This window comes from Colius striatus, chromosome 3 (assembly GCF_028858725.1).
Source record: "Colius striatus isolate bColStr4 chromosome 3, bColStr4.1.hap1, whole genome shotgun sequence".
NCBI classification, from domain to species: Eukaryota; Metazoa; Chordata; class Aves; order Coliiformes; family Coliidae; genus Colius; species Colius striatus.
In genome coordinates, this window is record NC_084761.1 from 64,929,928 (window position 1) to 65,072,646 (window position 142,719).

At 40.2% G+C, this 142,719-nt stretch overlaps 5 protein-coding genes across 11 annotated transcripts; 3 read left to right on the plus strand and 2 right to left on the minus strand.

Annotated features, from left to right (window-relative positions):
• Positions 1-3,780: 3,780 nt before the first annotated feature.
• On the plus strand, positions 3,781-94,984 carry SNX25 (sorting nexin 25). The gene is made up of 19 exons (XM_061994339.1): positions 3,781-4,522; positions 17,327-17,411; positions 25,670-25,886; positions 41,041-41,213; positions 42,091-42,277; positions 48,264-48,334; positions 58,777-58,967; positions 66,012-66,143; positions 68,023-68,298; positions 72,876-73,031; positions 76,665-76,796; positions 82,543-82,683; positions 83,258-83,371; positions 83,886-84,050; positions 89,202-89,319; positions 90,514-90,580; positions 91,907-92,088; positions 93,610-93,710; positions 94,145-94,984. The coding sequence occupies exons 1-19, from the start codon at positions 4,073-4,075 to the stop codon at positions 94,217-94,219; spliced, it is 3,033 nt and encodes a 1,010-aa protein (XP_061850323.1). The 5' UTR covers positions 3,781-4,072; the 3' UTR covers positions 94,220-94,984.
• Positions 94,985-96,157: 1,173 nt separating this feature from the next.
• On the minus strand, positions 96,158-105,177 carry LRP2BP (LRP2 binding protein). Of its 2 annotated transcripts, none has more exons than XM_061994344.1 (7): positions 105,145-105,177; positions 103,236-103,349; positions 102,073-102,215; positions 101,883-101,988; positions 101,178-101,401; positions 98,175-98,340; positions 96,158-96,318 (listed from the first exon to the last, which is right to left on the minus strand). In XM_061994344.1, the coding sequence occupies exons 2-7, from the start codon at positions 103,287-103,289 to the stop codon at positions 96,253-96,255; spliced, it is 759 nt and encodes a 252-aa protein (XP_061850328.1). In that variant the 5' UTR covers positions 103,290-103,349; positions 105,145-105,177; the 3' UTR covers positions 96,158-96,252. The 2 variants fall into 2 exon arrangements, with proteins under 2 accessions (XP_061850328.1, XP_061850329.1); XM_061994345.1 differs by lacking the exon at positions 105,145-105,177 and adding an exon at positions 104,688-104,768.
• Positions 105,178-109,899: 4,722 nt separating this feature from the next.
• ANKRD37 (ankyrin repeat domain 37) lies at positions 109,900-112,834 on the plus strand. The gene is made up of 5 exons (XM_061994346.1): positions 109,900-109,952; positions 110,294-110,446; positions 111,065-111,156; positions 112,094-112,314; positions 112,600-112,834. The coding sequence occupies exons 1-5, from the start codon at positions 109,926-109,928 to the stop codon at positions 112,620-112,622; spliced, it is 516 nt and encodes a 171-aa protein (XP_061850330.1). The 5' UTR covers positions 109,900-109,925; the 3' UTR covers positions 112,623-112,834.
• A 172-nt stretch (positions 112,835-113,006) lies between these two features.
• On the minus strand, positions 113,007-128,104 carry UFSP2 (UFM1 specific peptidase 2). Of its 5 annotated transcripts, XM_061994340.1 has the most exons (13): positions 128,061-128,090; positions 126,876-126,987; positions 126,071-126,149; positions 124,164-124,344; positions 124,017-124,083; positions 123,545-123,702; positions 122,563-122,755; positions 121,046-121,192; positions 119,500-119,664; positions 118,068-118,192; positions 116,374-116,450; positions 114,796-114,920; positions 113,007-113,429 (listed from the first exon to the last, which is right to left on the minus strand). In XM_061994340.1, exons 2-13 carry the CDS (start codon positions 126,879-126,881, stop codon positions 113,343-113,345), a joined length of 1,410 nt encoding a protein of 469 aa, XP_061850324.1. In that variant the 5' UTR covers positions 126,882-126,987; positions 128,061-128,090; the 3' UTR covers positions 113,007-113,342. The 5 variants fall into 5 exon arrangements, 4 of the variants coding, with proteins under 4 accessions (XP_061850324.1, XP_061850325.1, XP_061850326.1 ...); XM_061994341.1 differs by lacking the exon at positions 126,876-126,987 and having other exon boundaries at positions 128,061-128,104; XR_009818557.1 differs by lacking the exon at positions 113,007-113,429 and having other exon boundaries at positions 114,835-114,920; positions 116,374-116,446.
• A 136-nt stretch (positions 128,105-128,240) lies between these two features.
• Positions 128,241-141,437, plus strand: CFAP96 (cilia and flagella associated protein 96). 2 transcript variants are annotated; one of them, XM_061993400.1, is made up of 9 exons: positions 128,241-128,306; positions 128,808-128,901; positions 130,217-130,405; positions 131,478-131,697; positions 135,572-135,709; positions 135,798-135,873; positions 137,021-137,200; positions 139,201-139,373; positions 141,214-141,437. In XM_061993400.1, the coding sequence occupies exons 3-9, from the start codon at positions 130,309-130,311 to the stop codon at positions 141,260-141,262; spliced, it is 933 nt and encodes a 310-aa protein (XP_061849384.1). In that variant the 5' UTR covers positions 128,241-128,306; positions 128,808-128,901; positions 130,217-130,308; the 3' UTR covers positions 141,263-141,437. The 2 variants fall into 2 exon arrangements, with proteins under 2 accessions (XP_061849384.1, XP_061849385.1); XM_061993401.1 differs by lacking the exon at positions 128,808-128,901 and having other exon boundaries at positions 128,250-128,310.
• Positions 141,438-142,719: the final 1,282 nt, after the last annotated feature.

Sequence of the window (142,719 nt, forward strand, 5' to 3'; positions counted from 1 at the left end):
TATTTTTCTGGAACTGTACTTTATTCACTGTTGAATGTTGAAAAATCACAACTGCTACTAAAATAAATGGAAGCTGTATTTGGAAAACATTGAGTGCTAGAAAATACCGAACCTTTACTAACCTCACAGTGTGAGGTCTTGAGTACCTCTTGTTGGATGTTAAACGGGTGCTTTTGTCCTTCTTTCCTGTCAGTCACATTCCTGTGTGTTAGGTTTGCAGATGGGGAAAATACAATACCATTGTCTCAAAAAGGTGTCATGAAAAATAAAATTGGTTAATGTTATTGTAACTTACATATTTTGTAGAAATGTGGGTAACAAAAATTAATATTTTTCTGCTGAGAGCAGTTCAGTTCTCAGTAAAGGAGGAATGGAGGCTATGAGATAGTATAAGATCATGTAATTAAAGTCTATATAGTAATGTCTTTATGAACGACATCCTTGTAAGGAGAAAAAAAATGTCCAAGGAGTATTTTTGCAGTTTTAATACATAAACATTGAGGTGACATTTTATCAGACAAATTATGTCTGCTTTTATAGAGACAAATTCTAGGCTTTCCACTGAAATGTGTCTGCATTTTACGTTTTCAGTCAAGTCCAAAGCATCTAGCATTGCCAGGCAAGTTTTAAAAGGTAAAAAAGGTTGTCAGTTTTAAGCCCCTTCATTCTACAGCCTTTGAGAAATAATCACAATCATTTTCTTGAGCTTCTTGAAAGGTGTCAAGTAAGATTTTAGATACTGAGAAGTATAACAGACAATTTCGTTCTCTCTTGCTTTATCAGCTAGGGTTCATGAAATCAGCAGCATCCACTACCCAGTAAATTTGTTTTCTCTCTTTCCTATGGTTGTTTCTAACAGTGTTAGGTATCACTTTTTCCATACCACCAGGTTTACAAGGTCATGCGCCCTTCTGGTTTTGTACCCAAGAGACTTTTAGGAGCTTCTATACACTCTTGATGACAGTAATTATAATGCAGCATCACAGTGGTTACAAAAAAGCGTGCAATTCATTCAAAGCTGTAAGAAGGCTAAAAATATAACCTAAGTACATTCCTTACACACCTTTTTTTAATATAATGTAAATGGAATGTAATTTACAGCAATGTCATCTCAGCCGGAATGGCTCACAAAGAACCTTTAGGAAAGCATTCATTTTAAGCTTGTCTAAATATTTTACAGGTGCAAATGTATTGAAGTATAAAGTTAGCAGTACTGTGAAGATGAAAGTTGCAAGATTGTCACTAAAGACAGATGTAAAAGTGTGTTCAAATTGGTGGGGCTTTGTCTAGGGCATGTTATTAAATTGCACTCCTAGCCCAAAGGAATAAAGTGAAGATGCTGACTTTTCCCCCGAATCAGTCATAATTTCTGTTTAAAATGAGATTAAAATAGTCTCATATTTATAGGAAAAAAAAATATTTGCTGTAATGTTTGAATAAGGTAGAGTTTAAATCTCTTATCTAATAAGCTAGTTCCATGACTGAACTGTTACAGAAAGAGAATAAAATAACCTCATGTTCAGAAAATAACCTCTGAAGTCCTTTTGCCTTCTACAGAAAAGTAATTTTTAAATTGCAAAAGGGGAGGTTCAAATAACAGTGAGGTAAACTTGAAAATTGCTGTTGGCTTCAGGGGAACTCGGATGTCATCTAGAATACTAAGAATTGTTCCCCAGGTTGAAAAGTCATAGAATCTTATTAAAATGTGAAAGAAAAACAATCAAATCTCCCTCTAGCTCTATGGATACACACCTGAATTGATTTAGACATATCTAATTCAGGGTACAATGTGTAAATCCTAGCTAAAATTGCTGGGATTACTCATTCAGACAAGAGCTGTTCCTGTGCGTAAGCACTGCAGGATGGAACTGTGATTGCAGGTAGCTTTATTTTTTTATCTTCCTTTCCACTTCTGAGAATTAATACTCTAATAAGAAAATAATCTCTGTATACACAGGACTAACAAAATTATATGCTCTGCTTCAGGTTAATTTAAAAATTTGATTTCCCTAAGTAGTTTTGACATTGGCCCAGGCAGTTTCCTGAATGCATTTGCAGTAGAAGGCCTCTACGCTCTCTGTCTGGTTTCTTGTGTGGATATTTAGTAAAGATCCCAGAATAGATCTTGAACTCAGTCCAAAGCTGTGTATTTTCTAAAATACAGCATGCGCTGGGAGATGGATGGATCTTGTTTTTATTTCTCCTACCAGATGAGAATAAAATAACTTTATGGGAAACCTTCTGGCACATCAGGCCTTACCCAAAGGCTTTCAGACTCTGCAAAAACCTCTCTGTCAGTCTTAAATATTAGATGTATCGAAAGAGCCTTGGTCCCCAGGCCCTATGGTGAAGCATTTGGGATGTTTTGTCACATAGGAATGGACTACCATTGCTATAGTATCTTCACTGTTACGATATAAGGATTCTCACCTTTGATCACTTTAGTGACAGTACTTGATAATCAATTTTAGACTCTCAGGGAATGGTCTGAGCTGGCATTTAAAAGGTCTTTGTGCCGTTTAGTATCCACTAGAATAAGTGTGTAATAAAATCATGTTTAAGTTACTGTAAAGACTTTAGGTTAAGAGGCAGTGTCTCTTTTGGTCAGGGACTCAAATGGGAGCCAAAATTGCTTCAAAACTCTCTGGGATTTTAAGAGGAAATACAGTGCTATGCAAATTTCTAACAGGTCAAGGTATGTCTATGTGGAGACAAATATTAGAGAAATTTAGCTTCATTTTACAGAAGTAACTTTTTAAATAAGTTTTACAGGCTGAATAATTCAGAAGGACTCCAATAGCTGTTGTTTGAACGATAATATTCAGGTCTGTTTTGCATATGAAGACTGTCACTATGCCGGCAATCTGAGAAGTGCTGCCCAGAAGTCTCCATACCTGTAAACACTTATCCAGTTCTTAACTTTCCTTAAGGGGATATCTCCGCTTGAGTAAATGCTTGTAAATGCACTTCTGCAGCCTGGCTTCCTTAAGCAAAGCATTGACCTTTACTCCTGCTCTGAGGGGATGAAGGCTTCCTGCTTTGCTGGTGGCCAGTAGGTGCTATGACCCTGCATATTCAGAGGAGCTGTAATTGCACCACACTTGTGGCCAAGTGACTGCATCCCGAGCAGAGCTGAAACATGGCAGAGTTTTTGCTATACGAGGAGTTTACTCTCAAAATCTTCCATAGGCAGTTATAAAACATCAGGGAAGCAGAAGGAGTGTAGTCATGGAGGTAGCCGGCCTGAGGTTTGCAGAATCGCTGTTTCATTGTTTCAATCTCTATCACCTCTTTCCTTCCAAAACTCAGTTCTTTGTGGCCTCCGTCGGCTGATCCTGAGGTGTGCATACAAGCACTCACTCAGGAGGGAGTGCAGACTTCTGAGATGCCCCAGGTGAAGGCTCTGTCTTGGGCTCTGGCCAGGGCCTCGGTGCTGCAGTCCATCCCGGGCCCCACTGGCCCAAGCCGCGGGCTGCAGCCCCCCAGCTCTGCCAGGCTACCCATGGCAGAGGGTCGCCCAGGAGCAGCCGGCCCGCAGGCTACCCGTGGTAAAGAGTCGCTCCAGGACCCCAGCCGGCGGGGAGCCCCGCAGCAAGGGCCCTCTCCCTCCTCACGTCGTCCGACGGTGTGTTTCCTGCCCCGCCACGGCGCAGCCCCGCGAGGCAGCCCGGGGCACGGAGCGGCCAGGCCCGGCCGTGGGGCGGCGCTCCGTGCGCACATGTCCCCGGCCCGCCCGCCCGGCAGGCACCGCCCTCGCCTCCTCCCTCTCCCGCTGTCGGACACCGAGCGGCGCGGTGGGGCCTCCCTATCTGCTGCCACGGCGCTTGGCTCCCGCTGCCCAGCGGCGGGCAGCGCTGCCGCCTGAGCGGCCGCCAGGAAGCGGCCGGGCCGCCGTGCACCCGCCTGCCGCCGGGCATGAGCTCCGGCTCCCCCGGCGGCCGCAGCGGTGCCAGTGGCGGCGGCGGGTGGCGGCGGAGAAGGCGGAGGAGAGAGGGGGCCCCGAGAGCGGCGACCTTCGCAGGGGGCTGCCGCGGCGGGAGATGCTCTTGCTCCCAGCGGCACCAGGAGCAGCATGTTCCCCGGTGCCGACAGCGCTAGCAGCACGGCCGGGCAGTCCGAAGCGACGGGGGCCGTCGCCCCGGGCCCACCGGCCTCTCACGGCCCCGGCGGCGAGGCCGGTCGCCGCAGCACCCCGGCAGCCGCCGCTGTGGCCGGCAGTGGCGGCGAGGAGGAGGCGGCGGAAGACGAGGAGGACGAGGACCCTGGCGCGTCCCGCTTCGTGTTGGCGGCGGGGCTGGGGCTGCTGGCCGTGTCCGTCGTCCACCTGGGGCAGGAGCGGGCCGAGGCGGGGGGCGGCGGGCCGCCCTGCCTGGCCCTACTGCTGCTTCGCCTCGCCCTCTACGCGGGCTGCGCCGCCGCCGCCGCCGCGCTGGGCACCGTCGTCGTCCTGATGTGCCGCGGCCGCCGCCGCCTGTCGCCGCCAGACTTCGTCGCCGCAGCTCCGCTCCTGCGGGTGGCTGGGGTAAGTAGCAGGAGGCGAGCGGAGCGGAGCGGGGCGGGTGGCGGCCGCAGGGCGCCCTCCCCTTCCCGCCGGCGGGGGAGCGGGGAGGAGGGGGGGACATAGGTGGTGTGGCCCTCGATCCGCCGCGGAGCTCCAGGCCGAGCAGACCCCGGGTCTTCCGGCGGCTGCAAGACCCTGCCTACTTTCTGCCAGTCGTTGGGCTTTGAACGGGAAAAGTTGTGCAGGAGGGTAGCAGCCGGGCAGGAAAACCAAGTCTTTGAGAGAACCCTGCGGATTGTGGGAACGCTCGTATGACAATTTTTGTTGGCTGTGTGTCAAATCCTCTTCTGTTTCTTCAGTTGAAATGTCATTAGTAAAAGAGGGAGACACGCTCAAAGAGCCATTGTAGCATTGCTGAAATGCATGCTCTGAAGTTTGGGCAGCTTTAGATAGCGTTATCATAATGCCTGGAGGAAGTGCCAGCGTGTTCCCAAACCGCTGCGGAGCTCTATGCAAAAGACAAATTTGCATTCTGTATGTCTTCTAAAACGTACTAATTGATGTTCCTGAGCTCTCTGTAGCTTGCTGCTTAGGAATAGTTTTTTGATTTCTTCTGAACAGGACTGGTAACTCAAGATTTTTGGAGACTTGACTACAGGTGCTAATTAAAATAACTCTCCTCCCATCCATGCCTCTGCTCCCCATCAAGTCATCCAGTGCTCCAGAGCTGGTCCTAGACAGGCCTGAAAAACTACTGCTGGAAATGAGGATCAGCCTGCACTCTCTCTGTCTATGGGTCACGGGGTTGTGGTGTTGGACATCACAGCCAGTGACGCTGACTGGGTGCTCTTGGCCCTTCATTCAGCCAGGCAGTGGGGTGTGTTAGTACAATGAAGTGCTGCAGCACTATACCAGCTAAGTGCCATTTGACTTTGATAGTGTAGCACAGGATACCTGAGAGCACTCTAGAAAGAAAAAGCATAATTTGTGCCACGTTGGTGTACAGCTTAGCTGTTCTGGTGACCCAGTTCGTTACGTACATGTACCCTTCTTGTTAGCACCAAGTAAATAATGCTGTCACTTCTGCTTTTTTGGGGCTACAGTCCGTGCAGCTGAATTTGCAGAAAGCAGAGGGTGCTGGCAGGGCAAAGAATGTGTTAGAAATCACTTGCCAATATCGTTGACGATCTTTCTGTCTTGCCAATCAAACCAGCAGATAGCCTGCAGTAGTGGTTTATTCCTTCATTCTTTGACTTAAACAGGGAACGAGCCTGTGTTTGTGAGCAATAAGTTTTTACTGTCCTGCGTTTAATGGAAATAGGCAGGACACTGTTGTTGGTAGAAGGAATTGTTTGACAAGGGGTTGCTGACTTTGACAAGTAATACAACTCACATAAGTGCGTTCAGGATCTATTTGTACTGGTGCATATGTGATAGTTGTTTTATCTTCTGAGTGGACTTTTAAGAATCCTTTGTGCTTTGAAAGCTCAAGATCATACTCAAGTTTTTTGAAGGACGTGAGGAATGAGCAGTGCATATGAGTGTTAGAAGTGGGAAATGGGGAAGCCAAGGAACAAGTGATAAGGAGAAGGTACCTGTCCTGTATGTGCTATATTACATGAGTACAACTAGGGATTGTTCAGTGGGATTTTGTTGTAGGAATGCTGTAGAACAAATGGATATGAAGTGTGTAAGCACTTGACTAGTAAAGGACTGAGTACTTCTGTATTTCACCATTTTACACCAAATGCAAAAAAAGGAAAAGAAAAATACATGAGTAATAAATTCCTCTTGCCTTCAGATTTGCAAGATCAAATATTTCTTTGATAATGCCATAGCTCCAGTGACATTTATGTGTTGGTACACTTACCTGAACATCTGGGTGTGTGGTAATTTACTTTTAGGAGAACATATTGTATACATAGTACAAAAAATTTCATATAAACGTAACTGAAATCTCCCTGCTGCTACAATGAGGGGCAACTTGCAGATTTGTGAAGCAGCCAAACAAGGAAAACTTATTTAATTTGGGAAGCTGAGAGTTGAAGAGAAAAAAAAATGTGCTCTCTCTCCTGTTACGAAAGATGTAATAAATAAGCCCACTGGACAGGAGTGAAGCTAGAACTGTCCAGAGACAAATACAGTCACTTCAGTTACTATACCATATGCACTTTCTTTTTGTGATATATTACTGCCTGTTTCTTTTCAAGATGTTCTCCTTTTGTGTCAAATTGTGTACACTTGCTCTTGCTTTGCATGGTGCAGTATGTGTATTTGAGTTTATTGTAGCTCTATGGTATGTATTTGTTATTTCAGAAGGAAACTGAAACCTGCTATTTAAAAGTCACCGATAAAGTGGTAGTACCTGCTGCAACCTTTTTTTTCATGGGATTGTTATTTACCCTCTCCCCGATTCAGTTAAAGTTGTTCTTTCCTCACTTTCTGTACTATTTTGAAAATTTAACCTGGTTGTATGAGAGGGAGTATCAGGAAAGGAGCAAGGCATTTTACCCTTTCTATTTAGAAGCTGTAACTCCAGGCATCTTTATTTGGGTTTCTCGTGCCTGCCATTTAGGATTTTGTTGATTTTTTTTTTTTCTTTTTTTCTTGACACAAAATGGCTTCAGGGTTGCAGAGCTCCTTGACATACTCTTTCTGAACATAATTTTGCATATGTTCCTAATTGGTACTTCAGCAACATGTAGGTGAAGAAAATCATGGTGTCTATATATGCAGCACATTGCTATTGACTATAATGTTTCTTGTAAAGTTTTCTTTGTACATTTATCTTTGAAAAATTTGTACGTTACTCTTTTTATTGTACAACCTTTTGTATTTACACAACATCATTCAGTTGTTACTCTCTCATTTTTCATGGAGCCTTAGGATCCCATTGTCTTGTCTTTTCTGGGAGCCGGTAGTACGATGACTGTAAAGCTGGAACTTCTTTAGCCTTTTCTCATCTTTCCCTCAAGAACAGGGAAGAACCTTCTGTTGGCCTAAGGATGTTTGATTTATTTTATAACACTTTTAGGAAAGTCTTATGGCTGGCATCTTGCTCTGCATTTGTCATGTGTACATGAACTCAAGGCGGATAGGTTAATTTTTTGTTCTTTGACTTTTAACATTGGGGTTAACAGATGAGGAAACACTAGGTATTCAGTAATAAATATTTACTCTAGTGGGAGTCAGGCTCAGCCCTTGCAAAGTGGGTGAGAGTGCTGCTGATCAAAGGGACTTGGATTGAGTTCTTTATGCTTTACTGAAAAAAGGGAGTTTTTTCTAAGTTCTCAATTCTGCAAGCACTTACAATGTGAGTTTAGCACTGTTGATTTTCATGGACCTGTTCATGTAAGTGAGTAATGTCGATGGGGAATGCTGTATTGCAGGTTTGGAGTTCAGAATATCAAAACATACACCTTTTTTAATTTTCCTTGAACTTATTACTAGAGAAGCTATCTTTCCAAATGTGAAGCTGTGCTTTGTCCTAAATATTGTTTGTGTAAGCCTTTTGGGACCGGAAAGGTGAAAACTCTGCTAGAGTTGGGTATCTTAGCAAGAGCATTTCATACCTGCTGAGAATGGGAGAACAAAATATGCAATCGATTGTGGAGCACAGATGAGGTGCCTGAGGACTGGAGAAAGGCCAGTGTCACTCCAGTCTTCAAAAAGGGCAAGAAGGAGGACCTGGGAAACTACAGGCCAGTGAGCCTCACCTCCATCACTGGTGATGGAAAAGTTCATCCTGGATGTCATCTCAAAACACATGAAGGAAAAGTTGGTTATCAGAGGGAGTCAACATGGATTGACCAAGCGGAAATCCTGTTTGACCAACCTGATAGCCTTCTATGATGGCATGAGTGGCTGGCTAGATGAGAGGAGAGCAGTGGATGTGATCTACCTCGACTTTAGCAAGGCTTTTGAAACTGTCTCCCATAACATCCTCATAGAAAAAGCTCAGACAATGTGGTGTGGATGAGTGGACAGTGAGGTGGATTGAGAGCTGGCTAAATGACAGAGCCTAGAGAGTGGTGATCAACAAAGCGGAGTTGAGTTGAAGGCCTGTGGCTGGTTTCTCCAGGGATCAGTTCTGGAGCTAGTCTTATTCAACATCTTCATCAATGACCTGGATGAGGGGACAGAGTGTACCCTCAGCAAGTTCCTTGATGACACTGAACTGGGAGTACTGGCTGATTCCCCAGAAGGCTGTGCTTCCATTCAGCAGGATCTTTACCGGCTTGAGAGTTGGGCAGAGAGGAACCTCATGAGGTTCAACAAGGACAAGTGTAGAGTCCTGCATCTGGGGAGGAACAAGCCCATGCACCAGTACAGGCTGGGGGTTGACCAACTGGTCAGCAGGTCTGCGGATAGAAACCTGGGAATGCTGGTGGACAATAAATTAACCATGAGCCATCAATATGCCCTCGAGGCCAAGAAGGCCAATGACATTCTACAGTGAATCAAGAAGAATATGGGCAGTTGAGGAAGGTTCTCCCCTCCCCTACTCTGTCCTGGTGAGGCCTCATCTGGAGTCCTGTGTCCAGTTCTGGGCTCCTCAGCTCAAGAGGAACAGGGGTCTTCTAGAGAGAGTCCAGCACAGGGCCACCAAGATGATGAGGGGACTGCAGCATCTTTCTTACGAGGAGAGATTTGCAGGAACTGGGACTGTTCAACCTGGAGGAGACTGAGGGGGGACTTCATTAACACGTGAAAGTATTTGAAAGGTGGATATTAAGAGGTTGGGACAACACTTTCTTCTGTAGTATCCTGTGACAGAAGTAGGGGTAATAGACAAAAGCTGGAACACAAAAAGTTCCATTTGAACTTCAGGAAAAACCTCTTTATTGTAAGGGTGACAAAGCCCTTGTACAGGCTGCCCGAGGGAGGTTGTGAAGTCTGCTTCTCTGGAGGTTTTCAAAACCTACCTGGACGTGTTCTTGAATGATTGGATATAGGTGGACCTGCTTGAGCAATGGAGTTGGACTAGATGATCTCTAAAGGTCCCTTCCAACCCCTACCATTCTGTGATGAAGTGTGCAGTTCGTATCCCCATGATGTGTACTTTCAACAGTCCTTCTGTTTGAGAGCTCTGATTGCAAGGTATATCTGTCTGGGCAGTCTTCTGACTTTCATATAAAGCTTTGTGTTTCTTCCAGAGTTCTTTTTATATTTTTATTGGAAAGAGAAGGCAGGAGAGGAGTACGAGAAATTCATAATATTGGTTTACTTATTAATTTAAGTACTTGCAGGCATTAATAATATTGGTAAATAGTTTCTATTGATGTTGAAATAGTGGAAATCGAACAACACTTCAAGTTGTACATTATGTGACTGTCACGTATTTTTCAGCACTTCTCAGGACCTGCTTTAGGACAAGATTATTTGTGGTGGAGAAGGACAGAAAAATGCAAGACAGCAGAAGGGCATGGTGACACAATTACACTTTTATAAAATGTCTGTCTCAAAGGGAGTTTTCACTTCTAACATATCAATGAACTTGTTTGTGCCAAAGATAAGCCTGTTAGAACATGTGTCAACTTTTAAAATTCAAGCTTACTCCCTACACTGCTGTGAACTTGTGCGTTTGTAGGGCATATGGCTTTGACTCATATGAAGAACCATGTTAACCAAGTTAGTGGGACGGGGAAGGAAAACACTTTTTCCCACGTTTCCAGTGTGAGTTGTTTCTCTGCCAAAAAGCCTGTCAGGACAGAGTTTTCTTTGAAGCATAGTGTTTTGACTCTGATTGAAAGCAAAAACTCGGAATTACAGAGAGTTGCATTATCAACTTCATTTAAATAATGCAGAAAACAAGGATTAGTTTATGAGATTTAAGTACTGCATTTTAAATTCATATTAAATGAATTAACTGTGTCTAGACAATGATCTACCTAGTCTGTCTTGCAGCACCAACAGAAAGGTAATAATTGTGGGATTTTTTTTCAGCAAAAAGGGTATACTGATTCTCTTGTCCTATTAATCATAGTTGCCAATGATTTTGTGTAGTTGTTTGAAACTCAACTCAAAACTCAACTTGTGACATATTTAGTCACTCTGTTTGCTTCTGCTTAGTAGCTCTCTGTTTTCAGAAATATTCTTACTTTCTGGCCGTGACGGAGGCGTGTGTGACCATATTGTATGTTCCTAAAGCCTTATTCCATCCTTGATTGTGGACTTTTTGTAAGTCACAGAGGTCATGAGTAAATATTTTGTTGTTGAATCAAGAAATTGAAAAATCTGGATAATCTGGATCCTGGAAGAGAGCAGTGTTTTTTATCTGAGCCATAGGAGGACAACTAGCGAGTTACTGGAAACGATCTGAGTGGCAACTTAACCTAGGTTGAATATTTGCTATGGTACCCAAGCTGGGTGCTCTGCCTTTTTCAACCAACGTAAAGGAAGTGGAGAGAAAGGACACATGGTTTTACTTTCCTTCAGTGTTGGGCTTTTGCCATGAGGTGAATCTTGCAAAAGTAAGCTTATAGGAGCCCCAGCAGCTTTAAGAAGTGGAAGGTCTGCCAGCTGTGGGCATCAGTTTCAAGCATGGTGCAAAGCAGTTCTTGAGGTAATGAACAGTTTGGAATAGTTATGAGGGAGAGGAGAAACTTCCTTTCAGTCTTCATCTTTACACTTTAGTAAGTGTTAGAAAGCATTTACAGGGTTTTTATTAACCCAAAGGCAAGCATGTTCTATGGTCTGTCTCATTCTCTGGTCCATTAGGGAATACTAAACTCTGATTTTGCAGTGTTTTTATGTTCTGCTGGTCATTGCATTCTTTGCTGGCTCTCTTCTGTCATGCTTGATTTAGATCCTCATGGGCTTGCATTTGAATATTCTGATATATTGCCATTCTTTTAGCTTGTCAGTTATTTTTGGATTGAAAGGAGAGGTTATGTTCACGTTTTGTTTAACTGGACTGAGTCTCTGATACTTCTGTTCTTAGTGCTCTCTCTTATATGGGTAGGTCAGCAATCAGCTTTTGATAATGCAGGTAAGTTTACTACTAGGGAAGTCTTAAGATGAAAATAACAAAAAGGTATTGTAGCATTGCTTGCTGATTTCAGGAGTATTTTAAGAGAATGATGCATAAATTGCAAACGTTCAGTTACAGTTCAGTGGAAGCCTGTTATGCTTTGAGGCCTGCAGTTTGGACATTTCTGCTGCAGTTTGTTGTGGAGTATCTGTTACCCTTAGGGATTTATAAGCTTTTTCAGAATTGAAGTTTTGTTAGGATTATAGGCTTTTTTTACCTGCAGGCGTAACTTTGAAGTGATAACTTTATTCTCACAAGAGACTGATCTCAGGAAATGAGATGTTTTTCAGGCTGTCTCACTTATTTGTCCGTGACTCTTTAGTGGTAAGCAGACATAGTTTTTCCACACAACCTTTTATCCGTTGTGTATATTTAGAGTTATCTTGTTGTGAAATCCTGTTTCCTTCTATTATATCTTGTGTTGTCTTCAGCAGTGTATTGTATTGTGCTTGACATCTCATTTTCTCAACATAGTGTTAGACTGACATTTCATACTTTGCTATGAAAACTGCTATTTTTACCTTTGTAGGGACTGCTTCACACTTGAAAAATTTAATGACTGACAAAATAGCTAGTTCATCTCTCCTTGTAACTGAGCTGAGTCAATAAGAAAGTTGGGGAGTTAGCTCATTGAGATCTTGCTGTCCAAGTCTCTTTAAGACGGAGGTGTCTTAAAGTTTTAATTGAAATCTCTGTAATAAGGTCAAGAGTGAAAGGATCTTGCATTCAAGATATGGTTTGAAATTGAAAATACTGTACATGTGTATCAGAAACAATCTGAAAATAAAATATGATCAAGTTCTTTCTTACTGCAAGGTATTGTTCCTTATGTTCTGTAAAGGGGAGCAGCAACATGTACCCAAGGAAGAGGATGTTATGTAGAATACTACATCCTTTCTCAAGCTGCCACTTTAAGTGATGAGAAAAAAAATAAAATACTGTATGTTCTTGAGGGGAACAAATCCACATTATGCCCATGGAAGGCTTATATGAGTAATCTTTTTTTTTTTTTTTTTTCTCCTGTTTCACAGTGGGAGAGAACAAGAGAACGTTAATAAAATTAATGATGACTTGTTCTACCTGTTTTGTGATGCTCTGTTAAAGACAGAACACCCTACTTTTGTATGGTGAGAAGTCATGTGGTATAGAGGGTATACCTACTGACAACACAGGAAGTTCTCTCTGTCAAGCTGAGATTCTGCAGCTGAAGCTTTGAGTCTGTGCAGGTTTTTCTGGCTTGCCAGCAATTCGGTTTTCATAGCACTTGCCTATTTTGGCCTTGAAGTATAGGCCATAAGTTCTTCTTGTCTGTTTTTAACAGAAGAGGAGGGTGTCTGTTCGATAGACTGGAGTTGTGCATATACCCTGACATGCATGTACGTAAGCCTTTATTTTGATGGTAGTATTAAAGATCCCAACAGAGAATAATGCTGTATTTCTTGCTGAGCAGAAATTTGAACGCTAACTTTCATAGCTGTACTGATGGAAATGAATGTATTGCCTGAAAAAAAGTTTCATTTACATATTCTTATCTGTCTAGTATTACATGAAGTCTCAAGCGAAGAAAATTCTACCCTGATTGTAAAGTTCTTATACTGACGAAGCAGTGGCACAGGCTGCCCAGAGGGGTTGTGGAGTCTCCTTCCTTGAAGGTCTTCAAGACCCGCCTGGTCATGTTCCTATGCGACCTGATCTAGGTGAACCTGCTTCTGCAGGGGGGTTGGACTAGATGATCTCTAAAGGTCCCTTCCAATCCCTACCATTCTATGATTCTATGCTACAGGGGTTTTTTTTCAGTTTTGAAGATGGTACATTTAAGACAGGAGATCCCCATACTTGCACTAACATAGTAGCTTCTGTGTTTATTATAAGATATGCTGATATTATAAAATTGTTATTGAGATAATGATGCTTAGCATAATAGGATTAACATGCCTTAAATATGTTATGATATCCTTTAATATATGTAGATTAATGCTTAATATGGCACATACGCACTTGCTTTGTAATCTTAAATAAAACTGTAGGTATTAATTAAAAATATTAATTCTTGTGAATAGAAAATTTATGTTTGTATCATAAATAATATTTACTACCACAAGAAAACAACTATCCAGACGACTTAAAGCTGAATTTATGGAGAGTTCAGTGAAGTATTATGTGAAGCTGTGACTCACTGTCATCCAGGTCTAGTCCACTGTAAATGTATGTTTTACAAAGAAAAGAAGAAAGTTAATAGGTTAGCAGTGGGTGGAATGAGTAGCTATAGGTAACTGGATGGTTCTGGTATATATTAATTATATGCAGTTTTTGCATTTTAGATGAATGATTAAGCCAAGTGTCTCATGCCCAGTGCCTATTTGTATTGTGAGATCTGTCCTGAGCTCTGTTCCAGTTTTGCTGTAATTGAGTTAATATAATAGAAATAATTGTTAATTTTCCTCCGCTTCTACCTTTAATTCCAAGGCAGAGTAAGTCTGTGGGTGGTGTACGGGTAGCATGTGCCTGGCTTCTGGTGTGATGTTTTAAGGATTGCATTTGGTGACTGAGTGTTGCTTATGGATTTTTTGAAAGTGGAACATAGTCCTGTGTTCTCTGCGCTTTGTTGTTTATTCAGTGTAGTTGTCAAAACACCTTCTTAATTCTTTATTATTTAATATGCATTATTTCTTTCAAAATGAATTTTAAATTACTTAAGTTCTTTAAACCAGTAGATGACATTAATTCAGTTTTTGCAGCTGTGGGAGTTTAAACCTAAGGAAAAATTTCAGGCTTAATGCCAGCCTTTGGGGTTTTTTTTTCCCTGAGCTTTTTAGACTGTTGTTTGTGTCTTAAATCATTTTTCAAAAGTATCAAACAAAAAGTATTACTCAGAAGTCGCCAGGAAATAGGCATCCTTTTGAATTTTTTTTTTTTTTCAGCATGTAAACAATGTCAAAATTGGGGAAAACTTGAACTGTTCCAGGAAACAGGCCTCCCTGGTTGTTAGCAACCTCATTCTTTGCATGTGCTTTCTAAACTTGCTCCACCCCTACTCTTTCAAGTTATTTTGACAAGTTTCAGTTTGGTTTCCCCATTCTTCAATAATAAACACTAAGTGGTGAAGCATTTTTTGGGGTTGTGGTAGTATATCTCATGATTAATGGAAACTTACCAGATTTTAATCAATATAGAAGAGTATCTAAGCTAGAGCTTTGAGCTGTGTTAAATATCTTTGTGAACATCTGTGGCTCAGTCAGGGTTATGCCAACTGTTTCAAGAAATGTAGCACCGTTTTCCTTTAGATGAGCGACATGGAGAAAAATGTGAAAACATTCAAGTCTAGGTTTTCTGGCTGAACCTGTTCTCTACATACATCCTCCATCTGACTTGAGGCAGGAGTGGAAAGAAAATCTTCTAGTGAAATCTGCAGGAATTTTCATTCAGCTGTTAGAGATGAGTTTGGACTGAATTTTGTGACATCCTTCTGCTGTCACAGGTGCTGGTAAACCTGTGTTACTGGGTTGCTGCTGGTGGATTTAAGGTGTTTGTTGCTATATGTCAGGCAGCTTGGAGTGCCTGTTAGGTTTTTAGGTTTTTTTTTAGTTAAATTGTCATCATTGTTGTCACAGGAACCAGACTTTTAAAAAGCAAATCTAAGCTAACAAGATCTAATACTCAGTTCTGATAAATACAAGTTTATATGGCTAAAAAGAAAAAGGATTTTGAGCTGCAGTTTTACAGAAGGCAACTTAAGATCTGATCAATTTTTAGTCACTACATTAAACTCATAGTTCTCTGAAGGATCATAAAAAAATCACAGAACAGTTCAGGTTGGAAGGAGTGTCTGGAGGACATCTAGCCCACCTTCCTGCTCAGAATGCATTCAGCTAGGTAGGTTGCTCAGGGCTTTCTCCTGTTGAGTTTCAAACATCTTCAGACATGGAGACTCCACAGCCTCTCAGCCACCCCATTCTGGTATTTGGCTGATATTTGACCAGCCTCATAAATAAAATAATTTCAACTTGTAAGTTATAGCCATTTCAGAGCATAGAACTTCAGTCAGGATTGTGACCTCGTGTTTAGCAGCTCTTTATTCACAGAAAGACCTGAGTGACTTTGCTTAAAAGGGCTTTATGAATCCCTTCCCCTCCTGAAATGTATTTGGGATACTTAATGCCTCTGTGAGTCTGCCTCTTCTCTTTTTAAATTGGAGCGGTTGTGAATCATCCTATTTCCTGCTGCAAAAAAGACAAAAAAAAATCCTTAAGTAATTGTGTGACTGCCATTAACACAGCTTTCCATGAGAAGCACAACAACATTAGTAGTCAGAGGTGATGTATTGGAGCCTGGCAAATATTGTTGTTATGTGTTCTTTCAAACAGCAAAAACACTTTCTGCAGCTGTATAGGTGGATATGGCTTAAGCTTTTACCAGCATCATGTTCAGGTAAAAGGGGCCATGAAAGTCTGTAGTGGTTCACTAATCAGATAATACTTTGTTCTTGTCCCTCCATAACTATAATTTTGACAACGAGAGGAGCTGCAAATGGAGGCCAACATGCTGAAATCTTGCTACTCCTGACAATGATAGTGTTGTCAGGAAAGGAGAAAGTGGCTGGAAGACCACAGTCGTGGTCTCACAGTAGCAACTGGGAGAAGTTTAGGGAGTGTTGCTGCAGTCCCTCAGAAGCTGGGACAAATTAACTGTAGGTGCAAGAAGGGTACTCAAGACCTGGAAAGTATCTGTAGCAGTGCTATGTGTTAGTTGTGGGAGCGACTGAACAGCTTTCTTTTGCTATTGGGGTAGTACTTTGACTCTCATCTGTGTCCCATGAGACTTGCTTTATACTAGACTATGTGCATGCATCTTAAGTAGAAGAAAAGCATGTTACACCACAATAGTAGCAATAGTAGCCTGCAAATTGACTGAAATAATGTCATGCTACCTTTAAAAACATTAAAAGGTGTTACTTAACCCCCTGCTTAAAGTTTGTGCTGCTTGCTTGTTCTCTTTTTGGTGACTGTTGGAGGGACTGATACCTTTCTTAAGTGTTATCTCCTCACCAAGGAGAGTCTGAGGTCCCATCAAGAGAAGCAAAGTAAACAGAGTAGCATTGAGAACAATTGATATTTCTGATTTGAGTTAAGCTCATTTCTGTATTAGGATAGCATGAAACACTGCTTTTTGCTATACTTTGAAAAATGTTTCTCTGTCAGCCCTCCTGTTTGGATGCTATGAAGAGCTAATACTTTGAAATAGACAAATGTTTGTATAGTCGAGCACCTTAAAATGCAGTGGCCAGAAGAGTGTTTGGGAGAAGAAGCCCACATGGATGTGAACTGAAATTACTGTAGGAGATCTAAGGGCATTGCTTTGATTTTAAAAGAGCTTTATAAGGCTAAATGACGTTGTGACAGTAGGCTGTAAAGATGTTATATTTGCTATTGACCTATCTCTTGGACTTTTTAAAAGGTGTGAAAATACTGATTAGAAGTTTCAATTATTTTATTAAATAATGTCCTACTCCAGAGGGATACAGCTCCCTTTTACCAAGATAGCTCAACCTTAAGATAGTTTGGCAAGTTGTACAGCATACAATTTGTAACAACGGGTATTAATGCGAGGTTAACACATGATGTATAATAACCTCGTGGACAATTGACACTTATCTGTTTTAATCATATGGAGTGACAATATTCATATTAAAACCCAAGTTATATAGTGCTATCACCTTGAATTCCAGTTTTGTGTATTCTTTCATTTTTGGTTTATTCCTTCCTCTTACGGTAAATGTTCTTTTTGAATTTCAGAGTAACTGGTCTGGAAGCTCTCATGATTCAATCCAATCAAGGAGAGTGGTCATTTCTCACAACATGGATAAAGCACTGAAAGAAGGTGAGTCTTAAGTTGGACAAAGGAGTATTAGATTCTGAGCATCTATTGTCCTCTTGGCAAACCATTGACTTCACAATATTCCAGGATTTTAGAATATAACCCTGGTTTATTCCTTGGCACAAAGGAAAAGAGCAAGGTCTAGATCTTCTCAAGAGATCTACTGTAGTAAGTATTGTGGTGGTGTTTTTGTAGTTTAACTGATATCTTGTCATTTCAGTGGCTTTTTTAAACAGAAATATTTTGAAATAGAGTCTTTAGTACTTGTGCATGAAACGGGTAACATTTCAAAGATTCTTGATTGCATTTTACTGAACTGATAAATCCTATTGGCTCCTGTAAACAGTCTTCTCATTAAGTGGAATTCTTTCCACAAGGACCAAATCTAAAATCAACATTTGTGTTTCTGGCTGATGTAGCTTATGAAATCTACAAATCACCAATAAAGTCACTGGGCTTTAGACTGTAAAATGTGAACAATTATTATATGGATCTAAAATATTTTGTTTACGGTTCTGTAAAGAAAAATTCCTACTTCTACACACATTTTTTTCACCTGACTCTTGGTGATACAAAATATCGTAGAACTTGGGATAGTGTCAGTGTTTGAAGCAAATATATTATGATTTATTACCGAGAAGTTTACGTTAGTTTGGAACTTAAAGATGCTTTTTACTTAAAGATACTTAAAGATGCTTGCACATTAAAAGGATAAAACACATAAAGAGTTGTATACTTTAGCTTTTAAATTATGTGTTTGAAATTTGATGTCATTTAATCTTCTGTAAATATCTTACCTAATTGTGAATATTTTTTTCCATAAGATTTCTTTGCAGCACTGTGGTTTTTCCATTTTTTTTCACATCTGGAGAATGTGTTTTAAAATTAATATTACTTTAAACAGATTCATTGTCATATAAAAAATTCTTGGGAATTGTAATGTTTTCAAAGTTATTTTTATTAATAGCTGTTAACAGGATATGTAGCTAAAATATAAAATTTGAACACTTGACTCTATTATGTTGTGTTTCTGTATAGGTGAAATATTATAATTTGGTTTTAGTCATTATTTTCATCTGGAATCTGTGAAGCAGAGGATTCCTGATGATGTGAAAATGATAGCGGAGTGTAAACATTACATGTGTGAAACAAGCACTAACTAGTTATTTACTGTGTTCTCACGTGTACTTTAAATTTTGGATAACCTACTTTGGAGTTTGAAGTTAAGCCTTGATGTAATTGGCAGAGTCAAAGGCAGTAGGGTTATCTGGAGACAGGCAACAGGTATTGTAGAATACTGGGGGAAAGGCAGTTGTATTACACTTTCCTCCTGTTACTTGCACATAGGAGTAACTCATGTCTGTAAAAAAATGTGGGAACTATCTTCATCTAAGGTTATTAATCCTGTACATCATTCAGGTGGAGGCATGAATCCATCCTTAGTCAGTAAGGCTGAAAGAAAGTTAACAGTATTTAAGTGATTCATTTTTTAAGATTGAGCATTTCCTGTTTTGACAGCTTACTTGCTTTTCTGCTATTTCTTTTCAGGGTAGCTTTTACCCTCCATTCTGACTCTGAATTTTGACGAGTAATTTTGTCAGATTTGGTATATGTCTCCCAGTTCTAAGTGACTAATGAGGCCAACTTCTTCTCCATTACACGGTTTGACAAGGATGAGACACTTACCACACCTAGGCTTTAACAACCTTGTTGGATTTAGAAGATGTCCAAGTCAACTTCAGTTTGAGATCCTGACTGAATTCCAAAAAGAAACATTTTAGTTTTTTCTTTAGAATAAAATGATCAGTCTATCTGAAAATAGACAGGATACATTCCTTTCCCTGTGCAAGTTCCAGAATTTCTCATTGTCTTGCTATTATGAATGTTTTTTTTCAAGTTCATGATTAAATCTTTATGAATAACGATATAAAAATGCTGTCTATGTTTTTGCTAGTCAGTGTTAAACCAGTGAGGATTTGTAAATCCCAGGCATTTTTACCTTCTTACTAGTTAGGTCTAATATACTGTTTAAAAAATGCTTTAAAAAGTCTCAGTTAGTTAGGAGACTGTCGGTTCTCCTGAGGTTTTAGTCTTGGGAACCAGTTCAGGCCCTTTGCACCACTTGAGGTTTTAGTAGGGGTTGTCAGATTATCAGTCAATGGGGTTTTGTAGTGTTGTTTTAATCAGATTTTACTTTTTTTTTTTTTTTTTTTTATGCTTGATGTTACCTTAGAGATGCAAGGATAACATTTTTCTGAGGAGCAAGCATCACTGAATTTCAGAAGTGACATTGCTGGTTATGAAGAGACAGCTCCCTGATTTAATTCTGACTTCTTCAGCTGTTGTTCATCATCTACGTAACTAAGTTTGTCTAGAGTTTACTGTTGCACCCCTCTAGATAGACAAAATGGCCACTGTAGAAATTGCTTTCTACAATGATGATCATGAAGTGCCACCAAGAAAGAACTTCTGTTTATGTTGGTTTACAGCTCAGTTCTAAACCTTTTTCCTATCTCCCGTTGACACCACCATAGTATAAAAAGATGGTTCTTCAGAGTACTGCTTTATTCTTAATTATAGCTTGCCTGAGCTGTAGATATGAGGTGAGGGAAAGCTGTGAATTAACCCTGCCACTGTGTAGTGTGTTTTATGAAAGCTAAGCATTGGAAATCAGAACATGTGTTATGTTAGAAAAAGCTTTTCCTTTCTGAATACAGTAGAAAGAGAAGACTTTTTAGTTGTAACACCCCGAGTCTCCTTTTTTAACTGGTAATACTTGAACGACTAAGACTGAAATGTGTTTTTACAGTATTTTCCATGTTTTTTCTTGATAGATTGATTTGATTTTTGTTTATCCTTTGTTTATCTTAGGCATAGAAAAGACGACACACTTTTACAAAATACTTTTAGCCTTTTAATGCTTCCCGTGTCTTATCTTGTAATCTCATTTTCAGCTCATATCATATGGTGTTTCTGAAGAGAAACTGCTTAGTCAGCCTCGTGCTGCTGTGGTGTAGTATACCGTTTGGGCTGAGGGCTGGAGCTGTCAGTAAATTTATCTGCCATGTGTGTAGCTGCTCTCCCAGAAACTGAATTTCATCTTCCATTTTTATTGCCCCTATATCCTGTGGTCTTTTATGTTGTTCTTCACAATCAGTCTTTGTCTCCACTGCTTTGGTAGTGTCAGGAAAACTGGTCTCCAAATTACTTAGTCATAAATGACTTAATAAAGTAGGTAAGTAAAACAGCACAGGCTGTAGCACAAATTTGAGCAGAACTCTACTGCTAAAATTCTTCTGCTGTGAAAATTGACTGTTTATTCATATCCTGTATTTCTTAGCTCAAAATATTTCATACCAAAGCACCATCTCTTCACAGTGGTTTGTGTTCCCTCAGCTCTGTGTTGAGGTCACCTTGATGGAAATCATTCTGGAATTTAATTAGATTGCACCTGTCTTGACTGTCCATGTACTTGTTGACCCCTTGGAAGTCCTCCCTTACATCCCTAACAGAGTTGTATATACAGAAGGATTTTTTTCCCCAATCTGTGTAATTTCCCAACTTAAGATCTACACATTGACATTTAAAAAAAAAATTACAGTAGCTTCTGCCACAGTATTTGAAAAACTATTTTTTTTTCCACAGCTCTTAAAAACCGAGCTGTTTTGGTCCAAAATATGAGCAAGACTTAATTTGAATTCATGTTCTCTCTGCTACTAGGATTCAAAGACTTGGAGCTAAGAATTTTTGGCAAAGGATACATGGACAAAACGATTTGAACAGAAATTAGATATTTTTTTTAATGCATTTTCTAGATCTTTTTAACACATTTTTTTTTCTCTACTGCTTATATATTTGGAAATTTCCATTTTTTCGTGCATGTTCATAACAATTATTAAAAGTAAATGTCAAGAAATTTTACTAAAAGTGGTCCAAGCAAGACGAAATGAGAGACTGTCAGGGTGTGACCACTTTTGCACAAGGGCTGTTGATCTATGCACAATGATAACATGTAGTCTGTTAAATGTGTCAGTTTCACAGAGTTTGAATAATGTTGTAAAATGCAAGCAAACCAAGATATGCAGTATTTTTCCAAGCACAGACTTAACACAAGAACCTAAATGTATAAATCAATATTTTTAGTAACTGGGGCAGGTTCCTGGTCACTGGAGTCTGGGCATTTGCAGAGTGTTGTGCCAGCCTTTATCACTGTGGTCTAAATAAAGATTTAGGGGGCATGAGAAACTTCAATAAATGAAGTTCATACTTAACATGATACCTCTTAATCTTAATTTGTATTGTATAGCTAGAACATAATAAAATCTAAAATACAATAAATGGCCTTTATCTCTTTAAATTTTAGAATTAATGTCTTGGAAATTATAGAGTTGCTTATTCAGAATATTTATTATTAATTTTTAGAGATTTATAGGGGCTCTCATACTTTTGTTTGATTTTTGAGGATGAAGATAAGGCATTATTTTTTTTTCTAATTGGCTTTTGGTCAAGGAGAAAAGATAGTGACTGTAATTAACAACTGAGCATTTAATGTTTACTGCTGTGTAGCAGTTCTTTGCCAGGTACTTAATAGTGGTATAGTCTGTCATCTTTTTCCATTAATTTTTTATTGAAAGTGTTTTTCTTCAGGCATAGCTTATGATTACCATTCCAAACATGTTAAATACAGTGTTGTATTAGCACATGGTAATGTTTCTTGGCTGTTTGATGGTGGCTTTCTGATGCAGGATCTTAAGACAATTCATATTGATGTTGCATTTCTATTTTAGAGATTGCAGTGCTTACTGTTGCAGAATAAGTCAAGCCAGTGTTGTAGCTATACCTTCTCTCCTGTTGTTCATATAGTTACAGAAGAGTTTTGAGTTTGGCCATAACTTAAAATAATGATTCAAATCTCTCCAGTGTTTTCAGGAAAGGATACTAACTTGCCTGAAACTTGAAAGTCTGTGTCTGCATTCACATAGGGAGAAAATATATGGTTTGTCTTTTATTGCAGCTTTGAGAAAATGGGTAGGCACTTAATCCTTGTTATTCAAATTTCTGTGTTATTTTTCATAAAGTTGGGTAGTGAATCCTCAGCAGAGGAAAAACTGTCTAATGGGAAGCTCTGCAAATTGCAGATTTGAAGCCAGTGTCTGACCCACTGGCTCTTGTGGTGACACTGAAGCTCTGAATGAATCAATGTGGAAGAAAGGATAGCAATTAATTTTAGACCTGTGTGGGGTTAGGTATGAAGGAAAGATCTAGAGGGGTGTCCTCACCTCCCCACAAGCTTCTGTCTCTCTGCTCTTGACACTCCTTGTTTGTATTAAAAAGAGTAATTGTTGAGGCTGAACTTTACATTCACGTGGAAATGACTTTTAATCAAATTATAACAACTGGGGACTTGGATCTGATGAACTAATTTAGAAAACCCAGTAGAAGTTTTTGCAGTTTTGCACCAGAGTCATTGCTGTCAGTTCATCTGATCTGATGTTTCATATTTGCATTATCTGAGTTACAGTATTGTCCTAAAAGCGTGTTCTGCTTCTTTTTATTCCTTTCTTCTCTTCTGATCAGTTTTTTTCAATGTGTTAGAGAACATGCAGTGTAAAATGATGAGTAAATGTATGAGAAGATTTCTCCTCTGAAAGAAGCAAGCTGTGCTCTATAAAATTCTTACATTTGTTTACTGTATTCCTTCAGAATGCTGAAAGAGGCACCAGCTGTATTGGTAGGCATGAAACTAAAGCAGCAACAGCACATCATGCCCAGAATGATGCATACAGATGACATGGTGTCTTACCTCAGCACAGACTGTTTTTAGTGTCTGTAGCTGTTGTTTTAACATTTCTTTAGTTATTATTTTTGTATTAAGCAAAGTCCTAAAAGTGATCTTGTTGCACATTTGGGCACACATTCTGGACTCTAAAGTACCTCGAATTCTATAGAGAACAGCATGGTTAAACTGTTGTGATACAGGAAGGGCAACAAGGCTCAAAAAGGATTGGGAGGCTATAGAAACCATGTCAACGAAGAGAGTTTATAAAAGGTAGTTGCAGGAAGACCGGGCTTAAAGTGAGGTAATCCATTGAATGTAGTGAAAGTATGTAACTAGCAGAGAGAAACACAAGTGAACTATTTATTACTTGCATGGTGATCATGGATTGAGCTCATTTTGGATAAGAGTTGCCTAAAAATGGAGTTATAGATTCAGGGTTGATGGGAATGGATACGTCTTCTGAAGGGGAATATAGTCCTAAGGGATCAAGATACAAGTTTTATTCTTGTGCTCCTGTTTAGTAGGGCTCTGTCTAGAGGATATTTGTAGGAGCCATCATTCTGTAGTGTGACTTGGCATCTAAGGCAAGAAGTACTAAGGAAATATGTTACTTTGCACCCTTGCAAAAGGTAGAAAATGTGTCTGTAAGAATATCTGAAAAAGTTGTTATCTGCCAATGATGATGATAAATACCCTAATGCAGTGTGTTTTAAATATGCTTGAGAAGTTCTAGATCTCTCACAGAGTAGATGAAAAGGAAGAATTTGTGCTACCATTTACTTTCCACAGCATTTCATATATTGCAACAGAAGAGAGTAACCAAGCTGTAAAAATAGGTGATTGCAGAAAGATATGGGGACAGCTGTGGAAAAATACTTAAAATGTGCATTGTTATAGGAGACTTGAGATAAGTAATAAAAGTTTTTACAATACTGTTCCCAGTTGCTCTTCAGTGTATAGAGGGATTATTCCTCAGTTTGCTTATTGGAAGATAGCTACCTTTTGTAACCATTTTTATTACTTTGTAGTATTTGTGTGTGAGAGTTTTCAATAAAATAAGATTTCTTCTGTTTTTAAAAAAAGTAATGACATTGGTTATGCTTCAGCATTGGAAGTTCTCATCCTGTAATATGTCTCTACATTTTTTTTTCTTTTAGATTAGAAAAACTGCCGAAAGCTTCTATTTATTTGTTTGTTTATTTGAGCAATTAATATAAAAGGCTTGAAATGACTTGGCAAAAAGCTTTTAACTATATATTTCAGCTTACTCTGACTCAGTTTCTTTCATTATAAACCTGAGGAAGTTGATTTATGAAGCCTTTGACTGAATTTTAGCCCTTTATTTTGAAATGTTTTTATGAAAGTGATATTAGATGAGGTCTGCTAGTATTTCAAGCAGGCGAAAGTATTCAACTTAAGTTGTTCTGCTTTTAGTATGTTATTAGTTCAGTGTCGCAGTGTCAGTGCCAGGGAGCTTTTTTATAGTTTACTAATCTGCCAAACAAACAACTTGCATGAAAGTGGAAAGTAAGAGTCACATGATTACTTTCCAACATGGGCCTACACTGACAAATGAGATGTGCTTTTGATTTAAAAAGTCTAAAATCCCCTGTTTGGTAAAAAGCTGCTCAGATTATCAGGCACTTAACCTATTTTTCCCCCTTCTTGTTCAGTTATCAGTCTGGTAGATGTAAACTGACTCCTCTTTCCATGCCAAGTTTTGCCCTGTCTCATTGTAACTGCTAAACATGGCTCATGCATGCTTGTTGAGAACCTCCTGCTCTCTCCTGGCCTCCAGGGACAACTGACATAGTGAAACAGCAGTAAAGCTGACACTAATGTTGTCAAAAAGCAAAGCGAGGAGGGTAGAAGATAGTATTGCTATGGTATTTGCAATTACAGTAGTCTTGGTTATTGCTTGTAGATATGGTTTGGAATACCTTGCTGTTTTTGAAGATCATGTTGTCTCACTAATCTACTTGTTCTCTTATCTCTAGTTCTTCTGATCCTATAATGTACTTTCTGCAGTGTTGTTCAGTACTATATATGTCTTTTGAAACCTCAATGTCTCCCCTTTTAATTTTGACTTCAGAGTGGAGACTACTGAATTAATGCATAAAGGCTGATTTCAGTTTGCAACATTCAGACACAGTCAAATTGTGTGATAGTTCGTATAACCAAATCCACTGTTGAGAAACAGGTATTAGTTTGAGGTTTCTGTGTACCTAGTAACCTGACTGTTGGAGCAAATCCACTTACAGGCTTTGCTTTGCAAAGTGACCTCCAGTAACCTGTTAGGTGCAGATTTCTGTAACTTTGCCAACTTTATTTTCCTTGGCAAGAATTCTAAACCCAAGGAAAATATGAAACTTCTTACCTATCTAATTTTTTAAGAGAAGGGTGGAGGACTCCGTTTTTAATGTCTTGGTGTTCCTTCCCCTTTTGCAGTTTCTGCTATTTATTGTTTTGTTTCTTCTTTCAGTGTTTGACTACAGCTATAGAGATTACATCCTGTCCTGGTATGGGCAACTCAGCAGAGATGAAGGGCAGCTGTACCAGCTGCTATCTGAAGACTTCTGGGAGATTGCCAAACAGCTGCGACAGAGGCTGAGTCACATTGATGTAGTTAAAGTTGTCTGCAATGATGTAGTGAAAGCTTTGCTCTTGCACTTCTGTGATCTTAAAGGAGCCAATGCAAGGTAAAAACAAAACTTTGTGTTTCACTGGAATTTTCTGCCTCTCTTTACTTTCAGGTGTGATGTATCAAAGTAATGAAGAGCATAAGGGTTTCATAGGCAAATACTGAAGAAAACAGTCCAAGCTAATAACGGTTTTAGAGACAGGCAGGCCTCAGGGCATCTAGAAGACCTGTGGAAGGGAACACTTTTCCTTATTTTTCTCAGAGTACAGATTTACTGCTGTTTCTGTTGTTTTGTCCTTGAAACCTTTGCTTATGATAGGAGGTGGGCTGCCTGAGCAGTTCCTGCAAGTATTGTTAGCTTGCAAGGGAAAGGAGAAGTGCTGTCACATCAGTCAGTGGTTTGCACCTCTCCTAACCTTGCACCAGGGTTAATTCTGTTCAGTTTTCCATTTCTTCTAGTCCTGGAAGGTGAAGCCTTGTGGCTTCTATAAGTGGCCCGTCCTGCAGTAACAAGATTTTTCTGCTGGAAAAAGTGTTGGCTATATTTTCTTTCTCTTGTTATCTTGCTAATTCCATAGCTTATTTTTTCGCAAGGCTCTCCACCAACTTGAAAAGGTCAGCTGTCCACTAAATACTAGAGTTGCACCCAAATTGTAATGAAAATGGTAACTCTTAGCCTATGCAGTTCCTGCATCTGAGTGCATAATTTGTGTAATTGCGCATGGAATTTGAGCTTGTGTTTGCACTTACGTGAGCTCCAGTTACCCTCATTTTAATGTACTTTGGTAATTCAGATTTAGACTATACATTTTATACGATGAAGTTGTTTTACCCACAGTTGTATTTGGATATTTTAATGCCCTTTCAGTGTGAAAAGATCTGCTGTTTCCTGTCAGTGACCAGTCTGTATGTTAACATTGACACTTCTTTCTGTTTTGGAGCAGAAGGCAGGGTAAATGTATTTGTGGTAGAGAGCAGCTTTATGTAAGCTAATGAGGAAGAAATAAAGACAAGAAACTAAAGGGTTTACATTCAAGAAAAAACGAAATTAAGGTGTATGCACATTGCAGTAGATGTTGCATTGGATTCCAGATACTACCAGATACTGCTTTCTTTCAGCTTTGGAATGTGGTAGAAATCTCTTGGTCAGATAAACAATTATAAAGCATTATGTAAAGCAATACAAAGCATTATATTTGCATTTTCCCTTTATCACAGTAAAACAACTATTTTTGAGAAGAGTTTAATTTGAACAGTTAAAGGATGAGGATGTTTTTTTTTTTTTTTTAAAGTGTAAATATTTTCTCATTTGAAGCTAGGGACATAAGCTCTACAGTTGCAGAAGCGTTAATCGTTACCAATGCTGATTCTTAATGAGGTTCCTAATAAGGAACTGAGAATTATGACCACTTCCTCTAGGTCTTGGATTTTTATTTCTACTATATAAAGGTAAAAGAAGTTCTGTTGGATATTTTCCAATTAACTTTTTCACTTTGACTAAAGTGCACTTACTATTTCAATGCTGAATAAGGCAGATCACATTAAAATGGTAATTAAAAAAAACCTATCAAATAGTAATGTGATAGTGGGTTAAAAAAAACCCACCAAACACCACAGCTCTAACAGCAGATTTTGTGTAAGTTGAATCTGGACTCATTGACTGTTCTTTTTTTTTTTTTCCAATATTGCAAAGCTGTGAATTCACAAGATCTGGTTTTAAGATGCCTAAGGGCAGATTAGTGACATGATACTGCATGATGTGAAATGTGAAGCACTAATATGTTGCTCATACAATCTTGCTCAAAAGTCCAGGAAGCTTTATGAAAGTTGCACAGGGCTCACATTTTCTTGGCAGACAGAGAGAAGGCTTAAATGCTATCTGTAAACTATGGCAAAGTCAGCAGAAATGTAGCATTGTGCTCATACCTTACTGATTGAATTTGTACTGCTGGGTGATCTGAGCATGCATGCAATAAACTTGGAGGCACAGCTGAAGACTCTGATGCTTTTTCCTTTTTCTAAGAGAATTTGTGGTTCTAAGAAATACTTGAGTTTAATGCTAAATTGCCTACTGCTGTGGAATTTACTCTGCTAGAACCTGCTGACATTTTAAACTATAGACTGAGAAGTGTGAAGTATGTCACTTCTAGCGTGGAAGATAGTTGAAGGCTTTTCAAGAAACTCTAATTTCTATATTGCCACAGTTCAAACACAGAAAATTCTTCCTGAGGAAGGGAATATAGAGATCTTCTTGATCTACTTTTTGTTTCCTGTCAATGTTTTAAAGATGGTAGCAAATTTAAATTGGCATTCACCTATTTCCCTCTGAGTCTCTAATAATGAATCCAGTTAGTTTTGGATGATAAATATAGTGGAACACACTGTAATTAGAGCAAGGTATCTTTCCTGTTGTGATGCCTGTTGGAGTGCTGTATCTTGTTTCCGCTGCTTAGTTTGTACTGCAGTGTGACAGCAAATGGCATTTTGTCTGTTATCTGGTGGCTTATGAGGTTTTAAATAATCTTTTCTACCATCTCTAGGGTGGGTTGTCACCTGAGACAATTTGTCATAGTTTTCCTATATGACAACAGATAAATCCCAGGAGGACAGAGATGTCTGTTTCTTCATTGTGAAGTTTGTGTGTTTTGTCACTGGATGTACTTGAGCAACAAAATGTACATACACTTTTCTGGCTTCCCTTACTGACTTCGGCTTGTGATATCTGGTAGATCAAAATGTCTGAGGGGATAAAAACAGCCTGCAAGCTTTCAAAATGAGGAAGGGTGCTACAGTCCTTCCCTTTGCTCCTGCTTTCCTTCTGGCTTATCCTAACCATCTCAAGGCTCTGCTTAGTAATTTACACATGAGGGTAAATGGCCAGCAGAGGCCAACAGATGAGGAAAAATGCTTTCTTGAATGAGGGAGAGCATGAAAAGAGGAGAGGCTACTTCCATGCTGGCCAGTGGAGGTATTAGGTCTGTTTCTCCTTTCTTTATTCTATCCTGTGGCCTTCTTTAACAGCAACTATATTTCTGGCACCTACCAGATACTTCTACCGAGTGAAATCTGGATGGAGGCACTGCTCTAGCCATGGGCAGTACTGTCTGGGATGACAAAGAGCCGTGCAAGCTGTGGGCATGACAACTCCCAATTTTTTGACCTTCTATATGTTGCTGGGGTGAGGTCTAGTTGGGGCTCCAAAGGGTCCCGTTACTTCTCAGTTAAAAAAATTGTGGCCATTTAGAATATTTTAGATAGGGAACCATTCCATTCATAATATTAGCTCAGGATAATGATATTCCTGATATTAGCTCAGCATGACACTTTTTTCTGCAGTGTTCAGTGACAGGACAAGGGGTAATGGACAAAAGCTGGAACACAAGATGTTTCACTTAAGGGAAAACTATTTTACTGTGAAGAGTGATGGAGCCCTGGCACAGGCTGCCCAGGGAGGTTGTGGGGTCTTCTTCTCTGAAGGTTTTCCTAGCACACCTGGATGTATTCCTGTGTGACCTGATCTTAGGTGATCTTGCTTTAGCAGGAGGATTGGACTGTATGATCTCTGGAAGTCCCTTCCAACCCCTACCATTCTGTGATAGAAATAGGATATACTGCCCTGTGTCCAATGTTAGCTGGTTTAAGTGTTTGAGATACAGAAGAAGAATCAACCTTGGATTTAATGGTAGAAGCCACTGCTCTTTTTCCCGTGTTGTACAAGAATCAGAAACGGATTTATAACAAGATTAGCCAAGTGCATCCAGCAGAGTAAAGATAGTTATCTCACCATTCTTGGCTTATAGCAACGTTTATCATTTTATTCTTTTATATCTCGTTCAAGTGTCTTTCCTTGGCAGCTTTAAACATGAGCCAAATACTGGCAATCCATTTTATGTGATTAAGGAAGGACCGTGGCTGAGTAAAGCGATGTGTAATGCTGTAAATGTTCATCTTGGTATGTGGGTGCAGCGTTGTCTGGTGGCAATACTTTCAGGGGACTAGAATTAACTGATCCCAGGAATATAGTCCTACTCTGGTAACGTGATGTTTGTTGAAAACAAGAAGCAGCTATTCCTCTGGATGAAATGCACAGTGAGTACCAGAAGGACTTAATATAAGTGCAAACAAATCATAAGAGTCTTTCTGTGAAACCGACCCTGTGAAAGGAAGTTCCCTTATGCTTGTAGTAGACTAAGAATAACCAGATCAGAAATTACTCCAGAACTATTAACATCTAATAGATAACATAACATCCCATGCTGGTGTTCTTTAAAGTGTAGTGTAAGCAAAATGAGATTTGCCTACATGAGGTAAGTAGATAAATGGGATTTGAAGATAGTTAATCCTTGCCTTTTCTTGAACCTCCCGACAAGCAGTACTTCAGACAAATCTTGATGAGATGAGGTCACAGTGACAGTGATTTTTGTATTTTAATTTTTTTTTTCTCCTACACTTTTCAATTGGGAGCCTTCTCTATCTTTAACCTCAGCAGCTGGGGCAGGAGAAGAATTGGTTTCTGCAAATACAGATATGTGGTGTTGCAGGCTGCTTCTGGCAAGATGATTGCTACATGACATCTGATGGAATGCTCAGAAGTGTGTTTGTGCATGTGTGTGTCCAGGTTTGCAGCATAAATCATGGCTTAGCAAAATGGATGATTGGGGGCTGTAGGCTACTCCCAGTGCTGATTCAGAGCCTATATTTAACATCTCAAAGCTCTTGGAAAGTGTGAGGAGGGGGTGAGTGCTGTGAGGAAATTTGCTGTTTGAGTGATCAAGATAAACAATTTGGGAATTTGAATTCATGTTGTATGTTTTGATATCTCTTTTGTTTTCTCTTTATTACTGACCAGGTCAGTCAACTCAGTTCTTAATTGTCTTGGCCCATATGAATAACTTGGTATGTATAGGATATATAGTTTTTGTATTTTTTGTGATTACAATATGTAGTGTGATAAGATACTCATAAGAAGAAAGATACTGGCACCACAAAGTGATCAAGAGCACATTGATGCAAAGGGAATTTAAGCACTTCAGATTTAACTTGGCTAATCTTACAGATGCATCCAAGTTGTCAGGATAGCTACTGAACACATCCCACAGTTCTTGTTTTTCTTTTATAATTCCATTTGCCACCCACAAACCAGGAATACCAAGAGCTGCTTATCACATTCAGCCTCTGGAAAGGAGCAGCAAGAAAGTTCGTTGGAATGAGAGCTGTTGTATGAAAGCATGGAAAACAAAATAGTCAAGAAAAGACAAGGTCTGAGCAGGTTATTAAAGTTATTTCATGGGTAGCACCAGGTCAGTATGGGTAGTTTGGATGATTATCACCCAGACACCATGATAGACAGCACCAGGAGGTGCTAATGCTATGGTTGCACCACTGCTTGTAAGCCATTCATACATTCTTTGGATCCATTACCAACATGACAGGACACATGCTTTTTCCTGAAAGAGGTAACTGTGATACGTATAAATGATATGATTATCTTAAATCACTTTACCTAATACTTACTATTATAAAACATGCTGATGTATCTTGATAAAAATGACAGCTGTGGAAATTTTGGTGTTGGCGGCTTTGTCTTTGTTTTTTGTTGTGCTTTTTGGGTTTGATGTGGTTTGTTTTCAGAGTTTGAGGTTTTTTTAGTAGATACTTTATTTCAAATATGTTTTTGATGGTGACTTGTAAAGGTCTAAGTTTGTTTCCTTTATTTCTTAGAAACTTCAAATAAAGCAAGCAGTTTTCATTCTGCTGTACTATCAATGAGGCTTAGAGATCTGAGGGCAGTACAGGTGAAGAGATGTGGTCTGCATGTGGTTCTGGTAGTTCTCAGAAACAGTTTAATGAAAATGCATTGTGAGTGTTGAATGTACTGATGAAAATCATTTAGAGTAAGTTGCATCTGTGCTTCAGCTGGCAATTGCACTGACTGAGACTTAAATGTAATGGCAAAACTTTGTCAGAAGACTAATTAAAGAATAGTAAAGCTGAAGGGAGCGTTTTGTGATTTATTTAAAGATAAAGGACCCTTACATAATTTGCTGTAGAATTGTTAATGTTCTGTGGACTATCTGACTGCAGTTTTTTGAGTGTGGGGTTTTTTTCTTTTTCTATCATTTATTTATTTGCTTGCTTTCTACTTTCAAAGTAGACAGATTTATCTTGTTTGTCATCAATAAGTTCATGGTCATGCCCCTCTCTTAATCAGTGTATTTATTTTGTTTGTTTGTTTGTTTTTACTCTTGAACCAGTGCCAATGTCAAACTTGCAAAGTCCCAAGTTGCATGAGCATTCAAAATTATGACTTTGAGGTTAGCTTTTAATTTTTTTCCACTCCTTTTATGATACATTTTTATGCTCTTCCATGCCATCATGAAGGTTGAGACTATATAAAAGACTCCTGACTATAATGAGACTTTACAATACAGGGAGTTAGCACATGATCCGACATAAAGATATTTCCATGAGGTCGCTGTATTGGGAAACTTGAAAGCCCAGTCATAGATGGTAGTCCAGTATTACAGAACTGCGGTAGGACCTACATTCTTGAGAAATGAGGAATTACAGAATCACAGAACATGGTAGGGATTGGAAGGGATCTTTAGAGATTGTCTAGTCCAACCCCCCTGCTAAAGCAGGTCCACCTAGATCAGGTCACACAGGAATGTGTCCAGGTGGGTTTTGAAAACCTCGAGACTCCACACCCTCTCTGAGCAGCCTGTGCCAGGGCTCCCTTACCCTCACAGTAAAATAGATTTTTAAATGGAACTTTTTGTGTTCCAGCTTCTTTCCATTACCCCTTGTCTTGTCACTAGATACAAGAGAAAAAAAGGCAGGCCCCAACCTCTTGATAACCACCATTTAGATATTTGTAAATATTAATGAGATTCCCCCCTCAGTCTCCTCCAGAATAGTCCCAGTTCCCGCAGCCTTTCCTCATATGAAAGATGTTCCAGTCCCCTGATCATCTTGGTGGCCCTGCACTGGATTGTGTCCAGAAGTTCTCTGTCCCTCTTGAGCTGAGGAGCCCAAAACTGGACACAGGACTCCAGATGAGGCCTCACCAGGGCAGAGTAGAGGGGGAGCAGAACCTCCCTTGACCTGCTGGCCACATTCTTTCTGATGCATCCCAGGATTCCATTGGCCTCCTTTGGCCACAAGGGCACATTGCTGGCTGATATTGAGTTTATTATCAATCAGGACTCAGGTCTCTCTCTGCAGAGCTGCTCTTCAGCAGGCCAATCGCCAGCCTGTACTGGTGCATGGGGTCGTTCTTTCCCAGATCCAGGACTCTGCACTTGTCCTTTTTGAAGCTCATGAGTTTCCTCTCTGTCCGACTCTGAAGCCAGTCAAGATCCTGCTGAATGGCAGCACAGCCTTCTGGGGAATCAGCCAGCCCTCCCAGTTTGGTGTCATCAGTGAACTTGCTGAGGGTACACTCTTTCCCCTCATCCAGGTTGTTGATGAAGATGTTGAATAAGACTGGTCCCAGAACCTATTCCTGTGGAACTCCACTGGCCACAGGCCTCCAACTCGATTCTGTGCCATTGATCACCACCCTCTGGGCTCTGCCATTCAGCCAGCTCTTGATCCACCTCACTGTCCACTCATCCAAGCCACACTGCCTGAGCTTTCTGATGAGGATGTTATGGGAGACAGTGTCAAAAGCCTTGCTAAAGTCAAGGTAGATGACATCTGCTGCTCTCCCCTCATCTAGCCAGTCAGTTATGCCCTCATAGAAGGCTATCAGGTTGGTCAAACAGGATTTCCCCTTGGTCAATCCATGTTGACTCCCCTGATAACCATTTTTTCCTTCATGTGTTTATTAACAACATTGAGGATGAGTTGTTCCTTTCCAGGGATGGAGGTGAGGCTGACTGGCTTGCAGTTTTCCTGGGTCATCCTTCCTGCCCTTTTTGAAGACTGGCGTGACATTGGCCTTTCTCCAGTCCTCAGGCACCTTGTCTGTCCTCCATGAATGTTCGAAAATGATGGAGAGTGGCTTAGCAACCACATCAGACAGCTCCCTCAGCACTCTAGGATGCATCCCATCAGGTCTTGACATATGAGTGTTAAGCTTGGCCAAAAAATCTTTAACTTCTTCCTTATCCACCAAGGGCAAGTCCTCTGTTGTGCAGACCATCCTACTATGCTTGCTGGACTGGGATTCCTGAGGGCTGGCCCTGGCTGTAGAGACTGAAGCAAAGAAGACATTCTCTGCATTCTCTGTCACCAGGGCACTCTCTGTGTTTAGCAGTGGGCTTACATTTCCCCTAATCTTCCTTCTAACGCACCTGAAAAACTCCTCCTTATTTTCCTTTACTTTCTTGGCAAGGTTTAATTCTGAAAGGGCTTTAGCCTTCCTAGTTGTACCCCTGCATGTTCTGGCAATGTTCATAGAATCATAGAATGGTAGAGTTGGAAGGGACCTCCAGAGATGATCCAGTCCAACCCCCCTGCACAAGCAAGTTCACCTAGACCAGGTCGCATAGGAACTTGTCCTGGCAGGTCTTGAAGACCTCCAAGGAAAGAGACTCCACAACCCCTCTGGGCAGCCTGTGCCACTGTTCCATCACCCTCACAGTGAAATAGTTTTTTCTTATATTTAAGTGGAACTTTTTGTGTTCAGCTTTATCCCATTACCCCTTGTCCTGTTGCTAGCTACAATAGAAAAAAAGGATGTCTAAACTCTTCCTAAGAAACCAGACCCTTTTTCCACCTCTCACAGATGTCTGCTTTCTCCCTGAGTTGTCCTCGCAGCTTTTTGTTCACCCATGGAGGCCTCCTACCTCCTGCTTTTCTTCTTGTGGGGATATACTGATCTTGGGCTTTGATGAAGTGGCATTTGAAGATCAACCAGCTCTCTTGGGCACTTCTACAATCTTGAATCTTATCCGTCAAGATTCCTCCAAGCAGGTCTTTGAAGAGGCCAAAGTCTCGCAACACCAAGGGTGCTCTGCTTCTTCCACACAGGATCTTGAACTCCACCATCTCATGGTCACTGCAGCTGAGATTGCCTCCAACCTTCATGTCCCCAACCAGACCTTCCTTATTTGTTAGCATAAGGTCCAGCAGCACACCCCTTCTCCTTGGTTCCTCAATCACTTGTGACAGGAAGTTATCATCTGCATTCTGTAGGAACCTCCTGGACTGTGTGTGCTTGGCTGACTGACTGCCAGCAAGTATCAGGGTGGTTGAAGTCCTCCATGAGGACCAGGGGTCGTGTCTGTGAGGGAGCTCTCAACTGTTCGTAGAAGGCCTCATCTACTTTCTCCTGATCAGATGTCCTGAAACAAACAACCACAACAGTATCACCCACGTTACCCTGCCCCTTAATTTTTATCCACAAATATTCAACCTGCTCCTCATCTCCACCTAGACAGAGCTCAATGCACTGTAATTGCTCCCTCAAATAGAGAGCAACTCCACCTCCTTGCCTTGTTAGCCTGTGTTTCCTGAACAATACATAGCCCTCCATGACTGTGCTCCAGCCATCTGAGCTGTCCCACCACGTCTCAGTAACCATGATGAGATTATAGCCCTGCATCCACACCCCCATCTTCAGTTCATCCTGCTTATTCCCCAGGCTGTGTGTTGATGTAGAGGCAATGCATAGACTTACTTGAACACATAAGTTTCCCTGTCTGGAAGCAAAAGGATCCTCCCTGATTTGATACTCCCTGAGGGTGATCAGCTTTCTGCATCTCATCTTTGTGTGGGGCTGAGGAGCTTTCATCATTGTGTTTCCTGCTCTGCCTGCTTCCCTCCTAGACAGGATGGCTTGTTCTTTGCCATTTATCCTCCCACCTCCCAAATAATTCAGTTTAGAGCCCTCTTGATCAAGTTGGCCAGCCCATTCCCACATATTCCAGTACTCTTGTGAGAGAGGTGAATGCCATCCTGCCCTATCAAATTACAGTCACTAAAGAAGGTTCCATTGTTGTAAAAAACAAAACCTTCTTGCTGGCACCAGCCTCTTAGCCAGGAGTTAACTTGTGACTGCCCCTTTTCTTCTGGTGGACAGGATGGAAGAGAAAATAGCTTTTGCCCCCCTACCTTTCACTTGCTCCCCCAGTTTTAAAATTCTTTTTGATTCTGGAGATACCATGTCTCATTACATCATTCATACCCACCGGGAGGAGGAACAGGGGATAGTAGCCCACATCCCTGACTAGATGTGGCACTTTCTCAGCCACATCATAGACCTTGACTCCCAGCAGGAAGCACATGTCTCATGACTTCTTATCCAATGGACGGATGAGTCTCTTGGTGCCTCTTAACAATGAGTCATCCACAATGCACACCCGTCGCTTCTTTATACAGAACCCATTACCTGTTGCTGGTGGAGCAGCTGGTGGTGAATTCTTTTCTGAGCTTTCCCCTTTTGGACCTTGCTCACCTCTGTCCTCTGTCACTAATGTCTCATACTTACTTGTAATTGGCACATTGAAAGAAGGGTTATGAAGGGGAGCCCTCCTTTTTTGTTACCAGAGTCTAAGGCATTTCAGTTTCAGTGGAAATACTGTTAAAGAGGTGTTGATATTGGCCCAGAGTTTCTTAATTATAATATTGGAATGGAATTACGATGTTTCTATAATGTTGGTAGTGTTTTAACTGCTTCAGGAATACCAAAGTAAATCTTCTGTTCAGCTTTTCTTTATGAAGTGCTGGATGAGCTTGTAGGGTTGCGGCAGTAAGGGTTAAAGTAATTGCATAAAACGGTTTCAAGAGCAGAGGATAGTTACAGTAGGTGTCAGTTTGGTCTAAAAGTAAAGTACTGCTTGGAACATGCCCAGTACAAAGGAGTTCACTTTGACAGGCCTTACCTATGGATCTATATTCACAGACCACTGCCAGATCTTTCACTGGTTTGGTGTGCAGCTGAAGGAAATCCTTTTGCTATGAAATAGCATTAGATGGTGTTAAAAATTCAGAGCAGGCATAAAGAATTAACAAAGTTACAGAAAAGAAATTTAAGCAAGGTTAAGCTGTCTCTGTAGCTCAGGGCAGAGTGAAGAGAGATACGACCTCTAAGCTTGTTCTGGAAATCATGAGTTCTGTCTACTGTTTTAAATCACTGAAGTCACCTGCATCTCAATTCACCAATATATGTCACTGTTACTTCAGTCTTAATTGTTCAAGAAGACACAAATGAATTAAGTTGCCACTTGCCATTATGTTTTTTATCGCCTAAAGCAGATTAAATTAGTCTATTTTACAAAGCTTGTATTATGGCTGTTTTGGAACTGTTTAGTAGACTGCCACATTTATATTAGTTCCCTGCACACAGTTGTACTCAGAATTTGTAGATAATTGACTGGGCATTCAAAGCTCTCTAAAAATATCTGCACACAGTTCTAGTGAAGAGTTTTCTGTGATTAATAAGTGACTTTTTGTTTGGAGAATCCAAGCACAGAGTTCTAATAAGTATTTAAAATTGGATAGGAAGATAAATAATGCCTGTGTTACTGCGTGGATTATTTAATAGTGCTTAGTATTTTTATTGTTATGGAGAGATACAGCAGCACTCTATGTACATGCGTGCGGATTGCAGTCATAGAATCATAGAATGGTAGGGTTGGAAGGGACCTTTAAAGATCATCTAGTTCAACCCCCCTGTAGAAGCAGGTCAAGTTTCTGCTTTTCCTGTTGATGTCTGCAAAATGAACAATGTCTTTCTTTACTCTTGATGGCATTTCCACAGAATTGAAGATCTAGATTTTATATCAGGCCTTAAGATTGCGCTTGATCAGAACATCTTAGCTCCTGGTCCAGGATAGTAAACAGACATGGTTCAGTAGCTGAGCACTGTTGTTCATGCTTCTGTGATTGGTCACTGCTCTTTTTTTTTTTTATGGCGATCAATAAAGGAGAAGCCTGAATTACAAGGAATGCTGTTTACTAGGCAGATCTTTTGTTGACATTCCCTGCAAACTGATCAGTGGTTATGCTGAGGCAAATAGAAGAGGATTGCTTCATGTATAAAATGATGTCTCGTCTCTCTTACCACTGGCATATGAATTTATTTTGTAACTGTTAAGTCTCTCCCAAGCTTCCTCTCCTGCTTTCAGTCTCCCTTTTATTTCTCCTGCTCAAACAGCAATGAAAACTGCAAGATTTGTTTACACAACTGTTTGGCACCGATATGCAGGGGCTTATTCAGAGTTTAAGTTCCTAAAGACTTTGTTTCTCTGTTCTTTCATAAAAATCTGGTGGGATTCTGTGCCTTCCCTTTTGCTTTTTAGACCACATTTTAGGTACGTTTTAGCTAGGAAAGCAATTGAAAGAACCTATCTTTTAGAGAATCGTGTCTTCTTGGGTAATGGATGTAACTGCAGAAAAAAGTGAAATTCTCCTTAAATGGCCCATCAGCTGGAGGAGAATATGCAACTCCATTTCCCTCTTTTGTTCCTGTGGGGAAGAAAACATTAGATAAATTATAACAATAAGAATCTAATAATTACCTTCATAGTTGTTCATTCTGTTTTATTTTCACTTTGTATTCTGTTGAGTGGGTGTCAGAAAGTCCTGGCAGAGGTCCATCTCAGCTAAGCTGTATGTAGACAAAGGTTGTGAGAAATGAGATCTCTTGCGTGAATGACAGTATAGGTGCAGTTAATGCTCCAGGATGTTTGCAATCCCTAACAGTCCGGTGTTCCTCTGGCGACTTGTAGAGAGACAGTGAAGGCAAAGAAGACTAATCTCAGTTTAGTGAAATTTTATGTGCAAATTCTGTGAATTCTGTTATAACTTTCACAACATGTGTAAAGCACAAAATAAAAGTGTAGCTTGATCTAACCACTATGCAGAATGTCCCAGCAATAAGGTAAGAACATCCTAAAAGGGATGGAGTTTGTGTGTTCATGGGCAAAAACAATCACCTCTAGCTTTTAGTTCTGACTGTATCGTTTGTTAATACCCAGGACTCAGTTGTTAGGAGAGGTTAGTTTGCTGCTGGATAACTGATGTTTGGTGTAAGTCCTGTTTGGCAGCATTTTGCATATGCTTCTGTCAGTGCTTGTAAGTGTCTCACTTTGAGTGGACCAACCTGTCCATAAAATTAAGACTTTACTTCCACAGTAAGAGGTGGCTGTACATAAACAACCCAGACTTTTTGTCTGCCAGTAGTCTACCTGGAACATGTTTGGTTTTGGATAAATAATGAATGCTTTTAAGGAGAGCAAGTGATGGGGAATGTAGAGGAGACTGTAGAGTAGGTCTGGAGTATGCCAAAGGAATGGAAATGCAGTGAGGAAAGTGACCAGGTATTCAGCTGCCAGGGAGAAAAGAGCCTAATAGAGCAAGATAGCTTTCTGAGCTCAGTCAGACACACCACCTGCACTGGTTGATAATGAAGACTACACATCATCTTCATAAACCACTGCTTCTCAGAAGAAAACTTACTTATATCCAAGCTGTTCCAAGGGACTTGTTTTGAAGTTTGTCTGAGTTGTAACAATTGACACCTTCTCCATGATCCATGTTTTAGAACATCTGATTTGGACTATAAAAACCAAATGTCATTTTCACATTACTGTTGAATCTGAAAAAAACTAGTTTCGGTCACCTTGAGACAAATTACTTTTATTATTAGAACAGAACTATTATTGGAGTATTGTTACTATTCTTAACACATTTGCTCCCTCCTGGACTGACTAGCAAAAATTGGCTGTTACACGATGCTACCTGTCACTAGTGGCCATATAACAATAACTGAAAACTTGGTTTGACTATATATAGTTCTTGGTCGCTTTTTCACATACAGAGGCTGTGGGCTTGGAGCAGCTCTGTAAGTAACAGTCAGTTGACTCTAACCATAACAGGAGTCTCCAGCTTTCGGAAGGAAGCAGATGTTAGAGATGATGGAAGGAGGCACTGCTGTGAGTCGTGACAGATCCGAGCCTTTGTAACACCATAGACCAGTCTTGGCTGCCTTTGGAAATGGCCATGATACCTCTCAAGTAACACTGTATGTATCTTGCTGTAACCATTGGCCTGGTCACCTTGCTGTTAAACTGTAATTCTGGGAGTTAGTGCATATAGGCATGTGGCTGTGAAAGAGGCAGAGAGGACTTGCAGCCTTTGGGATGAACGCACGTTGGAGCAGCCCATGCAGGGCTGCTGTGTGTGTGAGGTACCTTGTGCTGGAGCAGGGGGATTGGTGAGGAGCCCTCCTGTCCTGAGGAGAGACAAGTGGCAGGAGCCATTTGTCTGACTGGCTGAAACCCCCATTCTGTGCTCTCCAGAGCCGTTCAGTGGGGGAGGAAATCAAGACACTGCGATCAGGGCTCTGAGCCTGGTACGAGGGGAGGGATGGGGAGAAGATGATATTAAAGGGCTGGTTGTGCTCTTCATCATTGTACCACTCTGTGTTGTTTTCTATTTGTTATGTTTTGGGGTTTTATGGTTTTGGTTGTTGTTGGATTAAATTAATTTCTGTTTCCTTCCCCAAGTTGAGAAGTCTTGTCTGCTTTGCCTGGGACCATATTTCACAATTGAGACCCTTGGTACTTAGAGCTGATGGTGGTCCTTTGTTCCCAGATGAACCTGAACTGGGACAGTGGGTTTTAAAAATCTTTTTAAAAATTGGTTTTAAACTTACAGATGGCTGATAATGCTAAATGTATTCCTATGTAGATATCTTGCACAGACCTATTTGGTGTAGGCTGCAGGTGGCAAGTTGAAAACTGCTATGCTAGGCAAAGTCACGTCAAACAGGTCAGATGTTACTAGGAGATTTATTTGTCAGCAACAAAGGAAAGATAGTAACTTCAGTATTGAACAGGTAGACCTGTTTCTCAAACTAGATATAATCCCAAATCCTCTGTTTAAAGGTTCAAGTCTATAATTAGATTGCTCTGCAAGAATATATTTGCTTCTTGAGTTCATCTTGTTGATTCTTCTGAAAAACTAGACAAGTTTTCCCTGTAAGTTCAGTGATAGAACAATTCTTTATTCAAAGAAACTTTTTTCCTCCTGCTTGCTAGGCTCTCTATTTGATATGATTTTATCAGATGATTTCTATTTTGAAAGGTGAAAACATTGACAAGACAAAGGAATTTGAAAATTTATCTTATCGTCATTAAGAAAAAATAGTAAGACTTTAAAAATACAAATGGCTTAGTGTTTCTGTAATGAAGTTATTTACTTGGTAATGGATTTACTATGTAAATTCTCTTTTTTCTTTCTTATTTTTTTTATCTCCTTAGGCAGGAAGATCCACCAAGACCTTTTTTGCTGCACCCATGCTTGAGGAACTCTGGTGAAGAAGTAAGATTCCTGCAAAAATGTTCTCAAGTTCTGGTGTGTTGTCTCCTACCCTCAAAGGATGTCCAGTCTGTCAGCTTGCGCATAGTCCTTGCAGAAATACTTGCAACAAAAGGTAGATCAAAGATCAGACATGATTTACCATATGCACCTGTACAATGTTAGTAATTACAGACTTCATTATGTGTAAGTCTTGATACTCTGGTTTTAAATTCTGAAATTTAATTTCTGTGATAACCAGTAAGATATGCTATATTCTCAAAATCAAGCATATTATTTACTTGACTCTTCTGACTTGATGCCAGGCTGTTTAGCACCTTTCAGGATAGAACATGATTTGTCCATTCCATTCTTCTATTTTCTTTTTTCATAGAGGAACACTCTTGTTGTCTTCCATGGCATTATTTTTAGTAATTATGTGAGCAAATTTTGTCCTTTAATATTTTATTCAGATATGTAGACTCCGTAGACTTAAGAATGTGGTTATAACTGAATCATGTTACCAGACAACTTTTTTTTTTTAGACTTTGATTTCTCTACTGTGTTTTGTTTTAATTGAGGGGTTTCTATTTTGTTTTTTATTTTATCAGATATGCATTAGTCTGGTTATAGAAACACTAGTAATTTTTTTATATGTCACTGAAGAAAAATTTAGCAATTGTGAAGTCTCAAGTATATTATGCAATTTGATTTATTTTAAATTTTCGTTTATAGTGCCTCTAATGTCATAGCCCTCAAGGCACACAGCAGAAAGAACAAAAACATTTGAAATTTTCCAAATAGAGTTCAGTTTTTTCAATGTATCAATTTGTGTAATAGCATAACCAGTTTTATCAAGTAGATACACAAATGTACTATGTAGTTCAGAAGACTGGTTTTGGTTTTTTATTAGCTTGCATATTTATTTTTGCCTTTGCCTACAGTTTTCTTTTGAAGGACAGCAGTTACTCTTTAGCATAAGGATTTTGTTTTAAAATATTTTTCCTCTCCAGTACTGAAACCAGTGGTGGAACTGCTGAGTGATCCAGATTATATTAACCGAATGCTACTCAGCCAGCTGGAGTACAGAGAACAGATGAATGAGCATCAGAAGAAAGACTACACATATGCTCCTTCTTATGAGGAGTTCATCAAGCTCATTAACAGCAGCTCTGATGTTGAGTTCCTGAAACAACTGAGGTATTTAGTTTTCACTGTAGCTCATTCAAATCTAAATATGTTTCTTTTGCCAGTCTATTACTGAGACTTGAATGAAGTGTGATTTTTCTTTGAAAATGAAATCTTAGATTATTTTTTCTTCCTATGAAAGACAGTGAAGGATGATAAGGCACAACGTTTGTTAAGTCTCTAATATAGTCAGCTTTTTAGTTTTGTAGCAAAAAATGTGAAAAAAATCTGCTTAGTTAGTATACTGGAGATGACTCTGCTGTTGAAAGGCACACCAGACTCTTCTTCACAGATTGCCTCTGTGGAGTTAAATGAAGTAATATATTGTATTTCCAGTAGCATGTGGCTGTCTCTTCATTATCTTTGTCAAGTGTGACTGGCCATGGTGGTCTGGTGATTGTGAACTGTAGTGCCCCCGTAGACCCTGAGGATTCAGAGCAGCTTGCTCTTATCTGTCAGGGATCACTGGATCGAGAGTGTTTTCCTGGACTGTTGCAGGGATGTTTCCCAATTCTTTCTTAAACATGTCAATGAGCTCTGAAGAATTCCTTAAAGACCGAAACAACTCCACAGAGCTCCTACAAATCTGGAGTTTGTTTGATGTTTCTGTTTACTAATGCAAATAGCACCTGCTCATTTAATACTAGTCCCTCCACCCCAGTCTCATCTTTTTCCTTCCGTCTTTCATCATAATATGAGATACTGCTTGTATCTTGGGCCTGCTTGCTGAGTTAAAAGATGTTTATGCTTGCCTTATCTTTGTAGCTGAGCTGTTTGTCCTCTGATTTCTGATGTCAGTGGAAGGATAAGGAATAGTGACTGGGAAGCAGAGAGGGAAGACACTACTGTTTTAGGGTCTCCCTAGGTGTACTTGAGTTGCTTTTGTTGATCACACCAAAGCTTTGGAGACTGCTGAAGTAATTTCTGAAGTGTTTGTCCTAATCTGTTACCACCAACCAGAACTGTTATTTTTTTCTTCTTCCCGAGTCTCTTCAATTACTGCTGCAGGTCAACTTTCTTACTTCCTAAATGGCTACAGCAACACCTGAAAGACCCAAGCACATTGATCCCATTTGGTACACTGTTATCTGTTGTGACCCAGCCCTTTTGTTAGACTTGTCATGATCAGGCCTAGTGATGGTTGATCAAGATGGAGTGTGTGGGCTGCATAAGTTCCACCTTACTTTCTCTTGTCCTCTTTGATTCTGAAACCATTTGCGTTTCTGAGATAGGAAAATACACTTAGGTGCTGGCAAAATGATTTTGTTGCTTGGCTACTTATTGTTCATCTGCTGTGAAATTTGGTCTTCACTCTGGGCCATTGTGCCTTTCCTGAGAGCAGAAATTAGTCTCTGTTAGACTCTGTCTTAAAATCTAATTGACATCATATTTATTAGCGTAATCACACTAATGGATCTGCTTGTTTCAAAAGAAACCCGGCTCTTCTGTTGTTATTGTTGAGGCACATTAATGCTCAATGTGCTCTCATTTTAGCTGAAAGGTCACTTTAAATTGTGTTCTCTAATATCAGGTAGCAAATTTGCGTTATGAAATAATGTGGGTTTGGCTGCACTTAGGTTTTCCCTTTCTAATCTGTGCAGTCCAACTACCATCATCTTGAGATGGTAGTTGTGTTCCTCTATACCCTATATAATGTTGATCAATCTCAGCTGATAAGTATTTGAATGGAAAATGTCTGATAAAGTGTTTTCTCTTTTCAACGAGAAATCGTCTCTGTGATTTTGGAGACAGTGCTTGTCGTTCCTCTAGATGTATAGAGCCAGTCTCTGGGAAGGTGATTCTAGAGCATTCCCCTGTAGTAGGAGGGATTCCTGTTCTGGTTTTTTTTCTAGCATTGTGGGAGCACCTAGAGGGGGATGGGTCAAGCTGCAGGAGTCTCTAAAATTATGTAGTACATTTTGCAAAGCTTTGGTCACTTACCAGTGAAAGTTTACAGATTTATGTCAAGGAAACCAAACAGTGGTCCCTCTATGGATAGGGTAAAAAAAAAAAAAAAAGTGGTATTTTGGATGAGCAAACTAAATGATACTTAAGATTGTAAATCCCCAGTGAAATACAGAGAAATCTCTAAAGAAGGAATTTAGGAGGAAACAGATAAGCCATTATATAGTTGCTACTGAGGAACACATTAAAGTCGGTCAGAGTGACTGGAATGGGGAGAATGCTTCCAGTTTTCTCCCTACAACAAATAAATTCCTAGCATGTTGTACTTAAACACATTTCCTCATTAGATGCTATTCTGGGTAATGATGTTCTGTTTATCAAAGATAGCGTTTCTTGGTTGTATTTAGAAATAATTTTCCAGTGCCTATTCTAAGACAGTGCATGGTATTTATAAACTATAAACTAAGCCTACTCTTATTACTTGTAATGTTGCCACGTAACATCTTTGTAAAGAACAGATATAGCTAGCAACAATTTTCTGTGTAGGCTTAGCTTTGAGCAAAATTTATCTCAAGGCACTGCAGTTGCTGGGAAACTCAGTTTGGTGATATTTGGGGTGTTTTTTAACATCCCTGCCATGCTTTTTCTTTGTCGATTAATTAGTATCTATTTAGTAAATTAAACTCAGTGAAAGAGGCCATGAAGCAGCAATAAACAGTTCGTCAGACTCTTGATGGACTGTAGTCAAGAAAGCTTGGACTCCTAGGTGCTTTTTGATGTATGCACATGACATTACAAGATAGAAGTCCCATAACGTATCCTTCCAGGCCGATTTCATTAACAGAGTTTTACCAGGCTTTCTTGTGATTAGAACAAGGCATTTGCTATGGGGGAAGCAGAGAAGACTCCCCGGCTCAATCAGTGGAAACCTGTGGGTGAAGTGTGTTTTTGCTCTTGGCCAGAAAATCAGAAAAGAGAGGGAGTGGCTGTGTGTGTTGGATCTCCCTGTAAGCAAGTGTACCAGCTCTCTGCCTTGCAAATCGCTCTTCTTGGAATGCCATTGCTTTTATGGATTTTATTTTTAGAACTTACTTAAATGATGCAGGAACTACTGAGTAATTTTGGAGATACTTCTGAGTTCCCAGTTCGTTAATATCTATAGCGGATCACTTTATCTCTTGGCAGAACTTCTCTCTAAACATTGTTGAAACGTCCCTTGGATTTTTATAAGGCACATTTAGGGAGCTGATGTTTGTGTTCATAAAAAGTTATTTGCTGGTTTTCAATGAGGTATTTTGGTTTTGGTGGTTGGGATTTTTTTTTGTTTGTTTATTATATTACACAAATTTGTTTTCTGAAAATTTGGGTTTGTTTTAAGGGAAAAACCAACAAAGCTTCCAGAGAAGAGGATCATTGTATGGTTATTTATGAACATCCTTCCAAGTCACTCTTTAAAATGTTTACCTTTATTGTTGCTTGTCATGAAGGGAGACAGAGCTTTATTACTCTTTTATCAAGTTTCCACAATATGTGTTGTCCCTATTTCTAGCAAGAAGAAAAATATAAACAGTGAAATTTCACCTTCATTTCCCCATAGATTCAAGTTAGCATGGGTAAACTGGAAGTCTGCTACAAATAAGAAAGAAAAGATGAATTCTTCCATGGCAGATGTAAAACAAATTTACTTGCTCTGTCAGAAGATGACTAGAGATAAAAGATGAGTTTAAAACATAGCAGAGAATAAATACTGCTAAGTAAATAAACTGGTAGATAATTCTCATTCTGGTTTCAAGATCAGCATTATATTTATTCTATTTTTTATTAGTGTAGCAGCAAAAGGTTACACACAAATCATGGCAGGAAAGACCATTATCACTGGCTATGTATCATCTGAAGGAATGAGGGCAAGGGATGAATATAACAAAGAATGGGGAAGAGAAAAGAGTGAGAAGGTAGAAGTAACATGGATGTGAGCCCATGATTGGTCAAGCTTGTCAAGTACAGTTCACTTTTTGAAAATAAAATTCATAGATTGCATTTGAAATTTCCTTAGATGTTTACTTAGCAGCACCACAGAATATGTTGCAGCTAGAGCGCTTGGAACAAACTTGTACAGAGAAAGGATCTGGCAGTGTAGCCACAGTGGTGTTTCTATGGTGTAATGTTGTACAGCATTCTCATTCAAGTAGTTACAGCCAGAGCCCAGTACTTAGGAGGAACAGACTAAGTAGTATCTTTGAGAATGTAACTTTGGGTCTTGCCACTTACATATGGTAATATAATGAGGAACAGCAGAAAAAAAGTACTGCAATATTAGTAATTAAAGCATGTAAAACCATGAATGTGAACAAATAGGAGTAAATTTAGAAGGAGAAGAGTTGCAAAGTAAAAGTGGAAACTATCTTTCCCATGCAGTATTTACTTGATTGTCTTGTTTGATAAATGATAACATACACAGTTACTTTACAACACCTGAGTAAGGTGAATGAGTGTTTATAACACAATTACAGGTGATATAACCAAGACAACAGAAGCCCAAGTGAGTGCCCAGAATTATTTGTGAAATCTGTGTCTGAGCAGGGGAATTAACTGGGACTTCTATGCGGCAAAATACCATGCTCAATGTGGGGCTGTTCTTCCTCTGAGGGACTAGGCCAGACTGTGGTAGTGAATGAAAACAACCAAGATACAGTAATGGCAAAAGGAAATAGGGTTATAAAAAGTAAAGCTTTGCAAACAAGTTTACAAATTTCAACTTGGTAATTTAATAGAATTACTACAGAGAAAAAAGGAAGAAAATAAACACTACACAAATAAACTGTAGGGGGGAAAAAAAAGAAATAAACTGTGGAAGTGTAGTTTTAAGTGTGCCTATGCTTTGTTTGTAAAACTGTGTGTCTATACAAAGAGGCAGAGGCAATCAAAATCCTAAAAGAGTTCCAGGAGGCAAGAGGAATGGAGGTGATTGAATAATACTGGTGAAAGAAATGTATGTGGAAGAAGGGAAATACATGTTAAGGATCATAGACTCCTTGAGTAGAGACTGAGTAGTCCTGGGAACAGCAGTCTTGCGAGGAGGCTTCAGCCTTCATTTAGGAGCCAACTTGATGAGATTAGGGATCTCCTCCAGGAATGAGTTAAATTCACTAGAATTCACTTGCTTTATCACCAGTATTAATAACTGCCTAAGAGAGTGCACTGGGAGAAATCTGACTGTTATGACCAGAACTTCGAAGTTTATGAAAGATTACATGGCAGTCATTTTCTTTGCTGAGTGCATGGTGTCTTTTAGTTATGAGATTGGTTTTACTTAAAATTCAGTTTGCTAATTGCATTATTTGTCTTCCATTATGTGTAGTGTAGCTTTAGGTGATAAATAGGTTTTAATTATTCCTGCAGTGTGATACTTTAGTGTTTTGTTTTATTTTAGAATAAAACTTTTTTTTCCTTCTCCTAAGTTATATATTCTCCATATATGCATTGAGTGCTTTATGTAGAAGAACCTTACAGAAAGCTCTTTGCTTTTGAACTGAGCTCTCATCCCAGATTCCTACAGAAAACTTATATTTACTATTAAGAGCATGATTTTTACTTTGAGAGTGACGGGACACTGGAACAGGCTGCTCAGATGGGTTGTGGAGTCTCCTTCTCTGGAGACATTCAAAACCCATCTGGACCAGTTCCTGTGTCACCTACTCTACGTGGTCCTGCTCTGGCAGAGAGGTTGGACTAGATGACCTTTCAAGGTCCCTTCCAACCATTGAGATTCTGTGGTTTTACATTGTGCTCACTGAGTATTATTAGCTGGTGTGCAGTGCCAGCAGTTGAGAGAAGGGGGCAGTATCATTGTTAGTCGTAATTTTTCCTTTTTATTCAAGATAACCTTTTGTCCTTTTCTAACCATATGCACACTGCTCCTTATGTTGAAGATACACTGAGAAATTACTCTGTTTCCAGGTGATGGAGGCGGAGGTGTTTTGGTTTTCATTATTTCTTTAAGTGTGCTGTAAGAAGAACACATTGTAAAAAAATTAATACCATGTTTTTTTCCTTTTCCCTCTTCACCCTTATTCCCTACTGTTTTTAAAACTAGGTATCAGATTGTAGTGGAAATAGTTCAGGCAACCACAATCAGCAATATTCCCCAAGTGAAGAGGCAGAAAGGTAAGATTCCATTTTCTTGTGTCACATCTGTTGTTTTCATTTGGAAAAGCTGTTTGAGCTCCTGACATACATATGCAATCAGTTTGTGTGGGATTTTTAAACAGATTTTAGGAATGTTATGCATTTAGTATTTCAGCTCTGTTTCATTTGTCTGATTCTTCCAAAAGCTCCTACGGTGTGATTATTCCCCCATTCCATCTTCATCTAAGCTTGTGGATCATATGAAAGGTCATATCTATGATGCATTTGTTTTCAGAACTTATTGAAGCTAGGATTTTTGGTGTTATTCGCGTAGTAGGAATCTTGCTTCCTCTTTCATTTTAATACAATCCATTTTTCAAAGTCTTAATCTGTTTTCCTTTCAAATCGCAGAAGGAATGATACAGCATAATTGTTAGTGTGACTTTATTTTACTCTATGTTGTATTATGGTTTTCTGCTCCAATATAGAGTACTCTTAAGTCCTTCTGCACTATTTTGGCAACGTCTGCATTTTAAAAATGCATGTGCATCTTACATTTGTGCCTACATATATACTGCTTTTTATAGTTTGCAAAATGTACCTAAACTGTGGTGTGTCTTCAGGAGATTATATTGATTACAAAATTACAGATCAAATTTTTTATCTGAAGTATATTGAAGCATAATAAAAAGGTAATGGCCAATATAAATTAGCTTATTTGTAAACAAACTAATCTAAAAGATCGTACATTTAGGTTCTCATGTAATTTGTATCTATCAGGTTAAAAAAGACATCCTTTTCTAGTCCTTGTGTCACAGAGGAAGTCTTTTGAAAGTAATTCAAATGTAATGAAAATGCAGAAACAGAAAATAAATATGTCATCGTGGAAGTTTTGGACAGTCTGAAATGTTTGGGGTCCATGCTAAAGTTTCTGAAAGTAAAAGATTGTCAACACTGATGTGTCTGTTGTTTACATTCTAAAATGGAGCTAGATGTTCATTCCTGTAGGACAAATTGTTTGTGTCAAACCATGGCAAAAGGAAAAGTATTCAGTGTTTGGGGTTTTTTTCCTCAAGTGTGTGTTACAGAGAGATATTAATGCCCCAGATGAAAGAATTTTATGGAAAATCTGTTTCATAAAGTAATAAAATGAGTACAGGGAAATTTTCTTTGAGTACATTATGAAAACTCGGTCTTACTAAGTCTTTACTTCCATTTGTGCTGCTGATGGTCTTTGTTATGACAAGAATTGATTCGGGAAATATTTTAAGACCATTTAGGTTCCTACTGTCCTACTTTATTTTGTCTTGCTTTGACCTGCTTGAGTTTATTCACAGTTCTAAACCCTGAACAGAACATGTTTTTCCAAAGCTCCAAGTGTTTGGTACTGCAGAATAGATTAAAAAAAAAAAATTGCTATTTGTTCTGCCAAAGTAGATCTGGTTCTGCTTATATTGTAGTGAAGCTGGTTCTGCGTTTTTATGGGCTCTCGACTTTTACCTGTATTAAAAAACTTCCAACAGAAATTCCAGTAGCTGACACACTGAAGAGGTTTTGTTTAGCTATATTGACTTCTATTATTAGTTTAGTCCTATGGCAACCTTGTATGTCATTTGAGAGTTGATTAGCACTACTGGCTGTATTAGCCAATGGGACTATTGTGGCTAAACCCTTTTTTTTATTAAATAGCCAGTGGTTATGCATATTTTGCTTGAAGAAAAAAGGTGATCTTTTTCCTGTTTGGCATATATGGGACAGTATGTCCCACAGTGGCATACAATACAGTCTTCTTGTTCATACAAATTTAAGGCAGATTTTTAATCTCTTTCAGTTGTTCCACTTAGATTCTCATCTATCAAAAATAGTCAGGCTCAGTCTATGTACAGTGAACTTTCTATCAAAGCTATAGAGGGTTAAAGTCTAGTTCTGAAAGCTTTTCTGCATCTCATTTTTTTCAAAAGTAGGTGGAGATGCTTCTCCTTATGTGGTAACGAATCTAACATGTTCCTGAATTTCAGGAAGAGAAATGTAAGGAAAAATGCTGTGCTACCTTCCTTAAAACAAAACAAAAACAGCATAAAAAACCCAACGTACTGCTGGTAGAAAGATTGCTAACCTTTGTAGAGCAGACCGTCATGTTACTTACATCACCTTTTGCTGTTTCCCTTTCTGGATGCCACAGCGTACTGCTGCTTTCACAACAGCTGGATTTCATGGTGAATAACTAAATGTGAGCTTTAATAAAAATGGAAGTGTGTTTGCATAATCTCATTCTTTCTCTTTTTTTGATCTGCCCCCCCCCCCCCACCCCCAAGTACCTGCTGCATACCAGCAATCATGTGTGCGAGCATGGGTATTTCATGGATAGAGCAGTCTCATCTTTCCTGCCAGTAAACAAACTCTTGCCTTTTGAGTCATGGGCGTCTCAGCTTTGCTTCCAGCTTGGTGAGAGAGTGTCCTACTGGTGGCCATTTCTTTTTTCCTATAGCCAAGTGCCACACGGCCCAAAAATGTAAATGCTTCTTTACTGCCTGGATGTTTGGCTGGAGCAGCTGAGCTTTGACTGGCCAGCAGTCTGTTGAGCCTGATATCCACTCTCAGACTAGAGAGAAGAACGACTAGAGTGCAGCAAGTGTAGAATAATATGTATATATGGATATAGTCTTAGCCTCAATCAGTTTGAGGCATGGGAGATTCCTGAGGCAGCATTTTCAATAGAAAAAGGTACAGGAACAAATGTGAGGAGTAGTTAATGCAGCAGGAGCGGTCAGTACTCTGCAGCAGAGAGTGCTTAGCTACTATCTAAGCATTTCAAGTGTTGTGTTGTGCAAGTACATGACTACGAATAAATATGCCTCAGCAGGATTGTGTACCTTTGCTGTTTGTTGAGGAGATGTCATTCAGTCTCTAAAACTGATCCAAATACTAGGTTTCTAAAAAGATTAGATGTCTGTTATCAAAAGATGAGTACCGTGAGGACTGCATTTCAGACTGATGACCTCTCCTGTAAGCTACAGTTGCCTGACTTCTTTCAATATTTTATTTGGCTATACTAAAGTATATATTCCATGCTGGTGCTCAGTGGGGGTTGGAGGGGAAATCTTGTCCCTGGTCAAGGAGAGGGTTATTTACACTTGATTTAATTAGTGTTGGTGCCACCTATTGGCAAAATATTTAGCTGTTAGGGCCCTCTAATAAAAGCAAGAAGTACTTTAAAGTACTTCTAAACATCATTGTATTAAACTCTCTGTAGTTATAGGGTCTCTTTTCTTTTCAGATATCTGTCAGTTGAATCTGCTAACATGTGAGCATAGGAGAGCAAATGAAAACATACAAAAACATCTGATTCATGTTAAGCAGTAAGTTTTACATTTGACTCGCTGAGAGAGTCAAATGTCTTAAAAGGTTGAGACAAAATAATTTGAAAGGTTCAGAATGTGATGCCTGTTGTGGGTGGATTCTCTGTGACCAGGAGAATTGCTTTGGTTATTGCTAAAGTTGAATAGGAAACCTAATGTAGTATTACTATGTTCACAGGTGTTGATGGTTTCTTTTGGAGTGGTGCAGGCCACTGTAAATAGAAACTGTTACTTTGCATGCAGACACTACACTGTTTCCCTCGTTTGCACTTGCACAAAAGCACTGCATCTGACATGCACATGGATCTAGGTTACTCCTCCATACTGTGTCCTCGTATGTATCCTCTTCCAAAACAGGCGAGGTCACTCCAGCAGTGACTGTAGGAGGAGGCTTGATTTTGTCTGGGTTTACTTTTTTTTTTTTTTTTTGGGCTTGTTTTCACTCATCTTTGGGTTTTCTTCCTATTGATATTTTTGAGCTTTGCTCTTCTCTAGCCACATACATTCTACTTGGAAGAATCATCTCTTTCTGCATCTTTAACTGTAAAACTCTTTTCTCGTCTTGTGTTTTGAGAAGAATTCATTGGAAATACTGAACCAAATCCCAGCTAGAATGTAGGTATTTTAGTTTGTTTGTTTGTTTTGTTTTTATTACAAAATCCATGTGTTAAAGATTTTGAAGGACTAGAAATGCTGATTTGAAAATGTATGCTACGGTTTGATTTAGTAAAGCAGTTTGTAAAACGACAAATCCACAGATATTGTAGCATGAGTGAGAGACAATCTGAGGTTCTAGAAGCAAGAGTAGATCTTAATTTTACTGAAGACAAACAGAATCAGAAAACAATCATGAAATAGCAACAAAAGTTGTTACAGTAACTTGATATTTGCTGTAATATGAATAAGAAACTATTTAAATACACCAGTTCTAATGTTAACAGACATATTTTTGTTTCTTCTCACACTGATACTGTATTACAGGATCCTACAAGAATTTTAGCAGGGATCCCTTCTTACTATCTGCAGGTTAAAACAAAAACCCATGAAGGCATGTCTCTTGTCTTAGGGCAAAACAGAGCAAATATGTCAACAAATCTTTTTTTTCTTAACACTGTAAAGGTTTGCTTTCTCATTTTCTGTGCCATCCATCCTACACATGACTTCACATCATGACCAGAAACCACTCTTGGATGACGGGATGGGACAGTTTTTCAGATACCACGTTGTAATTGACTTCAAGGCATCCCTGTGGAGAAAACTGCTCCTTTTCAAGCAGGGATGGCGAGACAGATTGACTAAGCAGCCATTTCTGTATGGAGAGATCTGCTGTGTTACATTAGAAGACTTCTCCTGCTGAGCATTCCCACTGTGCATCTAGATATTTGCTTTTATAAGCAGAGCTGACAGCTGGTACAGAAACAGTTTGTGGGCAGGCTTCTTGGGTACTGTGGTTCCGAAAGAGGCTTGAGTGTTCAGCAATTTTCTTTTAGAAATAGGGGCTCTGAGCTAGCGTGGGTGTGTGGGTTGTGATATGTGGGTTTTGTCAAGATAATAATTTAAACTGAAGTAAAGTGGATACTTCTGCATTCCAGCGCATTACAGATGCCATCTAACTTAATTATGACAAAACTGTATTATGATTTCCCCTCACCACCATGGATAAACACACAAATGCAATTATTTTTGCACAGCTTTTTGGCAAGGCTTAAAGAGCTGACATTGTGCTTGCGCGTAGTGTTCAAGCAGTAAGTGTGGAGGGAATCCTTGTGGACGAAGGTTAGTGGCTCTCTGATGGTGGTAGTCTCGTCTATTTTGATTTGTGATTTTCAAACCAATTTTATAGAGGAAGTTGTTCTTCTCCTGAGATCCTTTGTGTGTGCTAGTGATTGTAGTGCGTCTTGTCCACGCTTGCTGTGGAGAGATGCCCATCATGGAAAAGAAGGAAACAAGAGGCTGACTGGTCAGATAGAAGTGAAGTAACCAAAGGGAATGCAGGGACCTACTAATAGAGGCTATGTGTGGTAGACTATGATATAGTACATGCTTACTCCCATGCTCAAATTTACCTTACCGCCACTTTGGGTTGATTTTTTTCTTTTTTCCCTTTTTGTGGCTCAGGTGTGGCTGTGACACATGAGGCTGTGTTCTACTATATATTGCTGATGATTAGTGGCCAAATTCTTTATGGTCTCTCTTTAAGTCCCTTCCTTCCTGATCTGTTGCTTGAATTGTTTGGGATTTAGCATTTCTTATGGTTACGGTTTATATAAAAATGTTAAATTGGTGTTTGCTGCTTAAATATCTCAACATGACATTGAGTAGGTACTGCATGTGCTTGACTTGACTCTTACAAAAAGTCTTGCAGATATGGATATGATGTTGTGTGTGTGTGTAGCTGCTTTGGAGATGAGGTGGTGCTCTTGTATGTGCTCCCAGGTGGTAGGTATCTATAGTTCTTAAAGCTGTAAAGGGGCAAGAACTTGTACTTTCAGTTTTACTCAAGTTTTTGCCATCTATAACTTTCCAATTAAAATCACAAATCTTCGAAATCTTCGGGTTTTGCTGCTACTATCAAGAGAGGAGACAATTCATGCAGTACTACAATACAATTCAGTTTGCATTTCAAGCAGGCTTTACATATGTCTTTCTTTTCATTACTACCATAAACCACAATGAAGGACACAACACAAATAAAGTTTGTTAGGCATTTGTTGGTGTGACTGTCCTCTGGAAGGCTCAGCGTTCTGGCTGAAAAATGGATGGTGAGAATATGTACTGCATTTTAATGTATATAAGTGTCATGGTTTGGCCCTGCTAGCACAGAAGCATCATGACAGTATCTCGCTCAGTGCCTCCATTCACCCCCACCCTCATTAGGATGGCAGAAGCCCCAGTGAAATGGGAGTAAAAAGATAAGCAAGGTTGTTGTGGATTAAGACAAGGGTAGGGAGGGCTCACTGCCAATCACAGTTCCAGGCAAAACAGACTCCAGTACTCAACTTAGAGAGGAAAGTAGGAAAGTTTATTCTACAAGAAACAGAACAGAGTAAAAGCAAAAAGGGAGTAGGATGATGAGAAAATTACAACCAGCACTTTAAGACCTCCCTTCCCCATCCCTCCTTTCTTCCTGGGCCCAGCTCACTGCTCCCAATATCTCTACCTCCTTCCGCCTCAACAGCTCAGGGGGGCAGGGAATGGGGGATGTGGTCAGTGTCTCACAGATGAGCTCTGCCACTTCTGTCTTCTCAGATGAGGACAACTCCTGGCATTCTTCCCCTGCTCCAACACGGGGTTCCTCCCACGGGACACAGTCCTTGGTGAATATCTGTGGTGTGTATTCTTCACCACGGTTGCAGTTTCTGCAGATAGAGGGTTCCTCTCTTGGGATAAGGCCTCTTCTGGGCCTAAGTTTAATGAGCTGCTTTGTCGTGGGTTCCTCCCCAGCTTCGGTGAATATTGGGTCCGTTATACGGGACACGGCCTGCTCTGGCCATAGTCTCTGCACCTGGCTCGGGGTGTTTAATGAAGTGAGTCACTGCCCCTGGCTCAGGGTTCTTAGCAAAATGAGTTGCTGCCCCTGGTCCGAGGTCAGCTTTAGAAAAATGAGTCTCTGATGTGGCATGTTTAACGAAACACAAACAAATCTCAGCTTCACCAGTCCTCTCCGTAGGATGAAGGAGAATCTCTGCTCCAGCACACCTCCTCCTCTCTTTCCTTACTGACCTTGGAGTCCACGTGGTTGTTTCTCTCATTCTTCCTACTACTTGCACCACCACCAGCCAGAGAAGAAGAAGGGACAGAAGCAGGAAGAGGAAGGAGGAGGAAGCCTCCTCTTCTGGCTTCTTAAAAAGTGATTGTGGAGACATCTAATTGGCTCAGCCCCAGAAATGGGTCTGGCTCAGAGCTGGGGAGAGTTGTGAGCAACTTCTTACAGGAGCCATCTTTACAGCCCCTTCCCCCTTACCAGAAAAGGCTGTCATGTGAAACCATGACAGTGAGGCATATAAAAGTGACCAAGTAGCATAACTACCACAAAAATGAAAGTAAATTAGATCTGAGGAATTCATTGTCAGAAATGTTTTTGATGGGTACAAGGGTCTGCTCCTGGCCTAGTTCAAGTCAAGGAGGTTAGGAGTGATTTAGAGGAAAGTGTGGAAGCATTGTCAGAAATCACTGTAGATGTGCAAAAAATGCATGGAGTAAAAAAGATTTGCACAGATAGCGTAGCTTTGCTTGGTAAGTTTCAGCTCATTTGGACAATTTGCATTTTAATATTGTTCAGTGCAAATTGGTTTATCCGCAGCTGTGGATCGATAAGCTGAGTTTGAGATTCTGCTTTTGGTACTACTTGGGAGCAGTGTACAATAGTCCTCAGGGGTTTTGAAGTTTCTCCATGTCAGTGCATATCTTCTCAAAATTTCTCCTGATAAGGAGAAGTGTTTTGGAGTAAGTTACTAAAAGTGCCTTTGCTCCTATGAGGATGAACAACACCCTCAGCTCAGCTGTTGTTGGTAAACATGTATGCAACTCGTGGAGAGGAGGTGCCAAAGAAACTTATTTCTTATCTTGTTGATGAGGTGTGATTTAGTTTGGTTTTAATAATAATTAAAAAGAAATCCCTGATCTATATGTCATTTCATAGTGATTAAACAGTGTCTTAGTAGCACATATCTATTTCTTTTCAATTTATCAGAGGTTGCTGAAGAGTCTGTGAGTAACTGCAAACATTTTCTTCTGTAACTTTTTGGTTTTATTTGGTTTATGCAGTGATATCTCAATGTAATGAACATCTTTACTGATATTCAGAAAGAGAAAAAAAAGGCTCTGAATTATAGAATGGTAGCGGGACCAGAGAAGATTAGATTTAAAAGAGAAGTTGTCTTTATAACTTAGAACACCTTCTTTATAGATATTAGAATTAAAAAAACATCAACAGAGCAGTTGAAAATTCTTGAAAATCCAAGAATTCTCAAAAATCTCAAAAGGAAATTAGGGTCAACAGAAAGCCAATGACACGCATAACCTTCTCCAGTTGACGTGAAGACTCCTCCTGATTTCTGCTAGCTTGTCTTTTATATTTGGGAAGTCATGTTCAATGTATGACCATCTCTCCTGAACTGCAACACGTTAGCCACGCTCTGTATGAGGCTGCTCTTCAGCTGCCTTTTGTTTATTTGTGAAGGGATGTCACTGCCAGGCTTCCACAGTAACTAGTCCTGTTTATCCATGGAGCAAGAACACACTGGCAGTGTGATCTTCATCATTCTGCCCTGAGTGTTTCATACATGGAGTGGCTGCTTATGGATGTGAAGAGCTGAGTGACACAAATGTGTTTGAAAGATCTTTGTTAACAAAGTAATTAATCACTGTAAGCAAGTTGGATGTAGGGCTCATTAGTATCTCCTGGAGGCCTGCTGCAATCACAGCATGATAAGACCTTAGGTAAAGTAGATACACTTACTTGGAAAAACCTCCAAGAATGCCTTGTTTTCACTAAGGGTACTTTGTTTTAAGAAGGCAGAATGATCATTGTGTAGCAATGTTCATGGGTTTTCAAAGTATGGGATTTCAAATATGTATTTTGAGCACAAAGTGTTTCAACTATTGAGAGAACTGTACTTGAAAAATTTCTTAGAGTCAAGTGCAAGAGGGGAAATGATGGGTTTTAGTCTGAACTTTAAACTAGTGCCTGTATATTTATATTGTAAATATTGTAAGGGGGGGGGGAGGTTATTTTGTCCATAAGGTCTTTCCCTGCATTTTGTTGTTCTCCTTTCTTTTTTTGCCACTAATATTGTTACCTCTGGTCAGGGAGCTGAAACACTAAATTAAATGTTCTGTTCACTTCTCTGTAGAGACAAAATGCCAGGAAAACAGATGGCTTTTTTTTTCCATGGTAAACTTGTTTTATCATTTGCTTCAGCAAGTGATATCTCTGTGGTTCACTATTGTATGGCAGCTCAGATGACACTTGTTAAAACACTTTGAATCGGGAAGGTTCTCTATCAACATCCATAAGTACATGAAGTGAATAAAGTGAGATTCAAAGAACAGGGAAAGATACTGGAGAGTATCTGTGCTCACATGTTAGAACTTCGGGGAACTCCATGTACCTTGAGTTGTCCTTCAGTATACAAGTGACAAAATTTATGGTCACATGTAGCAGTTACAAGTTGCTTTGAGGGGGAAATAAAAGATGAAAGCAGTCCTAAAAGAAGAAGAAGATATCTTAATGTATTAGAAATGTGTTTAAAACACCTATTTTAAATCATTCCTAAGAGATTTCCTCGTTCCATGTGTACATTCCCAACCCTAGCTATCTTGTTTCTTTCCAGCAACTGTTTTGAAAATGGAACACTATTTTCATCTATGTCACTTTACTAGTATTTGATATTTTGAAAATAGAGCAGAACAGATCTCCTATTATTTATCCCTGAGAAAAAAAAAATGAGCCACATGCAAGTGAGATACTTTGCTACTGAGCTCTAGTTGCGGCCTGCAAAAGCGGGGAATATCATCATTGGACAAGAGGAGAAAACCGATGTATAAAGGTGAATCAGTTGCGTCCTGCAGATATAAACCAGTAATGATTTCAGTGCAATAGTATTTTTTAATCTACTTTATCTGTGTTAGGCCCTGGTAATTAGCTGAAGAGGCTAGAGTATAGAATACACAAACAGTACACCTTTTGTTACCAAGTCTTACCTAACTGTCAACTTCATGTTACTTTGCCGCTTAACAGTCCTGTGCAGTCTTAAGATTTTTTTTTTTTTAGTCACTGAACTGTTTTGAGAGAGCTTCATTCAGTACTGTTGTCTGGAGGAAATAATGTATGATGTACTATTCACATCAGGCTCAAGAAATTTGGATTTATGAAGGAGATCTGTGGGAACATGTCATGCTGGGCTGGTGGAGATTGAGTGCAATCCCTCATGGCTCTAGGCAGTCAGTATTATGTTCAGTAAGGTAACATAAGCCATCTTTCTGTTTCAAATAAAGACTTCCCATTGTGTGTGCTGGTGTGCGTGGTTGATTTCCTGAGTGACAAATGCTTTGATCAGGCAGGTCACAGAGGCAGCGATGCAATTTTTTCATGTTATCTCTGATTTTCTTTTTTCTTAGATTCAAAAGGAAAAGAAACTGCGGCAATGAAGGCTGACCTACTGAGGGCTCGCAACGTGAAGAGGTATATTAATCAGCTGACAGTAGCAAAGAAGCAATGTGAGAAGAGAATAAGGCTTCTGGGAGGGCCTGCTTATGATCAGCAGGAAGATGGCGTTCCTGATGAAGGTGATGGCCCTCAGAGTCAGAAGGTATAAACCAAATAGCGCATACATTGTCTGAAGGTTATTGTAAATGTATTAGCGCTGGATCGTATTAACCTCACTGTCGTTAATCCCTCCCTTCCCCCAGGAGTAAAATATAGATTAGTTGATGCATAGTTAATTTATCTTGGGGGGAAAAGAATCACTGAAGTACCCAAAAAGACACACTAATCGCTCTACTTGGAATATTACAAAATGCAAAACTTCATAAAAGATCGAATGGCTCGGAAGCATGTGTGATTGTTTTTTTTAAGACTTGCTGCATTAAGGGAGTTCATAAGGTTATGGTAGCAACTTACTTTCAAATGAAAGATTTCCAACTTAGATGCATTGTTTCTTTGGCCTTTGTTCTGTTTGCTGTAGGAAGTAGCTGTGGGCTTTGCAAATACCAAGTTATTAAAAAATGAACACTTACTTCTGGAAGGCAATTAACAAAGTTAAGGGCAGTTGTAGCAGGAAAAACTCTGATGAAGCTGTTGACTGAATGCTGGTTTTTGACATCACCATAGTCTGGAATTGAAAAATCTAGCGTTGTATTAGCCAATGTCTAAAAAAATTAAGTCACGGCTACTTGTCCTGGGTGAACTTACAGCATCTTCTTTGCCTGTTGAGCAAAGTACAGTAATTGATGTATTGAGATTAGAAAGAAGATATTCTTTTTCATGTAGGTGGAAGAGAAATTATCTCTTCATGCTGGGACCTTTAATTTTCATTATGTCCTATAGTAATTGTAACTTAGTGGAATGTAAGAAAAAGTTTCAAAACAGAAATCATTGTTACTGTTTATGTTTTGTCTGAAAGAGCAATTCTCCCTACCTGGTCCTTGCAACGTGATTTCAGATGGTGTATCATGAACTGTGCCAAGGTAGTCCTGATCCATTTCCTGAAGTTGAGTGTAGGTTGAAGTGCCAAGGAAAAAAGGAGAGGGAAGCATGTGGCAGCACCACATGAACCACTGATTCCACTTTGGGTGCCTGTTGAGATGCTGTGGACTTTCCAGGATAGATACATAGTGACATAAGATTGCTCAAGAATAGGGTCAAATAGTGAAGCTCTGCTAGATAGTGGCAGGGATTGGTCAGAAGTATATTAAAATATAATTATTGTAATTAAAATTAAAGGAATTCCTGTTGTTAATGTTGCATGGTTTATAATCTGATGGATTTTTGATGGGAGCAAATATACCCATGAGGAACTCAATATTGAGTTAATGGTACTGTTAGTAGGAATAAAGGCTCCTTGCACAGGCATTTGTTGTAGCCGTGGCAGAAAAAATGGAATCCAGGGTTACTCCTATGAAGTTTCTATGAAGAAGCCCTTGATCTCTCTTTTGGACATTGGCCCCTCCTATGTGGGCAGTATTGGGGAAGGATATTGCTTGGGATTTAGGAGATAAGCTCATGTTGGTATGTTGCTACTGGTGGCCCATAATTTCTCTTTAGAGTCTGGCTGTGCCAGCTTTTGTTTTAAGCTAGCGCTCTGCTTGCGGAATACTAGCTTGTGTAGAAGAAATTGGAAGTTTGCCTTCCTTTCTTCAACTTACATTAAATAGGTCAGAAATTGGCATTTACCGATGGTGTTTTGAACTATTATTTTATGTAAGTGTAGTAGAATACGTTATTAAGTTTAAGGAATTTTTTGTATTAGTTGGGACAAACCGACTAGTGACCTAAACTTGTATTTTGTTTCATTTCAGCATCCTACCAAAAGTTTTCTCTTTCCTTTGGAACTGTTCTCCTCCTAAAGACTTAAGAAACAAAAAGCCTTTTTTTTTCCTTTCATAGCAGAAGTCGATTATAAAATTGACAGTTTTCTGTTTGATAAATAGATAAAACTCACCAGACTGACTTATGCATATGTTTTACTCACCTCGTTATTCTGACTCCAGATTCTCTAGGGAAATCTTGAATGTGTGAATTACAATCAAATGTTTATAAGCAAACAAGCAAACCCCAACTACTCTCCAAATCTGAATTCTGTCGTTAGCTCTGATACTGATTTATACTCTGCCCTGAGTGTTAGATTTGCTTGTGGTGAAAATGCAGTTTAAATTAGTGTAATACGTAAAGCATCTCTTGTAATCTGCTTATGGCCAGTGTACTTTTAGTCCTTTTTCTTAGAAACTGTATCCCCACAACACTGCAGTAATTAATTGAGTTCTTGTTGTCTGATTTTATTCAGCAAGCCATTTGTTTGACCTGTTATGTTCAAGCACAACAGCCACCCCTGTGAGACTTGGTGTAAGGAGTCACAGCATCTCCTTAGCAAAGCTGCTTTGTGAACCACAAGTGGTAGGGGGAGCTCTGGCGATCTGATCCTTGACCAGCTGTCAAATGTCAAGGAAACCACCCAAATGTATCTTCATGAACCTGCTGATGAGGACTAAGTTGAAAATTCCACAGAAGACCTTGCTTCCCCTACATCTGTGGATAGATGATGATTTAATTGGAGACTAATCAAATTTTCATTACAATTTCCAAACTTCAGGTTGTGAGGTCATGCTATATCAAGATATGTTGTGGTACAGAATTTGGGGATATAATGAAAGCAGACTTCATTTGTTTGTTGTTCTCCTGTACCCTGAAGATGGGGTGTCTTATGACAGGAGTATGGTCAAGAACATGTGACTCTCCAGGCAGAGAGATTTCCATTAGTGTATGTGCAGTAAAGTAGGCCGATACTTATGTAGTATATGCTTCCTGATAGGTAACTAATCATTGCATTTGGATCAGCTGCTGCTGTATATGACAGACTGCCTTCTGATGTACTGTCTCTTTAAAAAAACCCAATAAGAATATATAATAGAATCATAGAATGGTAGGGGTTGGAAAGGACCTTTAGAGATCATCTAGTCCAACCCCCCTGCAGAAGCAGGTCCACCTAGATCAGGTCGCATAGGAACATGTCCAGACGGGTCTTGAAGACCTCCAGAGAAGGACACTCCACAGCTTCCCTGGGCAGCCTGTTCCACTGCTCCGTCACCCTCACAGTAAATTAGTTTTTCCTTATGTTTAAATGGAACTTTTTGTGTTCAGCTTCATCCCATTACCCCTTGTCCTTTTGCTAGCTACTATAGAAAAAAGGGACGTCCCAACCTCCAACACCCACCTTTTAGACATTTGTAAATGTTAATAAGATCCTCTTCTTTAGACTAAACAGCCCTAGTTCCCACAGCCCTTCCTTGTATGAAAGATGTTCTAGTACCCTGATCATCTTGGTGGCCCTGCATTGGACTCTCTCCAGAAGTTCTCTGTTCCTCTTGAGCTAAGGAGCCCAGAACTGGACACAGTACTCCAGATGAGGCCTCACCAGGGCAGAATAGAGGGGGAGAAGAACCTCCCTTGACCTACTGGCCACACTTGATGCATTCCCAGGTTGTCATTGCCCTTCTTGACAATATATGTTTTCATTTTAGTCAGTGTACAGATAAAGCATTAGCTAATGGTTTTTAAAATGCAGCTTAGAGACACATATTTTTCCAGTATTATTTTTTTACTTTCCTCTTGTTCCTGATTTCTACCAAAAAAAAAAAAAAAAGAAGACAAATGAAAGCAGAAGTGCTGCACTTTGACTTGTGTGCCATCATCACAGCAGAAAACCTTCACTACTGACCCAATTCTGTTTGCCCCACATATGATTTGCAGTGGTCTTAGCAGCTTTATTGTGGTTATTCATTATATGCCAATGTGTTGTAGCTGTTATATGACATTGGTTGTAGCAAATCGGAACCTGGTGTGTTGCAAAGAAACAGGGCATCTGTGCTGTGTCTGGTGGCTATACAGGCCCTTCCAAATTAAGAACCTGTTGTATGTTTGTTCCAGAGAGAGGTCATGACTATATTTAGGGACTCATCAAGATCAAGTCTCTACTTCGTAGGACTGGGAACAAGACTGTTCTGTGCTCATATACTAGGGATGATTTTTACAGCACCTTGCTTGGGAAAAAGAATAAGAAAAAAAAAATCTAACCCCTTCCTAGTCTTTAGCAGAGGCCGTGACCAGCTGTGTATATTAGTTGCTTTCCTGGTGGATCAGAAAAATGATGTAACACTGTCGTGGTTTGGCCCAGCTAGCACAGCAGCACCATGACAGTATCTCGCTTGGTGCCCCCATTCACTCCCACCCTCATTAGGATGGTGAAGGCTCCAGCAAAATGGGAGTAAAAAGATAAGCAAGATTGCTGTGGATTAAGACAAGGGTAGGGAGGGCTTGCTGCCAATCACAGTTCCAGGCAAAACAGACTCCAGTACTCGACTTAGAGAGGAAAGTAGGAAAGTTTATTCTACAAGAAACAGAACGGAATAAAAGCAAAAAGGGAGTAGGATGATGAGAAAATTACAACCAGCACTTTAAGATCTCCCTTCCCCATCCCTTCTTTCTTCCCGGGCCCACCGCACTGCTCCCCATATCTCTACCTCCTTCCGCCTCAACGGCTCAGGGGGGCAGGGAATGGGGGATGTGGTCAGTCTCTCACAGATGAGCTCTGCCACTTTTGTCTTCTCAGATGAGGACAACTCCTGGCATTCTTCCCCTGCTCCAACACGGGGTTCCTCCCTCGGGACACAGTCCTTAATGAACTTCTCTGGTGTGGGTTGTTCCCAGCAGCTGCGGCTTCTGCTGATAGAGGGTCCCTCACACGGGACGCAGTCCTTGATGAATATCTCTGGCGTGGATTCTTTGGTACAGTTGCAGTTTCTGCAGTTACAGTTTACATCACCTGAGTTGTATCATTATCAGGTGTCAAAAAACCCATATCAGAGAAATTATTAATACCTCAGTCTTGGTCAGAAGTCACGTCTTGCTCGATATCACATTGTCTTTGCTATAAAATGGAAAGTTGTAAGAAGCTGAGATTCATTAGCCCTGGTGCTTAGTGACCAGCTTTTAGAAAAAAAAAAAGTGTGGGTTGGTTGGTGTCTGTGAGGGACGAAGCAAGAGAGCAAGACCACTCTGGTGTAACTTTGGTGAGGTTTTGTATTCCTGGTAATATAAGTAATGACACTAAATAAGCTACATATAAACTGAATCAGCTAATAGACTGAGAAGTTGGAGAGGAAGGGGTGTTTGGTTTTAATAGTTCATTGTTGTGGTTTTGCCCAGCCAGCAATGAAGCACCACAGCAGTCTCGCTCGGTGTCCGCCATCCACTCCCACCGTCGTTAGGATGGCGGAGGCCCCAGAGAAATAGGAGGAAAAAGATAAGCAAGGTTGTTGTGGATTAGCACAAGGGCAGGGAGGGCTCGCTGCCAATTACAGTTCCAGGCAAAACAGACTCCAGTACTCGACTTAGAGAGGAAAGTAGGAAAGTTTATTCTACTACCTACAAGAAACTGAACGGAACAAAAAGAAGAAAGAGAGCAGGATGACTGAGAAAAATACAACTAGTATCTCTACCTCCTCCCTTCTCAACGGCTTGGGGTGGCAGGGAATGGGGGATGTGGCCAGTCTCTCACAGATGGGCTCTGCTGCTCCTCTCTTCTCAGATGAGGATGACTCCTGGCACTCTTCCCGTGCTCCAATACAGGGTCTCTCCCTCGGGACACAGTCCTTAATGAACTTCTCAGGTGTGGATTGTTCCCAGCAGCTGCGGCTTCTGCCAGTACAGGGTCTCTCACATGAGACATGGCCTCCTCTGGGCATAGTCTTAATGAACTTCTTTGGTGTGGGTTCTTCCCAACAGCTACAGCTTCTGTGAATATGGGGTCCCTCACACGGGACATGGCTTCTTCTGGTCATAGTCACTGCCGCTGGCACAGAGTCTTTAACGAAGTGAGTCACTGCTCCTGATGTGGTGTCTTTAATGAAGTGGAAAAAAATCTCAGCTTCACCGGTCCTCTCTGCAGTATGCAGGGGAGTCTCTGCTCCAGCACATCTCTTCCTCTCTTTCCTCACTAACCTTGGAGTTAGCTTCTCTCTCTCTTCCCACACCTTGCACCACCACCAGCTGGAAAAGAAAGAAGGACAGAAGAAAAAAAATAACAGGAAGAAGCCTCCTCTTCCGCTTCTTAAAAATGATCGTGGAGGCGTCTAATTGGCTCAGCCCCAGAAGTGGGTCTGGCTCAGAGCTGGGGAGAGTTTTGAGCAGTTTCTTACAGGAGCCATCTTTACAGTCCCTTCCCCCTTACCAGAAATGACTTCATGTCAAACCATGACAAGTGCCTTGAAAATTCTCCCTAGCTTTCAAAGAAAGACAATGTTGTTCATTTTGTTCGACACAAGAAGATCTGTTCATTTTTTTAGGGATGTGTTCTGTTTTCAGGTGTTTGTGTCAAAGAAAAGACCTGGATTCACAATAATAGTAGAGGATAAGGAAGTGATAATGGCTTTTTAAAATCCAGCATTTTAATGGTTGCAGCGTCTATTTGGCTGCAAGAAGTCTGTGTTTCACGTCCTTTCATCATCTGAGACTCCTAAGCACTATATCCTAGCCTGTGCTCTCTCCTGGCTTCGTTTCTGATAGATATTTTTCAGTAACACACAGTTAATGGGAATTGGCCACCAAATGCCCTAGCTTCCAGAGTAAAGAATTACCCTCCATCTTTTTCAGTGCCCCTGGGAATAATTGAGATACATCTCAAGCCTCTGTGGCCCCTGGTGTGGAAACTGCTAGTGTTGCTGTGTTTGAATCAAGCAAAGAATATCTTAGTTAGCTTTCAGCTTGGCTTCTCTGCCTTGAGGGACTATTGGAAGTTAAATTTTTATCAACAGCATTTCATGAATGACTTCAAATGCTATCTAAGTCCTTTGAAATGTACTCTTACCTCCTGGACAGAAAACTCACAGGAACATTTTCAGTCAAGGAGGAGCACAGATGTGTTTATCTTCTAAATACTCAGGGTTTTTTGGTTTGATTTGGTTTTTAATGAAACAAAACTATTACTGTAGAAATCTGTGCAGTTGAATCTAGTATACAGGTATTTTTTATGCTTAGTGCTCTGTGGGCACATCAAGTGAAAGGATTTTCCCCACAAGGGATGGAGAGAAGCTAGCATTAGGTACTTTCTGAGATTTAATCTGAGTTTTGTTTTCTTTAGATTCTTCAGTTTGAAGAAATTTTGGCCAACCCTTCATATAGACAGCACTTCCGAAACTACATGGAAAGGATGGACAAGATGGCTTTGATTGGTCTTTGGGAGTCTGTGGAGTATCTGAAGAATGCTAACAAGGTGGTGAAATTACAAATCCACACAGCTTGTAGATTAAAAGGAATCTCTGCTTGTTGTGATCTCAGTGTTAGGAAATGTCTTTGTGTTGATGTTTTAAAATAGAAATGGCATGGGATGGGTACTAAGCAACTTAGATTTTTTTTTTTAACTTTGTTTCCATGTTTGAGTTTAATATGGCAGTTAAAAATTTTGGACTGTTGTAATGATGATTTAGTCTTGTTTTGTGTAGTAACGTGACCTGTAAAACAAATACTTGACATGCAAAAGTAAGAGTTATTTCCCTCTCTATCGGAGAAAAAACTTGCAGTAATGTATTTGCTTAGTTATCAGCACATGTGAAACTTAATTAGTACATAAACTTCTCATCTTGCCATTACAGATTGCCCATTCAGTCCAAAATGGTGAAAACTTGTGCATATATGTTTTTTTAAATCCTTTGAAAGTGAGATTTTTGCTTTAAAAGACCCATTTCTCTCCCTGGTCTGTTGCTGTTTAAGGAGCTAAGTTTCTTCAGGAATTCCACATTATTACTAGAGGGAAGAAACAATGCCATATCATAATTTCTGCTCAAATAAAGTAAGAATGAGAACCCTGAAACAGAGATTGGAAATACCACTTAAAGTTGCAATAAGTATCCTAGAGCAAGAATCCAGAACAAGGATGTGGAGGGCAATTTTGCTGTTTGTGAGCAGTGGGGTGGATTTTGAGGGGAAACTGTTCTAAACTTCCCAGATGCACGCTAGTATGAAATACAGATTTCAGTAAGTATAAGTGAGCTTTTAAAATTCACCATGATTTTATTGCTCTCCTGTGTAAAAAGGATGTTAACATCCTATAACTGAAGTGGCAAATTGCAGCCTGATTAGTGAGACGTTAATACAATCTGAAAAAAATGCTACCAACCGAAAGTGTTTATAAAAAGGGTTTCTCAGGCACTGTGAAAAGAGTTACATAAATGAGTTCTGATTAGCACACAGCTCTTGATTTGGAAAGGTGCTATAAATGATTTTACAACCTTTCATCTGTGATTTCTCTCCTTGCTTTCAAAACAATGTGTATTGTGCCTTTATTCAAGACTTACCTTATTTTAAAAGAGATTCTAACATACTGCGCTCCTGCTACTCCATGAAATGTAAAGGACAGCCTTGATTACAAAAAAGTAGCATCATGCAGCCATGTGCCTGTGATATTGTCACATGTGGCAGGCAAGCATATTGTGTCATACTAAGGGAGTCAATGAAGCCTTTTTAACTTGTTTTAGCTGAGAGAGATGGTAATTTAGAGCGCTGAGTGTGCACGGTACTTCATTGCTTCCTCTCTTTCCTGTTCATTACTGCAAAGTTCAATCCTGTGTGCTGCTTTATGTTAAGTTGAAATATCTGGCCTTGTGTACTGGTAAATGTCTCTTCAGGTGTACTTTTTTCCTTTTTATTTTTTTTTCTTTTCTCTCGTCAAAGTTAATTATTGTAATGTATAATGTGTTTGATCCTTTCCAGCAGAAAGCAGGAGAATCTATACAGCTGAACTCTACAATCTGAAATTAAAAGGGTGACCACAGTGTTGCTCTAGTGCTTTTCTTTTCCTTATTTAATACCACCTTTTGGAGCATACTTTTAGAAACAGTGAGTGTGGAAGTTATGGTAACTTTAGAGCACAGCACTTAACAAACATCAGTATTTATTTTGTGAAATTGACTGCTTACCATAGGTGGGCATCCAGAGTACTTGATCTCAGTAAGAGATTCACAGATGCGTTCTCATACATCTGGGTGTGAAAGTAGCTTGATCATCTGTCAAATTATGCACCTGAATTCTGAGTCATCCTTCTATTTTTAACATTTTTTTTCTCTTCTCTCTCCTCCTCCTTCTTTGCTTCCCAGGCTGAAATACCTCAACTAGTGAGTGAAATTTATCAAAATTTTTTTGTGGAAAGCAGAGAAATACCCGTGGAAAAATCCCTTTATAAAGAAATACAGCAAAGTCTCGTGGGAAATAAAGGCATTGAAGTATTCTACAGGATTCAGGCAGATGTTTATGAAACTCTAAAGGACAGATACTATCCCTCGTTCATTGTCAGTGATTTATATGAGAGGTTAGTCAAGAAAGAGGAAGAAAGAAGTTCTGCTCAGCGAACTCCTGAGGACAAAGATGAAGTGGTGAGTCACATGGATAGTTTCTTTCACTGTTACTTAAGGTGTGACCTGGAGACAATCCTGAGTAAAATAGATAATAGCATATTTTTTCCTTGAGCTTTGAACTACTTTTCCTTTTTTTTCTGATAAATTTACAAATACCATCACTCCCATAGTTTCATCAGCTAAAACTGGTATGTATACAAGCTCTTGGAAACAAAATGGTTCAAAATTACTTACAACTAGAATTAGTTTAAGTAGACATTTCACATTTCCAGGCCTTTTGTGTTCTGTATATTATGTTATGCTCCTTAATATCAGAGAGTGCAAAACCTACCTCTTACAGCTGCTCTGCTTTTCAGTGAAGCAAATCTCACTATAAAAGATCAATCAGTAGGTTTCTCTCTAGACATTGTCTTTGTCCCCCATGCATTTCCTAAGTATTAAAAGTTTCACAAAAGAGGAGAAAAAGTAATGAAAAATACAATCAGTGATTTATTGAATAAATTAATAGCCTGTGTTGGAAGATAAAACTTACTAAAATAACATTAGAACTGGAAATACTAAAACAGAGCATTCGAAATGTCATAAGCGGTAACCCAACAACAGATCTCTTGGGGCAGATGTTTTTGGGGTGTTCTCTAAATTGGTCATATGAGGGCAACTTTGTTACTTTGTAATGAACACCTTTCAGTCAGGCTGCTGCTTCAGGTCAGCGTGGGTATCTTCATTTTACACATGAACTTGCTCAGAGCACAGTGAAGTATAACTGTCTAAAACTAGATCTAAATGGAGAAATAAGAAACAGAATCTAGACGTGCTGATCTACATCCTGCCATTTGGAAACGTTTTTCCAGAACCTAAGGCTTTTGTATTTAATGCTTAAATATTGCTTTCATTTCTGTAGGTGAGCTATTACACTCTCCATAGTCCATGTATCAGCAAATTTGTAGATGTGAGCTGTTAAAAGTAAATTGCTCCCAATATGAACTTTCAGAGCTTGCTGAATTTTTCATTATTTGTTTCTCTCTGTATTGTTTCCCTTGATAGAAAATTCAAAGCACGTTTTCTACTTTTCTCACTGCTAATTCCTCTATATGTTGGGGTTGGTAGGTACTTCAAAGAGTTTTTGTCCTTGCATTTGCAGTCATTGTAACTTTGAGAAGAAACTTACTGGTTTTGTCCAGAGTTTTGTAGGTATTGAATGTTGTGGCGTTTAATATCTTTATATGTTTTATTCAGAATCTAACAGAGGTAACTGTTTCTCTTAAGAAAACTGACTCAACACTTTAGGACTATCTGCCCTCTGTCAGATAACATTTACTGAGAAATTAGATTTTTGACATCAGCATCATGTGTCTGTCCTCTGAGTCCTTGGGTATATGTGTGCCAGATTTGAAGGCTTCATCTGCTGTCAAACCTTAAAGGCTGATGCATTGCCAAGTTTGCTTATATGATTCAAGCATTTTTTGCAGCTTTATCAACAAATTAAGTATTAAGATGCATATACTCCTAGGGCATCTTTCAAATAGAGCAATCCTAATGACTCTGGGCCGTGCTTCAGGGTCTTAGTGGTGAAAATAAATTATAAGAAATTCTTACTGAAGCTTTCAGCTGTCTTTCAGGTGTTGGTGGAAATATACTGCTGGCTAATAGGTTTGAGTTCTGCTTTGTTTTTTTGCTTCTCATGTATAGGAAACCACAGCTGAGAAATCTGATGTTTCTAGAGGGATCCATATTGCAGGCAAATACTAATAGTTCTTCATTTAGTTTGGGTTTTGGAAGTCTAAATCCTGAGGCACTGTGGGAGTTACCTATGTTAATTTTCTATAAATTCCACTGTAATAGTTGGACAGGTTAAAAAACTGTCAGTGTCCTCATAGGGGGGAGGACAAACTGTTAAGCTCTGATTCAATGTGAGAAAACAGAAGAATTGGGGCAAGGCCAGACTCTGCTAGTTCTACTGGACGTGGAACAAGCTCTTTCTTCCTTGCAATCCATCATCACTTTTTGCTCCTTGGGCAGCCTCCTTTAACAGGTTGTGAGTAGATGTAAAAACACAGACAGACACAGCACATTGAGCACTTTGAGGAAAGGAGGTCTGGTGATTGCATCAATTCTGTGTGTAGCCCACTGCTAAAATAAGCCCAAAGTCACTCTTAGAAATGGAAGTCATTATCAGTTTAGCAGTCAGGAGAAAATAGCACAGTCCCTTTATGATCTCATCTCTGAGTGTGTTGTTTGTTTATTTAATAAATTTGATAATTTGAATGCAGGTAATTTGTTATCTTGTATTTCTAGCATTTTTGTGATAAACCTACTGATTCAGCAGTGTTTTTTGCTGTAAACGTCTAAAATGTTAATGACGTCTCTGGGAGCAGAGCCCTACTGACTTGTAATTAATTACAATCCTTTGGTTACCAGAACCAAACTTCATAGGAAAAGTCTTTTAATTATTCAGTGTAGAAAATAGTAATTTTTATTATTCTTGATCTCCGTGCTTCCCAACAGGAAGAGATGCTTTTTTTTTTTAACTTTGTGGTTCTGTTTTGAATAACATCCAGTGTTGTTGTTTGTTATTATTTGTATTAATTGTAATACAAAAAGATGACAAGCTTCTGTGAGCTGAGCTCTGTATGCATGCTTGCAGACAGTCTCTGACCTAAGGAGCTTACAGTCCATGCAAAATAGACAGAAGAAAGGACAGGGCATAGAGATAATCATAGAATCATAGAATGGTAGGGGTTGGAAGGGACCTTTAGAGATCATCTAGTCCAACCCCCCTGCAGAAGCAGGTCCACCTAGATCAGGTCGCATAGGAACATGTCCAGACGGGTCTTGAAGGTCTCCAAGGAAGGAGACTCCACAACCCCTCTGGGCAGCCTGTGCCACTGCTTCGTCACCTGAACAGTGAAATGGTTTTTTCTTATATTTAAGTGGAACTTTTTGTGTTCCAGCTTCATCCCATTACCCCTTGTCCTGTTGCTAGCTACTATAGAAAAAAGGGATGTCCCAACCTCCTGACACTCACCCTTTAGATATTTATAAATGTTAATAAGAGCTCCCCTCAGTCTCCTCTACTCCAGACTAAACAGCTCCAGTTCCCGCAGCCTTTCCTCGTATGAAAGATGTTCCATACCCCTGATCATCTCGATGGCCCTGCACTGGACTCTCTCCAGAAGTTCTTTGTCCCTCTTGAGCTGAGGAGCCCAGAACCGGACACAGTACTCCAGATGAGGCCTCACCAGGGCAGAGTAAAGGGGGAGAAGAACCTCCCTTGACCTGCTGACCACACTTTTCTTGATGCATCCCAGGATTCCATTGGCCTTCTTGGCCACGAGGACACATTGCTGGCTCATATTTAGCTTCTTATCAATCAGGACTCCCAGGTCTCTCTGCAGAGCTGATCTTCAGCAGTTCGATCCCCAGCCTGTGCTGGTGCATGGGGTTGTTCCTTCCGAGGAAGGAACAATGTTATTTACTCAGCCACACAGCAAGCAAATGCAGAGCTGGAAAAGTCATGGATTTCTTAGCATAGAACTCCTGACTGTTGTGTTTTATTACCTTCACTTATGAAGATCACACTAAGGAAATTAATTGTTGTTGCTACTGTATCTCTTCTCAGACTTTATTTACTAAGACATACTGCAGACTTTACACTAGGATTGTCTCCTATAAAACTCAGAAAATTTAGTAGAATATGAGACTTCCTTCTATTAGCTTTTTGTTAATTCTATAAGGATACAGCTTACTTAGTGGGGATATCTTTAAATACTACAGAGCTCTCGTTCATGAGATGAGATTAGTAACTTCCCACAGAAAAATTTAGATATTTAGTCACAAGCAGACCTCAGAGATCTTTGAACATGGCAATGGTAACATCACAGTGCTGTATTTGGTGGATCTCAAGGTCTTTGTGCCTATTTTGGGAAGTGCAGTAAGAAAGGGGAGGCTAAGGCAATTGATAAGAGATGTGAAAGAGAATGTCACTGATAGGTCTGAAGTTTTCTAATTTTTTGCATGCCTGTAATACACAAGATGGAAAAATCTGTTTGTTTGTCTGAATGAAATAAGAAAAGGATTTATGAGTTTAGGGTAATGCATATGTACTTTTAGCACATTTTTATTAACACTTCTAAAAATGGCAGTAATATCTGTTTATGAAGAGAAAAAAATTGTTTTAAATTGTTCTGCAGGCTGATATATCTGTTTTGTGAAGGTTTGTGGGAGGCAGGACTATTTGTTTTTCTGTCTGTCTCTGATCATTACTACTAAGCTGTTGTGGCTTTTAATATGAACTTTGATTTTTCCTCTCATTTGTATTAGAGCCTTATCTTGAAGGTTGTTTTATTCATGTGGCAAGAGTTGCCAAAAAGTTGTAATATGAATGGTGATGGGTCTTTGTCTCTTGTTTTGGGGGTTTTTAAGAGACTCATGTTTCCTTTTGGATCCAGATGGTTGGAATATTTGTTAGAAACTGTTATACCTACATTTTTGTCTATATCAAGAAGTTTTCTTGTACTTAAAATGCTGATGAAGCAAACAATAACTATCTCCTTTTTCATATTAATGAAGTGGTTACTGCCATCCTCTATTCCTAGAGCCAAGGTTGTGGAGAAGCTACTGAAGAATGCGGCACAGGAATTAATGAACAGGCCAGTTATGCTGTAAATAAGCTTCGCCAGCTAAATGACAAGCTTGAGTATAAGAAACAGGCTCTAAACTCCATATGTAATTCACCAAAACCCGACAAAAAGGTAAGTACCTTTAGTGTTTTCAGTCTTTAGGGTTTTTGTGTTATGTGTGTGTTTGTGTAATACACAGTTTTCTTAGTCTTTTTTAGGACAGTCAGATTGCTATTTCAATTAGATGTTTACAGAAAGTGAAATCAGAGATTACTTCTGATTGTTCATTTTTTCCATTTTTTAAAGCTATTGTAACAAAAATTACAAATATTATTTATATTGCTTGCTTTGTCATAGAAAAACAACCTCTCTCCTACTGGTTTTTCTGCTTTGTCAGTGGCAAGAAGTATTTCTTACTTACATCTCTGTCTCTGTGTAGTTCTTCATGGCAGCTCCATAAGTGTCCCTGCCGCATCTGCAGCACTGCAGCCGAGGGATGTGCTAGTTACCTTCTGCTCCATCTGCTGGTTTCCGAACAGCACAGCACAATTTCATAAGCTACAGTTGTGACTGATTTCCTTTATAAGGTGCTAGGAGAAATCTGCAGGCACTAGATGATCTCCAAATGTCCCTTCCAACCCTTACCATATTATGATTCTGTGATATTAAACTTCATCTGTCTGCACTTGGATATATATTAAAAAAATATTAAAATATCTTTTTCTGTTTGCAAAGTGCAATAATTAAGCAATCTAATAACATATTCAGGCAGAAGCAAGTTATTTGCATTTGACTTAGCCTAGCTCATTTGCATTGCCACTAAGGATGATATTACAGGACTGTTGTTCACATGCATTTGGACCAAGCTTCTCAGATGTAATGAGATTGTTTCAATGATCACCTGCCATTTGCAACTAAACAAGTAGCCAAGGCATCTCATTAAAATGGCCTCCTGCTAGGAATGGCAAAAATGAACCTGGGAATTAGTCACTGATCAGTACCTGGTTTCTTTGTACACCTCTGTCATATAGAGTGAGTGCCAAGATGCTGGTCTGAATAAAATTTCACAGCTCGCTCATTCTCTGGTGCCCCAGTTCAGGGAATAAGTACCTCAAACAGGAAGATGTGGACAGTAGCATTTGAGGCCCCTCTGACTAGCTTCATGCCTCTTCCACATCTCCCTTCTGCCAGAGGTTACTGCAGGCAACTGAAAGTATGTCTGCAGCTGTTCTGAGGTGGCCTGCTCACAACTGCTCTGCTGTATGGCCTCAACTGGGAGAAGATCTTTCTTATTTGTTCTCCAACCACTACTGTTTGGAGGCATAAGAGCACAAATGTGGTGTTTTTGGGGGGGCTTTGGGTTTTTTTTAGTGTTTTTTGGTTTTTTTTTCCTTTTATGTGCCTGTATTACTGCAGTAGCATTTACCTGTGGAGCTTTTAAATGGATAGGTAAGATTGACAGTGTGGGAGCACCTTGTCACGGTTTTTTCTCCTCCTCATTGTGGCAGGTAAAAATTTGATTCTTGGTCATATGAAGTAAAAAAAATGTTTTTGAAAGTGCCACAATATAAAGAGAAATATGTACATTTTGTGTTAGGTTTTTTTTAACCCCAACTGTTCCTGGATTCTTTCTTTTCTTTTTGAAGTGCCTTTAACATGAGACCCATACAAAACATGTAGGTATGTCTTTAAGTGGCTTCTAGCATAGTGCAACTTGGATATCAGTTACTCAAGGATGAAAATTGCTCATTTGAGTGCATGGTTGCATGTGGAATGCTGCTGGAAAGTGCTCTGTAGGGAGGAGTCTTACTTTGGTTCTTTGTGTAGAATATAAAGGGTAGCAAGGATGACATGAAAAGATGACAAGCAGTCTTGGGCCATGTCTCTGACATCCAAGGCCTACTGCTGTAGAAGATAGCTCGATCTTTGGAGGTTAGTGACTGTGGTTCAACCAGAGGTGCATCTCATGCCCAAAGCTCAGCAACTCTCTCCCTTGGATCCATGAGTGCATTCTCATGCGAACCTGTGCCACCACAGTCAATGTGCAGGGCCATGTTCTTTCTAGAGTTCAATCTTGTCATTCCTGGTAGCAGAGCAAAGCCCTATCATTCTCCACCCCACCCACAGCACTTTCTAGTGATTGCCAAGCCTTGTTTTCAAACAAAATTTGTGCAATGCAGTTATTGAAGATAAATGGGACTTTACTGAATGGCAAAGTGCCTCTGTCTCTATCAGGAATTATGTGGAATTATGGAATTTTGTTAGCTTGTTCAGATCTTTTTTGTTTCCAGTGAACCTGTAATAGGAATGAACATAAAACTGACTTTGAGAAACTGAAAGAGGTGCTCGTATAACCAATTAGATTTTAAGTTAAAATTTGGTCAATGGGCAAAAAGTTAAAAGCACTAAAGTATGAAACAAAAGTGAATGTGCGTGGGTTAGGCTGCACCATTTATTTCTGTAGCATTAAAGTTTCAAATTCTTTAATACAAAAAGTACTGTATAACTAAACCTTTATATACTGTTGCATTCACATGGTTTTATCACTTTTATGTTCTCTTAAAGTTTTTGAGAAATAACCTTATTCTTTCTGTACCTAAGCTATTGGGGAGGTGGGATTTGTAACCCTTCTAAACTATTGGGATTTTTTCCTGTCTCCTTTTCTTTCTAAAATATTTTTTCGCCTCTGAAAATCTATATGTCTTTGAAACAGAATAATAAAATGGATCCAGTCTCATTATAATGTCTCACTATTTATTTTATAAGCAGAGCAGCTGTTTACTTGGTATGAAATATTCCAGTTCTTCTGTATTTATTAGTGTGACTGCAGAGCAATCTGTATGTTGATAGTAAATAAAACACAAAATTATTCCGAAAGCTAGGTATATGCTAGAAGGTTGTTACATAGCTGTCATGTAGATAATATTTCAAATCTTACACAAGACCAGAATTCTGAAAGTCACAGGATTACTGTTCCTTTGGAGAATGTACCACTCGTGGTGCAAGTTGTACACCTAGGACTCATAAATTTGACTATGTGGTAGATGATATTTTTTTAAAAAAAATAAGTGTTAGCTGCTTCTGCTGTGTTTCTAATGTCACATCTTATGTATACTTCCACCTTTTCTGTCATACTGTCTCTGGGTAGTATGTATGGTTAGTTATTGTTTTGCAGATGTGAGGAGAGACACTATTTATCCTCTATGAGATTATGATGGTAAGCTATATCTTAATGAGACTATCTTTTTAAGTGTGTCCTTTCCACAATAATAAATTCTCCCCTTTCCAAAATTAAGTGGTAACTTCCTGAGTGATTGTTAACATAGCTAAGTTCCTAGACATTAAATATATTCCCAGGTTCTTTAGTCACATCATGTGTATCTGAAAATGACGAGGAGAATGTCTTCAGTGATGCATATTTCAGTAATTACAATTTCAAGTTTGTATGAAACATATAATCTGTAATATATTTGTGTAATATAGAAACCCGTGTTTTATGCTGATTGTGTGATATTAGTGTGATCTTCTAACTTTATTTTAGTATTGGGGTTTACCTGTAAGTTTACTGTGTGTTCCACAAGTTTACAAGCAGCATCATAGAGTCTCTCACTTAAGATTTCTTTTTTCCCTCCCATATGTATTGTTCTTTCTTTACCTGCTGCTGTGCCTTTTTTCTCCTTTCTGAACAGTGTCCCTAAAGATTCAACTAGGCATGTTGCACAAGCATTTTCTTATTAATTGTAATAAATAAACTTTGCTCTGCAGATTGTTTCTAAGCTGAAGGATGAAATTACTCTGATGGAGAGAGAGCACAATGACCTTCAGCTGCACATTGCAAGAACAGACTGGTGGTGTGAGAATCTTGGCATGTGGAAAGCCTTCATTATCTCAGGCGAGGTATGGAGGGGTTTTTATGGATTTTTATCTTCTGTTTCAGTTCAAACTTGAATAAGAGAAGAAGAATGAACGGTATATACTTTGCTTATACCTTTGTATACACTGTCTATATGCCAACGACCATGGCTAGGAGAGGATGGACTCAGACATCAAACCAATATGATTTGGAACTGAGCTCATTTATTCTTTTGTTCTGATCACTTATATACTGTTTCAAGCTAAAGCCCGCAGGTAATAGGGATAGATGATTGGATAAACATTGTTGTTCACAAGCCTTACATATATTGTGGCATACACTGATTGGATAACAAAAATAGCTAAGATATAATCTAACAGTTAGTACATTGATCTTCCAGATGTCTGGGCTCCTTTATTCTTGTGCATCCTTCAGAGATATGTTATGGCCTTGTTTACTTCCTTAGAAGTTCAGAGCTAGGGCGACCTTGGGTTCTTTGCTCGTACTCCTTAGTACGCATTCTTTATTCTTATCTTAAGGTAACTTATGATACGTTGGTTTCAGCTCAAATGCTCCCACTAAGGCCCCAACATCTATACTTGATATTAAATTGGGAGAGGGAGGAGACCTTACCCTTTGCTAAACTCCTCTGTTTCCCCAGTGACTACTATGATGCATACACAAAATTTCTATTCCTCAAACACTGTTGTAATGGAGTTATAAAAATACATTCATGTACGTGAGCTGGTTTTGACATTGGGGAATCTGTTATCTTAAGGGACATTGTTTTTCATGAGACTTGTCTCTTGTTATATTACCATGCTATCACACTTGGGCACAGTTGTGTTTCTCAGAGATGCAGTACTTGTACTTTTTGGTTTGTATTGTTATATTTAATGGCAGTGCAGTTTCAAGGGACTAGAGTACCCAGAAAGAAAGTGCTTTAAATCTGTAAATTGAAATTGAAATCTTTTGTATTGTTCTGCTCTTCTGTTGGGGCATAGGCAACTAATTGTACAATGAATGTAAGAAAATTGGAAACAAAAAGTATTACCATCTCTTGGCTTTCTATTAACATTCGCCGTGAAAGGAACCCAGTAAGTGCGTGTTGTGTATGAACTGCAGGCTCACACCAAACATAAGCAATCTTCTTGACAGTATCACTTCAGTGAATTAAATATTAATTTAATCTCTACTGGCTTGCCTTCCTGTGGTACTAAGAAAATATTCTTCAAATAAGCGGTTTCCTTGAGGTAGTTTTTCTTGAAGGAAAAAATTACGGGCTGTTGAGTTTATTTGATTGTGTCTTGAACTCTTGCAAACTATTCAAAGGTTTGTCAACAGTTAAACTCATTGCCTGTCGAAGAAATAAATCCAACAGGTTAAAAACTTATCTGCTATTTTAGAAAAATTAATTCTTGGTGTGTAAAGGTCTGGGTTTGTTTTGCTTTAATGCTGTCTGCAGGTGATAAAGTTTAGAACAGTGAAGCTCTTAGGTTGCCTTGAAGAGTTTTCTATAGCTTTTGAAGTCTGGCCTTAAAAAAACAGCAACAGCGTGCAGTAAAATTGCAGAACAGCAGCTTTCTGGTACAGAACACTGTACTGAACTGCCTGGTATCTCCACGGTACTGGATGAGGTCATTTGACTAAATAAGTTGGAAGAGGCTTCTAATTACTTACTGCCTTAACTGTAACTTATGAGTAGTGCTGGGTTAGATAATTAAGTGTAGGCTTGCATTAACTATGCTGTTTGCAACTTTGTGCTTCAAAGAGTAGGCTGGAGAAAACAGTAATGTTGTAGTTATCCATGTTAATTGCTCAGGAATGTTCTGGATGCAGTTGATGATACCGGAGTGCATGAGTAAGTGACATTGTCTTCTTATCAGCAAAGTCCACTGTTGCTAATCGTAGCATGTACCTCTATGACTTTAGAGAGATAAACAATGTCAGTATGTTTTTTGCAGAAAACCATAATTAAAGTAAATTTTGCTATCAAATTTGAGCTGAAAGTGTAATATCCTGTCATCAGACTTTTTAAAGTGATTTACTAAAGCAGTTTAATGCATTAAAATTAGAATTACTTACGATACCTGGACCAATCCTCAGTGCTTCTAACAGGTGATTCAACAACTTTCCTTAGCAGCTTCTTTCTTCACTGAACTATTATTACAGTTTTTGCTAATGTTAAGTTTACTTTTTATCTACTTCAGCTAATAGCTATAGATTTTCCTGGAAATTATTTAATAGTATTTGTTCTTCATTTGGCTTTGTGCTATTTCATGGAATATGACAAAAGGGGCTGAGAAAGGGCTGAAGAGGAGACTCATGGAAATACCATCCTAGGGGCAAATTCTAAGAGCTTCTGCCAGTGCTGTGAAACAGTCAGGCCTGAGACTCTCACAGGACTTCTAGACTTGGAAAACCAAACAAAGCACAAATGTTTGAGTTTGTGGTTATAAAGAATCAGAGCTGAAGGAGGGTTAGGATGGTTCTGAGACAGAACTGGATGACTTTTAGGATGATAGTAGTGGGAAGTGCAGTGAAATGAAATCTCATAGCATGACATGCACGGTTTGGCATTCAGCGGGAGCTCTGGGCTTTGGCTTCAACACTCTGGAGCACCTTCTGGATGGAAGCAGTAGGTACAGTGATGACCTGTCAGATGTATAGTTTGTCTTGAGTGGGCTGCAGGTGTGAAAAAGGCAGATACAGCCCTTGAATCAGGAGAATTTCCATTCCAGTTAGTGTTACAGGTGCTCTGCAAGAGCTGGGGCGTTGCATTTGAGAAGAGTGGAATTGAATGTGGAACTTGTCCCACAAGAAGTGACTGTGAAAGCACTTAATTTTGCTGAGTGTAATGGGAATGGGGAAACAAAATTATTTAACAAGTTTTGAATTCATTCATGATAGCATTTTTTATGAGGTGGTGCCTGTTGTAGCAAAGGACTAGATCCGTTGATTTGGAAGACACTGTAACATCTTGTTTTTCAGTGTGTTTCCCAGTTGACTCATGAATTTGGAAAAACAAATGCACAAATACTTAAGCTGGTAAAAAATTTTGCTTTTTCAAGCAGATCCTGAAAAGTTTAAGATATTTAGATGAGGATATCGGAAGGAAGTTGTAATGTGTATCCATCTAGTAGTTAGAATTTAAATGATTTTGGACAAGGATCCTAACCTGAAAGCAGGAGGAGTATGCAGTTCTCCCATTTCGAGAATGTTAATCCAGAGGGATGAGTCCTCCCTGACAGTTACAGTTCATATGTCCCTACACATAGACATACTTCTGCCTTGGGGATGAATATGTAGTAGAGAATGACTCAAATCAGCATTTTCAGCACCAATCTCTTAGTTTGCAAAAGGGGCTGCCAGAGGGTGTTTGTGAGGCACTTACAAACAAATCTAAGATAGCTCAAGGATAGACAAGACAGGGACTATCCCAGGAGATTCCAGTCCCTTTGTGCCAGGTCCCTTTGACCTACATTTTGGAGGCCGTTCAGACATCTCTTTCTGCAGTAGTCAGGCAGGAGAAAGGCAGTTCCTCAAGTAGCTGTGCTGGGAACCAGGCACATTGTCGGACATTGAAGCTGGTGCTTTGTATTCTGGCTGGGTGCTGCTGCAGTTTTGGGTTTTTTTACAGAGAGATGTGAAACCAAGGCCTCAGATGGTGTTTCACAGTGGTCTATGTGCAGGCTTAGGAGGAGTGCATCACAGGGAATACTCTGAACGGCTGTAAATGTTTTAGTTGTGTGTCTCTTTTTTTACAATGGTGCTGTAGCTGCTTGTCAAATTATCTGTCAGTAGCATTAAGTGTAGTCAGACCTTTACTGGCTTCTCAGAAAATGTATCATAATTATATGAATGTTAAAGCTTATTCTTACCCTAATTGGACTAGTTTAATATTCTTCAAAAAAATCAAAAGCCCACAAAGCTGTAGAATTATTACTTTCCTCAAAAAGATTGTATGAGTGTCATTTTATAATTACCATTCTGTTATTTGCATGCATATTAAGACAAGCATTTGAGAATATGGTGTGGCCAAAAACCCCTAAGTGTTTCATGCATTTCCCTTACTTACCTTTCATAATCTATTTATCTCTCTCCTTAAGTAAACACAAATCTATTACCATTAAGACATGTGGGTGAAATTCCTCATGGCTTATCAAATTAAGAAATAATATGATCACACTGCTGCTGTTGTCGCAAGAAAAATTAACGTCTTCGCTGTAGCTTTCCCATTGCACAGTGTGGCTTGATTTGTTAGCTAGCACTTTTGTAAAGTTGTGAGCCCTTTGGAAATAAACACTGCACGGGGTACTACATGTTCTGTGTGTACAGAACAGCTCACAATAGAGAGAAGTCGCTCTGAGACAGCACCAGCTGCCAGAGGGCCCAGCTGCAGTGCCTGGCCTGTGGCTGGGCCTCAGAACAAGCGCTGTGAAAGCAGAGTAGGAATAAGGGGAGAAGAGTCAGGAAAATGCAGACGGGAGAGATGGAGTATTGGTAAACAGTTGGAAAGCTACATGGTAGGTACCTTAACTGAAATACTACAGACAGTTCGTGGTGGTTTAGCCCTGGCTGGGTGCTAGGTGCTCACCAACTCTCCCTCCTAAACTGGACTGGGGAGAGAGAAATGTAACAAAGGGGTCAAGAGTCAAGAAAAGGACAGGAAGCTCACTCAGCAATTACTGTCATGGGTAAAACAGACTCAATTTGAGGGGAATTGGTTTGATTTATTAACAAACAATCAAAACAAAATAGGGAAATGAGAAATAAAAGAAGAATCTTAAAATACTCCCCCTGCCTCCTTCTTCCTGGTACTCTCCCTCCTCCCTCACAGCAGCACAGCGGAATGAATGAGTCTTTGCTGCTGCTTCACCTCAAGGGGAGGACTCCTCAACATGTCCCCCTGCTACAGTGTGGGATCCTTCCCACAGCAGACAGTCCTACACAAAGTGAGTCCTTCCGATGGGCCACAGTTCTTCACAAACTGCTCTAGTGGGGATGTCATTCATGGGGGAAACAGTCCTTCAGGAATGAACTGCTCCAATGCGGTTCCCCCACAAGTCCTGACAGTAAACCTGGTCTAGCATGCGCTCCTCTCTCCATGGGTTCCCGGGTCCTGCCAGCAATTTGCACAGGCTTCTCACAGGGTCACAAGCTCCTTCAGGCATCCATCTGCTCTGGTGTGGGATCCTCCCCAGGCTGCTGGTGAATCTCTGCTTTCCTGTGGCCTCCCATGGCTGCAGGGGCAGAGCCTGCCTCACCATGGGCTGCACCACACACTGCACCGGAATCTCTCTTCTATTGCCTGGGCACCTCCTCCCCTTCCTTCTCTGCTGACTTTGGTGTCTGCAGAGATGTTGATGTCATATTCTCACTCTCTTCTGCTTCAGTTTTGCACCTGTGCAGCAACTTCTTCCTTTCTCAAATACACTGTTCACAGAGGTGTTACCTCCATAACTAATTGACCGGGCTTTGGTCAGCGGTGGGTCGATCTTAGAATTGACTGTCAATGGCCCTACCAGCTACAGGGGAAGCTTCTGGCAGCTCTTTGGTTTTGGTTTTTTTTTAAAGAAGCTACCGCTGTAGTCCCCCTGCTACCAAAACCTGGCCACACAAACCCACTACATAACTGTTTGAAGAGGACATGTCAGAGAGATTTGATTGCTGATGGACAGCATGACAAAGCTGTATGTAATGTGTGGGAGTGGTTAGCTGCATGACTGGTTCAGGACTGGCCCTTAAATTTAAGTAGTATATGTTATCTGTTGATTTCTTCCCCACAAGGTTTTAGAAGAGAATGGAGAACAAGTGCCCTGTTACTCTGTCATGGTCAGTTTACAAGAAGTTGGTGGAGCTGAAACTAAGAACTGGACAGTTCCCAGGAAGCTCAGTGAGTTTCAAAACCTCCACCGGAAACTCAGTGAGGTACGAATCTCGGTTAGAAGAGGGAGAGGATGCAAATCACCATTTGCCAGTGGTGATTGGAGAGGGGAAAACCAGATAAAAATTTAATATTGCCAATTTTCCTTCAAGCCTTTTGGCATTTAGCACTAGATATCCGTCAGGATATTTCCATCCTGTGCCAGATGCTTATGAAACTTGTTCAGAGTATTTTAAAGAATTGCTTTATAATGGATGTTTTCACTGGACTAACCCAACGTCCAAGTGGTGTGTGCTCTGCACTGTCGTGCAAGAGCCTGCTTTAAACATTAAATTTTGTCTGTGGCTTCTGTAGAGGTATTAGACAAGACAGCTTTTGGGGACAGGGATGTTTTCCTTTTACATTGCCTTAACCTTTCTGTCTGGTAAGGAATAGATAATTATGGTGATGTGTAGGGAAAGAGTTTAGATGTGTCAGCCTGTAGTGGGAGAGGGAAGATATTTTTCGAGGTGCTGAGAGGGGTGAGGGAGAGGAGAGTACAAAGGAGTCTTTTTGTTCTGAACTACCCATGTTTTTCTACATATGTATTTTAAGTGAGCTCCCCTTTCTCCTACACAGTGTTTTCCATCACTAAAGAAAGTTCAGTTGCCTTCCCTCAGCAAGCTGCCCTTCAAATCTGTGGACCAGAAATTCATGGAGAAATCCAAGAACCAGCTTAATAACTTCTTGCAGGTAAGAAAACAGAGAGAAAAACATCAGATGCCTAAACATTGAGTCATGTCTCTGGAGTGACTGTTATCTATTGACTAAACAGAGAGCATAGAGCAAATAGGTCAGATGTAAGGTTTGATGCTAAAAATGTCAAAGTTGTCAGAGTGAGTTTGGGTGATATTAACTATTCCTCTAGTGGTAAGTTAATGTTCATTAATTAAGAAATTGTAAATAATGGCTCCCTTAATTACCACTTTTTACTACACTTCACAACAGATTTATTACAAATTAGAACTTTTTACATTTAAAAATAAAGTTGTAAGGTTAAAAACTTTAATTTTACTGATTGGAATACTTCAGAACTGCTTCTTAAAGTGTCTTTGATTATCTTTGTGAGACACGGATTTTTTTCTCTTCTACCTCTGTGCCATGTCTTAACCAATTTTATTGGATGGCCTTGACACATCATGTTTTTAACAAGAAATACTTAACTAATATGTTGTTTCTTCAACTGATATGTATTTTCCTTTCATAGAAATTGCTCTCTGATGAAAGACTCTGCCAGAGTGAAGCACTTTATGCCTTCTTGAGCCCTTCCCCAGAGCATCTCAAAGTTATTGACGTGCAAGGAAAGAAGTCAACTTTTTCACTCTCCTCATTTCTAGAACGACTTCCTGGTGATTTATTTTCTCATCAGGAGGTAAGTGGTAGAAAAGTAATCTTCTCAAATTTAATTACTTATCCAAAGTAAGCAGGGAGAGCCATTAATGTAATCTATTTGAATGGCAGCTAATACTGGAAAGCATTTCCAAAGGTAATTGTTAATTCCCTGTAAGTGAACAAAGAGAGTCATAAATAAGAGCTCTCTATTAATTTCAAAGGTGTTTATTGATAAGTTTCTTACCCTTTGATAAATCTGTATAGGCAAATGTGTTACCTGTCTCAAATAAATAAATGGCATTCTGTGTGAGACCATTTTTTTTACAGCAGAATTTCCCACTTTCTCTGCTCAACACGTATATTTCAGAGGTTTTGACAGGTAGAATGATTCTGTCTTAGGAAGTTTCTCTTGACAGCAAACAGCTGTGTCCTTAATTTCTGGACATCTTCTGAAGCAAGGCTCAGTTTTTGTCAAAGGATTTTGGCAAATGGTACAGGCTCATTGAGGGAATTCACAAATACAGATGGGCACCCATGTGAGCAAACCATTTGGAGAATTTGATATTAAGCCATAAAGAACCTCTTATCTTTCAAAATGCAGCAAAAAAATAGATCGGTGATTAAAAGAGCTTCTTGACTAAAATTGACCGTAATTCTATGGCACTCTGCTCTGTGTGGTTCATATTACAGATATGCAGCCTCCAAGGAGCTGTCTCTGTTCCCCCTTTTAGGTATACACTATATGAAATGAGATGTTGTAGTTGTTTATAGTGGATGAATGGAATCTGGGGAACTTGTACAGTTCTACCCTGTTAATAGGCAAAAATGTGGTCTTCCATCTCTTGGGAATAAGAAAATCCTACATATTTTCATTTTTAAGAATGACTCTGACTGTATTTGCACCTAGATGCCGTATGTCTCATTTCAGAGTAAAAAAAATATACAGAAAGTTTGATTAACTCATTTTAAACTTTTTACTGTGATCTCAAAAAGACAAGTGTCTTCACTAAAGTGACTGTTAGGTAGCATAAAAGCCTAGAAGCATAAAGCTGTTTGTATTCTTCTATCTAATTGAGAAACATCCTCAGTATAAAAGCCAGACTGCATGTATATTGTATTATGTGATTGTCTAGGAGGATACAGTTAGGAAATACAGGAGAAAGAGAGGGAGTTTGTAATGAGAGTGCGTGAGAGAGAGGAGAGAGAGAGACATGAAGCAGAACGTAAGCAACTGCTACTGTGAAACTGAATGAAATACGGCAAAAAAAATGCCCAGAGAATGTGTCTGCTTCTTACTCATTTTAAATTTAATACTATTTCTTACCTGTTACTTATGGGACTATAAGGATAACTTTGCCTAGACTATGTTACACCGTGCACTGTGCAAATACAGTCAAAGACCATCTCATTTCACATCCATCTTCCCTCTCCTCTTTCTTCCTTCCCTAAGCTTAAACGTAAGATGAAATAACAGAATACGGAGTGAGTATAAGAAGCTATTAGAGCCTCTGAATCAGTATGGCAAACATTTGTTCTAGTTTAAAAATAATGATAAAATTAAGTACAGGGAGAGAAGTTGTGAGGTGATCTGAGATCAACCTTATTTTTCAGTGTATGCTTTAGATCAGCTCAGTCTTAGCATTTTATATAATGTCTAAAAGCGGTTAAATTAGGATTAAACCATTTGGTACAAGGTCCTTAATGAAGTTAGTTGTGTTAAACCACACATTACAAAGCTGTTAACAGTTGTATTCTCTTTGTAACTAAGAATTCCTGGTTTAGTTAGTATTTTGGACTTTGTAGAAGAGACTGCTCTTGTACAACTCTGTCTCTCTTTGCTTTTTACGTCTCATCTCACATTTTCCAAATATGTGTAAGAACAACTGTATTATCGTGAGTGCTGTTTTGAGGATTAGATATTGTGGCAATTTCAGATCTCTTAAATATACAGCTCCTTAGACAGGGCTAGCTTTAGAACATATTTCTTAGCTCTCAAGACCAAAACCAAATCAGAGAAAAAAATGACATTGATATGGTCTAGAGGAAGGGCTTTTAGGTTTATGAAGTGTTAATGGACAGAAAATGCACTGGAGTGTAAGAATATACACTCCTCATTACATTTTCTAAATAAGGGAGCCACTGAACAGCAGAAAAATAGAACTGGGACCTTAGAGAGATCATTTGATTTACCCTGCTGCTTGAAGCAGACTCAACTCTGCTGGTAAAATTTTTGGTACACATTTGTCTGATGTGTTTTTGAACCTCTGATAACTTATGTTCTCTATCCCAATTCTCATCTATCTTCATGGTTAGAAACTTTTTCTTCCTTTCTAGCTTAAATCTCCTTTAGAGAGTAGTACAGAGGAAAAGGGACCTGGGGGTCCTGGTGGATGGCAGGATGACCATGAGCCAGCCATGTGCCCCTGTGGCCAAGAAGGCCAATGGGATCCTGGGATGTATTAGAAGGGATGTGGGCAGTAGGTCTAGAAAGGTTCTTCTCCTGCTCTACTCTGCCCTTGTGAGACCACATCTGGAATATTGTGTCCAGTTTTGACCCCCTCAGTTCAAGAAGGACAGGGATGTGGGAGAGAGTCCAGCACAGGGACACCAAGATGATGAAAGGAGTGGATCATCTCTCTTATTATGAGAGGCTGAGGCTCTCTAGCTCGGAGGAGACCGAGGGGTGACCTCATTAACGTTTACAAATACGTAAAGGACTTGTGTCAAGAGGATGGAGCCAGGCTCTTCTCAGTGATGGCCAATGATAGGACAAGGGGCAAGGGGTACAAGCTGAAACATAAGAGGTTCCAAAGAAACATAAGGAAAAACTTCTTCACTGTGAGGGTGCTGGAGCACTGGAACAGGCTGCCCAGATGAGTCGTTGAGTCTCTTTCTCTGGAGACACTCAAAACCCACTTGGACAAGTTCCTGTGTGACCTGCTCTGGCAGGGGGATTGGACTAGATGAGCTTTCAACATGCCTTCCAACCCTTAAGATTGTGTGATTCTGTGACTCTTTAGCCAGCTAGCTCTTGTCCTGTCTGCAGCAAGCGCAGAACAGTTTGGGTTAGGATAATCTCAGTTAGCAGGAGTCACTATTTTCCTTTTTGTCTGTATTCTTGTTTTTCTTAGACTGAGCAGCCCCAGTTTTTCCTTGGTTTTTGTTAGGTTTTGTTTTGTTTAGTTCTTAGGGTTTTGCTGTGGACTTATCCAGTCATCCGTATTTTTCTTGTAAATGTGGTGACTAAAATTTGAAATGTGACATTCCCCAAGGGTTTCTCTGTTCTCATGTATGAAAATAATTTTTATATCTATATGTTTATATGTCATATAAACAATATTTGTGCTTAAACATCATGGTATGGCCCTTGCCTTTTCCAGAGCAGTATGGCCATGGAATCTCTTTCTGTAGTCTTACCAGTATTGGTTGTTTAATTTCCTGCATTTACACAGCGAGTTATTGCAGCTTTGCATCTGTCTTTATCAAACTACACTCTGGAGGCTCAACAACAATTTCAATAACATTACCTGCAAATTCAGTGAGCTTATTTTCTGTTCTGTTGCCCAAATTCTTAATGCAAATATGGAATGATGTCTACTGTCAACAATTAAATAAAGCATAATTAAAATAATGAAGGGCTAAGAAGCCTGTTGACCAGAGGAAGATGGTGAGCAGGACTGGAGTTTGTTCTAGACTGTGTCTCTGGAGAAGGCTCTTCATCATCAGTGAATTTGTGTGCCTGTGTGGCAAGATAGGTAATAATTTTTGTGATTTTTTTGTCATTTCTACCTTGTCAGTACAGTGTGGCTTTTTGTTCCCTGCCCTCGGTCACATCTTAGCCTGACATTAGCAGAACACTGTAATAGCTGAGGACTCATCAAGCTGTGGAAGCTGGTGAACAGGGGAGTCTATGTGGGTATTTACAGTACACTTCAGTACTGGGAGGTTTTTTTCTTTTGTTTTTTTCTGGTAATAAGGAGAGGAGCAGCATCTTGAGCAGTGCTAGAGGAAATGCCACATGTGATGTGGGAAGATAAGTGTTGGAATATGCCTGGAGAAAATTCAGGGACTGGAAATGTACCCAAAGTCAATAATGGGTTTTAGATGGGATTGGGAGGGTGTGAGGAAGGAGCAACACAAAGTGATGTACAGCTGAGATACTGTGGGGTACTCTTTGCCTAGCAGGGTGCAAATGACAGGCAACTGAAATTGATGACTGAAAAGTTGTGACCATGACAACAGTGCCAAGCAAGACACCAAAATAACGCAAAAGAAATAGAGCCATGAAGCGGGTTTGACTAGATGATTGGGAGGGGGGAAAGTAAAAGATGTTATTAGATGATGGAATGATAAGAAAGAAGGGAAGGCAAAGGAAGACACTGGCTGAAGCAAGATGTGTCTGCACACCATTCTGGCCATCCTGAACCAGAGCCTGGGGGAACTGAAACAGACGTCCATGGTGTAGGGGAGTGCAGTCTCCCATACTGTGGCCTTGCACTAAGCACAATTGGACAGGGGCAGATCCAGGAGAGCAAAGGGATATGCTGGCTGCCATCAGGAATGGAAAGTCCTGTGATCCTGATGCTGAAGCAGGTCTTCATGATACTGAGAAACAATCTGCTGTCTGCTCTTCATTCTTCAGTAAATGACACCACTAAAACCGAAGCAGTTCAGACTCACTCCTGTGAGTCTATTCTGAATACTCCCTTCAGTACCCTGAGCTTGGGCATCCTAAGGTCACTCAGTGTCACCACTCTGACAGAGAGTTTGGATTAGGTGGTCTTTCAAAGTCCATTCCAGCCCTTGAGATTCTGTGATTCTGTAATTGTGTTTCTGCCTGGGACTGATACTTGTTAATGGGTTTTATTCCTGGCTTAGTACAAGGACAACTTGCTGGTGGCTGATCCCATTGAGTGGCTTCAGCTGTGCAAGCACCATCAGCTCTCCAGGGGAGCCAACTACTTATACGAACCAGATTCTCTCCCTTTCTCCCTGGCTGCTTGCATTGCAAACACCTCCAGCTGCCTGACTCCCCATCCTGGATGTCCTTGGTGGGTGTTGTGTCAGGGGAGGCTTTGCGGTTGCTTTGCACATCTGAGTGCCATCTCCTCCTTACATCTCTCACCTACTTCCTTCTGGAAGAGGGATGGGGAACTGCAGTGATTTCCATGTTGTGTGTCTATCTTCCTAGGAAGAAACGGAAGAAGATAGTGACCTGTCAGACTATGGAGAAGAGGTGGATGGGAAAAGGGACTCTCTTGCTGAACCATGTTTCATGCTGATTGGAGAGATTTTTGAGCTGCGAGGAAGTAAGCTGTAAACCTGTTTATTTGCTAGTGGAATCTCTTGGCCGAAAACTCTTGGGCACTTTGTAATTAGTATTTTTCTGCTTTTTCACTAAGTGGAAACGTTCTTGCAATCTGTGTAGGTAGTTTATTTGTAACAGAGCTGTTCTTCAGTAATTCATAACTTTGGTGCTTTCATTCAAAAGTAAAATTCCACTATAATGTGGTAGTAAAAATGTGACTGGGAGGGGAGAGCGTTTGCATTCAATATTCTTGAGTTTTCCATTTAAAAACAAATCTGGAAAACCTAGAAAAGTACAAACCCACGTTTTCTGTAAATGGCTGCATGTTAGAATGTATGAGTTGTGAAGAAGGAAAGATGGCTTTATTACACAACGTGTCATTGGCAGAGCAATATGATTTTAATGTCCGTTTTAAGTATGCATTTCAGTTCTGCAATTTGTATGGTGGAAGAGATGCTAGAGTGGTGGCATCTTTCAGTACTAGATTTTTTTTACATCCTCCTTTACATAACTGACTGATGGTAATAAAAAAACCCCTACTTTTGTTTCTGTTTGAATTTGCAGCCGCATTTGATGCTCTAGAAAATTATTTACAGGGTTAGTATTAGAAAATGCAGCACCTTCCAAAAATGGCAGATGTATCTTCCAAATATAGACCTTCTCGTGCTGATGAACAGCATGAAAGAAAGATTAACCCGTAATTACTGGGGAGCAGTCACATTTGGTTCCTTTATTTGAAATCAAAAGCTAACTGCATGGTTTATTTGAGTGAAGATGTTTTCAGAATTTCAATGCTGCTGCCATATGAACAACATTACCCATAGGTATGAGAGGGGTGTCAATTTCGAGGGGTTTTCTATTTTCTAGTAGAAAAAGGATTATGAGTAGTAGCTGTATGGCTCAGAAAGCTTGTAATATTCTTAAACATAGAAGTTTATGGCACAAACTGCAAATGCATCTTAGAGATATATTTATGTAATCCACAAGATTTAAAAACTGTATCACAGACAGTACAGGGAAAGCAGTCAGGAAACATGAGATCCACATACAATCAGTGACATCTTATAAAGGAATGCAACAACAGATATGTTTGCTGTAGGGGTGGGTTGGTGGTTTTTAGGGGGAAGTTTTTGGTGGGTTCCCTGATGTTATTAACCTCTTGCTCTTCATTTTCTATCTCTTTTCATTGTTCTAGTGTTCAAGTGGGTAAGGAAAACATTAATTGCACTAGTACAAGTCACTTTTGGAAGAACTATCAACAAGTAAGTAGCTGTTACTTTAACCAAACCTGAGTTGCTGTTAGATTAGAGGGGGAAAAAAAGGCTGAAAGCAGAATTGTTAAAAAAATAATCTGGACATTCTGTTGTGTATGATAACCTGCATTTGTTTTCCATAGCCTAATTTGCAAATATGTTATGTTAGTTAGAGGAGACACAGATATGTGAATTATCTTTTTCCTTATTTTTTCTCCCACGTTGGGCTTTGATTTTGGAAGAGCTCAGTATTTCATAGGATTTAATTATTTATATATACACACACATATTAAAAATATGACTTGCTATCTTCTTTTCCTGAGCAGCCTAGCTGTGAATGGTTTTTATTAGTTTGTGCTTTATCATGAAATCCCATTTTTGCTAGATGTGAAACTGGGTTTCGTTTTTAAGTAGTTTCTTCCAAACCAAATACATACTTGTCTGAAGTGACTTGAAATAATGTTTATACATGATGAGAACCATTAATTGATAAGATGAAACCTGTACATGTGTACGTGTCTGTGCACACTTATCATGTGGAAAGCTGTATCATAGGTCAGAGGAATTTTGGAAAAGTGTTCTACAGCAAAACAGGCTGTTCCCTCATCTAGACAGTGACTAGATCTGCATGTGCCAGTAAGGGTTTTAAAACCTCTCACGTATGTTACGTAGCAGTAAATTGGACAAGAAGTGATGGGAAGTTAGGCAGTTTGCACCTGGTAAAGGGATGGTCTGCTGTCTTCCTTGGGCTCTTTCTGCTGTTTCAGGCTACAGTGAGCACCACCAACTGCAGGGGGAGGCTGCTGTCTCTCTTTGTAAACCCTTCATAATGTGCTGTTGGTATCTGTGAGGGATCTTACTGCGCCTTTATCGAAACTTCCTTTATCCCCCCAGGCACACCTGTGTGCCACTAGTTTGGAGCTCACTACAATTAGTTAGATGATTTTTACGTCTTTACCCAGTAGAGCCTTTGTACTGCCCATCCTCAAAATATGTACACATTTTAGTGTAGTACTTCTAATTTGTAATACATGTTTGTGGATTACATGGAAACGTAGCCTTCTCCACATCTTGGTCAGGTGTCTGGACTGACCTAGTTCGCAGAGCACCCAGAGCTGAATACAACTTGCTGTGATGCTGGTGAAATCAGCTCAGAGACATTGGGTTAATGATGTGAAAACAAGCCTTGCTTCTGCTGCTTACTACTTTCTTTGCTCTCCGCTACTTTTTGCTACTTTCTACTACTTTCTTTTTACTTTCAGGAGTAAAAAGAATAAATCTGCATAAAATGTGAAAGACCAGCTCTGATGTGTTCCCTTCTACACTTCTTTACAGGCAAATCCGTGACACAGTACACTGGATGTTTAGTGAAGCAATGCTCGTTTACTACATTGGTGTGTTTCGAGATGCTTTTTGGCCAAATGGAAAGTTAGCTCCGCCACCGAGAGCCAAGAGCGACGAACAAAAGCAAGAGACAAAACAGAGAGCACAGCAAAAACTACTTGAAAACATTCCAGGTGAGATCACTTTCATTCTGCTGAATCACAGGTTAAGTAACTAGTAAGGAAACTGTTCAATCAAATACTATTCTGATGCATTTTAGGTATTTTCTGTAGAGTTGTAAGGCATAGTTGTTTACATAAATAAATATATTTCTGGCCTTTTTTGTTGCCTCTCCTGTCTATCTGGTAAAGGGCATGGGTTTGGGTATTATTGTGGATGCAAATTCCAGTATTGCTGTACTTTTGTACATAATACCTACGTTAAGCCAAGACTCTCCATGCTGGTTCTCAGGAGCAAATAGCAGTGGTTCTACTCCGTGGAAATACTTGATAAATAGGGAGAGTGACACCACCCCAATTACTTTGTCCTCTTACATTTAAAATTGAAGAGGGAGGTCTGCCCACGCCATCAGCGTTGTGTGTTGCTGTCTATTTCTGATAAGAGGTTTCAGGGCACTGAATGTTAGAGACACCTGCAGACTGGACAGAAGCACCCTAGATTGAGTGGAGTTTCCAGTACTTCCCTTTGCCTGCCCTGACACCCCAAGCCCAAGCAGCTTCCTCTTCAGCATGTGGTTTTCTGGGCACTGTTCTGAGATCCTCCACCATGTCCTATTCACCGCACAGGTTATCCAGCTCCATAGCTCTGAATCTTCAGATATCATGTAAACACAAAGACATTTAACTAGGAAGAACAGAAATCATTCCATTTAGGCCTTGGAAATGCACTTACATGTAGCTTGAATACTTTTTCCCTTCCCTCCATCTGAATAGAATGTACTTTAATGAACTATTTTATGGCTCCACAGAGATATCTCATACACTCCCATGCATTAGGCTGCTCAGTCAACTGCTGCAAAAATAGCAACAGCTATGCATGTAATATATTCATCATTTGATGTGTAAACAAACCTCCATTTACTCTCTGTTACATACTCACACACCTTACCTAGCCTTCCATAGTCAGTTTGTCGTCTTGTTTGTTCGTTTCTGATTTGGAGAGGTAACATCAGGACGTAGCTGAATGCACTTTAACGATGAAGCAGTGGATCACTTCTCTAATGTAATCCAAAATTGAAATGATTGACTCAGTAAGCAGATAAGAAAATTTTTGTGGGAAGTATCTTCTGTAAAGATTGAGAGGCAATTAAAGTGCCAAATGTGCTTTAACTGTTGTAGGAATTATGTCTTCGTGGCTGAAGGCGCAATTTAAGCGAATGGCTTAATAACATACAAGATGAGACTTTGCAAGGTGAATTACCAAAAAGGCATACCATAGATCATGTTAAAACACCTAAAATGCTCTAATTGAGGTGCATATGCTGTAATTTAACTTGGGGAACTTGAGAATAAGGGTGTCTTTTTAACCTGTGACCTAAGTTACCTGTGTGTTTTTAAAAGAGTGGTGAATGGTGACTGTGTATCTTGTAGCCAAGGCTGTGGGTTTGTTTCCCCTCCTTTAAGGGTAATAGTGTTAGCTGGAGGTTTTGCCTAGCATGATTGAAACAATACAAGCTGAAGTAATGTTTGTTGCAGATACTCTGCAGAGTCTTGTTGGACAACAAAATGCCCGTCATGGTGTAGTGAAAGTGTTCAATGCGTTGCAAGAAAGAAAGGCTAACAAGCATCTACTCTATGTGAGTAACCAGAAGAGTGGCCTTTTAACTTTATAATCCTATTAATTGCTGAGCTCTGCTCACTTAGTATTAAAGCCTGGGGTGTGTGTTTTTTGCAGTGATTTACATTGGACTGTTGTTCAATGTGCAAGTAACTTTTTAAATCATAAAGATAAATAAATAGAAAAGTACAGCACCTGCTTAGATGGGGTGGGATATCCCTGTCTGGAAGCAGCTGCCTGTGGCACTTGCCTTCTTTCATTTCCCATATTGCCTTTCATATCTTTCGTATTCTCATATTCCACAAACATGCTTTGGGATGAAGGAAAAGTAATTGCACAAGTGATGATTAGAGGGACCTTATGTGCTTGCCGTAGCTTTGATGCTCTAAATGTGACAGAAAGAAATGCTCATTTGGCTCCTGTGCTCATCTTTAACTCTCTTGTGTTTTACAGGTTTTGCTGGAACTGCTGCTGACTGAACTGTGTCCTGAGCTAAGAGCTCATTTAGAGCAGCTTAATGCCACTTAGGTTTGAATCTGCACAATTGGACCACTAGAGAAATGTCTATGTCCAATAATAGACATGAAACTTATTTTCCTCTTTTCCATAGAGGGCTGAGGACTATGATTATTTTTAGCATTTTTTGTTCCTCTTGAGTTTTTTTTGTGAAGTAAACAGACTTGAAAAGATCTGATGCTGTAGTAGGGTAGACAAAACGATGCTGTATAGTTGCCAATTTTTATTTAAATTGTTCTATTTGACTACTCTTCTGTTTCAAATATAGATTGAAAAATAAATGTTCATATAAGCTCAAAGAAACCAGAAAATATTTTAAACATTTATGAAAAGCAATTTTGCTTATAGTGGTAAACTAATGAATGTTGTACAGTTCTAAACTCCTCACTGAGGATCTGAGCATTCCTTTTTTTCTTGTGTATTGAAGAAGCCTTGTTGTGCAATACTACATGTAAAGCTATTGTGAAAATTTTATCAGTTTTGTTTTTACCAAAGATTTCCCATAGTTTGAGGCATTTGTAAGCAATAAATAACCCAACTGGACTGCGGTACTTGATCCTGAGGATGTACTGACAACTAATGAATGAGTTTGGCAGCACTGATTTCATAAGGAGTATTTACGTTACTTTGAAGTCTGTGTCGAAAATACGTATTGTAAACTGGTGTGTCCTTACAGAATGCCTGTGTTCAATGTTAGCTCAGAGATTAGTGCTTATGAATTGCTTCTATGAATGATGAAGTAGACACTTAATTAAACCATTCTAATAACTTCCCTGATATTACTCAGGGCTGTTTTATTCCAATACCCTGACTTCAAACAACCTTCAAATCTTTCCCTTATTTTATACAAGGAAGGAAAATTGTCTTCAGTGGTTTTTTTTAATTTATGTAAAGATATGTAAATATGGTCTTAATGCACATCTAAATAATTAAACATCATCAAAAATCCCTAGGTGACACTCAGGACTTTCTTTTAAATTCAGTACAGTTGTGCTCTTAGAAGAACAACTTGCAGTTGTGACTGGCTACATCGTAAGGTACCCAAACTCCACATGCTGTATTTAATTCACTGTTTTTAGTAACAACCATCCTTCTGTTCCAACTCTTTCATGAAGTTTTTCAAGACACAGCAGAGTCCTAAGAAGCAAGCCAAATTCTGCACATACAGTTTTACAAGAAAACAGGTATTTAGAAATATGCAGGCTTACCATAGCAATCAGCAAAATTTGCTAGTGGTGAATCAAAGTGTCTTTTGATAGAAGATTCAGCATGACATTGCTCAGACATACACACTCCTAGCCAATTCAACTATTTCTAATGCAGAGGCAATGTAAAGGTGATATGAAGGAGGACAGAGGAGAACACGCCTCATGTAGAGGACATGATTGTTGAATGTTTCCATACTAATGGGGTTTTTCCATAGCTCTCTGAGTGACATTTTCTACTTTTGGATGTTGACATGGTTTGAACTGTAAAGCTTAGTGTCATACAGGCCAGTTTCCAACTTTGAGTCTCTGCAGTCTAAGAGTAAAATGTTTCAAGACGCCCAAGTAGATCTAGATGCATTAGAAAAGCTTGCAAAAATATACACACCACTAACGAAGGTCAAGATGTAAAATGGTCGTGACCAGTGAGTGGGTTGCATGTGAAAACTGGACAAGTTTGAGTTCAAGCTTTTCAGAGTATTAAAATTTAATGTTTAAATACTGAAAATGCAGAAATGGACAGAAACGTTTTTATTTGGTTTTGGTTTCATTTGGGTGCTATATAGCAGTATGCCACAAAGAAGATGGGACATCTGCCTCAGCACTATGTTCTTAAACCTTAAGTCTTCAGCACCATTACAAAATGTCTGCCTTTGCCTCATCTTAGTTGAGTGTGAGAGGGGTTTTTTTTAGGTAAAAAAGAATCAGTACACTGCTTTAAATAATAATCTATAGAAAGCTGAAAAGCAAGCAGTAGTAAGGGATCAACAGTCTGATTTCACGAGCTTAAAGATGTTTTACTGTAGGAAATACGTTTATATACCAGTCACAAAGGAAACACTAAATTCTCCCAAGATTTGCTGCCAGTTCAAGGTCAGAAGCAACAGCAGGATCCAGAAGGCACGCCTTTGAAAACAAAGAATAGGGAGTTCTACTTGATAGCTAAAACAACATTATATGTTGTCAATATAACATTAATAAGATCATTAAGTTTTGTTGACATTATCTGAGATAATCAACTTGTTAAAATATTAAAGAGTTAATATCTTCAGCTTTAAATCCCTGTTTGTGATGCCATGTAAGAATAATTCAGTATTTACAATAAGCATACTTGACTGCAGTATTAGGCTTGGGTTTAATTTTTTATTGTGTTTGTTGTTACGGCATGTGCTGGCTCCACAGTCGTAGAGAAAGCTGATTACAGGCTGGATCTGTTTCATTCACTTCCATCATCTGTACAGTACCCACTGCCTGTGGAAACCCTGACTTCTTTCCCATCTCTTTCAAAGCTGACTGGAGCTAAGAATGGTAGGCCAAAATCACACCTGAGCAGGTAGTTAAACAAGCAAACTCAGTTTCCATTTTGATTGGGTGTTATTGTCCAGTTAACAGAGAGTAATTTTCCAGGTACAAAAGAAACTGAACACACCCACAACCCTCGCCTTTTACTTGTTCTGAAGTTATTGCTTCAGGTAGCTTCCTTGTTTATTTTCTGTTCCTTCTCTTTTGTGGTTGATGTAGAAATGCATGGCACCAGTCAATAGAAATTAGCTCTTTATGCTAAGAATCTGGTGACATTCCTTGATGAGTCTCAGATGTGCAGCTACAGAATGATGAGCAAACGTTCTAATTTTCTTTCTGTTGTGGTGGTTACACTAGACCTGAAGGAAGACAGGGGCAAGGGCTGTACTGGCACAAAGGCATGCAACACGGTAATCCTGATGGGCCCTTGCCTTCAGACTTAACTAGGACTATTGGCTACAGTGTTCCTAACACCCCAGCTTATATTCCTTTTCTGATCTCCTCCTCGTCACGTCCTCTAGAACACTTTTCACAGCAGGAAACAAAATGTTTAAAATATATGTATTCTGAGGAAGACCTGCTCAGCTAGGCCTCTGGTATCTGTGGCTTCCCTGAGTAAGGAGCCACAACAATTGTTATTTGACAATTTATCTACATAACTCTCCATTGTTTTGGATTGCACTGAGCTGGACATCAGAGTATTCTACTTGCAGAAACAAATGGTCTCCATGTGCACAGAAATCACAGAGTGTCTCTGAAGCACAGATCCGGTCTCACTACGCTCCCTTCAGTTGGCATAATCGTCTTCCCTTGAGTGAACCTTTAGGTGTCACTGGTGTTATTTAGTAAACTCATCTTCTAGAAGCCATTATTGAACGTTTTTCCTCAAGCAATAAATCTTACTTCAACCTTTGAACTTAAAAATATGACCTGTGTTTTCCCCTGGGAATCAGTAGATCCTCAGTTACTACTGGAAATGTAAACATAAGCATAACAAACAGTTATGAATTATTTAAGTATTTTTATTGAAGGCTGTAATTGTTAAAAGAGTCTAAAGTAGAGACAAAAACCTGTGATTTTCCTGTTTGAGAGAATGACAGATAGCAAAGCATTTGGGGATGAAATTACTCAAATCGTTTAGCTGATTTATTGTGCAAGTTACTAAGCTCTCAGAGGCGGCGATTATCACAGAATTTGTTGTGGTGTTTCCTTAAGCAAGTGGGCAGATCATATCATCTTTAGTAATTTTTAGTAATTTTCAATGTATTTCTATTACTCTGCATTTTCTTCCACAGATGATCTGTAAAGGTCACAACCCCTACCATTCTGATTCAGTGACTATTTTTTTAATATAAATAATCTTGGAGTCTTTAACCAAGTAGCAAATTTAAAGACTCAAATCCAAGGTATCCCTCAGCTTCCTGAGATATAAATTAGTTGGTAAGACTTTCCCAACTTACCATAGAATAGTACTTTTTGGCAGCAGCTTGATCTTGCTGTACACCCAGGCCACGCTGGAGGCACCTGGCCAAGTAGAAAGCAGCCATGGCAGCCCCCTTGGCTACATACTTAGGAAGACAGTTGGTCACCTTTGCCAGCATCTCAATGTCATCACTTGCTGTAGCCCTGGTGTGGAATTTACAGCATGAGGTCAGTTCCTGTTATCCATGCAATAATTTAAGTTACCTGTATATGACTCAACCATGCCTCCTTTCCATTTGCATCATTACCCAGAGGAAGCTGAAACCTACATATGTTCAGCAGCCTGATGAGGATTCTCCTGTCTCTGATTTGAAGTTAGTCTTATTAAATAGCAAACAAGTATCTACTTTTGCAGCCACTTTCACTGTAGTTATACTAGTTACAAAAAGCAGCATGTTTTGTGCTACTTTCCCTATTATATATAAAATTATCTATAATTATATTAAATATATGTATTAAAAATGAATACACATGTGGGAGAAAGGCAAAGCTCTTATTTGATATTGTTGAGCAGCCATATCTAGTGGAAGATGTCTCTGCCCACAGCAGTGGGGTTGGAAGTAGATGACCTTGAAAGGGCCAACCCAAACCATTTCATGGTTCTATGATTCTAAAATTCAAAGTTCTTACTGGGATAGTGGCAAATCATAGTAATCTAGAGGTCTTGGACATTCTTGAGACCCTCAGGTTATAAGACCCACTTAGGACAAGTGCTTACAATTCTTTTCTTCTATGTGCATCTGTCTGCTTGCTGTCCTTGTTTTCAGCATGTTGCTTTTACTAAGAACCGTTTTAAGAGTCAGAGGAACAAAGTGAACATTGTTCTAACTCTCAGGCTGTTAGTCTTAAAACTGAAACCCTGGGGCCCCAAATCCTTTCCTGATAACAAACACTAATTAAATGCTTCTTCACACATTTCGGTTTTTGTTGTGTCAAAAAGTCACAGCTTTGACAGAAAAATGAAAGGAAAGCACAAGTCTTTCCAGTTTTTAGCTACTCCCTATGAATCAGTGTTTACAAAAAACTGTTCTGAACTAACCCTCTGCAAGTCAACACCCAATAAATCACTTCAATGTGTTGAGAGCAATGTTCTCCCCCCTAGTTTGGTCCCATTAACAAATATAGTAACACAAGAGAAAAAAACCCTAAAGACTTACTATTTCAAATATAGTATCAATAACCTATTACCTCTTTTCTCTTTCCTGATATATAGCATTTTTGCCTTCCTTTCCAAAAGATACACAGTGGGATGCTGATGCAAATAACACCCAATCAAATCAGGCAAAAAATCTAGTTCAGCACAGTTGGCTTCAAGAACATACCACAGCAATGGGTAAGTAGAACTGTATGAGGTAACAAAACTGAAGCAGCAGCAGCAGCTAACCCAAACTCCAAATATTAGTCAAGGCTATACTGTAGGTAGTCACATAATGTTTGTATGTTTGTACACTAAGTAATACGTTGTGTAGTTGGTGTAACAAAGGAGAACAAACAAATTGTAGCAGAAATGGTGCTGGTGAGATTTTTGCCTCAAGGCCAACTACAATCCTAGTTAAGTAGAACTCTGAAGTATGGTGGCAAGTATCTTTTGGTTTGGAAGTTGTCTTTTCTGGCTGTGGTAAGGGATTTCATAGCTATTCTCTGCAATCACAATTGCAGCTGATAAAGTGTATTGTTTACTTGTCCAAATAATTGATGTGCAGCATTGACTGGAGGAGATGCTTTCAAAGCAAGACAAGCTAGACCAGACTTGAATAGCTATCAATCTACTTGCAGTTCAAGAGACAGAAAAGCAGCAGTTCAGAGAGAAAACAATCCTGTTCAGTAGTGAGTATAGCAAACAGTGTTCATTGCTGAACTAAATTACCGGAGGTACTGCTCTGCTGGGGTGTACAGGGTGCAGCTTCTTGTTTACTGCAGGGCAGTAGCAGCAGCTTCATAAACGCACAACAAAAACCACGAATGCTGTTTTGTGGGACTTGTGCAAGTAGTCAGTGTCTCTGCAGCTTGTTTCCAGCAAGTTAATAATCTGGTTGACAGATTAAACTTCTCTAACGTATCTGGCCAGCTCTGGAGGTTTGTCACAGAAATGTGCTGTTCAGCAGCTATAGAACTGGTACCAGCATTGCCTTCCTCCTCTGTGACTAATTCAAAGTACAGATGCTTGATCCAGGTTTGCTTTGTTTAATATTGCAGCCTGTACCAGAAGTTGCTGTTTTTGCAGTACACAAACCATTCCATAGTATGCAGGTAGAGGAGCAAGCCCCCTGTGATAGCTGTGGAAGGGCCGGTGGAGATTGCCCAGCTGTGGGTCAGACACTGCCTCTACACCAGCCTGCAGGTGCCTGTTTTATAGCTTAACAACACCTGTATAGTATGCAGTCCCTTGAGCGGCAGCTGATGAGAAGCTGAAGGGTGATAATTTGGTACTGTGCAGCACCTACTCCTAGGTCCTGGGCTGTGCTGCTCAGTGTTTACTGCAGCATCCCACCACTGTCCTGTACAGGACGTGGAACTAGACCAAAGCCTGTTGAGCTACAGCACAAGGAAATAATGGGCTGGAAGGCAGTGGGTGGAAACCACGCTGAGATGGGGGATGTAGAAAATGGAAGAGTTTTTGCAGGGGTTGAAAAGGCATTGGTGAAGGCAGGAGCCCAGAGCAGATTGTGGACTGAGATGATGGGAGGAGGCAGGGTTGAGTGTGAGTGCCTGCTTGGTCTACTCGAGAGTCTAGTTCAAGGCTGGTTTGCTTCACAGGACCAGAAAGAATGGTTCTAACTGTACTTGAATAATTGAGAACCTTATAGTATTAATTTTGTGTGTGATTTGCTATTCCCTCTTTAAGGATGAGGTCTTGCAATTCATTATCTCAAATGTTTCTTGAGTTTGAGAGATGAGAGTATGAACTTAACCATTTGAATCCAAGTTCTATGGCCTTACATGAAGAACTAAAATAAAAAATAAAGAGAAATTAACTTCACCTTTTGGCTACTGCAGCAGCCGTTGAGTAAAATTTTCTGTTGTAATAATATTCCACAAGATGGCCTTGAGCATAGATGTTTCCACGTTCAGCTGCTTCTTGCAAACACTCCAAAGCAGCCTTAGTGTTTTGACGTATACCTTGTCCATAAAGATACATAACACCAAGTGCTCCCTGTGATTCCAAGTTTCCATTGCCACATGCTTCCGAATGCCAGAAAAAGGCCTAAGCAAGAGGCACAAAGGTAGGAATACGTATTTACTGCCACTGCTTTTTTTTTGCATAGTTTCCATAAAAGCTTTTACATTAACCAGCCTGTACCAAGGGCATATACGTAAAAATATGCAGGTTCTTTGTGAAGCTTTTAAACCTGCATCAGTTTACTGTCTGAGCTGTCAGTCAGTGACACCTGGTTGATTTCTGAAGGGTACCAAGGCTGACAAACTGTAATCTATTATATCCTTCTCCCCTAGAGTCCCAATTAAAACAGAAAAAAAAAAAAAACCATGAAAAAAAGACATCTCATGTGGCAGTTTCAGGTGGGCCAAAAGGAGGGATTCTGGCCATCTGATCCTAGGGGCTTAAATGGATGATAATGCTTAGCAGTACTTTAAATACAGTTTTTTACTGTAATACAGTCAAATGTGTTGCTGTGCTCTTTCTGTGGAATTCAGAAATAATTGGAACTTGTACAAATGGGCTTTACCTTCTTCAGATCTTTTAGAACTGACACGGAATAAAGCATTCCCAAAGTACTCTGAGCCTTCACGCTTGCTTTTGGGTTCCCATGGTCTGCAGCAATAAGCCATAACCTAAGAAAACGGGGACAAAGAAAGTTTAAGTGACACGCATCATCTGAGGATCTACTCACTGGGGAGATTACTGACTGCTGTTACCTTTCTGCCTCTTCAGTTGACTGCTTCACACCACATCCTTCATAATACGCTCTGCCGAGATTGTAGGCAGCTGCAAACTTCAAGTGTCTTGCTTTTGGGGAATCAGAGTCCAGTATTTTCTTCATGTATTCCACTCCCTTTTCCTAAAATTGAGATATTTCAGTTGTTATATTCATAGTGGGAAGAGGATGAAATAAAGAACTTGAGAATCCACTGACTTCTGCAAGACAAGTAGTTTTTTCCCCTGTGAGGAAAGGCTGAGGAAAACCATTGTAGGACAGTCTGGAGAACACTGTTGTCCCAAAGCAGAATCGATCCTTAGTTATTAGACAGCCCCTAGATTTTTTACTCCAGCATAGTTTCAATGTGAAACATTTCCTTAGACATATTTATTTGATATTATATTACTCTTCCTTGTTGATAAAAATTTTCTCAAAGATGTTCTTGTGCCTACATCAAAGAATGTCACATCCTAAACTTGCTACATTTTCAGTTTTAGACTTCTGTAATCTTTTCCATATTGCATGATGTATCTGAACTCATAAAACAACCTTAACAGAGGGCAGTGACACAATAGCTCTGAAGTTCCTCCACTAAAAATACCTTAGATTCATAATGGACAAAAAGTGATAACATTAAATAAGCAAATGGGGAACATTGCATATGAGCAGCTGTCTCTGTGTCATTCAAGGATCTCCTCAGTATTTGGTAAACAAGATTTACACTGTTAGGATTTAGCATGGACATCCTGTTTAAATACACTAGCAATAATCCTTTATAAAAGATTCCTCTCTTTTTTTGCCACTCATACCACATTAAAAAAAGCTGTACTGAAATGTTTATTCACAGGTAAACCAGGGCAGTAATTACACAGGCATGCAGCATAACAGCTCAAACCAACCACCTCTAAAAAGCACTAGAATACTTTCTGCTCTGCTGATAGTCCTCTAAGCAGTAAGACAGAAATCCAAATTATAAATACACATATGCTCAAAACTCTTCTCTCTTTAATGATGGCTGGAAAGCATCTCTACTTTGTGAGAGTAATTCCAAAGCAAAGACCTGTTTATCTTAAACTAAATAATCAAGCTTGCAAAGAAGCTCTCAGTAATGATCAGATACTGTTAAAAGATAAATAAAAGGTGTAGAGCTAGATTACTCACAGGATCTTCTTTTGTGCCCAGTCCATCATAGTGCATGACACCAAGCTGATACATTGCTTGAAAATCTGTATCCTTGATTTTTTCAAATTGTGTTAATGCTTCTTCATACAGCCCCTGGGAAAGAGAATAAACAATGAAGTACCCAGTAGAAAAGAGATGTACAGCAGCTTAACTCTCTAGTAATTACTTTCTATGGGTTGACGTGTAACTGGAGCATTTCCTTCATAAACAAAGAACAAACACTTGCAAGCATCTAAGTGGCAGAAAACAGAAAATAGTCAACAGCCACAAGAATGTTGGATAGGATGGAAGCATTTAAGACTTTCAAACGACTTTTTATTGCTTTAATAGATATTTTTAAAAACCCACAAATATAAGTAGCGGTATGTAAACATCATCTCTGAAACCAAAAGATGTTCTGACAGCTCTTCTTCCTCTCGCTCCATATGCCATCTTTTTAGTTTAAGGAGATAACAGTCTAATTTGGATGCCCTGCCCTCTTCCTGACATCCCGTAACCTAGATGAGCTATTCTTGTACTTGAAGGGTTTAAGAGTCTGTTTTTGTATCTCAGCTGAGGGCTGGTTTCACAAAGACTAAACTCAGATGTCTGAAGCCTCCATGCACCCAGCTGTCTGCCCTACATTTCTTAAGATGGGATCACCTGTAACAGAAGAGATATTTTCACTTCTAAGAAAGAATCTTGGAGCATGTTTGCTTCTGCATTAAGGCAAAGAAGAAACTGTATTTAAAAATATATGGTTAAACAACTGTAATGTAACAGTTAACTGAGCCTGGTGTCCTTCCTGAACAGGAAGGAGTACAGGAGGCACCTGTACTCTCACTTTTCCTGAGAATTCCGTGCTATAAGGAGGAGTCATGTGGCTCCAACTGGGCAATGATCTTTTCTAACATCTGAAATTGCAGTGCTATAAGAACATGCATTTTTAAGTGCTACAGACCTATGTGCAAAAATCTAGGAATTAAATCCTGCTCAAAGAATAAATTTAGAGCTGGGTAGCAATATATAACACAGACATCCAAGACAGTCCAAGAAATGGACAGGTCTTCTGCTCCATGGAGTCAGTCTTGATTGTGACAAAACCAGACAATTAATTAACAAAAACATTAAGGACAGGGAAAGCAGAAACCCTGAGTAAATTAATTCTGTTCCTGCTGCAGACCCTGAGACTGACTGACACTGTGCCACAAGCTGCACAGTAAACAGTAGCGAGCCTTGGCACGTCACGTTTGAAAATAAGTGAAATGGTCCTTGTGCTCTGTCAGAATAACTGAGAATAACTCTGTATATAAATAATTTGAATAACTGTATATATAACTAACTAGAATAACTAACTGTATCAACATAACTAAGTTACTCTAAATTTCACAGGAAATGGAGGTTTAAATTCACCTTCCAGCAACAGTCATACACTGTTCCCTGAGCACTTACTTTCAAATACACAGGCGACCAGTTGTAGCTCAAGTGGGCAGGGACAGAAATCTCAAGGATAACATGTTTCAACAAGTAGTATCAAAACTGGTGGCTAGGTAGGAAACAAAGATAAAAGGTGTGTCTTGGGTCAGGGACCTACAGTACCACAGTAACTGAAAACAAGGTGTGTTGTGTTTGGCCAGTCAGCTGGCCAAAAAATATCCTGCTGGGCTTGGAAGATCGATGTAGGGAAGGCTACTGCTTACTTACCTGGTGTTCCTTAGGAGACTGGGGTTGGGGGACACTTGGAAGACACCACTAGATGCTTGGGGAAAGAGCAGGAAAACAGTATTTAGGGGGAACACTTGGTTATTTTCATGGGGAAAAAACAGGCATAGGCATCTCTTGTTGTTGTTGTTTGGGTTTTTTTTTCCAATGAAATGGTATTGCAAACCGACAGCTTTATAATATTTACTTATAAAAAGGGAACCACAACCTCTTCGTAATACAGTTGTCCTTTCAGAAACCGTGCCAGAGGATCTCCGCCTGCCGCTCTCCTCTCCAGCAGCTCCTCTGCGTGTGCAAATGAAACAGCATGGCAGCGCTCCTCTGCTTAGAAACAGACGGACGTGTGAGTGCCTCCCAAAACAGATGGAACCGCATCTATGAGCCCACTAAAGCACTGAAGCTGGTGGGGAGCCCCTTCTATTGCATTTTTTAAATGACTTAAGAGGTGGCTGTTTGATAAAAAGTTCAGCGGAGACAACGCGACTCCTGCGAACATTAAGTTCCCCGCGGAAGAGGTTAAAAGCAAAGCCGAATAAAAGCGTGGCCTTCGGCGCACGACAGTGCTCGGTGCCTGCCGGGGCGCGGAGAGGCGGGCAGCCGCTTCAGGCCAGATCCCGCCCGCGCCCGGCCCCGGCCCACGGCGCGGCACGGCACGGCGCGGCACGGCACGGCGCGGCACGGCACGGCGGCCTACCTCGCACCTGGGGACCGGGCTGGGAGCCGCGGGCCCGCGGCAGCCGCTCGCTCCGCAGCTCCATCCCGCCCCGGCGGTCTCCCGGGCGGGGCGGGGGCGGGGGCCGGGCCAGGCCGGGCGGGCGGCAGGATGCGGGCCCGCCCCGCCGGCTGCTGGAGCCCGCGGCGGCCCTGCCGGTATGGGGCTGCCCGGCCTGTGCGCCGAAGCGGCGGTTGGGCGGGCGGGCGGTTGGGTGTCACGGGCCTCACGCAGCCCCGACCGCGGCCATTGCCGGGCCGAAAGAGGAAGATGGGGAACGTAGCGTTGGTATTTTCCCTTTGGGTTTGGGCACGTTTGTGTGAGGTTCAACAAGGCCAAGTGTCAGGTCCCGCACCCAGGCTACAACAACCCCATGTAAGTGCTACAGGTCTGGGTGTGAGTGGCTGGAAAGCTGCCCAAAGGAAAAGGACCTGGGGGTGTTAGTCAACAGCCGGCTGAACGTGAGCCAGCAGTGTGCCCAGGTGGTCAAGAAGGCCAATGGCATTCTGGCCTGTATCAAAAATAGTGTGACCAGCAAGACCAAGGAGGTGATTGTCCCCTTGTACTCGGTGCTGGTGAGGCTGCACCTCAAGGACTGTGTCCAGTTCTGGGCCCTCACCACAAGAAGGACATGGAGGTACTGGAGTGTGTCCAGAGTTGGGCAACAAAGCTGGTGAAGGGTCTGAAGAACAAGTCTTATGAGGAGCAGCTGAGGGAGCTGGGGATGTTTATTGTGGAGAAGAGGAGGCTGAGAGGAGACTTTATTGCTCTACAACTACCTGAAAGGAAGTTGCAGCCAAGTGGGGCTTAGTCTCTTCTGCCAAGTAACAAGAGATAGGACAAGAGGAAACAGCCTCAAGTTGTGCCAGAGGAGGTTAAGACTGGACATTAAGAAGAACTTTTTCACTGAGAACGGTATTAAGCATTGGATCAGGCTGCCTCAGGAGATGGTGGAGTTACCATCCCTGGAGGTATTTAAAAGATGTATAGATGTGATACTTAGGGACATGGTTTAGTGATGGACATGACAGTCCTAGATGATCTTAAAGGTCTTTTCCCATCAAAAGAATTCTATGATTCTATGATTTGATAATTTGCCAAAAGAAAGGAGTGACAGTGTCCTGTTAGCCATGTGTCCGTGGAGATAACACTTGTAGCTGTTGGCAGGAGCCACGCAATGTGAGAATATGTGATGGGACAGGACAGGCTGTGGTTTGCACATCCACCAGATCTTTCCCATTACCTGCTGGTCCTCTTGCAAATTAAATGCAGAAGCGCAAAATGTTCCTCAGAAAGTGATTGTAAGCAAAAGCAATGGCAACTCTGAACGCCATTCAGCTAAAAGGGCACTAGGCCATGAAACCTGAGTCTAGCAAGTGGGACTTCACTCCTTCCAGTGATCAGAAATGGCTGTAATGTTTTTTGTTTTCCCCATGTAGATACTATAAAACTTGGAAGGAAAATTGAGTTTGAAGCCAATTTCTCCTGAAATGTAAAGCCTTGTTCCCACTTCTGGAGATGGCTTCTGGCTGTCTCTCTTATTAAAAGGGATACAATACCAAAATGCTGTGAGAATGTCTTTTAAAATAATCTTTAGCTTCACTCCCAGCTTCTTTTTCTTCCTTCTTTTTAATTTTTTTTTCCCCAGATGATTATCATCCTTCCATTTTTGGCAGTGTAATCCGTTTCTATAGCAACGGGTACAGAAGCAACAGTCAGAACAGGAAAGCAGTGCTTGCGGGTTTGTGCGGTTAAAACCTGTGGGCTCTGTGTGATGTTTTCCAACAGGCCAAAAAAAGTCCTAAAACTCATCCTGATCCTTTGTGTAGAAGATGCAGTCTGAGAAATCTGCAGGAAAGTAAGCTTTTTTTTTTTTTTTTCCTTGAAGCACCAATGAATTACTTGATGCAAGGGGCAGAGTGGAGAACAGTCTGTGAAAGCTGCCCTTCATCAGAGGCAGTTAACACCCTTGCTGCTTTTGATGCTGAAGGTGTGAGATTCACACCTTGGTTTATCAGATTGCTTAAACACATTCACTAGAACCATTTTTTCCCAATTTCCTTCTCTTAGTACTTCCTTAGTACTTATGCAAGATGTGTGGTCTGAGGTATGAGGCACAGAGAGATTTTTTAGCAAGGTATATTCCGGAACAGCTGCAGCCAGGAAGCCTTGTCCTGAAGTGGCATTTGGGCTGGGCTGTATAGAATGGATCCAAGTCGTTGTTTATAACCAGTACAAGTATCAGTTATTCAGAGGCAGAAGGGTTTTTCGGGCACTAATGAGGTGAGCAAAATGTAACAAACACAAAGCTCAAGAACTAATTGATAGCAAGACCTTGAAGAGAGTTGCAGCTGGCAGGATGTGAGTTTGTGTAGGTGGTTTGGCTGGAAAGGTGGGATTTCTCCGGTGGAGCTTGAAACCCAATTGCTGACGTAAGGAAGGGAAGGTCTTAGAAAAACCTCTGGGATGATCAAAGACTATTTAGTCTTAAGCTACTTCTGGATATATGTGTTTTCAGAAGAGTATAGTTACACAAGCAATGGTGGTGATTTCTGACATTTCACCAGAGGTATTTCATCCCTAACAATTTACAGGTAGAAGTGCAGGGATTATATTTGTTTATTAGCCCATTTGCTTGGCTGTCTGCTCAGGAAAAAAAAATATTGGTTATTACACAGGCATATTTCTTTCTATATAAGAAGTGGAAACTGTCATTTGCCTAAATAATTCTGCTGAATTGATACACTGCCTATTTACCTGTATTTCTGCACCTTTAAAAATGATGGCATATATGTTCATATTCCACTCCTTAAAAAATTTGTATATGCTTTCCCAAAAGGAGAAGCAGGAGGAAATGGCCATAACGTTTGTGCATTTATTTCAGAACTATAAATGCCCCAAAGGAACACTGTTGGGCTTCTTTTCCCTTAACTCTGTTTATCAAAATGGTGCCTTTTTAAAAAAAACAAATCCACAACTTGTCATTTCCTTTTTTAAAAAAGAAATTATGGTAGTGATTGTAAGTAACTTCCATAAGAAACATGTAGGCATCTGACACAGGAAGAAATACTGCAGTGGTAAGGAAACAGAGCGGTATACCTTGGGCACTGGGTTAAGATGCTCCTCGCTTCAGGTTTTTAACCATGAAGTATGATTGGCAGTAATTGACTCCTCCGTCAAATTGGATTTTATAGTATGGAAAGGAGAGGCAGTTTCTTTTAAACATAATCTGAGCAAAGGCTGTCCATGCAAAACAACATTATGCAGTTGTCTTTGAAAACTCGGAGCAGTGGGTGGTGGGGACTGTGGTTTCCCTGTGGGTGAGCATTCGCCTCTCCCACCCCAGCCTTCCCCAGCAGTCATGGACACTGAGCGCTAAAGCTCGGGGGGCGGGGGGGGAGGAAGGCAGGTTCCGCCATGAAATGTCACCGTCATCATGTTCAAAATAGATTTCAAACAATTCTTCTTGATGCCTTTGAGTACAGCTGAGGCTGGTTCTGGTTTCCAGCGCAGACCCGTCCACAGGTGGAAATGTCGTTTGTGCCGTTGGCCCCTGTGGTACAGCTTACCCTCGGTGGGATAGTCAGTGCTGAGGGAAGTGAAAACAAGACTTCGTTTTTTGCAGGTGTCTTCTGAGCAGAGACGTGAGCGTGGCTGCCCAGAGCCCTGCGGCCCCCCACGCTGGCCTGCGGGGGCTGGCCATGGTTGTGCTGGAACCTGTGCTCCAGCCAAACCGGGGCTGCAGGTTCACGGGAGGCTCAGTTAACCTGGAGGCAGAGCTCGGGCAGCAGAGAGCAGGGGCTCCTTTATGAGGACTTCGGCTTCCTTGGAGGAATAATTCTAAATTAATCCTCCTTTTAGTCGGTTCTTTCCTAGACCCCCGTCCGCCTCGCTGTTCTCTTTCCACACCAGCCCTAGGGTAGGCTGTCAGAGCCGCTTCCCGCGCGGGGCCGCTCCCGCAGCCGCCGCCTCAGGGCCGCGCCCGCGCCCCCCGCGCTCTCCCCGCCTTGCCCCGCGGCCGCGGCTGCGGCTGTGAGGGACGTGCCGCGCCGCCCCGCGCGCCATGGCCGTCCCGGCCGCCGCCGGCGCCCGCGGGGAGGCCGCTCGGGGCCGCCCGCGGACGTGCCGCCGCCGGGGGCTGTGGCCACGGGGTTTCCCCGCCGGGTGCGGCCTGCGAGGCGCGGCGGGCGCCACAGCTCGCCGCCCCGGCCACGGCGGAGTCGTGAGCGCCGGGACTGCTCGGAAAGCGCGGGGCGATGCTGCTGCCGGACTGCAGCTCGGAGGTGAGTGGTGGCGAAGGCCGGGTGCCGCCGCACCGGGAGCCCGGCTACGGAACTGCGGGCAGGTGCGGCTTGCCTGGAGCTGCTGCTAGCAGTGCTGGGGCACTGCCCGTGTCCGTCTGTCTTTCTGGTTACGGGGTTAAAAGCCGGAAAAGTCCTGCTTGGATGGCAGGGTTTTTGTTAAAGGGCAGTCTCGTGGAACATAAAGGACCAGTGATTCGCGAGGGGGATGTTTTCTGCTGTGATGCAGTGTTCTTAGACGTGCTGTGGCTTGGGCAGTCTATAACGTTGTGCTTTTGTTTTGTTGGTTTCTTTTTGATTTGGGTTTTTTGTGTCCTGTTTAGCCTGGTAGCTTCAGCAGTCTGTTTGAGGCAGGCACCGGTGTGAACGCACCTGCAGATGCCTTTGGTCAGTCTCCAGTTCACTTGGCTGCTCGTGGTGGTGAAGCTTTTTTCCTACTTTGGCAACTGCAGACAGGAGCAAATTTGAACCAACAGGTAAAAATATAGAAAGTTTCATTTCTAATCTGACATGTTAGCAAATCCAATTTACATTATTTATGTATTTCATCAAAGAGCGGTTTTATGTACAGTTGTTCTGCACAAGGCATCAGGGGTTGCTTATTTTAGAGTAACTCAACTCTAGCATGAACCAGAAATCCTGTACACTGCATTAGCATTTTCATTTGCTATGTATAACACAATTTACACACTGCTGCACACAGATGTCAAAAGAACCTGATGAGCATCTTTTTTCCTCTGAAATTTTGTCCCAGCTTGCAGTAAACATACAGCTTTTTCCTCTAGCTGCAAAGTACTGAGACTTCTGAGCTGGTAGCTGCAAGCTGTTGGGTTGTGAGTGGTGCTGAAAGATGCTGTCAATCAGTGTGCAGTGTAACGTGTAAATTTTTCTGAAGGTAAAGGTTAAACAGTGAGTATTCCACAGGACAGTATTTCTGCTCTGCTGTGATGAACAGCACACTTTACTGGCTGTAATCCTTCAACCAGCAGACTGGTATGTAGAGTAACACTCTGTGACTAGTCATGTTACAGAACAAGAATTTCATCCTGTTCTCCATCCTCCAAATGACTGCTATCTATAAATTGTGTTTCCAGGACTGCCTTGGAGAAGCCCCGATTCATAAAGCAGCAAAAGTTGGGAGTTTGGAATGTCTCGCTCTCCTTGTTGCTGGTGATGCCAAAATTGAGTAAGTTGAACTGCATTTAGTCACTTTAGCATCAGTGTGAAAGAAAGGTCTCCTGGTTTCAGCTAGGATAGTTTGTTTTCTTCCCAGCAGCTGGTACAGGGCTGTGTGTTGGGTTTGTCCTGAGAACAGTGTTGATAATACAGGGATGTTTGGTTATTGTTGAGCAAGGCTTGCACAGGTTGAGGCATTTTCTCCTCCTCACCCTGCCCTGCCAGTGAGTGGGCTGGAAGGGGCATGGCCAGGACAGCTGACCCCACTAGTCACAGGGCTGTTCCATACCACAGGAGGTCATGCCCAGGATATTAACTGGGGGGAGTTGGCAGAAAGGGGCAGATCGCCGCTGGAGCATCACTTACTGGGTGGTGAGCAACTGCACTGTGCATCACTTGGGATTTTTCTTGGGTTTTATTTCTCTCTCAGTGCAGTCCTTTTCATTACAATTATTATTTAATGTAGTTAGTAAACTGTTACATTTTTTTCCCGATTCCCCTCCCCCTCACAGCAGGAGCAGGCGCTGGGAGCGAGCAGCTGGGGAGTGCAAATTATGAGAGCATGCTCAGGCTGTAAATACAGCAGGACAATGGCCGTATGAGATATAAACACCAAAGTAACTGCTACAAGAATATTTCTGATCAGAATATCTCCTTGTCAGTTTTCCACTCTAGTACAGTGCTCACCTTCCTCCTGCCTTTCTGATATGCTAAACCACAGTCATAGGCTGAGCACAAGTTTATTATCAAATAACTACTCCTTGCTGCATTTTAACAGCAGCCCTCTCGCCAAATACAGCCCCAATCCTTGACAAGCCCTGTTGGTACTGATTCTCTGAATGTATTTTTATCCCTCTGTCTAAAGCCAGCACTTAGTTGTGATCAGTGCTTGCTCATAATGTATATTCCAGTGTGATGGGATGGTTGTTGTTAACCTTGTGTTCCAGCTTGTGCAACAACAAGGGGCAAACAGCAGCAGACCTCGCCCTGGCTTACGGCTTTCTGGAATGTGCCAAGTTTCTCTCAACAATTCAGCACATGCAGACAATGAAACTGAGCAGAGAGTCTGGGCACTCACCTCACAAACATGGCTCAGCGAGCAGGGAGCATCAGGGATCACAAGGAAGTGGAACCAGCGGATCCATGAGCAGGAAGAGAAGAGCAGATGGTGTGTAATACTGTTGCACTACAATTCGGAATATTGTGCTCTTTCTTTAATGCTTTTAGCATATAAGTAAATAGATTTGATGTTAGATCCGTAGCAGCTGTCTTTAGAAGCCTGCTGGTAAGGATCAATTTGCATAGGTATTTAAGGTTATGGGCTTATTGAAAATGGATGGTGCATGGGGAATGCCACTGCAAAGGTGACTAACATGGAAAAGGGAAAAAAAAATAAGTACTTTTACTGATGTACTGATGGAGTAGCTAGGGCCTTATTCTCTTTTGTTCATAGGACAGACCTTGTGTCCTAGCTGATAAAAGAAGCCACTTGTAATGCCAAAGTGACATCAGTGGGAAGGCAGAGTCTGAAGAAACATGATGAGGCAGCCAGATGTGCATGCTGGTAGCTTGTCTCCTTCTGAGAAGGAGGAAGGTTCATTTCTTTTTACTTCTTACAGAAGACTGTTGTGGGTTTGGTTTTGGGTATTTTTTCCCCAGAATAGTTGTATTCGTATAGCTATAAATAAATGAGCATATTAACAAGTCTCTCATATGTTTTTCTGTGTAAATGAGAACAAAGTTCATAAAATTAAGAACTATAGCCATTTTTCTCCCACTCCCATTCTAAAATGCCATTCTCAACACTACCAGCATCAAGTGACACCTTTGAACAGATTCACAGCACACAAGACAGCTGGCTCTGGGGAACCTGAAAGGTAGATGACTGTTTATCTTTTGGGCAAGAAAGAAAGCTACAAAAGAAAGCATTTAACTACATCATGTTGTCTCAAGCCCAATGAAGGGAGTAGGAGTTACCTAATAAATATGTTTTTAAGAAATACAGTTCCCAGCAGATAACTCTTATTTTTAGAGGTTTCATTCTTAAAAAAAATAAATTCTTATTTTAAATTACTCCAGCTACATTTCTCTTTCAGTGGGGGTTTGACTTAAAGCATTATTGGGATAAATTACATGACAGTTTTATCTAGATCAGCTAGTATTCTGGCTTAGTGTGTTCCAGCCTCTGAGTGGAATTCAAATAGATTTTGGTCGCTGAGGTAGGCACAGGTTATAATAAGCATCCTTCTTCCAAAACTCCGGGCCCTTCCATCCACACCAGCCCTGTCCAAGAAAAAGCAAGACAGCATTGAAATCTACTATGGATTCTGTTTTTCCCATCTATTACTATTGGATCTGTTTGATTTTACAAACTCCAGTGAAAGCTGTATTACTTCTTTTCAAATACCTACAGAATGCAATGACACACAATTCTCAGAAGGTTCTCTATGTGCCTGGAAGGACACAAACAGAAAACACTTAACCTCTCTCTCACCCTTCCTCTCTCCCCACCCCAGCTAAGTTCCTTAAAAGTAGCAGCCCTTGCCCTTCCACTTCCCACTGCCTTCTGCTGCCAGGGAGACTAATATTACTCTGAAACTGTCATTCTTACAGTATCCATTTCTGTTGTCTTGAGCCCTTGCCTTTTTTGGCAACAGCTGGTATTTCAGAGCCAAACAGAACTCTTAACTTCAGAAGGTGTGCTGTTGATCACAATGTAACAGAAAAACAGTCTAACAGAGCTCTTAAGTTTGCAGAGAACCACATAATTATATGAGGTGTTTCTGAAGAGCTGCAAATGTATGATCCGCCTCAGTTTCTCCCCTTTCCTGCTACATTTCGATGCATCTGATCTGCGGGGCCATTCCTGAGCACCTCACGGCCCCAAAAGCCTTTGGTTCTACACGTTCATTCTGTGTTGGTTTCAAGCTTTTATCACAGCAAAATGTTTCTTCAACAGCTTTTCTAGTTGGGCCTAACCAAAGGGTATCGAATAAAAATACTAAATACAAGTTGGTATTTGCAACTTAACACAAAGAACAGGAAGGAAATTATTTAACAGCTCCAGGGTGATTTAGCCACTTCCACAGTTTCCATTTCTGACGCTCTTTCCTTTCTTGTAGTGTGCTGGGTCATTCCTTTCAGTAGCTTTAAATATAGAAATCAGATTACATACTCTTTAGAGTTTTCCCAGATTTTCCAAACAGCTCAGTACTTGCCCTTTAAACTTAGGTCAAGGCTTGGTCTGAGAATGCCTAGTGTTTGATTTTTAAATGAATAAATAAAGAAATGCTTATCCTCTCTGCTTCAATAACAGCATTTTATAGGGTGAACAGTAGTATTTTGAATTGAACAATAACAAAAAAAGATATTTATTTTATGTACTACTGAGTAAAAGGGGAGATGGTTTAATTCAGAGAAAGAATATTTCTTTGTATTTCAACTGCTTTACATGGTTGCTGACTCAATAAATCTTCAAAGACAGTGTTCCTTTCTGAAACTGAGTAAGCAGCATACACATGGGTTAACTGGGATCAGCACTTCCACCAGAAGGAACGGAGAAGCCACAGAACAGCCAGTTTCTGGCAGTATGTTATTTGTTTAATGCCAAAATATATGTATATACATACAAATATGCATCAAGTCTCACCTTTTCCAAAATAACCTGCAGGTCTTCCCCTCCAGTGTAATGTGGGTCTAAAATCAAATACTTTATGTGCCCCGTCATCTCATTCCAAGCCACTCCTAATATCGTGTGTGCCAAAACACCTCCACCTAAAACAGGAGGAACACAAGTTGCTTAGATTTTTATTTTTAATGAGATTGGCCAGACATGCAAGCCTCAAATACATCAACACAGGTTAGCTGGGTTACCAAAATGACTCTGAATCTGACCTACATAAGATTCCTTACATTATTAAACGACACATCTGTACTACAACTAGGGAAGTTTACTTATTTTTCTTTACTTACTACAACTAGAGAATTTACTTTCCAAAGTTCTTCGGTGTCAGCAAGGCAGGTTAAATCCTCAACAATTCCACCAGATGAAGCCAAGAATATTTCAAACGTGTTTTTATCCCCTTTTCTTTAAAGAAGCTTAACTGTAGAAAAAGAATCTGGCACACTTCCTGGTTGTAAAAGGACTAAAATGAGAACAGAAATCAGGACTTCTGGATAAGGGTTATGTGCTGTTTTCTACTATGATCCATCAATGGATATTAAAGGCAGAGCAGGAATTTCTGACTCCCCTTTCTCCAGCTTGCAAACAGGGAGAGGGGATATTTTGATGAACGGGCCACAGGTTGAGCCTTGCACGTTTCTTTCAGATAGCAACAGGAACTTATGTCCCTGGGATACTGTAGCAGTGACTCTACCCAGCGGCTTACCCTGGGGTAAGCTGCAAAAACTCAAAAGAATACCAGCAAAAAAAATCCCCCAAAGCCCACCCCAAAAAGCCAACTTCTGCCCCTCCAGTAACAAAAACCCCCACCCCAATCTACAAGAGAGCATTATAGGGAAGGGGAAGTTACAGACAATAAGGTTTTTCAGTATAGGATTCTAAATTCTTGCAACTCAGATAGAAAGGCTGCTCAAGGGCCAAGGATATTTCACACCAAAATCTGGACTTCTGGGATCTCTAATTGGAGAGAGTAAGGCTATCTTCATGCACTGCCAAATACAGGTTGCAAACATTACTAAAAATGTAATGAAATGTTATGAAAGCTGAAAATTGCAATTTTAACATTCTTCATTTTCTAACCTACAGCTGTCTCAGAAAGAGTTCAATTAAAGTTGCAGCATTCTTACTAACAGCATTTCTTATGTTACCAACATTTCAGATCATGACTAAAACTGGTTTTAAGAAATAATTTGAACAATGCCCTTCACTTCTAAGCCAGGTAAATACTGCCCTGCTGTCACATGAAGTTGTGAGGAACTGCATGACTCGTGCCCCCCTACAGGAGTCAGCTCTCCAGTATTGACTTTACCAGCAGTTTTTAAGAACACTACTTAGATTGACTTTTGTTACTAGGTTTAATACTGAGCAAAAAGAGACTAAACTGTACCATTTTCCAGGCTCCCTCAGGAAAATTATGATTTTTTAATTAATCTCGAGTTTTGATTAACTCTTGTAGATTAAATGGAAAGAATTTTAATTGAAATGAAGTTCAGCACAGGGAGACCACACATTTTCATTGGCATTCTTTGATGCTCGAGCACTTACCAATCATAATTGGAGTTCCTTCACCCTTGAAATGATTAGCCAGCTCTCTCCCCTGCAACGCTAGCTCAGCACCCTGGCTGGGGAAGAAAAACAACAGGTCTGTCACCTGCACCACGCTTCCAGATGGGGAATCATCCATTACACTTGGTATCTGCATAGGTAACTGATTTGAAAGTGACTTAAGAGTTTTCCTGTATAAACATCCCGGGAGAATCTGAAAACAAGAAAGGCGTTTAATGCAAGTTACAGCTTTTGGTTGGACCAGTGAAGCTGCTGTAAGCCTAGCTCCTGCCAGAGCACCTGGAAGCACCCAGCTTCTCTGGAGTGTCTGCTGCTTGTCTCCCACAGTGGGGACAGCTGGAAAACCCCAGCCGCTCCCTCCAAACCAGACTGGCTACATCTGTCAGTGAGGGGAAGTCTGAAGTAACAGAACTTCATCAGAAACCACAAAATCAAGGTGCTGATAATGGTGTTTATAATGATGTCTCTTAAGATAGGCTGCCACTGTAATGGCATTCAAACCCAAGCTGGCTTTAAAAATCAGATCTCACATAGTCCTAATAATCTGTCAAAGCAGCACTGAACTCAGCTGTGTTACCATCTCCCTGCTCCTTCTTGATTGGGGACCAGCCCCAGACAAAAGAAGTTTACGTGGAAGAGAAATGCACACACACAATACATGCATGTACTCCAGGGTTCAGAGCTCAAGACGTTCTGTCTGACCGAGACTCACATTCCCCTTAGGAGGCTGCCAGCACTCCTCACAGTGGTGGCAGAAACTAGGCAAGGAACTTAAAGAGAGATAATTTAAATCTCTTGTCTTTATCCTTCTTCATCTAGCAGTTAACTTTTTGAACACGGCAAGCAAGCCTGCAGGCTGCTTCTCCAGCTCCTGAGTGATGGATAAGAGACATCAAAAAAGGACTGATTGAATCTCCCATTCCCTGCCCTCTACGCTGCTTATGGGGGAAGGAGGAAAGGTGACCTTAAAGGGCTAGTTGCGCTTCCATCATTCACCCTATTCACCCTATTCTGTATAATTTTTCCATTGGATGTTTCTGTTTGTTATGTTTTGGCTCGAGGCAGATTAAGTTTCATTTCCTTCCCCAAGGCAAATAGCCTGGTCTGTTTTGTCCGGGGCCATAAGCAGCAATTAAGCCCTCTCTGTCCTTTGGGAGTTCTGAAGTCTGTGGTACTTAAGTCTAATTGTGGTCTTTTGTCCCTGGACGGGCATAAACCATGACAGTATGAGCATGTCAAAATGCCCAAAAGGAAACAAATCCCTTGTTTTATCTGTCCCAGAACCCCAGAAAAGAGAATTCTATTTCTGGGCTGCTCAGATGATGGGTTAGCTCTGTGGACAAAGTGAGCATTCAGTTCATTATGACTGCCTGTATACCTGCTTCAGAACTTATATTTGTGGTGCAAAGGAATAGGCTGAATTCCACACCAGTCTGCACATCAATAAGCAATTTATAATAACCTTGAACTGGAAATTCTGCAACTGGAAATTTAGCAACCCTTTCATCTGTAAGCACTTCACACAACCAAAGGCAAGAATGCAGGGTTTATGAACAAGATTTGTTCTCTCTTTTATTATCCCTATTCTCCCATGTGTTGTAATGGTAATTTGCATTTTAAGACATTCAGTCTTTTAATAATTACTGAGCTATGAAATGAATATGGATTTTTACCTGACAAATAGTATTTTTGATGTTATTCCAAAAAGCTGATTCAAAACAAGCTGCACCTCAATCGAACCAATCCATTGCCGTGACCCCACAAACGCTGCAGGCTTGTCTCCAGCATCAACCAGTGCCTTTGCAACATCACCATGAAGAGGAAAAACATATGTCAACAAGTGGTAAGGAATTCCACCACTGCCTGTGAACAAAGTTGCTTTGTATACCAACCCAGCCAGTCAAAAGCACACAAATGGAGGCTCAGTCCCTTCCTTGCAGTGCTGGTCTTGAACTGTTACTTGAACACTAACAAAGAACGGTGCCTGCAGGCACCAAATAGAACCCCAGGCCCACAGGCAGACTTCAAGCTGGGATGGTGAGCACAGAGATGTCTAATAATGGAGCATCATTTCTGCTGCAGAAGCCATGTCAGACTGAAGTACCTGGACTCCCATTGAAAGCATCTCAGAAAAGGGTCCACAAAATAGTTCTGTGAGGAAGAGGCCACTGAAATACATCAAAGGCTGTGGTTTAATTTAAACTCTTCTCCATTGTGAGGCTTATATGTTTCATGCAGCACTTGAGAGGGAACTTTTTTGCTAAGGAATCAAAGCCCACAAAGTCTTCTGAAGGCTTCCGCACTCTTAGGTCTAAAAATATTACAGGAGCATATGGACTTCAGTAGCTTTTAGGTTTAGGTGTGGACTGAGAAACATTCAGGAAATGCAGTTTTAACTTTAGTGCTCACATCCGTGTCAGGTAGGATGAAAGCTGTCTTACGGTCCAAATCACACCCTGCTAAAAATGTTCAGTAAACAAATAGAACGCAGAGAAGAACTTTGAGAAGACTAAAGGTAACTGCAGTATTTCTTGCTAGGCATGCAATGTTAGCTACTCAAACCTACAGTTTTTCCTTCAGTGCTGTTAACATAAGCAAACACATTCAGGTATGCACTCCAACTCACAAAAGACAAAGAAGTGAAGGAGAGCTCAAAGCCCAGGCAAAGCCCACTACTCTCAAAGGCAGAGCAGCAAACGGTGGTAGTAAATGCACAGCATCTGTGGAGTAATTCAGCTGTCACTGAATACAAAAGTAGGTTAAAAACTGGTTTTAGTATGACACTTTGGGTTGTTTTCTTTCATTTGGAAAAAATGGTGAAAATGTTATGATTTGAGCTTCTAACAGAACATTAATCCCAGGAAATATTTAGAAGATTATTTTAATGAGTCTTGTTTGCACAGATAATGTCAACTCTCTGATTAACATTCAGAGAGAGGTCTCCTCTAATTCAGAGCCACTGTAGTGCAACTTAAAGAGACAAACTGAAAATACCACAAAAATCCAAACTCTAAAATACATGAATCTGATATTTCAAAAATAACCTAGACAAACTTTTCTAGCTAAAAATGCATAGAACAATGAACCTGCTTAAATGTTCTGTACCTGTTGAATTTCCTTATGTGTTGGAATAGATGCATCAATGTAACCTTGGTGTTTGAACCAAGAGCAGATTGTCTGCAGAGACCGGTAGGCACAGCCCCAACCGCTGTCATCGATCCGATCCTGCATGTAGTGGTGGTAACTATAGACACCGTGTACCAAATAAACCTGCACGGAGACAGAGAACACAACCAACTCTGACTGCCCTTGCATCAGCTTTCAGAAAAGTCACAGAATCATACAATGGTAGGGTTTGGAAGGGACCTTTAGAGACCATCCAGCCCAACCCCCATGCAGAAGCAGGTCCACCTAGATCAGGTCACATAGGAACACGTCCAGGTGGGTTTTGAATGTCTCCATTGAAAGAGACTCCACATCCTGTTTCAGCCTGTGCCAGGGCTCCCTCACCTGAACAGTAAAATCATTTTTTCTTATGTTTAAATGAAACTTTCTGTGTTCCAGCTTCATCCCATTACCACTTGTTCTGTTGCTAGATACCATAGAAAAAAGGGATGTCCCAACCTCCTGACACCCACCCTTTAGATATTTATAAATGTTATTAAGATCCCCCCCTTGGTCTCCTCTTTTCTAGACTAAACAGCCCCAGTTCCCGCAGCCTTTCCTCATATGAAAGATGTTCCAGTCCCCTGATCATCTTGGTGGCCCTGCGCTGGACTCTCTCCAGAAGTTCCCTGTCCCTCTTGAGCTGAGGAGCCCAAAACTGGACACAGTACTCCAGATGAGGCATCACCAGGGCAGACTAGAGGTGGAGCAGAACCTCCCTTCACCTGCTGGACACACTCTTTTTGATGCATCCCAGGATGCCATTGGCCTTCTTGGCCTTGAGGGCACATTGCTGGCTCATGTTCAGTTTATCATCAACCAGGACTCCCAGGTCTCTCTCTGCAGAGCTGCTCCTCAGTAGGTCAGTCTCCAGCCCGTACTGGTGCATGGGGTTGTTCCTTCTCAGATGCAGGACTCTGCACTTGTCCTTGTGGAACCTCATGAGGTTCCTCTCTGCCCAGCTCTCAAGCGAGTCGAGATCCCGCTGAATGGCAGCACAGCCTTCTGGGGAATCAGCCAGGCCTCCCAGTTTGGTGTCATCAGCGAACTTGTTGAGGGTACACTGTCCCCTCATCCAGGTTGTTGATGACAAGGACTTGTCACTTGCACCGTAAAAGCTTTCTGCTGGGGACTACCCATCTCTGGAAGAACCGAAGGGCTGTTACTTGCAGGTGATTACCTCTCCTGTTTTCCTCTCATACACATCTCCGTTCATAGCTGTGGTTTCTTGTCCTGCTTCTGAGAAACCTGGAAAATATGTGCTAACCACGTGTCCCTCTTTCCCAAGAAAAGGCAACTTCTTTGGGACAAATACAGCTAAAGCAATACTATTTTGTGCAGAGAAGCCCTTTTGCTTTAAAGGCCAATTCAATTGCTTCACTTCCTCATCTATACAGTATTGCCTACCTAAATTACTTCTTTTTATAACAAATCCCAAGTAAAATAAAAAAGGTACTTTCTTGCAGTTGTTTTAATGTAAACTTACCATACCAGACTCCATACCAGGTGAATTAAGATGTAAATGTGGATTTCTGAGATACCCATCTTTATATGGTTCATCTGGAAAATGATAAGCATTTGCTCTCTTGAAATATGGTCTGTCACATGGCAGATTGTATAACCCATGCAATTCCTGCATGTGAGTTCAAATAAAAATAAAGAGCACAATTCAAAGTTTGGATTAATGGAAACATCACAGTGTAAGTAATGATAAAGACATGGATGATTTTAACAGCATGGTTTAGAAAATTAACATATTACAATTAAACATTCAGCATGTATGGGTACTACTTCACTCGCATCTCTGAAAGGAAGCCCCACTGAAACTATCACAAGTGTCTTACGAAATACACCACAATAGAAAAGGACTACAGTTTGATCCATGTAGCAGTACATATACACAGACTCTGAATGATGATCTTAACTAATATTGAATGCAGACAAATGCTGAGACTGAGAAAAGATACCGAGTGTATTGTTTAAGCAGATTCAGTCTATCTTGAAATATCTTGAGGACTGTTCACAACACAACAGCCACATTTAAAAAGATATATTGTCTTATTTCACAGAGCTCAAGAGTGAAAGGAATGATGAGATCATCTAGGATAATGTGTGCAATTCAGGTAATACGTTTTACAGAGATAACCCAACACTGAAGCCAGCTATATTCGCCACAGTCTGGTGCTATTGCAAGCACTGGATAAGAGTGAACAGAAAGACAGAGAGCAGGAAAGACTTAATGTGTCACCAGTGCCTGAGGCCTCTGCAAATGCAAGGAATAGGTGAGGTTTATATGCTCAGCAATGCTTCACAGAGATGAAGAAAATGAAAAAATCCCCATGACTTATACACCTCTACGGCAGCAGAAAATTCTATCCTGCTCTCAGTGTGTGTGACTGCATGACCTGAACCGCCATCTGCCAGGGACCTGTCTCAAAGGACTGCCACATCAGAACATTTTTCCACTTTGTTCATATACCTTTTTCTACATGTGCCAACCCAGAAGGCAAAAAAACACAAACCCTGATCACTTAAGTGGGACTGCTGTGAGTCACAAAAAGCAGCTCTCCCAAACAAACAAAAATCCCACTAACAGACAACTCCAAGAAAGAAACCAAAACAAATGAAAAACTCCCAAACCTAATCCTTTCAGGACATGTGTTAAAGCCTGAAAACAGTAATGTGCTGTGATATTCTACCATGGAAATGGAGAAATTCAAAGAATACAGTACTAGGAAGTAATTTAGACAAAACCAATACTACATAGTTTTAAAGTTTCTGTTGTCCCCTTACAAAATGCGACCTGGAATATTCAATAAAATAACTTCTAATGAATCAAGCTTCCACATTCAGTATACTGCTTCAGGTACAAAAACATCAATTAAAAAATAGCAGTATCTGCTCATATTAAATCCATGGTGATGAAATGAAAAAGCTTTACCACTGCTTCAGCTAAATTACTTTTAAAAAAAATCAGGTTCTGTTAGTATTTGTTGGCTTTACCTTTCTGTAACTTGCCAGCTGATCATCTGAAATACCTGTAGGATACGAGATTGTTACAAGGTGATTTTTTCCTGGTAACATGAAATGAAATTGTTCTGGTACCACAATTGATGTTCCCTTCATATACTTCATGATACATCTTTCCATGTCAGTTAATTGCCTGTGAATTGCTTTCACCAGGAGATTTTGTACACTGCAAAGTATAGGGGAGAATATTTTAAAAGCAGAATGGCAACAGTGGATCATTTTCTCATGTAGCTCTGATAGTTACACAGTACTTACATGGATATTTGCACCTAGTCTGATGAACTGCCAACTTCCATGCTTCTGCTCCCACACGGAAAGGCAGAACCTTGCCGTGCTTTACTTGGAGCATGTCAGCACATCGAAACTACTCCCTAGTCACACAACCCTTCAAAATGTACGTACCCTGATCTTGTATCAGAAACACAATCACTATGAGTGTTTGCCAAAATATAAGTTACCCACATGACTATACAGGGTTGTTTTGCATTTTAACCACCCAATTTAGCATGCTTCCCAAGAGTCAAATCTTGTGGGAAAAAAAAGCAAGGAAAAAATACAGAGGAAAATTCTTAACACTTTCCATCTTCACCTAACCTAGTACTGAGATCACAAAGACTCATCAAATGCTCTCTCTATTATACACACTCACATATTTAAAATAATTTTTAGAACGTTTTCCTGACTTTTGCAGTTCGTTGCTAAGCAATGGTTAGGAGTTATCAAATCTATCAGAATCTGATAAACTGTTTTTTTTGTACATTGCAAAAGGATTATGTCTCAAGATTACTAAAGCTCCCAGCTGTCAACAGGAGCTTTTGTTATTTATACAGCTAAATCCCATTACAAAAATTCTATATGCTACCTCATTAAACTTACTAATGATATAGCTTTACTTCATCATTTCAAGAAAAAGCAGAAACAAAGCTGAAAAGCACAAGTTCAGGACAACACTTACTTTCCCCATGTTTCTTCTGGAGAGACAGACACAACAACATCAACTGGCAATGTCATATTGACGTAGTGGTGTTCCTTATTTTCCTTTTCAATGACAGGAGCCAAAGCAGCTAATGAAGATGTCATTTCCAACATGAGGTCTACATTGACTATCTGCTGCTGCAGAGAATAAAGACACCAGTAATGCATCTCCAAAAACACATGCACCAAGAAGGCAGAGGTAAGACAGCAGATATTTGGTATCAAACTCTGCAATGAAACATTTGTGTTAGAAAAAGCTCATAGCCTTAAAGACATCCCGATCTACTGCATGTAGATGGATCTCTGCATTCCCTCAGCCTCAACAACTTTAAAAGGATTGTTTTAAAGCATGTCAATACCTATTTGTGTACAGAAAAGCCTAGTGAGGGCAGATCTGAAAACATTTAAACGGCAGGTTGTCTGATACAACGTATTAGTGCAGTGAGACATACCGTATCTTGCAACTTTTTATCCTTTTTTTTGCCAAGCTTTCGTTTGCTCTCCTCATCCTGATCAAACCTGAAGTATCAAGAGAAATTTCTATAAAAATTAATAGAAATTAATCTATTAAAAATAATAGCAATTTAAAATATACTCACTGTATCAATCGTCTTATCTCCTTACAAGCAGAATCATCAGTCAGCTCTGGAGCAGTGCTTGTACCATTGTTTGGCCACACATAGACTGAACTCTGGCAAATTCTTAACACAAGAACATCCGAGGACAGTTTGTTTGCAAGATCACTGAAAACATATCCTAATGCCTTTTTTGTTGATGCCTCTGAAACACAGTAAGGATACCATTAGACCAGAAAACTGCCTGACTTTCCTTATAGTTGCTGGGCATATATTTTTTTCTTTAAAAAATGGTATATTTTGACTTTGAAAAAAAAAATGTAAGGGATGTAATGATTGGGAAAATGGCTATGTAAACAAAAACCAGGGTAAGACTTCACCAAACAGGTCTGTATCAAACAGTCACACTCATACCTGTCTGAACAAAATTGTACTGTTTCTCTCAGATGCTGTCAAATATGGCAAGCTGAATGAATTATGGAAAAATAAGCTATACTGTAAGCTGATTTTTAAATCAATACCTCTTAGCCAAGCCTACAGTTGCAAATGAACTTCCATGAACAGACAAACTTCTACATATGGTTATAGCCAGTCTTCTGAGTAAATCCTGGAAAGATTCAATCCGAGTCACATATTTTTGACTTCCTGTCATTATTCAGAAATAAAAAACATTCTACATTTTTGGAAAAGGAGGGCCTACACCCCAGCTGCAGACCAAACGTTGGCCAATATAAACCTGTAACAGTAAGCACACCCTGGTCAGCCTGAATCCTTGCTACCCCTATAAAGGGTTGTCTTTCTGAGCTTAACTTAACTTTTCAAATGTCACCCACTCCTTACAACCTGAACCAACCCTGGACATGACAGAGCAACTTATGCACACCAACAGCCTTGTTTTACTCGCTGAGGAAATTACTTGAAATGCAACAAGTTACACAAAGCCCAACAAGCTATCAAAGACAATGATGAATTGCATTTCTTTAATGCATTAACTTATTTTTTGACAGTATTAGTTGGCTTATGCACTATAAGTCTGTAAAACCTGCAGTATTAGAAAAGCCCAACAAAAGTCCAAAAGAAGAACATTACTGCTCTCAAAAGGAGTGGTCTGTCATATTTAGACACCAACAGGTATGACTACCATGCACTCCGAGTACCACCCCGCTTCACTGTGGTTAAAATTCACTACTCTGAAATTGAAGTAAAATCAAGAGCCTTTCTCTGAGGATGCAATTCACAAAAGGTTGCTGTGCCTTAGAACAACCTATTCCACACTTCTGTTCCACGACATGAAGCAAAGGAGCCCAAGTTCCTTTTTGAGGTTCACTAGCACTCCACTCAAGTTTCTAGCAAAGAGGTTTCCTTTTTAAAATGCAGTGTGAGCTACATTTGAGCTAAAGACACCCACAGTATCTTGAGCAGACTTTCTGAAGTGAATGTCACATCACTGTAAGAATGTGGGACTGGAAAAGCCTCTTAAAGCCATGTGGTCTAGTCCCTTGTTATCCCATGGAATTGCATTAGGCAGTCCCACCTAAATTCAGTAGGGTAACTAGTTTGGTCGTCATCATTTCTTTAAACTGTATTAATATAATCCTATCACAACCAAATTCATTGGCATTACATTATTCTCTGTTTGCTTAGAATTTCAGTTGACTCTGGATTCAAACTGAATATGCTATATCCATAAGTAGGAAAAACATGTAAAGGAAAGGGCCTAGAAAGGGCAACTCAAACTTTACTTGAAATGGCTAATAAAACCTGCAATGGGAGAAGATGGTCAAAAAAATTAAGGGACGTAAAGAATGAGATTTTCCGTATTTAATCTTTACGTGTTTGGGAAGAAGCACTTAACATCTGGTGAAATGCCAAGAACTAGTTAACTAACAAAAGATTATTTATATAAATGTTAAGAAATCTTATAGACACACCATCAGTAGTTGCTAGCTGAAATGCAAGATCCAGGCCTCCTCTTATCCTAAACAGTATGTCCATAGCTTCTGGAATTGCCTAAGGAAAAAAGAAAAGCAGTGAAAGTGAACAGCGACTTCAATATGCTTTCTATCCAGTTACAACTGATTGTCATTACACCACTGTATGTGTATACACTAGGCCTTACTGCAGCTGGTGAGGGTACCAAAGGCCAGTGGATAAACAGGGAAGCAAACTGCACAGCAGCACATAGTTGCCAGTGCCAGTATGTCAAACCTGTAGCACAGCACCTGTGCTACACATACGGCCCTTAAACATACTTCCTACCCAAGCAAGAAAGTCTTAATTCTATACTTTTATCATTTAGAAATATTTCGGGTAAAAAGTAATTGTTTCTCATGGTTTCAATACAAATGTTGTATTTTCCATCTTATGACTCTTCCTCTAGTTCAAGTAAACCAAGGACTGCTCTGGGCATTACAGCAGAAAGGTAATTAAGCACCATCTGTAAGCGTGCATTCATCTTTGTGAGGAAATCACAGCTTCAGAGAAAGAAAAAGAAAATAAAAAGGACAAACGCACACATAACCTCTAGAATGCAGGCTGAGTTTCACATTTGACAGAAGGGCTGCTTATGCACAGCTCAGAGACCACTCAGCTGTTTGTCTCCCCTTCGGGAGTTCTTGCTCTAAGTTGCTTAAATGAACTTCATCAAAGAACTCATCCAGATGGAAACCCACCCTTATTATTGAGAAAATCTGGGTTTTTTTCCAGCCAGACAACTCCCATTAAAGTTCAACATACCGCCATAAAAACAGTTGTACCAGTACAGAGAAGAATAGAAGGAGACAGCCTGGAAGAGTGTGGGTATTGCTCAATCCAGCAGTCCACAAAAAGCTTCACAGCCTTAATTGCTCTAAAAAAACCCAAACCAAACACCTGTAAGAATAATTACACTAAGAGCCTTTGGAAAGATTTATCATGTAACTGTCTGCTTACAAACTATGGGAAACTTCCAGCTGCAATGCTGTTATTTGTGAAATAAAAAAAGTCAAAATACAAGACTAATGATCTTTCCACTAAAAGGATTCTAAGCAGAAATTTATAAAAAGATTATGCACACCTGATGAAAACACAAGTATCTACATTTTTAGCTTTAGGTGAGGGATTTTCAGGTTTCTGTGATTCTGAGGTGCCAAAGTTTACTCCAATAAACAAAAAAAAAGGCAAGACTGTCCAATATTTTGGTTCCTGAAGCACAATCTTGAACTAATGTAGGTAATACAATTATCTTCATTAGTGTAGTCTCGGGAGTGTGGAGATCCACAAGTGCCATCATGTGAAAAGGAGTCTGCCTCTGTCGATGGGAAAGACGCTTTTTATATGAATTAGTACAAGGTAAGAATAACGCCCATGAATGACAAGCAAAGCTCTGCAAAGGCAGTAAGAGCATTCGGCCTTTTGATAGTAGCTCATCATGGATGATACGGTCTCCTAACTGACCTCTGACAAGAGCCAAGCAGGCTGAGACCTCCCAAAGCAGCTCGGGAAAGGCTGTTGCGAGGGGCGAGCCAAGAGGGCAGCGTGGGGGCTGCCGCAGCCTCGTCTGACACGATCTGCGCCCTGCAGAAAGGGCCTCGCACCCCGAGCTGCCCGAGGAGCCTCGACACCTGCCCCACGACGTGCCCCCGGCTGTGGGCTGGAGGCCCAAACACCGCCGCGGACCAGCCGCCCGGGAGCGAGCGAGAGCGGGCGGACACCAGCCCGCGGCCCGCCGTGCCCGCCACAGGACAGGGTGAGCCGCAGCTCGCTCCCCCGCGGCGGCTTCGGAGGTGTGGGGGGCACGGCTGGGGAGGCCTCTAGGCCCAGCCCCCTGCCCGGCTACCAGCACAGCTCGAGCCAAGTCGTGTCGCGCCCCCGCCCTCCCCGCCCCGCTGAGGACGAACCCCGCACGGCCGTGGCCGCGGTGCCCCCCCGGGGCGGACTCACCACGTCGCCCGGCGCCGCAGCAGCCGCGGCCCAGCGCGCACGCGCGGTCCCACCCGGGAGGAGGCGCCGCGCGAGCCGGAGAGGGGACAGGGACAGCCCCGGCCGTACCACTGTAGGGAGCCGGGGGGGGTGTAAATAGGCGAGCGTTGCCCTTTCTGCCGGTTGGACTTTTCCGCGTCCTAGGCAACCGGCACCTAGCGAGGGCGAGCGGCGGCCGCGGCTGAGGGGGGTGTCGGCCGCGGCTGAGTAAGTAGGTGCCGCGGTGCGCTGGGTTCCCGTTCCACTCGCCGGCCTCTCGCGGCCCGCGGTGCGGCAGCACTGATCCGCGGTGGGCCGGCGCACGGCGGTGCTGTGCCAAGAGTTGCTCTTTCTGCGGCGCGGGGCCCGCCGTAGCTGCGCCTAGCGCCGTTTGTACGGTACCGGCGCTCTGTGGAAAACAGTGCCGTTTCCTCGCCTCTTGCTACAAGTTCCTCGGGACACGCTCCAGAGTCGTGCCTCGCAATACCGCTGCCGGAACGCCAGGCTCGGCCACCTCGTCACGTCTCCTCGGTCGCGTCGCGGTGCAGACGACCCGGAATCTTTCCGTGAATCCCCTTGATCTTTGCTTTGCACTGTAGAATTTAATTCCAGATCTGTTTATTTTGATGAATCGTTCCCATCCTATCGTCAATAATGCCAACTATTTTCCTCACAGCAAACCCTAAACTTTGTTTCCACGTGTCAGTTTTCTGTTGCCTCTTCTTGTAGGCCAGTTTGTCGGCACCTGTGCTTTGGTCCTTACTCGATGCCTAGATATATGGATAGCTGGAGAAGAGTGCTGAGTTGGCTTGATGGAGGGATGGTGCGTTTTACGCTCTGTGAACCTCCATGCATTGCAAAAACAAACCCCAAGAAATAACCTCAAACTTTTAAAAGCTACTGCCTGTTGTCCACCTTGTGTGCTGAGCATCAGCACATATGGGCAGCACTTGCATCCTACACAGCATTCTAGTATATTATTTTTTATAATACAATATATAAAATCCATATTACTATATAGATTTCCACTGCTACGCTGCTGCTTTTCTACGCTACGCCTGCGTGCTAGATACAGCTAATGTGTGATATTAGCCTCTCAGAGTTTTCTGCTGCCTGGGTTATTTTTCATTCCTGTTTTCCCTCCTGCCTTTGCCCCCATAGTTAATGCCAACATGGAACGATCTATGTTGTCTTTAATCTGTATTCCACCCTAATGTCTTAACTTCCCTGCTCTCTGTCAATCTGTATGGACAAAGATACTTCAGCTGTTTGTTTGCAGATCCTTGATTCTTTTCATAATTCACATATTTCACAATTTTCAAGAAATAACAGCTTTTTTCCCCCCTAACATATTAACCATTTTCTTCTACCTTAGTGTCCATTCCTTGTGAATTTACCATATATTGTTATCTTTCTCCTCAAGGCAGTTCTTCCTCAGCTGACTCTGATTCCCATCTCTGTTACTTTTCACTCTTGGAATCAGAGACCTGGTAATCCTAGCACTACCCCTGACGTCCATTCAGGCCTTTGAGTTCCTTATACTTGCTGACTAGGCAGTTTCCTTAGTTCTGTCACGGTCCAACGAGGGTGGAAGGATAAGGAAAAACTAACATTTACTGTAAATCGTATGTATTAAAAACAAGAAGAAATTGGAGATATTGACCATGATCAGGTCATGGATTGGTCAGAGGGCTTCCAAAATCCCATTGTTGTTGTATTTTATCCCAGATCTGTCCATATACTGATCTTTTATACCATTATTAGAAAGCAACTGCAAACCATTGCTAGAGATACCTCACAAGATGAAGAAGGCTGCTCAATATGCTTTTATTACTAGGTGTTAATACCACCAAAACCTCTCATCTTAGTACTCTGAAAATGCCTGTTACAAATTATGACCCAAACTATGTAAATTCATTCTGAGTTGGACCAGTTGTGTCACAAGTGTATTTCATTTTCTGCCTCCGCTTATGTTTTAAAGTTGTTTACCAGAGCTATAATGGTATCTAAATCCCACATGTCCTATAAGCATCAAAGCTATCGATCATGTTGTAGATACTTTCTTGATATTACATTTATTGCTAACATTTTTAACCAAAGCTTTTTGCATTTGACTTAAATAAATTTTCTGTTTACAGACATGGGCTGCTTATAAACTTTTGCAGTAAAACAAATAAACCAGGATACTTCAACCCTTTTGAGTGCTGTGCACTGTCATACAGATCAAGCCATGCCTGAGAAAAGCAAAAGTGACATGAAGAGGATTGGCCTCTTCAGTGAAATGGGTTATATTACCATTGGGGATAAATATGTGTCACCCTATATGCGTAAGTACATTTAATTTTAATAACTATTTAGTGATAAGGACCACCTCTAGTATCCATCTGCTTTCAGAATCACTATTTTTGAATCTTTGAGATTTTGGTGGGTTTTTTTTTGTTAGAGGGGTCTGCTTCTCCATGCATATTCTTAATAATACAGGTCTGTATTATTAAGAGAAAGGCTTGATATGTTGGAATGAATAAATCAAAGAAAAGAGAAATAGGGTAAAATTGTAAAATATATATGTGTAATAGACTGCTAAAATCTTCTAGGGTATGTGTTTCTTTTAAGCAGTGATTATCTGCAAGTTACCAGCATATTCCTGCTTTTGTAGGAAACAAAAAGTGGATTTTGTGTGCTCTTTCAGCAGGGTTTCTGTTATTGACAGTTACATTGTCATTGCTTTTAAAATTAGAGTTGCAATTTTTTTTTCCTCTTCTGATCTGACTGGTGGGTGAGATTCCCTATTTAGTCTTTTTAAAGAATATTGTCCTTTCCTTCTTGTTTGATGAGAACATTTATTGAGGAAGGTAATTTTTGCCATTAATGTTACAAAGGTTAACCCTCACTAGCTGCTTTTGAAGTGATGATGCAAAATAATCCTGGCTTCTCAATACAGACATTTCTGCTGTGTTGGTGTGTTGGTGATGAACATGTCCATGAGAATGGCAGCTGATAGACAGACTGCTGTCAAACTGAGCTGAGTTTCAAAACCCAAATGGAAGCGCTTAAACCATTTTACCTGGCCTGTAATCAGTGGAAGAGAGCAATGTTCTTCTAAAGTGTTACTTGTAGTATATAAATGTCACCTCTAGCTCTGCATTGTAGTCTAGAATAACTGATATCTCTCTGTTGTCTGTAAAGCAAGTTTAGGGGTAAGAAAACTAAAACTAGGTGCTTCTGTGAATGCTTTCTCATAGCATTGTCTTTCAGACACAACCATTTACATGCATGAGTTACAAATTAAATGCTCTGTAGTACGTTTCAGGCACTCAGATCATGACCTAATGTTTTGAAATGTAGGCTAAGAGAAGCACTAACGTCAAACAGTTATTTACAGTGCTTTCATTTTTAAAGGCCCTTTTAACGAAGCTGCAAGCAAGAACAAGCAGATGTTACCTGGGGGAAGCAAAACACTGTCAGCTCTGCAGGCAGGTTATTTTGAGCGTCGGTTTGGGAGGATTTTTGAAGGTGAAGCCTATTCAAACCCTTTTCAGCTCAGAAGGAAGTATAAATTGGCAGAATCAAAGAAAAATTTGGGCAAAGCTTTCCGTCCCACTGATGGAGACAAACTGCCGTAAGTGGTGTGAAAATGTTTTGAATTGACTTTTTAATTTTTCTTTTCTGTACACTTAAGCTGATTTTCACACAGTATTTCTTATGTAATCTGTAATAAGAGTACTATATTGCTGTTTTATATAATGTAATGTTAGTATTGAGTGAAGAATTTTGAGCAGCATCACAGGGAAGGCTGAATGCAGGTAGAAATCAGGTCTTGATGCTTGCTCTTAACTACTGTTTTTTACTGTAAGCAGTTTTCTTACCCTTTAGCTTTTTATTTTGGATGAAAATATAGATGGCTATGGGAAAAGGCTATGGATAACTAACAAATGAGTATTTTTATTTCCAGTTAAGGACAAAATCTGTTGGAACTTGTCAGGTACAACATCTTCTTCCTCCCATTTTTGAGTATCCCAAAATGGAGACTATTTATATGAATATCATAAACAGTAGGAAAAGGGGCCGTTATAGAGGTACAAAATTTTCCCCTCAGGGAATCCATATCTATTATCTTTTTGCTAGAAAAAAAACCCCAGTTATCCTATGGGATGATCAGAAGGTGTTACAGAGCTGGGGAATATATGTGGGTTATTAAAATAAATGTGTCATATAACTATTACTACTCACAGGAGAAAACCAGATAGAACTTTGTTACTCATTTAAAACTATGCAATCTTGTTTTGTTCTTGTTGCTGTGTAGTGGTTTTGCCTGGTCCAGGCTTTTAGTAGCAGGGGGTGCTACAGGCGTGGCTTCTTTAAACAGAGCTGCTAGAAGCTTCCCCTGTAGCTGACAGGGCTAATGCCAGCCAATTCTAAGATGGACCCTACAGCTGACCCAGGCCTGGCCAATTAGTGATTGAGGTAATGCCTCTGTGAATAACATATTTGTGAAGGAGAAGAAGTTCCTGAGCAGTTGCTAAACTGCAGCTGCTACATGGAGTTAGAATGTGAAAACATCTCTTCAGACACCAAGGTCAGTGGAGAAGGAGGGTGCTTAGGTCCTGGAAGAAAGATTCCGCTGTGACCTGTGGTGAAGACCATGGTGAGGCAGCTGTGCCTCTGCAGTGGGGGACCACCAGGGAGCAGAGATCTACCTGCAGCCCGTGGAGGACCCCACAACGGAGTGGGTGGATGCTTGAAGGAGGCTGTGACTCTGTGGGAAGCCCACACCAGAGCAAGTTCCTGGTAGGCCATGGGGAGGGAGGAGCCCACCCCAGAGCAGGTTTGCTGTCAGGACTTGTGATCCCATGAGGGACTCAGGCTGGAGCAGTCGATGCCTGAAGGACTGTTATCCTGGTGGGTTACCCACTCTGAGGCAGGGTGTGAGGAGCTGCCCCCGTGGGAAACCCCATGCTGGAGCAGTTCGTGAGGAACTGTAGCCCATGGGAAAGACCCCCATTGGAGAAGTTCATGAGGGACTGTGTCCCATGGGAGGGACCTCACAGTGTAGCAGTGCAAAGTGTGAGAAGGCCTCCCCCTGAGAAGAAGCAACGGCACAGTCCACCTGTAATGAACTGACTGTAACCCTCATCCCCTATCCCCTATGCTGCTGTGGGGAAGGAAGGAGAGTCCTGGGAAGAGGGAGGGGTGAAGGGAGGTGTTTTAAAATTTGGTTTTATTTCTCATCTCCCTGTTCTGATTGTTCATTTATGAATCAAACCTTTTTGTCCCCAAGTTGAGTCTGGTTTGCCTGTGACGCTAGTTGCTGAGTTATCTAGCTGTCCTTATCTCAACTCATGAACCTCTCATTATATTTTTCTCTCCCCTGTGCAGTTTAGGAGGAGGACAACTTGGTGGGCATGATACTCAGCCAGGGTTAAACCACCACATCCTGCAATAAGAGCCAGAAGGACTCAGTACAGGGCGTAGTTCTTATAGTCTCATGGCTGTATTTAGTCGTATCAGCAGCTTTGCTTCTGGAAAGTTTGGAGAGTAACTTATTGGTTTTTTTATATATATGTGTTTTAGAATGTAAGGATTAGCCATGGGACATCTTAGCTTTTAATAGGATGTAAGACATGGAATGTAGGCTTTCTGTTGGATATACTTGTGCTATTTCTGATGGGACAAACAGTGTGTGAGCCCCATGTTTAAAATTTTATTCCAACTACAATTTAACTTAATGGAAAACAAACTAAACCAAATGAGGGTTTAACTGTTAGAAACACCTTGGCACTGCTTTCAAATCCATGTCAGTCAATTAGAGTCTCGCTCACTTATTTTCTGTGTTCCAAGTCCAGTAGTGAAGACCTGTGAATGTGCTCTCTTCCAAGTACTCTCTCCACAAATGCACTCGTCTGTGGGTGCAGCGGCTCATGCTCTTATTCATGTTGTAAGGCTTTTGAATTCTTCTAGGTGTGAACTTTAGGACAGGTTCTGTGTTGTCTTTATCCTCCCCGAAGTCTGTACTTGCAAAGTAGTACAAACCAGAGGCTAGAAAAGTGATTAGGTTGTCTTTTAATGTAATCCTTTAGCAATTATGGAGAGCAATTATACATTTCTTTTATCCCAAACTGACTCCCATGGTAACTAAGAAACTAGCAAAGAGCTCTGTTGCTCTTAATTTTCTCGTGTTACTGAATGAAAAGTAGCTCTTTGGAATATTTCCTTTACATTTGAGACACATTTGTCACCAGCTGCAAGCTGAAAGGTTGCAAAGGTACTGCATTCTGAAGATGAAATCTGGGCCTTTCTTTTCTTCGCATGTCTGTTCCCTGATACCTTGTTACTGGCATATGAAAAGCCTACACACAGAAGCAACACTTAAATACTATGAAATAAAGAACTTCAGAGCTAGGAAACACCAAGGTCAAGGTTGTCTGCGCATTGTCAATTTGTCCATTTTATTCTAGATATGAGTTTATTAAGTCCCTAAATAAATGAACAGGCAGATTAGCATTCTGTGCAAAGATGACGAGTGTTCTCTTGGCATCCTAATCCTGTGTTCATTAATGGCCCTTTTAAGTAGGGACTCTTGGAGTCACTTTACTCTCTCCCCACAATGATTGCAGACAGTACAGACAAAACAGATTACCTTGGCTCTCTGCAGTAGTTGACAAATCTCATACATTTGCTGTTTATTTTTTTCCTGTTCTGTTTTGGGGGTTTGGGGGTGTGGGGACAGAGAATTGTGTGTTTGGGATTTTTTTGGACCCCTGTAGCTGCAGCTTAGTGGACCAAATTGCCACTCAGCTATTTCAGTAGTTTGTGTCGGTCCTTTTCTCCTTTAGTGGCTGTATAACCATTTAACTTTGAGAGCATGTCATACACTTGTCAGGAAATACCGATTTTCAAGTTGGTCTTTAAAAAACCAGCCCTGGTGAATTCCTGCAGCTTTGTAGGTAGAAGTATGAGCTCTGCTTTCTCTTACTTTCCTTCTGTGACAAGACAGAAAGTTAACTAGTCCTAACATCCCCCAGAAAAATCCCTTTCAGACAGGTACCTTGCATTGCCTGCCCCTCCATAATCATACCAACACTAACTGTTCTCTGTAAATCTGCAGGGAAGATTGTCCTCATCAGCCAGCATCAAGTCTGGTTAACCTGTTCCTTCAGGCCTCTGTTTGTGAATCTGTCTCTCCCACTGTTACATCACCTTGTTGGTGCAAAATTAATACAACTTCTGTAAACATTATTAAACCTCTTATATTGCCGAAATACCTAAAAACTTCATCACAGTCACCTTCGTGTTTCTTATTTTCTCCATAACACTGTGCCCAGAATTGCTGTAGTGGCAGATCCACAGAGAATGGACGTGATCTTGTTTTAACTTTAACTTTGAGATGTATATATTGTTTGAGTTTTCTGCTTTCTGTCATTTCAGCACAGTAGATATGGAAAGCCTGAAGTGTTTGCAAAACATTAATTAATGTGCTCATTTTCTATTTTTAGATCTGGACTTGGCAGCTATTATGGAACCATAGGAGGTTCATGTGCACACTTCAGTCCACAACTGAAAGACAAAGAAAGATACATTCCTCCAGGAAAGAATTTTTATACTAATCCAGGAAAGAAAGGAACTGGATATGGGTAACTTCACAGTATTGCTTCTTGCAGAGTATTTTATTAAATGTTTATTGAGTTGTGAACACCTAAGAAATGAATTTTGTTTTTACAGTTATGCAAAGCTTACCATAGGTAAACAATATCCACATGAACCTGATGTGTATGAAGTAGAAAGAATAAATGCAAAGGTAAAAATATTTGTCTTACAATTACAATTATGTATTACAGTTTACATGACCTGCTTGTTCCCTGTGGTGTTTTCTTTAGCTTGAAGTCACTAATGTATATGTACAAAGTGGAGGGAGGAAAACAAATTAATGATCATCCTGTATAAAAAAGATTTAGGTAATGTTCATTTAGGATTTTTTCTTTGAGACATCTGGCAGTATCCCACATAAGTTTTACCATTCAGGATTTGACCTTATTTTTTTATGTGGAGTCCTTAAGCTGCAATGCAGTAATGACCAAGCAATGTCAATAGTGAGATAAATAATACTTCTATATTGTGGTCTGAAGCATGTGAACTCATTATCCTAGATGCAATACATTAATAAAAAGGTTCCTTTTTTCCATATAAGGTCATAAATCTACGAAAATACATAAATTTGCTTCCACTGATTTTTGTTATCCTCTATATTTTCATGTAATAAAAAATGACAGCAACAGGACATTTTTTTGGTCTAAGGTGATAATAAGATTAGAAGAAACAATTCAGCTACCTGCAGCTGAGACAAATTCAGAGACAAAACTATGCATCCAGTGCAGCAAATGAGAACAGAGAAAAGAGGAAGGGTGGAATTGTTTCCACTGGATAGAAAAAGTTTAATGTCTGAGACATTAGCATGCATTACCCAGTGATACTGTATTAGTGATATTACATTTGATGCTTGTTTTTCAAGTGATTGTAATGTTTTAACCTATTGTAAAATGGAATCTAAGAAGAAAAGCCAACCTCTCCCATAATACAAAGATCCAGTTCATAGAGAAGCTCAGCTTAGTAAGGTGCTCAGAACCTGGGAAGCACAGTGGCCAGGGTTGACAAGCATGGACAGTATTGAGTGTAATGAGTATGGAATACTGTTAGACACATTTTAAATGCACAGTGCTTTTCCTGACATTTTCCTACCATACTTGATGATTGTTGTGCTTCCTGGTCATTGAATGTATGTTCCATTACAGATGGTGGATATATAAAATACCTTGATCACCAAATAAGAGTAAAGAAAGTTAGTGACCATTCTCCAAGGCTAAATTTAAATGCTTTATGTTTTTCTCTTAGAATAATATACAGTAAAAATCCCCAACACTGTTTCTGTCAGAGTGTTTCTTTTACAGAAAGCACGAGAGGAACATAAGCGGTTGGTTATAGCAGGGCCTTTCAAGTTTAATCTACATCCCCAGGAGTACTTTGACAAGAATCCTTATTTTAATGACAAGCCTTTGCCACTTCCGAAGAAACTACCTCCAGAGAAGCCAACTATATTACCCTTCAAACCCAGTTCTCCTGCTAAAAAGGTTAGTTTATCTTGTAGCTACTGGAGTAAAAAGATAAATATTCAGATATCTCCCTTTAAAAGCTTTGATTACAGTACATAAGATATAAAGAAATAGAAAGAAAGTTTGCTATTAATTTAGTATTTTTCTTACAAAATATGTTATTCCATTTACTTTGCTTTTAAATTACAAAGCACTGAAATCTTGTTTGACCCAATAGCTGCTAACCAGTTTCATGGAACTTAGGAGGTGTTTCTCTTTAAAATCCACAGAGTGCTGTTAACATGCAGTTAGTTGACTGCATACACCACAAGATGCAAAACAGCTTACACAATAAACTACAGTGAGACTAGATTACCACAGCAAAATTTAGTGTTCTCTTGTTTTGGGCTCTCTCAGTCGCTCATATAATTTTTGAACTTGCTAATTACTCTCGGCCTGTGCAGACAAACATCTAAAAGATAATTCCTAGAAGTGTCATGGGAGTGGATAGCTCGAAGGAGCAGAAAAGCTTGGGTTAGGTCTCTCTGCTCAGGGATAGACTAAGCTGAAGAGTTATCTGTTGCTTGTCCATCAAAAGACACAAGTTTAGAATCCACTTTAGAATTTGCTAACTCTTCAGTAGTTAGGGGAAAAGGAAGAAGAGGATGGGAATAAATATATGTGGAGGGGCTTGGAGTGTGTAAAAAATAAAGCCTGTAGTTATCATGGAGGATATATATGAACAGAGATGATTAGTTCCAGTTGCTTAGTGTCATTATTTCTTAAAATATAAATGGATATTTTTCCATTCCATAAAGCATTCAATCTTGATATGAGTTTTTTGAGATGAGATACTGAATTTATGTCATTCAGTGTAGTCTAAACTTTACTTTCATCTTAAAATGAGCTTAATATGCATGAATATATGTCTTAAATGATTCCAGATAGCTAATACAGTAACACCCCTTAATCTGTCACTTTCCAGCTCTTAATTTTAGAGTTCCATTGTCAGTCATTTAGTACTGCTCTGCTAACCACTGCTTTCCTATTATTATGTCCACCTGTGCAAGGAAAATATAACTGTTCAGGAAGAGACAGTAAAGTGCTTGGACACAAAGAATTATGTTGTGTATTTGGCCTCATAGCTGAGGCACCTGTCTTTCAGAATGGCAATCTGTTAAAAAAGTTAGCTGCTAGAAGCTCAGCACCTCATCTGGCTGATGATGCTGGTGATCCTGCTCCAGGCTTCCCATCTTTCACACCATATATGCTTTCCCCATATATTTAAATTATGTGTACTTCTCAAGCTATTGCACACTTTCTGCTATATAAATTCTTATGGGAAAGCTTGCTTTATTGTTGATTGAATTGCTTGCTGCAGCAATTTCAGGAATGCAGCCTCAGCAGACTACGGGATGCAGCCAAGGGGATTGCAAAGAATTATTTAGGTGTCTGCATATTTTTAAATCAAAATTTACCACTCTTGTAGTACTAGTGGATATAACATTTCAGGAAAAGTCAATCATAGAATTATAGAATGGTAGGGGTTTGGAAGGGACCTTTAGAGATCATCTAGTCCAACCCCACTGCAGAAGCAGGTTATTCAACTCTATATTTCAGAAAGCACATTGATAATAATACCCAAACTCTGCTGTACATAACAATCCAGTACTGGACATGGAGTTGCATTAGTAAGCTGATAGTGACATAGGCATTCCCTTTTTTTGCCACAACAAAGATAATTTTAGTGAGTTATGTTTTTACTTTTTTTTTCTGTCACATTTTTAAGGTCCTTTCCTCAAAGTCCAGACTTAGGAAAGAACTTTTAAAACTAAGAATTCATGAAAGTAATGCCTAAAATTTTCCTTAAAGTTTCAATTGCAAATGTAAAGAATATTTGGGGTTTTCTTTCTTTTTATTGTAAATACAATATGTTGCAGTCTGCTGTTCTGTATTCTTACTTGCTTTTGCATGAAAAATATTTGAATTAACTCAGTTGTATCGTAGGTTGTCACTTCAAAAAGTTCTTTTTTTTTCAGCTAGGGGGCATGAAAGGAGGCACATTTGATCCTTACCCGAGCCATTCCGCTGACCCTTATGTAACTAAAAAATCTGAGGATGTTATAACTAATAAAGAACGACAGATTTTTCAGCCTCCCGATGGACCAAAAAGCAGACCTGTTAAAAGCATAATAAGTTTAAATGTCACAAGGTAAGCTCCCTTAATTTGATTTCAAGGTTCAGGTATGCTATCTACCAAATGTCATTAGCACAGCCGTTTTTTACTGTCTAAAATAACTGAATAAATGAAGGAAGGAATTACTAACAAAAGGATGAGCAATGCATAAGGAACTTGGCTTTCAGAATTTATTCCTACTCTCTTCTGTAATTTCAGGTTACTTTATAAGTCTATATGTATCATAGACACCTGTGAAATAATGCTGTGCAGATGTCTGTGAGAAAAAATAATTTTTCTTGTTCCTTTTTGTCTGTAAAAAGCCCAGGGACGTTCCTGTTAAAACCTTATGTTTCTGGAATAAAATTGGCTCCCTCTGCTGGCAAACAGAATATTGTGTAATCTAAGCCTGTGAAACTTTTGAAACAATAACATTCAAATTGGATTCGTAACTACAGATATATCACTGTGCAGTGTTACAAAACATTTATAGCACACAGGGCACGTATATAGGTAGATAAGCACATAGTTCTTTGGGGAGTTTCTACTTGCTAAGCTATAACCCTTATGTTTAAACAAATTTATTTTCTGGTTTTGGCTCTGTTGTAACTCAAGCAGAAAACCGAGGTTGTCTTTTTTAGAGTTATTTAGAGAAATTGCTTGCAAAGGCAGACTTTCAAGATCACGTGTAGAAGTCAGGCATGTTACTTTGTATACTCTATGAGTAGCATGAAGTATTTTAGACATACTTGATTAAAATTTAAAAAACTGCCTTAGAGGAATCTGCTTCACATTAGTGATTTGTCTTTTACATACCGTACATCAAGTCTAAGAAATATTCATCCCTTACTCACCAGTTGCTGTTCTAGTTACTTTATTTCACCATTTATTGGCATTTGTATGTTCACTTTTTAAGTTGCAGGGATAGTTTGAAGGTTTTATTTACCCTGACAGGGCAGAACCAGAAGCTACATATTATTCATGTTGCTTTTCATTACTAATGCAAAAGGAAGAAAGAATTGAAAGTGACTTTCTGATACACCAAAAAATGTACCAAACTGCCAATACTAATGTAAGAAAGTACAAATCTCCATGTTTGCACTGATGTTTTTAAACTGGTAAAAGGGAAAAACAATGGTATATGGGTTTGAGTAGCCTTCTTACTGTAATACTGTTTTTGTAATAGCAATACTGTTTTATCAACAGAATAAAAATTCATGTCCCCAGATGCAATGCTTTTACTGGAAGAAAACACTAAACCCTCACTGTATGTGAAGTAGGTTTCAGACTTTAAAGGAGAGGAACTGATTGTGAAATTGTCACTATGTGCATACAAATACAGTTGTGATGGAGTCTTTACAAATATTTGTAAAGAAAAATTTCACACATCTAACAGAAGAAGTTCCACAGAAATAAATTAAAACTAGTATTTCAAATGCTTCACTGCTATTTCTCTCCCAAGAATTTTAAAGAATGTATTTATTTTTTGATTCGTGATTCCTAGGTTTAATAGAATGAGAACTGTGAACTAAACTTATCACACGTATGAAACTCATAGCTCATAGATTTTAAGAAATGTGATATGTCATTTTTCAAATCACCTGTTTCCTCACTGAATCACAGTTCTTTATGCACTTTCCAGTGAGAAATATCTTCTGATATTTGGACCATAATCCTATAAAGGGATTTGCTGATGTAGATTCTTGCTCTCATGCAGAGCTCTGTTGAAATAAGTTTGACTTCACAAAGATTCAAATCATTAAATCTCATTATTGGGCTGGGTCTACCACAGTTTTTAATGTTTACAAAAACTCTTGTAATTTACACAGTGCTATTCTTCAAAAATCTAGTAAGCTTCTCTCCATTTACATTTCAGATCATTAAATGTGAAGAACTACAAGACTGCACAGATGACATCTTATTAGATACAAAAGGTGGAATGAAAGGTACACTTCCAAGATTTGGTGAACTGTTACAAAGAAAATGAAAATTTGAACAGTAGAATTCAAGTATACAGGACAATCCACTCTGTCTCATTATTGAGACTGCAGTCTTTTGTTTCTAAATATAAAGCTATAATAAATATTTTAAGATCATTTATTTATAAAGTCCAAGCTTGTGTTTTTATCTATTTTAAATTTTTATTCCTTAAGTGGCCTTTTGAAGTGTACTTGTAGAAAATATACTTTCTAATGAGTATTTTGAATTGTAAATTGACTATTTATTGCAGTGGAGGAAAGTGTATATATTTTAAAGTGAGTATCAGTGGATGTATTACCCAAGTTAGTCACATGTGGCCCACAGTGAAATTTAAGGACATTGCTTCCCTTTAGTAAAATTCCAACATGTATTTTATTTCAACTTCACTTTTCTTTTTTGTATAAGAACTGTCTCAAAAATATATTGTTTTTAATTTTTCTTTCTCATTGAACAACATCAAGCACTGTTCAAAACCAGATCAGAAGCAGGCTGTTACAAAGTGAGGAGACATCTCTATTTATCAACATCTATTTACTACTCTTCCTCAGTTTCTTGAAAACCATAGGTGCTGCCATATCCTCCAAGAGCAGCATAACTTCACTTTGAGTATATGGAAAGTTCCTAGCAAATCTGATCCATCTTTGAAACTACTTTACCTAGTTAAGGTATTACCTTACCTCCATTTTATTAATTTTTGTCAGGTTTTTATACAAGAAATGTGTTCTTGTAAATCAAAGGTAATTTATTATTTTAAAAAACCCACCTCAGCATTTATTTATCCAAATTATTACATAAAGACAAAATGTCTTTGTTAATTTTTATGAAGGATTTATCATGCCTCTGTAGAATATTCATGAAAGGATATCCTTACTGCTGCTTGTAGGATAATAGTTTTTTAAATAAATTCCAGACTGGATTTCTCATTTCCAGGTATCAGTGAAAGTAAAACCCAAGAATTGTTGGTCAGGTCTTCCAACATATGTTGAAGCATAAAGCCCCTTACTTTGAGATCCGGGGCCGCAACAATATTCTCAACTACTAATGTATATAAGCACATTGAGTCTCTCTCTATACAAAGACCTATAACAGAGTTTCTTCTTTCTGTATTTATACTTTATATTACACGATGGTAGCAGTGCTGACCTTAGGCCCCCTGGTATCATCTTTGTGCAGAGTATTAGGGGCATTTGCTGTGTTCTTCACTTGTGAAGTCTGCAGAGACAGCATTCCTAGGTAGATTGAACTGTATAGTACTTCCTTCTAACTGCTGTTCTGACAAAGTACAGCTGATGAAGATCTGAAGTTTCTCTTTATGACCTTCTGTCTCCCATCTTTTTGCAATTCTTCCTCTTCTATTTTCTTATGTATTTCAATAATCTTTTCATTCATTAACAAGACAAAA

Bases quoted from the DNA above. Each gene is read 5' to 3' on its own strand.
- UFSP2 (XM_061994340.1), bottom strand. The intron at 124,345-126,070 runs GTGTGTCTATAA...ACTGTGTTTCAG, and splicing joins TCAGCTAGCAACTACTGATG to AGGCATCAACAAAAAAGGCA. The intron at 124,084-124,163 runs GTGAGTATATTT...TTGATACTTCAG, and splicing joins GAGATAAGACGATTGATACA to GTTTGATCAGGATGAGGAGA.
- ANKRD37 (XM_061994346.1), top strand. From the start codon at position 109,926: ATGCTGCTGCCGGACTGCAGCTCGGAG. The intron at 109,953-110,293 runs GTGAGTGGTGGC...TGTCCTGTTTAG, and splicing joins TGCCGGACTGCAGCTCGGAG to CCTGGTAGCTTCAGCAGTCT. The intron at 112,315-112,599 runs GTGTGTAATACT...TTTTGTTCATAG, and splicing joins CAGGAAGAGAAGAGCAGATG to GACAGACCTTGTGTCCTAGC.
- SNX25 (XM_061994339.1), top strand. From the start codon at position 4,073: ATGTTCCCCGGTGCCGACAGCGCTAGCAGCACGGCCGGGCAGTCCGAA. The intron at 4,523-17,326 runs GTAAGTAGCAGG...TTTGAATTTCAG, and splicing joins CGCTCCTGCGGGTGGCTGGG to AGTAACTGGTCTGGAAGCTC. The intron at 82,684-83,257 runs GTACGAATCTCG...TCTCCTACACAG, and splicing joins TCCACCGGAAACTCAGTGAG to TGTTTTCCATCACTAAAGAA.
- CFAP96 (XM_061993400.1), top strand. From the start codon at position 130,309: ATGCCTGAGAAAAGCAAAAGTGACATGAAGAGGATTGGCCTCTTCAGT. The intron at 135,710-135,797 runs GTAACTTCACAG...TTGTTTTTACAG, and splicing joins AAGAAAGGAACTGGATATGG to TTATGCAAAGCTTACCATAG. The intron at 135,874-137,020 runs GTAAAAATATTT...TTTCTTTTACAG, and splicing joins TAGAAAGAATAAATGCAAAG to AAAGCACGAGAGGAACATAA.
- LRP2BP (XM_061994344.1), bottom strand. From the start codon at position 103,289: ATGTATCAGCTTGGTGTCATGCACTATGATGGACTGGGCACAAAAGAA. The intron at 98,341-101,177 runs GTGAAGTTAATT...ATTCCACACCAG, and splicing joins GCTGCTGCAGTAGCCAAAAG to GGCTACAGCAAGTGATGACA. The intron at 96,319-98,174 runs GTAAGTTGGGAA...TTGTTTTCAAAG, and splicing joins CCAAAAAGTACTATTCTATG to GCGTGCCTTCTGGATCCTGC.